Genomic DNA, 144,179 nt, shown 5'->3' with positions numbered 1-144,179 from the left:
CTACACTGACCCATCAAACACCCCAGGGCAGGTACAGCACGGGGTTAGATACAGAGTAAAGCTCCCTCTACAATGTCCCACCAAACACTCCCAGGGCAGGTACAGCCTGGGTTAGATACAGAGTAAAGCTCCCTCTACACTGTCCCATCAAACACTCCCAGGGCAGGTACAGCACAGGTTAGATACAGAGTAAACCTCCCTCTACACTGTCTCACCAAACCCTCCCATGGCAGGTACAGCACGGGGTTAGTTACAGAGTAAAACTCCCTCTACACTGTCCCACCAAACACACCCAGGGCAGGTACAGCATGGGTTAGATACAGAGTAAAGCTCCCTCTACACTGTCCCATCAAACACTACCAGGGCAGTTACAGCACGGGGTTAGATGTAGAGTAAAGCTCCCTCTACACTCTCCCATCAAACACTCCAAGGGCAGTTGCAGCACTAGTTAGATACAGAGTAAAGCTCCCTCTACACTGTCCCATCAAACACTCCCAGGGCAGGTACAGCACGGGTTAGATACAGAGTAAACCCCCTCTACACTGACCATCAAACACTCCCAGGGTAGGTACAGCACGGGGTAAGATACAGAGTAAAGCTCCCTCTACACTGTCCCACCAAACACTCCCTGGGCAGGTACAGCCTGGGTTAGATACAGAGTAAATCTCCCTCTACACTGACCCATCAACACTCCCAGGGCAGGAACAGCACGGGGTTAGATACAGAGTAAAGCTCCCTCTACGCTGTCCCACCAAACACTCCTAGTGCCGGGGCAGAACGGGTTAGATGCAGAGTAAAGCTCCCTCTACACTGACCCACCAAACACGCCAAGGGCAGGTATAACACGGGTTAGATACAGAGTAAAGCTCCCTCTACAATGACCCATCAAACACTCCCAGGGATGGTACAGCACGGGGTTAGATACAGAGTAAAGCTCCCTCTACACTGTCCCATCAAACACTCCCAGGGCAGGTACAGCACGGGTTCGATACAGAGTAAAGCTCCCTCTACACTCTCCCACAAAACACTCCCAGGGCAGATACAGCACGGGGTTATCTACAGAGTAAAGCTCCCTCTACACTGTCCCATCAAACACTCCCAGGGCAGGTACAGCACGGGTTATCTACAGAGTAAAGCTCCCTCTAAACTGTCCCATCAAACACTCCCTGGGAAGGTACAGCACGGGTTAGATACAGAGTAAAGCTTCCTCTACACTGTCCCATCAAACACTCACAGGACAGGTAAAGCACGGGGTTATATGCAGAGTAAAACTCCCTCTACAGTGTCCCACGAAACACTCCCAGGGCAGGTACAGCACAGGTTAGATACAGAGTAAATCTCCCTCTACACTGTCCCATCAAACACTCCCACGGCAGGTACAGCACGGGTTAGATACAGAGTAAAGCTCCCAATACACTGTCCCATCAAACACTCCCAGGGCAGGTACAGCACGGGTTAGATACAGAGTAAACTCCCTCTACACTGACCCATCAAACACTCCCAGGTTAGGTACAGCACGGGGTTAGATACAGAGTAAAGCTCCCTCTGCACTGACCGATCAAACACTCCCAGGGATGGTACAGCACGAGGTTAGATACAGAGTAAAGCTCCCTCTACACTGTCCCATCAAACACTCCCAGGGCAGATACAGCACGGGTTAGATACAGAGTAAATCTCCCCCTACACTGTCCCATCAAACACTCCCAGGGCAGGTCCAGCACAGGTTCGATACAGAGTAAAGATCCCTCTATACTATCCCATCAAACACTCCCAGGGCAGGTACAGCACGGGTTAGATACAGAGTAAAGCTCCCTCGACGCTGTCTTGTCAAATGCTCCGAGGGCAGGTGCAGCACAGGTTAGATACAGAGTAAAGCTCCCTCTACACTGTCCCACCAAACACTCCCAGGGCAGGTTTAACACGGGTTAGATACAGAGTAATGCTCCCTCTACACTGTCCCATCAAACACTCCCAGGGATGGTATAGCACGGGTTAGCTACAGAGTAGAGCACCGCCTACGCTGTCCCATCAAACACTCCCAGGCCAGGTACAGCACGGGGTTATATGCAGAGTAAAACTCCCTCTACTCTGTCCCACCAAACACTCCCAGGGCAGGTACAGCACGGGTTAGATACAGAGTAAATCTCCCTCTACACTGTCCCATCAAACACTCCCACGGCAGGTACAGCACGGGTTAGATACAGAGTAAAGCTCCCAATACACTGTCCCATCAAACACTCCCAGGGCAGGTACAGCACGGGTTAGATACAGAGTAAACTCCCTCTGCACTGACCCATCAAACACTCCCAGGTTAGGTACAGCACGGGGTTAGATAAAGAGTAAAGCTCCCTCGACACTGTCCAACCAAACACTCCCAGGGCAGGTACAGCCTGGGTTAGATACAGAGTAAAGCTCCCTCTACACTGACCCATCAAACACTCCCAGGGCAGGTACAGCACGGGGTTAGATACAGAGTAAAGCTCCCTCTACACTGTCTCACCAAACACTCCCAGGGCAGGGACAGCACGGGTTAGATACAGAGTAAATCTCCCTCTACACTGACGCATCAAACACTCCCAGGGCAGGTACAGCACGGGTTAGATACAGAGTAAAGCTCCCTCTGCACTGTCCCACCAAACACTCCAAGGGCAGGTACAGCACGCGGTTAGATACAGAGTAAAACTCCCGCTACACTGTCCCACCAAACACTCCCCGGCCAGGTATAACATGGGTTAGATACAGAGTAAAGCACCCTCTGCAATGTCCCATCAAATAATCCCAGGGCAGGTACAGCACGGGTTAGATACAGAGTAAAGCTCCCTCTGCACTGACCCATCAAACACTCCCAGTGCAGGTACAGCAATGGGTTAGGTACAGAGTAAAGCTCTACACTGTCCCATCAAACACTCCCAGGGCAGGTATAACACGGGTTAGATACAGAGTAAAGCTCCCTCTACACTGTCCCACCAAACACTCCCAGGGCAGGTACAGCACGGGTTAGACACAGAGTAAAGCTCCCTCTACACTGTCCCACCAAACACTCCCAGGGCAGGTACAGCACGGGTTAGACACAGAGTAAAACTCCCTCTACACTGTCCCATCAAACACTCCCAGGGCAGGTACAGCATGGGTTAGATACAGAGTAAAGCTCCCTCTACACTGTCCCATCAAACACTCCCAGGGCAGGTACAGCACGGGTTAGATACAGAGTAAAGCTCCCTCTACACTGTCCCACCAAACACTCCCAGGGCAGGTACAGCACGGGTTAGACACAGAGTAAAGCTCCCTCTACACTGTCCCACCAAACACTCCCAGGGCAGGTACAGCACGCGTTAGATGCAGAGTAAAACTCCCTCTACACTGTCCCATCAAACACTCCCAGGGCAGGTAAAGCATGGGTTAGATACAGAGTAAAGCTCCCTCTACAATGTCCCATCAAACACTCCCAGGGCAGGTACGGCACGGGTTAGATCCAGAGTAAAGCTCCCTCTATGCTGTCTTTGTTGTGTATGTAACCTGTTCCACCTTAAGAGAGCTTAAGCCTGTTCCACCTTAAGAGATGCACTACTTTCTCAGGCTGCTGTAGACGTAATACCGGGGCTGAACACACCGGTATATAAGCACTGTGCAGTAATCTTGTTTTCAGTGTAGTCCCTACCTCCAACCAGTAAAGACCTGTTTTATTGTTACTGATTAAGTCTGAGTATTAATTACTTGAACAACTCACAGACTTAACACTGGCGACGAGTCAGATTCTTACCCTGCGGCAGTTATTCCACGGCGGCTTCGTCCACAGACAGGACGTTGAAGAGAGGTTTCAAATCTCACCACCCCACTGGAAGCGACAGGCATTAGGACCCTGAAGCCTCCATCAGCGACTGAAAACTGGAGGACAGAAGACATCCTGCAGCTTCTTTTTCAACCTCGGTGGTGGGTAAGCCGAGCAGCGTTGGCTGCAAAGACAGGGCTGGGGGAAGTTGGAGGAACAAGGGCGATCACGATCGGAGATAAGGGCCATCGATCGCAATCCCTGATAAGGGCCGCACTCGGGCTGAAAGGCGCAGCGTCGGCAGACACTGAAGGCGCGAGAGCCGCGGTGAAAATCGCGGCCATCGATCGCGGCGGAGATAAGGGCCGCACTCGGGGCTGAAGGGAGACGGCGTCGGGGGACGGGTGAAGACCGCCAAGCGCGGGAAAACCGCCATTTTGCGGGCGGAGGACGATGGCAAGAGCGGGAAGCCGCCATCTTGGATAGCAGTAAAAAAAAAAAAATCTGAGAAATTGCAAATCTGATAAAGTACTACAATGCCTAAACACGGGAATATTAGCAACTTTGATAGTGACATCGAAGATTGGGCCATATATGTTGAACGAGTTAAAAATTATTGTAAGGCCAATAAAATTCGTGAGGCTGATAAAGCACTAACATTATTAAACTTAATGGGTGCGAAGACATACGGACAATTGAAACACCTGTTATCACCAGATGAACCGGCGGATAAGACGTTCGATGAGATTGTTACTGTCCTGAAAGATCATCTAAACCCCACGCCGCTGATGCTAGCGGAACGATTTAAATTTTACGACAGAAGGCAGCTACAGCATGAAAGCAATGCTGAATATTTGCTGGAATTGCGTAAATTAGCGAAATATTGCCAGTTTGGAACGGGACTGACAGATGCACTACGAGACAAATTTGTGTGTGGTTTATTTAAACAGGATACACAAAAGCGACTGCTCGAGGAGAATGAGCTGACGCTTGAGAAGGCAGTCACTATGGCAGCAGCACACGAAGCCGCAGCGAGAGGCACGGCAGTAATGCAGCTACGGTCACCGGAGCTCAGTGCACACAAATTGGGTGTGAGTTCTGGCAAATGTTATCGTTGTGGAAAGACAACGCATGATCAGAACCAGTGTTGGTTTAAAAACCAAGAATGCAGAACATGTGGTAAGCTTGGACATATAGCTAGAGTATGCAGGTCAGGGAAGATCACCAGCAACAAGAAGTCACCGCAAGGGAAATACGCAAAGGTACACAAGGTGGCCGAACAGGAGTCCGATCCAGACGCTAGCAGTAATGAACTGGCTGGCTTAAGCAGTATTGAACTGGCTAGCTTAAGGGTACTCAACGTTGGTAAGGGTGCAGACCTCCAGACAATTTGGGTTACTCTTCAGACAGAAGGAGCCCAAGTAAAAATGGAATTGGACACTGGATCGGCATTGTCGGTCATGAATAAGAAAGATTACAGAAGGTTATTCCAACATATTCCCCTACAGGATACGGAGATTATATTGACAACCTACACGGGGCAGAGAGTGTACCCCATCGAGACAATAAAGGTTGCAGTGACCAACAAGGGCGAAGGAAGTCAAACAATGGACTTATATGTGCTACCGGAGGGAGGTCCACCACTACTAGGCCGGGAGTGGTTTAGAAACATAAATATGGACTGGCATTCGCTAAAAGCCATAAAGAGTGAGAACTCGGTGCAGATAATCAGCCCAGACTCTAGAACTGATGATGGTAAGACCAACCCATGTGCAAAAGACAAAGTTTCAGCACAGAATTCCACTGAGCAACAACAACATAGTTTAACAGAGAATTCTGAGTCTGTCAAGTCTACTGATATGCACATTTTTGAGGGACACTGGGCTCGAACTCAACTCCATTTCAAACTACAACAGCAATTAGAACAAATGATTCGTCGTTTTGAGCAAGAGATGAATGAAATAAAAAAGTTCTTTGTTACAGAGTGGGAGAATCTGGAAAGGCAACAGAAGCAACTGATGGAGAAAATGGAGCAGGAGCACACCAACCATCTGCGCGAGGAGGCCGAACGAATCAAAGCTGATTCAGGTTCTGAAGGTGCGTGCCATAATCTGGTGTCAGAAGAGTTAACGGTCAGCCAACTCCTTCATATGCTGAGGGACAAGACTCTGAAATGGGAAAAACTTGAACACGAGCTGCGATCTTCAAAGGAAAAGGGTTCGGAGCTCTCAAAAGTCATTGAGATGGCTGATGTGACGACACAGACTGAAACGACTGCAACAGAGCAGCCATTGGATGCCAAAAGTACGCTGACTCACGTCAATGTAGAAAAACAGACCGCTGAAACAACTGCTCCGGTAGAGGGATTGCATAGTCCGATCAATCAATCTCCAAAGGAAGTTGAAGTATTAAAATCACAAATGAGGTCACTAGTAAACGACTTGCTGAAAGCCCAGAAAAAGCTGGATGCAGAGGTACACATGAAGAAGTCTCTTCAGGAAAGATGTCTGGATTTGGAACAAGAGCTGGCTAACGTCCAGCTGGGTATGGAGGAAATAGACGACCCTCTCACTGGTCTAGCTCAGGACGACACCGAATATTACCATGACCTGGTGGACGACACCGAATATTACGATGTCCTGTCCTGCCCAGCTTGTAACTTCGACTCCCAAAGTGCAGAAATCATGGAGGAGCACCAAAAGTCTACGGAACATTGGGAGAAGCTGGCTCTACGACGGAAACAGGAGGAAGAGAAGGAGGAACTGCGCATGCAGCTGACAGCTGACAATGGAGCCCAGAGAGTCTCCAAGAAGCAGAAAAGGAAAAGTAAAAACAGAAGATGACCCATCTGAACCATTATCACCTCTACCAGATCACACACGTGGTCCCTCCGAACGGAGCCAAATCAGTTCGGAAGTTCAAGCTGTTAAATCCATGAAAGGACTATTGAATGAGTCACTCCAGCAACGTGAACCGACTCCACCACAGAGATTGAATCTGTGAACTGTTTTCCGCAGAGACTGAATCTGTGATATGTTACGTTAAACATGAAGTTATATATGTATATATGTTATTACGTTATGTTAAATGGGGGGATGACTATAAAGCTAAGAAGGGAGGAATGTTGTGTATGTAACCTGTTCCACCTTAAGAGAGCTTAAGCCTGTTCCACCTTAAGAGATGTACTACTTTCTCAGGCTGCTGTAGACGTAATACCGGGGGTGAACACACCGGTATATAAGCACTGTGCAGTAATCTTGTATTCAGTGTAGTCCCTACCTCCAACCAGAAAAGACCTGTTTTATTGTTACTGATTAAGTCTGAGTATTAATTACTTGAACAACTCACAGATTTAACAGTCTTGTCAAACACTCCCAAGGCAGGTACAGCACGGGTTAGATACAGAGTAAATGTCCCTCGACACTGTCCCACCAAACACTCCCAGAGCAGGTATAACACGGGTTAGATACAGAGTAAATCTCCCTCTACACTGTCCCACCAAACACTCCCAGGGCAGGTACAGCACGGGTTAGATACAGAGTAAATCTCCCTCTACACTGTCCCATCAAACACTCCCACGGCAGGTACAGCACGGGTTAGATACAGAGTAAAGCTCCCAATACACTGTCCCATCAAACACTCCCAGGGCAGGTACAGCACGGGTTAGACACAGAGTAAACTCCCTCTACACTGACCCATCAAACACTCCCAGGTTAGGTACAGCACAGGGTTAGATAGAGAGTAAAGCTCCCTCTGCACTGACTGATCAAACACTCCCAGGGCAGGGGCAGCACGGGTTAGATACAAAGTAAATCTCCCCCTACACTGTCCCATCAAACACTTCCAGGGCATGTACAGCACGGGTTCGATACAGAGTAAAGCTCCCTCTACGCTGTCTTGTCAAACACTGCCAGGGCAGGTACAGCACGGGTTAGATACAGAGTAAAGCTCCCGCTACACTGTCCCACCAAACACTCCCAGGGCAGGTTTAACACAGGTTAGATACAGAGTAAAGCTGCCTCTACAAGGTCCCATCAAACACTCCCAGGGCAGGTACAGCACGGGTTAGATACAGAGTAAAGCTCCCAATACACTGTCCCATCAAACACTCCCAGGGCAGGTACAGCACGGGTTAGATACAGAGTAAACTCCCTCTACACTGACACATCAAACACTCCCAGGTTAGGTACAGCACGGGGTTAGATACAGAGTAAAGCTCCCTCTGCACTGACCGATCAAACACTCCCAGGGATGCTACAGCACGAGGTTAGATACAGAGTAAAGCTCCCTCTACACAGTCCCATCAAACACTCCCAGGGCAGGTACAGCACGCGTTAGACACAGAGTAAATCTCCCCCTACACTGTCCCATCAAACACTCCCAGGGCATGTACAGCACGGGTTCGATACAGCGTAAAGCTCCCTCTACACTATCCCATCAAACACTCCCAGGGCAGGTACAGCACGGGTTAGATGCAGAGTAAAGCTCCCTCTACGCTGCCTTGTCAAACACTCCCAGGGCAGGTACAGCACAGGTTAGATACAGAGTAAAGCTCCCTCTACACTGTCCCACCAAACACTCCCAGGACAGGTTTAACACAGGTTAGATACAGAGTAAAGCTGCCTCTACAAGGTCCCATCAAACACTCCCAGGGCAGGTAAAGCACGGGTTAGATACAGAGTAAAGCTCCCTCTACACTGTCCCACCAAACACTCCCAGGGCAGGTTTAACACGGGTTAGATACAGAGTAAAGCTGCCTCTACAAGGTCCCATCAAACACTCCCAGGGCAGGTACAGCACGGGTTAGATACAGAGTAATGCTCCCTCTACACTGTCCCATCAAACACTCCCAGGGAATGTACAGCACGGGTTAGCTTCAGAGTAAAGCACCGCCTACGCTGTCCCATCAAAGACTCCCAGGGCAGGTAAAGCACGGGTTAGATACAGAGTAAAGCTTCCTCTACACTGACCCATCAAACACTCCCAGGCCAGGTACAGCACGGGGTTATATGCAGAGTAAAACTCCCTCTACACTATCCCACCAAACACTCCCAGGGCAGGTACAGCACGGGTTAGATACAGAGTAAATCTCCCTCTACACTGTCCCATCAATCACTCCCACGGCAGGTACAGCACGGGTTAGATACAGAGTAAAGCTCCCAATACACTGTCCCATCCAGCACTCCCAGGGCAGGTACAGCACGGGTTAGATACAGAGTAAACTCCCTCTACACTGACCCATCAAACACTCCCAGGTTAGGTACAGCACGGGGTTAGATACAGAGTAAATCTCCCTCGACACTGTCCCACCAAACACTCCCAGGGCAGGTACAGCCTGGGTTAGATACAGAGTAAAGCTCCCTCTACACTGACCCATCAAACACTCCCAGGGCAGGTACAGCACGGGGTTAGATACAGAGTAAAGCTCACCCTACGCTGTCCCACCAAACACTCCCAGGGCAGGGACAGCACGGGTTAGATACAGAGTAAAGCTCCATCTACACTGACCCATCAAACACCCCAGGGCAGGTACAGCACGGGGTTAGATACAGAGTAAAGCTCCCTCTACGATGTCCCACCAAACACTCCCAGGGCAGGTACAGCCTGGGTTAGATACAGAGTAAAGCTCCCTCTACACTGTCCCATCAAACACTCCCAGGGCAGGTACAGCACAGGTTAGATACAGAGTAAACCTCCCTCTACACTGTCTCACCAAACCCTCCCATGGCAGGTACAGCACGGGGTTAGTTACAGAGTAAAACTCCCTCGACACTGTCCCACCAAACACACCCAGGGCAGGTACAGCATGGGTTAGATAAAGAGTAAAGCTCCCTCTACACTGTCCCGTCAAACACTACCAGGGCAGATACTGCACGGGTTAGATGCAGAGTAAAGCTCCCTCTACACTGTCCCAACAAAAACTCCCAGGGCAGGTACAGCACTGGTTAGATACAGAGTAAAGCTCCCTCTACACTGACCCATCAAACACTCCCAGGGCAGTTACAGCACGGGGTTAGATGTACAGTAAAGCTCCCTCTACACTCTCCCATCAAACACTCCAAGGGCAGTTGCAGCACTAGTTAGATACAGAGTAAAGCTCCCTCTACACTGTCCCATCAAACACTCCCAGGGCAGGTACAGCACGGGTTAGATACAGAGTAAACTCCCTCTAAACTGACCATCAAACACTCCCAGGGTAGGTACAGCACGGGGTAAGATACAGAGTAAATCTCCCTCTACACTGACCCATCAACACTCCCAGGGCAGGAACAGCACGGGGTTAGATACAGAGTAAAGCTCCCTCTACGCTGTCCCACCAAACACTCCTAGTGCCGGGGCAGAACGGGTTAGATGCAGAGTAAAGCTCCCTCTACACTGACCCACCAAACACGCCAAGGGCAGGTATAACACGGGTTAGATACAGAGTAAAGCTCCCTCTACAATGACCCATCAAACACTCCCAGGGCAGGTACAGCACGGGTTAGATACAGATTAAAGCTCCCTCTGCACTGACCGATCAAACACTCCCAGGGATGGTACAGCACGGGGTTAGATACAGAGTAAAGCTCCCTCTACACTGTCCCATCAAACACTCCCAGGGCAGGTACAGCACGGGTTCGATACAGAGTAAAGCTCCCTCTACACTATCCCATCAAACACTCCCAGGGCAGGTACAGCACGGGTTAGATACAGAGTAAAGCGCCCTCTACGCTGTCTTGTCAAACACTCCCAGGGCAGGTACAGCACAGGTTAGATACAGAGTAAAGCTCCCTCTACACTCTCCCACAAAACACTCCCAGGGCAGATACAGCACGGGGTTATCTACAGAGTAAATCTCCCTCGACACTGTCCCATCAAACACTCCCAGGGCAGGTACAGCACAGGTTAGATACAGAGTAAAGCTCCCTCTAAACTGTCCCATCAAACACTCCCAGGGAAGGTACAGCACGGGTTAGCTACAGAGTAGAGCCCCGCCTACGCTGTCCCATCAAAGGCTCCCAGGGCAGGTACAGCACGGGTTAGATGCAGAGTAAAGCTTCCTCTACACTGTCCCATCAAACACTCACAGGCCAGGTAAAGCACGGGGTTATATGCAGAGTAAAACTCCCTCTACAGTGTCCCACGAAACACTCCCAGGGCAGGTACAGCACGGGTTAGATACAGAGTAAATCTCCCTCTACACTGTCCCATCAAACACTCCCACGGCAGGTACAGCACGGGTTAGATACAGAGTAAAGCTCCCAATACACTGTCCCATCAAACACTTCCAGGGCAGGTACAGCACGGGTTAGATACAGAGTAAACTCCCTCTACACTGACCCATCAAACACTCCCAGGTTAGGTACAGCACGGGGTTAGATACAGAGTAAAGCTCCCTCTGCACTGACCGATCAAACACTCTCAGGGATGGTACAGCACGAGGTTAGATACAGAGTAAAGCTCGCTCTACACTGTCCCATCAAACACTCCCAGGGCAGATACAGCACGGGTTAGATACAGAGTAAATCTCCCCCTACATTGTCCCATCAAACACTCCCAGGGCAGGTACAGCACAGGTACGATACAGAGTAAAGATCCCTCTACACTATCGCATCAAACACTCCCAGGGCAGGTACAGCACGGGTTAGATACAGAGTAAAGCTCCCTCTACGCTGTCTTGTCAAATGCTCCCAGGGCAGGTACAGCACAGGTTAGATACAGAGTAAAGCTCCCTCTACACTGTCCCACCAAACACTCCCAGGGCAGGTTTAACACGGGTTAGATACAGAGTAATGCTGCCTCTACACTGTCCCATCAAACACTCCCAGTTTTGGTACAGCACGGGTTAGCTACAGAGTAGAGCATCGCCTACGCTGTCCCATCAAACACTCCCAGGCCAGGTACAGCACGGGGTTATATGCAGAGTAAAACTCCCTCTACACTGTCCCACCAAACACTCCCAGGGCAGGTACAGCACGGGTTAGATACAGAGTAAATCTCCCTCTACACTGTCCCATCAAACACTCCCACGGCAGGTACAGCACGGGTTAGATACAGAGTAAAACTCCCAATACACTGTCCCATCAAACACTCCCAGGGCAGGTACAGCACGGGTTAGATACAGAGTAAACTCCCTCTACACTGACCCATAAAACAATCCCAGGTTAGGTACAGCACGGGGTTAGATACAGAGTAAAGCTCCCTCTACACTGACCCATCAAACACTCCCAGGTTAGGCACAGCACGGGTTAGATACAGAGTAAACTCCCTCTACACTGACCCATCAAACGCTCCCAGGTTAGGCAGAGCACGGGGTTAGATACAGAGTAAAGCTCCCTCTGCACTGACTGATCAAACACTCCCAGGGCAGGGACAGCACGGGTTAGATACAGAGTAAATCTCCCCCTACACTGTCCCATCAAACACTTCCAGAGCATGTACAGCACGGGTTCGATACAGAGTAAAGCTCACTCTACGCTGTCTAGTCAAACACTGCCAGGGCAGGTACAGCACAGGTTAGATACAGAGTAAAGCTCCCTCTACACTGTCCTCCAAACACTCCCAGGGCAGGTTTAACACGGGTTAGATACAGAGTAAAGCTGCCTCTACAAGGTCCCATCAAACACTCCCAGGGCAGGTAAAGCACGGGTTAGATACAGAGTAAAGCTCCCTCTACACTGTCCCACCAAACACTCCCAGGGCAGGTTTAACACGGGTTAGATACAGAGTAAAGCTGCCTCTACAAGGTCCCATCAAACACTCCCAGGGCAGGAACAGCACGGGTTAGATACAGAGTAAAGCTCCCAATACACTGTCCCATCAAACACTCCCAGGGCAGGTACAGCACGGGTTAGATACAGAGTAAACTCCCTCTACACTGACCCATCAAACACTTCCAGGTTAGGTACAGCACGGGGTTAGATACAGAGTAAAGCTCCCTCTGCACTGACCGATCAAACACTCCCAGGGATGCTACAGCACGAGGTTAGATACAGAGTAAATCTCCCTCTACACAGTCCCATCAAACACTCCCAGGGCAGGTACAGCACGCGTTAGACACAGAGTAAATCTCCCCCTACACTGTCCCATCAAACACTCCCAGGGCATGTACAGCACGGGTTCGATACAGAGTAAAGCTCCCTCTACACTATCCCATCAAACACTCCCAGGGCAGGTACAGCACGGGTTAGATACAGAGTAAAGCTCCCTCTACGCTGCCTTGTCAAACACTCCCAGGGCAGGTACAGCACAGGTTAGATACAGAGTAAAGCTCCCTCTACACTGTCCCAACAAACACTCCCAGGGCAGGTTTAACACGGGTTAGATACAGAGTAAAGCTGCCTCTACAAGGTCCCATCAAACACTCCCAGGGCAGGTACAGCACGGGTTAGATACAGAGTAATGCTCCCTCTACACTGTCCCATCAAACACTCCCAGGGAATGTACAGCACGGGTTAGCTTCAGAGTAAAGCACCGCCTACGCTGTCCCATCAAAGACTCCCAGGGCAGGTACAGCACGGGTTAGATACAGAGTAAAGCTTCCTCTACACTGACCCATCAAACACTCCCAGGCCAGGTACAGCACGGGGTTATATGCAGAGTAAAACTCCCTCTACACTGTCCCACCAAACACTCCCAGGGCAGGTACAGCACGGGTTAGATACAGAGTAAATCTCCCTATACACTGTCCCATCAAACACTCCCACGGCAGGTACAGCACGGGTTAGATACAGAGTAAAGCTCCCAATACACTGTCCCATCCAGCACTCCCAGGGCAGGTACAGCACGGGTTAGATACAGAGTAAACTCCCTCTACACTGACCCATCAAACACTCCCAGGTTAGGTACAGCACGGGGTTAGATACAGAGTAAAGCTCCCTCTACACTGTCCCATCAAACACTCCCAGGGCAGGTACAGCACGGGTTCGATACAGAGTAAAGCTCCCTCTACACTATCCCATCAAACACTCCCAGGGCAGGTACAGCACGGGTTAGATACAGAGTAAAGCGCCCTCTACGCTGTCTTGTCAAACACTCCCAGGGCAGGTACAGCACAGGTTAGATACAGAGTAAAGCTCCCTCTACACTCTCCCACAAAACACTCCCAGGGCAGGTTTAACACGGGTTAGATACAGAGTAAAGCTGCCTCTACAAGGTCCCATCAAACACTCCCAGGGCAGGTAAAGCACAGGTTAGATACAGAGTAAAGCTCCCTCTACACAGTCCCACCAAACACTCCCAGGGCAGGGACAGCACGGGTTAGATACAGAGTAAATCTCCCTCTACACTGACGCATCAAACACTCCCAGGGCAGGTACAGCACGGGGTTAGATACAGAGTAAAGCTTCCTCTACACTGACCCATCAAACACTCCAAGGGCAGGTACAGCACGCGGTTAGATACAGAGTAAAACTCCCGCTACACTGTCCCACCAAACACTCCCAGGCCAGGTATAACATGGGTTAGATACAGAGTAAAGCTCCCTCTACAATGTACCATCAAATAATCCCAGGGCAGGTACAGCACGGGTTAGATACAGAGTAAAGCTCCCTCTGCACTGACCCATCAAACACTCCCAGTGCAGGTACAGCACGGGTTTGATACAGAGTAAATCTCCCTCTACACTGTCCCATCAAATACTCCCACGGCAGGTACAGCACGGGTTAGATACAGAGTAAAGCTCCATCTACACTGTCCCATCAACACTCCCAGGGCAGGTACAGCACGGGTTAGATCCAGAGTAAAGCTCCCTCTATGCTGTCTTTGTTGTGTATGTAACCTGTTCCACCTTAAGAGAGCTTAAGCCTGTTCCACCTTAAGAGATGTACTACTTTCTCAGGCTGCTGTAGACGTAATACCGGGGGTGAACACACCGGTATATAAGCACTGTGCAGTAATCTTGTATTCAGTGTAGTCCCTACCTCCAACCAGTAAAGACCTGTTTTATTGTTACTGATTAAGTCTGAGCATTAATTACTTGAACAACTCACAGATTTAACAGTCTTGTCAAACACTCCCAAGGCAGGTACAGCACGGGTTAGATACAGAGTAAATCTTCCTCTACACTGTCCCATCAAACACCCCGAGGGCAGGTACGGCACGGGTTAGATACAGAGTAAAGCTCCATCTACACTGTCCCATCAAACACTCCCAGGGCAGGTACAGCACGGGTTAGATGCAGAGTAAAACTCCCTCTACACTGTCCCATCAAACACCCCGAGGGCAGGTACGGCACGGGTTAGATCCAGAGTAAAGCTCCCTCTACGCTTTCTTGTCAGACACTCCCAGGGCAGGTACAGCACGGGTTAGATACAGAGTAAATCTCCCTCTACACTGTCCCACCAAACACTCCCAGGGCAGGTATAACACGGGTTAGATACAGAGTAAAGCTCCCTCTACAATGTCCCATCACACACTCCCAGGGCAGGTAAAGCACGGGTTAGATACAGAGTAAAGCTCCCTCTACACTGTCCCAACAAACACTCCCAGGGCAGGTACAGCACGGGGTTATATACAGAGTAAAACTCCCTCTACACTGTCCCATCAAACACTCTCACGGCAGGTACAGCACGGGTTAGATACAGAGTAAAACACCCTCTACACTATCCCATCAAACACTCCCAGGGCAGGTACAGCACGGGTTAGATACAGAGTAAAGCTCCCTCTAAACTGTCCCATCAAACACTCCCAGGGCAGGTGCAGCACTCGTTAGATACAGAGTAAAGCTCCCAATACACTGTCCCATCAAACACTCCCAGGGCAGGTACAGCACTGGTTAGATACAGAGTAAACTCCCTCTACACTGACCCATCAAACACTCCCAGGGAAGGTACAGCACGGGGTTAGATACAGAGTTAAGCTCCCTCTACTCTGTCCCACCAAACACTCCCAGGGCAGGGACAGCACAGGTTAATTACAGAGTAAAGCTCCCTCTGCACTGACCCATCAAACACTCCCAGGGCAGGTACAGCACGGGGTTAGATACAAAGTAAAGCTTCCTCTACACTGACCCATCAAACACTCCCAGGGCAGGTACAGCACGGGGTTAGATACAGAGTAAAGCTCCCGCTACACTGACCCACCAAACACTCCCAGGGCAGGTATAACACGGGTTAGATACAGAGTAAAGCTCCCTCTACAATGTCCCATCAAACACTCCCAGGGCAGGTGCAGCACGGATTAGGTACAGAGTAAAGCTCCCTCTGCACTGACCCATCAAACACTCCCAGTGCATGTACAGCACGGGGTTAGAGACAGAGTAAAGCTCCCTCTACACTGACGCATCAAACACTCCCAGGGCAGGTACAGCTCAAGGTTAGATACAGAGTAAAGCTCCCTCTACACTGTCCCACCAAACACTCTCAGGGCAGGTATAACACGGGTTAGATACAGAGTAAATCTCCCTCTACAATGTCCCATCAAACACTCCCAGGGCAGGTGCAGCACGGGTTAGATGCAGAGTAAAACTCCCTCGACACTGTCCCATCAAACATTCCCAGGGCAGGTACAGCATGGGTTAGATACAGAGTAAAGCTCCCTCTACAATGTCCCATCAAACACTCCCAGGGCAGGTACGGCACGGGTTAGATCCAGAGTAAAGCTCCCTCTACGCTGTCTTGTCAAACACTCCCAGGGCAGGTACAGCACGGGTTAGATACAGAGTAAATCTCCCTCTACACTGTCCCACCAAACACTCCCAGAGCAGGTATAACACGGGTTAGATACAGAGTAAAGCTCCCTCTACAATGTCCCATCAAACACTCCCAGGGCAGCTACAGCACGGTTTAGATACAGAGTAAAGGTCCCTCTACACTGTCCCACCAAACACTCCCAGGGCAGGTACAGCACGGGGTTATATACAGAGTAAAGCTCCCTCTACACTGTCGGATCAAAGACTCCCAGGGCAGGTACAGCACTCGTTAGATACAGAGTAAATCTCCCTCTACACTGACCCATCAAACACTCCCAGGGCAGGTACAGCACGGGGTTAGATACAGAGTAAAGCTTCCTCTACACTGACCCATCAAACACTCCAAGGGCAGGTACAGCACGCGGTTAGATACAGAGTAAATCTCCCGCTACACTGTCCCACCAAACACTCCCAGGCCAGGTATAACATGGGTTAGATACAGAGTAAAGCTCCCTCTACAATGTCCCATCAAATAATCCCAGGGCAGGTACAGCACGGGTTAGATACAGAGTAAAGCTCCCTCTGCACTGACCCATCAAACAATCCCAGTGCAGGTACAGCAATGGGTTAGATACAGAGTAAAGCTCTACACTGTCCCACCGAACACTCCCAGGGCAGGTATAACACGGGTTAGATACAGAGGAAAGCTCCCTCTACAATGTCCCATCAAACACTCCCAGGGCAGGTACAGCACGGGTTAGATACAGAGTAAAGCTCTCTCTACACTGTCCCACCAAACACTCCCAGGGCAGGTACAGCACGGGTTAGATACAGAGTAAAGCTCCCTCTACACTGTCCCATCAAATACTCCCACGGCAGGTACAGCACGGGTTAGATACAGAGTAAAGCTCCATCTACACTGTCCCATCAAACACTCCCAGGGCAGGTACGGCACGGGTTAGATGCAGAGTGAAACCCCCTCTAAACTGTCCCATCAAACACTCCCAGGGCAGGTACAGCATGGGTTAGATACAGAGTAAAACTCCCTCTACAATGTCCCATCAAGCACTCCCAGGGCAGGTACAGCACAGGTTAGATACAGAGTAAACCTCCCTCTGCACTGTTTCACCAAACCCTCCCATGGCAGGTACAGCACGGGGTTAGATACAGAGTAAAACTCCCTCTACACTGTCCCACCAAACACACCCAGGGCAGGTACAGCATGGGTTAGATACAGAGTAAAGCTCCCTCTACACTGTCCCGTCAAACACTACCAGGGCAGGTACTGCACGGGTTAGATACAGAGTAAAGCTCCCTCTACACTGTCCCAACAAAAACTCCCAGAGCAGGTACAGCACTGGTTAGATACAGAGTAAAGCTCCCTCTACACTGACCCATCAAACACTCCCAGGGCAGTTACAGCACGGGGTTAGATGTAGAGTAAAGCTCCCTCTACACTCTCCCATCAAACACTCCAAGGGCAGTTGCAGCACTAGTTAGATACAGAGTAAAGCTCCCTCAACACTGTCCCATCAAACACTCCCAGGGCAGGTACAGCACGGGTTAGATACAGAGTAAACTCCCTCTACACTGACCATCAAACACTCCCAGGGTAGGTACAGCACGGGGTTAGATACAGAGTAAAGCTCCCTCTACACTGTCCCACCAAACACTCCCTGGGCATGTACTGCCTGGGTTAGATACAGAGTAAATCTCCCTCTACACTGACCCATCAACACTCCCAGGGCAGGAACAGCACGGGGTTAGATACAGAGTAAAGCTCCCTCTACGCTGTCCCACCAAACACTCCTAGTGCAGGGACAGAACGGGTTAGATGCAGAGTAAAGCTCCCTCTACACTGACCCACCAAACACGCCAAGGGCAGGTATAACACGGGTTAGATACAGATTAAAGCTCCCTCTGCACTGACCGATCAAACACTCCCAGGGATGGTACAGCACGGGGTTAGATACAGAGTAAAGCTCCCTCTACACTGTCCCATCAAACACTCCCAGGGCAGGTACAGCACGGGTTCGATAGAGAGTAAAGCTCCCTCTACACTATCCCATCAAACACTCCCAGGGCAGGTACAGCACGGGTTAGATACAGAGTAAAGCTCCCTCTACGCTGTCTTGTCAAACACTCCCAGGGCAGGTACAGCACAGGTTAGATGCAGAGTAAAGCTCCCTCTACACTGTCCCACAAAACACTCCCAGGGCAGGTTTAACACGGGTTAGATACAGAGTAAAGCTCCCTCTACACAGTCCCACCAAACACTCCCAGGGCAGATACAGCACGGGGTTATCTACAGAGTAAATCTCCCTCGACAGTGTCCCATCAAACACTCCCAGGGCAGGTACAGCACGGGTTAGATACAGAGTAAAGCTTCCTCTAAACTGTCCCATCAAACACTCCCAGGGAAGGTACAGCACGGGTTAGCTACAGAGTAGAGCACCGCCTGCGCTGTCCCATCAAAGACTCCCAGGGCAGGTACAGCACGGGTTAGATACAGAGTAAAGCTTCCTCTACACTGTCCCATCAAACACTCCCAGGCCAGGTAAAGCACGGGGTTATATGCAGAGTAAAACTCCCTCTACAGTGTCCCACGAAACACTCCCAGGGCAGGTACAGCACGGGTTAGATACAGAGTAAATCTCCCTCTACACTGTCCCATCAAACACTCCCACGGCAGGTACAGCACGGGTTAGGTACAGAGTAAAGCTCCCAATACACTGTCCCATCAAACACTCCCAGGGCAGGTACAGCACGGGTTAGATACAGAGTAAACTCCCTCGACACTGACCCATCAAACACTCCCAGGTTAGGTACAGCACGGGGTTAGATACAGAGGAAAGATCCCTCTGCACTGACCGATCAAACACTCCCAGGGATGGTACAGCACGAGGTTAGATACAGAGTAAAGCTTCCTCCACACTGTCCCATCAAACACTCCCAGGGCAGATACAGCACGGGTTAGATACAGAGTAAATCTCCCCCGACACTGTCCCATCAAACACTCCCAGGGCAGGTACAGCACAGCTTCGATACAGAGTAAAGCTCCCTCTACACTGTCCCATCAAACACTCCCAGGGCAGGTACAGCACGGGTTAGATACAGAGTAAAGCTCCCTCTACGGTGTCTTGTCAAACGCTCCCAGGGCAGGTACAGCACAGGTTAGATACAGAGTAAAGCTCCCTCTGCACTGTCCCACCAAACACGCCCAGGGCAGGTTTAACACGGGTTAGATACAAAGTAATGCTCCCTCTACACTGTCCCATCAAACACTCCCAGGGAAGGTACAGCATGGGTTAGGTACAGAGTAGAGCACCGCCTACGCTGTCCCATCAAACACTCCCAGGCCAGGTACAGCACGGGGTTATATGCAGAGTAAAACTCCCTCTACACTGTCCCACCAAACACTCCCAGGGCAGGTACAGCACGGGTTAGATACAGAGTAAATCTCCCTCTACACTGTCCCATCAAACACTCCCACGGCAGGTACAGCACGAATTAGATACAGAGTAAAGCTCCCAATACACTGTCCCATCAAACACTCCCAGGGCAGGTACAGCACGGGATAGATACAGAGTAAACTCCCTCTACACTGACCCATCAAACACTCCCAGGTTAGGTACAGCACGGGGTTAGATACAGAGTAAAGCTCCCTCTACACTGTCCCACCAAACACTCCCAGGGCAGGTACAGCCTGGGTTAGATACAGAGTAAAGCTCCCTCTACACTGACCCATCAAACACTCCCAGGGCAGGTACAGCACGGGGTTAGATACAGAGTAAAGCTCACTCTACGCTGACCCACCAAACACTCCCAGGGCAGGGACAGCACGGGTTAGATACAGAGTAAATCTCCCTCTACACTGACGCATCAAACACTCCCAGGGCAGGTACAGCACGGGGTTAGATACAGAGTAAAGCTTCCTCTACACTGACCCATCAAACAATCCAAGGGCAGGTACAGCACGCGGTTAGATACAGAGTAAAACTCCCGCTACACTGTCCCACCAAACACTCCCAGGCCAGGTATAACATGGGTTAGATACAGAGTAACGCTCCCTCTACAATGTCCCATCAAATAATCCCAGGGCAGGTACAGCACGGGTTAGATACAGAGTAAAGCTCCCTCTGCACTGACCCATCAAACACTCCCAGTGCAGGTACAGCAATGGGTTAGATACAGAGTAAAGCTTCCTCTACACTGACGCATCAAACACTCCCAGGGCAGGTATAACACGGGTTAGATACAGAGTAAATCTCCCTCTACAATGTCCCATCAAACACTCCCAGGGCAGGTACAGCCTGGGCTAGATACAGAGTAAAGCTCCCTCTACAATGTCCCATCAAACACTCCCAGGGCAGGTACGGCACGGGTTAGATCCAGAGTAAAGCTCCCTCTACGCTTTCTTGTCAGACACTCCCAGGGCAGGTACAGCACGGGTTAGATACAGAGTAAATCTCCCTCTACACTGTCCCACCAAACACTCCCAGGGCAGGTATTACACGGGTTGATACAGAGTAAAGCTCCCTCTACAATGTCCCATCAAAAACTCCCAGGGCAGCTAGAGCACAGGTTAGATACAGAGTAAAGCTCCCTCTACACTGTCCCAACAAACACTCCCAGGGCAGGTACAGCACGGGGTTATTTACAGAGTAAAACTCCCTCTACACTGTCCCATCAAACACTCTCACGACAGGTACAGCACGGGTTAGATACAGAGTAAAGCTCCCTCTACATTGTCCCATCAGACACTCCCAGGGCAGGTACAGCACGGGTTAGATACAGAGTAAAACACCCTCTACACTATCCCATCAAACACTCCCAGGGCAGGTCCAGCACGGGTTAGATACAGAGTAAAGCTCCCTCTACACTGTCGCATCAAAAACTCCCAGGGCAGGTCCAGCACTGGTAAGATACAGAGAAAATCTCCCTCTACACTGTCCCATCAAACACTCCCAGGGCAGGTGCAGCACTAGTTAGATACAGAGTAAAGCTCCCAATACACTGTCCCATCAAACATTCCCAGGGCAGGTACAGCACTGGTTAGATACAGAGTAAACTCCCTCTACACTGACCCATCAAACACTCCCAGGGATGGTGCAGCACGGGGTTAGATACAGAGTTAAGCTCCCTCTACTCTGTCCCACCAAACACTCCCAGGGCAGGTACAGCACAGGTTAGATACATAGTAAAGCTCTCTCTGCACTGACCCATCAAACACTCCCACGGCAGGTACAGCACGGGTTAGATACAGAGTAAAGCTCCCAATACACTGTCCCATCAAACACTCCCAGGGCAGGTACAGCACGGGATAGATACAGAGTAAACTCCCTCTACACTGACCCACCAAACACTCCCAGGGCAGGGACAGCACGGGTTAGATACAGAGTAAATCTCCCTCTACACTGACGCATCAAACACTCCCAGGGCAGGTACAGCACGGGGTTAGATACAGAGTAAAGCTTCCTCTACACTGACCCATCAAACAATCCAAGGGCAGGTACAGCACGCGGTTAGATACAGAGTAAAACTCCCGCTACACTGTCCCACCAAACACTCCCAGGCCAGGTATAACATGGGTTAGATACAGAGTAACGCTCCCTCTACAATGTCCCATCAAATAATCCCAGGGCAGGTACAGCACGGGTTAGATACAGAGTAAAGCTCCCTCTGCACTGACCCATCAAACACTCCCAGTGCAGGTACAGCAATGGGTTAGATACAGAGTAAAGCTTCCTCTACACTGACGCATCAAACACTCCCAGGGCAGGTATAACACGGGTTAGATACAGAGTAAAGCTCCCTCTGCACTGACCCATCATACACTCCCAGGGCAGGTACAGCACGGGTTAGATACAGAGTAAAGCTCCCTCTACACTGTCCCACCAAACACTCCCAGGGCAGGTACAGCACGGGGTTATATACAGAGTAAAGCTCCCTCTAAACTGTCCCATCAAATACTCCCAGGGCAGGTACAGCACGGGTTAGATGCAGAGTAAAACTCCCTCGACACTGTCCCATCAAACACTCCCAGTGCAGGTACAGCATGGGTTCGATACAGAGTAAATCTCCCTCTACACTGTCCCACCAAACACTCCCAGAGCAGGTATAACACGGGTTAGATACAGAGTAAAGCTCCCTCTACACTGTCGCATCAAACACTCCCAGGGCAGGTACAGCACTGGTTAGATACAGAGTAAAGCTCCCTCTACACTGACCCATCAAACACTCCCAGGGCAGGTACAGCACGGGGTTAGATACAGAGTAAAGCTTCCTCTACACTGACCCATCAAACACTCCAAGGGCAGGTACAGCACGCGGTTAGATACAGAGTAAAGCTCCCGCTACACTGTCCCACCAAACACTCCCAGGCCAGGTATAACATGGGTTAGATACAGAGTAAAGCTCCCTCTACAATGTCCCATCAAATAATCCCAGGGCAAGTACAGCACGGGTTAGATACAGAGTAAAGCTCCCTCTGCACTGACCCATCAAACACTCCCAGTGCAGGTACAGCAATGGGTTAGATACAGAGTAAAGCTCTACACTGTCCCATCAAACACTCCCAGGGCAGGTATAACACGGGTTAGATACAGAGTAAAGCTCCCTCTACACTGTCCCACCAAACACTCCCAGGGCAGGTACAGCACGGGTTAGATACAGAGTAAAGCTCCCTCTACACTGTCCCATCAAATACTCCCACGGCAGGTACAGCACGGGTTAGATACAGAGTAAAGCACCATCTACACTGTCCCATCAAACACTCCCAGGGCAGGTCCAGCACGGGTTAGATGCAGAGTAAAACTCCCTCTACACTGTCCCATCAAACACTCCCAGGGCAGGTACAGCCTGGGTTAGATACAGAGTAAAGCTCCCTCTACAATGTCCCATCAAACACTCCCAGGGCAGGTACGGCACGGGTTAGATCCAGAGTAAAGCTCCCTCTACGCTTTCTTGTCAGACACTCCCAGGGCAGGTACAGCACGGGTTAGATACAGAGTAAATCTCCCTCTACACTGTCCCACCAAACACTCCCAGGGCAGGTATAACACGGGTTGATACAGAGTAAAGCTCCCTCTACAATGTCCCATCAAAAACTCCCAGGGCAGCGAGAGCACAGGTTAGATACAGAGTAAAGCTCCCTCTACACTGTCCCAACAAACACTCCCAGGGCAGGTACAGCACGGGGTTATATACAGAGTAAAACTCCCTCTACACTGTCCCATCAAACACTCTCACGACAGGTACAGCACGGGTTAGATACAGAGTAAAGCTCCCTCTACATTGTCCCATCAGACACTCCCAGGGCAGGTCCAGCACTGGTAAGATACAGAGTAAATCTCCCTCTACACTGTCCCATCAAACACTCCCAGGGCAGGTGCAGCACTAGTTAGATACAGAGTAAAGCTCCCAATACACTGTCCCATCAAACATTCCCAGGGCAGGTACAGCACTGGTTAGATACAGAGTAAACTCCCTCTACACTGACCCATCAAACACTCCCAGGGAAGGTACAGCACGGGGTTAGATACAGAGTTAAGCTCCCTCTACTCTGTCCCACCAAACACTCCCAGGGCAGGTACAGCACAGGTTAGATACATAGTAAAGCTCTCTCTGCACTGACCCATCAAACACTCCCACGGCAGGTACAGCACGGGTTAGATACAGAGTAAAGCTCCCAATACACTGTCCCATCAAACACTCCCAGGGCAGGTACAGCACGGGATAGATACAGAGTAAACTCCCTCTACACTGACCCATCAAACACTCCCAGGTTAGGTACAGCACGGGGTTAGATACAGAGTAAAGCTCCCTCTACACTGTCCCATCAAACACTCCCAGGGCAGGTACAGCCTGGGTTAGATACAGAGTAAAGCTCCCTCTACACTGACCCATCAAACACTCCCAGGGCAGGTACAGCACGGGGTTAGATACAGAGTAAAGCTCACTCTACGCTGACCCACCAAACACTCCCAGGGCAGGGACAGCACGGGTTAGATACAGAGTAAATCTCCCTCTACACTGACGCATCAAACACTTCCAGGGCAGGTACAGCACGGGGTTAGATACAGAGTAAAGCTTCCTCTACACTGACCCATCAAACAATCCAAGGGCAGGTACAGCACGCGGTTAGATACAGAGTAAAACTCCCGCTACACTGTCCCATCAAATACTCCCACGGCAGGTACAGCACGGGTTAGATACAGAGTAAAGCTCCATCTACACTGTCCCATCAAACACTCCCAGGGCAGGTCCAGCACGGGTTAGATGCAGAGTAAAACTCCCTCTACACTGTCCCATCAAACACTCCCAGGGCAGGTACAGCCTGGGTTAGATACAGAGTAAAGCTCCCTCTACAATGTCCCATCAAACACTCCCAGGGCAGGTACGGCACGGGTTAGATCCAGAGTAAAGCTCCCTCTACGCTTTCTTGTCAGACACTCCCAGGGCAGGTACAGCACGGGTTAGATACAGAGTAAATCTCCCTCTACACTGTCCCACCAAACACTCCCAGGGCAGGTATAACACGGGTTGATACAGAGTAAAGCTCCCTCTACAATGTCCCAACAAACACTCCCAGGGCAGGTACAGCACGGGGTTATATACAGAGTAAAACCCCCTCTACACTGTCCCATCAAACACTCTCACGACAGGTACAGCACGGGTTAGATACAGAGTAAAGCTCCCTCTACATTGTCCCATCAGACACTCCCAGGGCAGGTACAGCACGGGTTAGATACAGAGTAAAACACCCTCTACACTATCCCATCAAACACTCCCAGGGCAGGTACAGCACGGGTTAGATACAGAGTAAAGCTCCCTCTACACTGTCGCATCAAACACTCCCAGGGCAGGTCCAGCACTGGTAAGATACAGAGTAAATCTCCCTCTACACTGTCCCATCAAACACTCCCAGGGCAGGTGCAGCACTAGTTAGATACAGAGTAAAGCTCCCAATACACTGTCCCATCAAACATTCCCAGGGCAGGTACAGCACTGGTTAGATACAGAGTAAACTCCCTCTACACTGACCCATCAAACACTCCCAGGGAAGGTACAGCACGGGGTTAGATACAGAGTTAAGCTCCCTCTACTCTGTCCCACCAAACACTCCCAGGGCAGGTACAGCACAGGTTAGATACATAGTAAAGCTCTCTCTGCACTGACCCATCAAACACTCCCAGGGCAGGTACAGCACGGGGTTAGATACAAAGTAAAGCTTCCTCTACACTGACCCATCAAACACTCCCAGGGCAGGTACAGCACGGGGTTAGATACAGAGTAAAGCTCCCGCTGCACTGACCCACCAAACACTCCCAGGGCAGGTATAACACGGGTTAGATACAGAGTAAAGCTCCCTCTACAATGTCCCATCAAACACTCCCAGGGCAGGTACAGCACGGGTTAGGTACAGAGTAAAGCTCCCTCTGCACTGACCCATCAAACACTCCCAGTGCATGTACAGCACGGGGTTAGATACAGAGTAAAGCTCCCTCTACACTGACGCATCAAACACTCCCAGGGCAGGTACAGCTCGAGGTTAGATACAGAGCAAAGCTCCCTCTACACCGTCCCGCCAAACACTCCCAGGGCAGGTATAACACGGGTTAGATACAGAGTAAAGCTCCCTCTACAATGTCCCATCAAACACTCCCAGGGCAGGTACAGCACGGGTTAGATGCAGAGTAAAACTCCCTCTACACTGTCCCATCAAACACTTCCAGGGCAGGTACAGCATGGGTTAGATACAGAGTAAATCTCCCTCTACAATGTCCCATCAAACACTCCCAGGGCAGGTACGGCACGGGTTAGATCCAGAGTAAAGCTCCCTCTACGCTGTCTTGTCAAACACTCCCAGGGCAGGTACAGCACGGGTTAGATACAGAGTAAATCTCCCTCTACACTGTCCCACCAAACACTCCCAGAGCAGGTATAACACGGGTTAGATACAGAGTAAAGCTCCCTCTACAATGTCCCATCAAACACTCCCAGGGCAGCTACAGCACGGTTTAGATACAGAGTAAAGGTCCCTCTACACTGTCCCACCAAACACTCCCAGGGCAGGTACAGCACGGGGTTATATACAGAGTAAAGCTCCCTCTACACTGTCGCATCAAACACTCCCAGGGCAGGTACAGCACTCATTAGATACAGAGTAAAGCTCCCTCTACACTGACCCATCAAACACTCCCAGGGCAGGTACAGCACGGGGTTAGATACAGAGTAAAGCTTCCTCTACACTGACCCATCAAACACTCCAAGGGCAGGTACAGCACGCGGTTAGATACAGAGTAAAGCTCCCGCTACACTGTCCCACCAAACACTCCCAGGCCAGGTATAACATGGGTTAGATACAGAGTAAAGCTCCCTCTACAATGTCCCATCAAATAATCCCAGGGCAGGTACAGCACGGGTTAGATACAGAGTAAAGCTCCCTCTGCACTGACCCATCAAACACTCCCAGTGCAGGTACAGCAATGGGTTAGATACAGAGTAAAGCTCTACACTGTCCAACCGAACACTCCCAGGGCAGGTATAACACGGGTTAGATACAGAGTAAAGCTCCCTCTACAATGTCCCATCAAACACTCCCAGGGCAGGCACAGCACGGGTTAGATACAGAGTAAAGCTCCATCTACACTGTCCCATCAAACACTCCCAGGGCAGGTCCAGCACGGGTTAGATGCAGAGTAAAACTCCCTCTACACTGTCCCATCAAACACTCCCAGGGCAGGTACGGCACGGGTTAGATACAGAGTAAAGCTCCCTCTACGCTTTCTTGTCAGACACTCCCAGGGCAGGTACAGCACGGGTTAGATACAGAGTAAATCTCCCTCTACACTGTCCCACCAAACACTCCCAGGGCAGGTATAACACGGGTTGATACAGAGTAAAGCTCCCTCTACAATGTCCCATCAAAAACTCCCAGGGCAGCTAGAGCACAGGTTAGATACAGAGTAAAGCTCCCTCTACACTGTCCCAACAAACACTCCCAGGGCAGGTACAGCACGGGGTTATATACAGAGTAAAACTCCCTCTACACTGTCCCATCAAACACTCTCACGACAGGTACAGCACGGGTTAGATACAGAGTAAAGCTCCCTCTACATTGTCCCATCAGACACTCCCAGGGCAGGTACAGCACGGGTTAGATACAGAGTAAAACACCCTCTACACTATCCCATCAAACACTCCCAGGGCAGGTACAGCACGGGTTAGATACAGAGTAAAGGTCCCTCTACACTGTCGCATCAAACACTCCCAGGGCAGGTCCAGCACTGGTAAGATGCAGAGTAAATCTCCCTCTACACTGACCCATCAACGCTCCCAGGGCAGGTACAGCACGGGGTTAGATAGAGAGTAAAGCTCCCTCTACACTGTCCCATCAAACACTCCCAGGGCAGGTGCAGCACTAGTTAGATACAGAGTAAAGCTCCCAATACACTGTCCCATCAAACATTCCCAGGGCAGATACAGCACTGGTTAGATACAGAGTAAACTCCCTCTACACTGACCCATCAAACACTCCCAGGGAAGGTACAGCACGGGGTTAGATACAGAGTTAAGCTCCCTCTACTCTGTCCCACCAAACACTCCCAGGGCAGGTACAGCACAGGTTAGATACCTAGTAAAGCTCCCTCTGCACTGACCCATCAAACACTCCCAGGGCAGGTACAGCACGGGGTTAGATACAAAGTAAAGCTTCCTCTACACTGACCCATCAAACACTCCCAGGGCAGGTACAGCACGGGGTTAGATACAGAGTAAAGCTCCCGCTACACTGACCCACCAAACACTCCCAGGGCAGGTATAACACGGGTTAGATACAGAGTAAAGCTCCCTCTACAATGTCCCATCAAACACTCCCAGGGCAGGTACAGCACGGGTTAGGTACAGAGTAAAGCTCCCTCTGCACTGACCCATCAAACACTCCCAGTGCATGTACAGCACGGGGTTAGATACAGAGTAAAGCTCCCTCTACACTGACGCATCAAACACTCCCAGGGCAGGTACAGCTCGAGGTTAGATACAGAGCAAAGCTCCCTCTACACTGTCCCACCAAACACTCCCAGGGCAGGTATAACACAGGTTAGATACAGAGTAAAGCTCCCTCTACAATGTCCCATCAAACACTCCCAGGGCAGGTACAGCACGGGTTAGATGCAGAGTAAAACTCCCTCTACACTGTCCCATCAAACACTCCCAGGGCAGGTACAGCATGGGTTAGATACAGAGTAAAGCTCCCTCTACAATGTCCCATCAAACACTCCCAGGGCAGGTACGGCACGGGTTAGATCCAGAGTAAAGCTCCCTCTACGCTGTCTTGTCAAACACTCCCAGGGCAGGTACAGCACGGGTTAGATACAGAGTAAATCTCCCTCTACACTGTCCCACCAAACACTCCCAGAGCAGGTATAACACGGGTTAGATACAGAGTAAAGCTCCCTCTACAATGTCCCATCAAACACTCCCAGGGCAGCTACAGCACGGTTTAGATACAGAGTAAAGGTCCCTCTACACTGTCCCACCAAACACTCCCAGGGCAGGTACAGCACGGGGTTATATACAGAGTAAAGCTCCCTCTACACTGTCGCATCAAACACGCCCAGGGCAGGTACAGCACTCATTAGATACAGAGTAAAGCTCCCTCTAAATTGACCCATCAAACACTCCCAGGGCAGGTACAGCACGGGGTTAGATACAGAGTAAAGCTTCCTCTACACTGACCCATCAAACACTCCAAGGGCAGGTACAGCACGCGGTTAGATACAGAGTAAAGCTCCCGCTACACTGTCCCACCAAACACTCCCAGGCCAGGTATAACATGGGTTAGATACAGAGTAAAGCTCCCTCTACAATGTCCCATCAAATAATCCCAGGGCAGGTACAGCACGGGTTAGATACAGAGTAAAGCTCCCTCTGCACTGACCCATCAAACACTCCCAGTGCATGTACAGCACGGGGTTAGATACAGAGTAAAGCTCCCTCTACACTGACGCATCAAACACTCCCAGGGCAGGTACAGCTCGAGGTTAGATACAGAGCAAAGCTCCCTCTACACCGTCCCGCCAAACACTCCCAGGGCAGGTATAACACGGGTTAGATACAGAGTAAAGCTCCCTCTACAATGTCCCATCAAACACTCCCAGGGCAGGTACAGCACGGGTTAGATGCAGAGTAAAACTCCCTCTACACTGTCCCATCAAACACTTCCAGGGCAGGTACAGCATGGGTTAGATACAGAGTAAATCTCCCTCTACAATGTCCCATCAAACACTCCCAGGGCAGGTACGGCACGGGTTAGATCCAGAGTAAAGCTCCCTCTACGCTGTCTTGTCAAACACTCCCAGGGCAGGTACAGCACGGGTTAGATACAGAGTAAATCTCCCTCTACACTGTCCCACCAAACACTCCCAGAGCAGGTATAACACGGGTTAGATACAGAGTAAAGCTCCCTCTACAATGTCCCATCAAACACTCCCAGGGCAGCTACAGCACGGTTTAGATACAGAGTAAAGGTCCCTCTACACTGTCCCACCAAACACTCCCAGGGCAGGTACAGCACGGGGTTATATACAGAGTAAAGCTCCCTCTACACTGTCGCATCAAACACTCCCAGGGCAGGTACAGCACTCATTAGATACAGAGTAAAGCTCCCTCTACACTGACCCATCAAACACTCCCAGGGCAGGTACAGCACGGGGTTAGATACAGAGTAAAGCTTCCTCTACACTGACCCATCAAACACTCCAAGGGCAGGTACAGCACGCGGTTAGATACAGAGTAAAGCTCCCGCTACACTGTCCCACCAAACACTCCCAGGCCAGGTATAACATGGGTTAGATACAGAGTAAAGCTCCCTCTACAATGTCCCATCAAATAATCCCAGGGCAGGTACAGCACGGGTTAGATACAGAGTAAAGCTCCCTCTGCACTGACCCATCAAACACTCCCAGTGCAGGTACAGCAATGGGTTAGATACAGAGTAAAGCTCTACACTGTCCAACCGAACACTCCCAGGGCAGGTATAACACGGGTTAGATACAGAGTAAAGCTCCCTCTACAATGTCCCATCAAACACTCCCAGGGCAGGCACAGCACGGGTTAGATACAGAGTAAAGCTCCATCTACACTGTCCCATCAAACACTCCCAGGGCAGGTCCAGCACGGGTTAGATGCAGAGTAAAACTCCCTCTACACTGTCCCATCAAACACTCCCAGGGCAGGTACGGCACGGGTTAGATACAGAGTAAAGCTCCCTCTACGCTTTCTTGTCAGACACTCCCAGGGCAGGTACAGCACGGGTTAGATACAGAGTAAATCTCCCTCTACACTGTCCCACCAAACACTCCCAGGGCAGGTATAACACGGGTTGATACAGAGTAAAGCTCCCTCTACAATGTCCCATCAAAAACTCCCAGGGCAGCTAGAGCACAGGTTAGATACAGAGTAAAGCTCCCTCTACACTGTCCCAACAAACACTCCCAGGGCAGGTACAGCACGGGGTTATATACAGAGTAAAACTCCCTCTACACTGTCCCATCAAACACTCTCACGACAGGTACAGCACGGGTTAGATACAGAGTAAAGCTCCCTCTACATTGTCCCATCAGACACTCCCAGGGCAGGTACAGCACGGGTTAGATACAGAGTAAAACACCCTCTACACTATCCCATCAAACACTCCCAGGGCAGGTACAGCACGGGTTAGATACAGAGTAAAGGTCCCTCTACACTGTCGCATCAAACACTCCCAGGGCAGGTCCAGCACTGGTAAGATGCAGAGTAAATCTCCCTCTACACTGACCCATCAACGCTCCCAGGGCAGGTACAGCACGGGGTTAGATAGAGAGTAAAGCTCCCTCTACACTGTCCCATCAAACACTCCCAGGGCAGGTGCAGCACTAGTTAGATACAGAGTAAAGCTCCCAATACACTGTCCCATCAAACATTCCCAGGGCAGATACAGCACTGGTTAGATACAGAGTAAACTCCCTCTACACTGACCCATCAAACACTCCCAGGGAAGGTACAGCACGGGGTTAGATACAGAGTTAAGCTCCCTCTACTCTGTCCCACCAAACACTCCCAGGGCAGGTACAGCACAGGTTAGATACCTAGTAAAGCTCCCTCTGCACTGACCCATCAAACACTCCCAGGGCAGGTACAGCACGGGGTTAGATACAAAGTAAAGCTTCCTCTACACTGACCCATCAAACACTCCCAGGGCAGGTACAGCACGGGGTTAGATACAGAGTAAAGCTCCCGCTACACTGACCCACCAAACACTCCCAGGGCAGGTATAACACGGGTTAGATACAGAGTAAAGCTCCCTCTACAATGTCCCATCAAACACTCCCAGGGCAGGTACAGCACGGGTTAGGTACAGAGTAAAGCTCCCTCTGCACTGACCCATCAAACACTCCCAGTGCATGTACAGCACGGGGTTAGATACAGAGTAAAGCTCCCTCTACACTGACGCATCAAACACTCCCAGGGCAGGTACAGCTCGAGGTTAGATACAGAGCAAAGCTCCCTCTACACTGTCCCACCAAACACTCCCAGGGCAGGTATAACACAGGTTAGATACAGAGTAAAGCTCCCTCTACAATGTCCCATCAAACACTCCCAGGGCAGGTACAGCACGGGTTAGATGCAGAGTAAAACTCCCTCTACACTGTCCCATCAAACACTCCCAGGGCAGGTACAGCATGGGTTAGATACAGAGTAAAGCTCCCTCTACAATGTCCCATCAAACACTCCCAGGGCAGGTACGGCACGGGTTAGATCCAGAGTAAAGCTCCCTCTACGCTGTCTTGTCAAACACTCCCAGGGCAGGTACAGCACGGGTTAGATACAGAGTAAATCTCCCTCTACACTGTCCCACCAAACACTCCCAGAGCAGGTATAACACGGGTTAGATACAGAGTAAAGCTCCCTCTACAATGTCCCATCAAACACTCCCAGGGCAGCTACAGCACGGTTTAGATACAGAGTAAAGGTCCCTCTACACTGTCCCACCAAACACTCCCAGGGCAGGTACAGCACGGGGTTATATACAGAGTAAAGCTCCCTCTACACTGTCGCATCAAACACGCCCAGGGCAGGTACAGCACTCATTAGATACAGAGTAAAGCTCCCTCTAAATTGACCCATCAAACACTCCCAGGGCAGGTACAGCACGGGGTTAGATACAGAGTAAAGCTTCCTCTACACTGACCCATCAAACACTCCAAGGGCAGGTACAGCACGCGGTTAGATACAGAGTAAAGCTCCCGCTACACTGTCCCACCAAACACTCCCAGGCCAGGTATAACATGGGTTAGATACAGAGTAAAGCTCCCTCTACAATGTCCCATCAAATAATCCCAGGGCAGGTACAGCACGGGTTAGATACAGAGTAAAGCTCCCTCTGCACTGACCCATCAAACACTCCCAGTGCAGGTACAGCAATGGGTTAGATACAGAGTAAAGCTCTACACTGTCCCACCGAACACTCCCAGGGCAGGTATAACACGGGTTAGATACAGAGTAAAGCTCCCTCTACAATGTCCCATCAAACACTCCCAGGGCAGGTACAGCACGGGTTAGATACAGAGTAAAGCTCCCTCTACACTGTCCCACCAAACAATCCCAGGGCAGGTACAGCACGGGTTAGATACAGAGTAAAGCTCCCTCTACACTGTCCCATCAAACACTCCCAGGGCAGGTACAGCACGGGTTAGATGCAGAGTAAAACTCCCTCTAAACTGTCCCATCAAACACTCCCAGGGCAGGTACAGCATGGGTTAGATACAGAGTAAAGCTCCCTCCACAATGTCCCATCAAACACTCCCAGGGCAGGTACGGCACGGGTTAGATCCAGAGTAAAGCTCCCTCTACGCTGTTTGTCAGACTCTCCCAGGGCAGGTACAGCACGGGTTAGATACAGAGTAAATCTCCCTCTACACTGTCCCACCAAACACTCCCAGGGCAGGTATAACACGGGTTAGATACAGAGTAAAGCTCCCTCTACAATGTCCCATCAAACACACCCAGGGCAGCTACAGCACGGGTTAGATACAGAGTAAAGCTCCCTCTGCACTGTCCCAACAAACACTCCCAGGGCAGGTACAGCACGGGGTTATATACAGAGTAAAACTCCCTCTACACTGTCCCATCAAACACTCTCACGGCAGGTACAGCACGGATTAGATACAGAGTAAAGCTCCCTCTACATTGTCCCATCAGACACTCCCAGGGCAGGCACAGCACGGGTTAGATACAGAGTAAAACACCCTCTACACTATCCCATCAAACACTCCCAGGGCAGGTACAGCACGGGTTAGATACAGAGTAAAGCTCCCTCTATCCTGTCGCATCAAACACTCCCAGGGCAGGTCCAGCACTGGTTAGATACAGAGTAAAGCTCGCTCTACACTGACCCATCAACGCTCCCAGGGCAGGTACAGCACGGGGTTAGATAGAGAGTAAAGCTCCCTCAACACTGTCCCATCAAACACTCCCAGGGCAGGTGCAGCCCTAGTTAGATACAGAGTAAAGCTCCCAATACACTGTCCCATCAAACACTCCCAGGGCAGGTACAGCACTGGTTAGATACAGAGTAAACTCCCTCTACACTGACCCATCAAACACTCCCAGGGAAGGTACAGCACGGGGTTAGATACAGAGTTAAGCTCCCTCTACGCTGTCCCACCAAACACTCCCAGGGCAGGGACAGCACAGGTTAGATACAGAGTAAAGCTCCCTCTGCACTGACCCATCAAACTCTCCCAGGGCAGGTACAGCACGGGGTTAGATACAAAGTAAAGCTTCCTCTACACTGACGCATCAAACACTCCCAGGGCAGGTACAGCTCGAGGTTAGATACAGAGCAAAGCTCCCTCTACACTGTCCCACCAAACACTCCCAGGGCAGGTATAACACGGGGTAGATACAGAGTAAAGCTCCCTCTACAATGTCCCATCAAACACTCCCAGGGCAGGTACAGCACGGGTTAGATACAGAGTAAAGTTCCCTCTACACTGTCCCACCAAACACTCCCAGGGCAGGTACAGCACGGGGTTATATACAGAGTAAACCTCCCTCTACACTGTCTCACCAAACACCCCCAGGGCAGGTACGGCACGGGTTAGATACAGAGTAAAGCTCCCTCTACACTGTCGCATCAAACACTCCCAAGGCAGGTACAGCACGGGTTAGATACAGAGTAAAGCTCCCTCTACACTGTCCCATCAAACACTCCCAGAGCAGGTACAGCATGGGTTAGATACAGAGTAAAGCTCCCTCTACACTGACCCATCAAACTCTCCCAGGGCAGGTACAGCACGGGTTAGATCCAGAGTAAAGCTCCCTCTACGCTGTCTTGTCAAACACTCCCAGGGCAGGTACAGCACGGGTTAGATACAGAGTAAAGCTCCCTCTACACTGTCCCACCAAAAACTCCCAGGGCAGGTATAACACGGGTTAGATACAGAGTAAAGCTCCCTCTACAATGTCCCATCAAACACTCCCACGGCAGGTACAGCACGGGTTAAATACAGAGTAAAGCTCCCTCTACACTGTCCCATCAAACACTCCCAGGGCAGGTACAGCACGGGGTTAGATACAGAGTAAAGCTCCCTCTACACTGTCCCATCAAACACTCCCAGGGCAGGTACAGCACGGGTTAGATACAGAGTAAAGCTCCCTCTACACTGTCCCATCAAACACTCTCACGGCAGGTACAGCACGGGTTAGATACAGAGTAAAGCTCCCTCTACATTGTCCCATCAGACACTCCCAGGGCAGGTACAGCACGGTTTAGATACAGAGTAAAGCTCCCTCTACACTGTCCCATCAAACACTCCCAGGGCAGGTACAGCACGGGTTAGATGCAGAGTAAAGCTCCCTCTACGCTGTCCCATCAAACACTCCCAGGACAGGTACAGCACGGGTTAGATACAGAGTAAAGCTTCCTCTACACTGTCCCATCAATACTCCCAGGGCAAGTACAGCACGGGGTTATATACAGAGTAAAACTACCTCTACACTGTCCCACCAAACACTCCCACGGCAGGTACAGCACGGGTTAGATACAGAGTAAAGCTCCCTCTACACTGGCCCATCAAACACTCCCAGGGCAGATACAGCACGGGTTAGATACAGAGTAAAACTCCCTCTACTCTGTCCCATCAAGCACTCCCAGGGCAGGTACAGCACGGGTTAGATGCAGAGTAAAGCTCCCTCTACACTGTCCCATCATACACTCTCAGGGCAGGTACAGCACGGGTTAGATACAGAGTAAAGCTCCCTCTACAATGTCCCATCAAACACTCCCAGGGCAGGTACAGCACGGGTTAGATACAGAATAAAGCTCCCTCTGCACTGATGCATCAAACACTCCCAGTGCAGGTACAGCACGGGTTGGATACAGAGTAGTTCTCCCTCTCCGCTGTCCCATGAAACACTCCCAGGGCAGGTACAGCACGGGTTAGATAGAGAGTAAAGCTCCCTCTACACTGTCCCTTCAAACACTCCCAGGGCAGGTACTGCACGGGTTAGATACAGGGTAAAGCTCCCTCTACGCTGTCCCATCAAACACTCCCAGGGCAGGTACAGCACGGGTTAGATGCAGAGTAAAACTCCCTCTACACTGTCCCACCAAACACTCCCACGGCAGGTACAGCATGGGTTAGATGCAGAATAAAGCTCCCTCTACACTGTCCCATCAAACACTCCCAGGGCAGGTACAGCATGGGTTAGATACAGAGCAAAACTCCCTCTACTCTGTCCCATCAAACACTCCCAGGGCTGGTGCAGCACGGGTTAGATACCGAGTAAAGCTCCCTCTACACTGACCCATCAAACACTCCCAGGGGAGGTACAGCACGGGTTGGATACAGAGTAGATCTCCCTCTACGCTGTCCCATGAAACACTCCCAGGGCAGGTACAGCACGGGTTAGATACAGAGTAAAGCTCCCTCTACACTGTCCCATCAAACACTCCCAGGGCAGGTACAGCACGGGTTAGATACAGAGTAAAGCTCCCTCTACGCTGTCCCATCAAACACTCCCAGGGCAGGTACAGCACGGGTTAGATACAGAGTAAAGCTCCCTCTACACTGTCCCATCAACACTCCCAGGGCAGGTACAGCATGGGGTTATATACAGAGTAAAACTCCCTCTACACTGTCCCACCAAACACTCCCACGGCAGGTACAGCACGGGCTAGATACAGAGTAAAGCTCCCTCTACACTGTCCCATCAAACACTCCCAGGGCAGGTACAGCACGGGTTGGATACAAAGTAAAACTCCCTCTACTCTGTCCCATCAAACACTCCCAGGGCTGGTACAGCACGGGTTAGATACAGAGTAAAGCTCCCTCTACACTGTCCCATCAAACACTCCCAGGGCAGGTACAGCACGGGTTAGATACAGAGTAAAGCTCCCTCTACACTGTCCCATCAAACACTCCCAGGGCAGGTCCAGCACGGGTTAGATACAGAGTATAACTCCCTCTGCACTGTCCCATCAAACACACCCAGGGCAGGTACAGCATGGGTTAGATACAGAGTAAAGCTCCCTCTACACTGTCCCATCAAACACTCCCAGGGCAGGTACAGCACAGGTTAGATACAGAGTAAAGCTCCCTCTACTCTGTCCCATCAAACACTCCCAGGGTTGGTGCAGCACGGGTTAGATACCGAGTAAAGCTCCCTCTACACTGACCCATCAAACACTCCCAGGGCAGGTACAGCACGGGTTAGATACAGGGTAGAACTCCCTCTACACTGTCCCAGGGCAGGTTCTCCCCTCGGTAAACTTGATCTCATGCAAAACTGCTCTGCCCGTTTCCTAACTCGCACCAATCCCGTTCACCCATCACCCCCTGAGCTTGCTGACCTTCTCTCAGTTAAGCAATGTCTCGATTTTAAAATTCTCATCCTTGTTTGCAAATCCCTCCATGGCCCTCGCCCCTCCCTCTCTCTGTAACCTCCTCCTGCCCTACAACCCTCCGTTATCTCTGAGCTCCTCCAATTCTGGCCTCGTGAGTATCCCCGATTTCCTTCGCTCCACCATTGGCGGCCGTGCCTTCAGCTGCCTGGGCCCTGAGCTCTGGAATTCCCTCCCTAAAGCTCTCCACCTCTCTCTCCTCCTTTAAGATGCTCCTTAAAACCTACCTCTTTCACCAAGCTTTTGGTCACCTGCCCTAATATCCCCTTATGTGGCTCGGTGTCAAATTTTGTTTGATACAAATTGTTGTGTGTATGCCACTGTACCTGTGCCAGCTGTCCTAGTATCACAGTACTCTGTGTGTCTGTGTATACGGACAAATGTGAGGTTGTAGGAGTCTACGTACTCCTAACAAAATATACTGAACTCGGAGAGGTTCAACAGAGAAGGTTTAATTGTTGAGACCACATGTTGAACACAAAAATGGCGTCAGAGGCTACACCAAGTCCGACTGTCTTTAATCAGTCCACAGCTTCGACTGCCCCTCCCCCGCTCTGGGCTTAACTAAGTTGCAGATCGAGTTTCTTAAAGGTGTGATCCTTCTTAAAGGCATGACGCCTGATTTATAGTCTACGGACCGAAAAGCGGATTGTGTCCTTTCTGTGATCGGTACGCCACACAGCTCCCCCCAGAATCCGCTAGTAGGGAGTGTACGAACCGGCGTGGTGGCTTGATGGCACGGCCGGAACGGCTCTTGGTGGTTGGTGTCGGGAGCGGGGCGGTCGGACGCGTCGGGCTCTTAGGCGGTCTGCCCCGCGGTGGGGGTTGGCCCACTTAAACGGGTTCATCGGGCTCTAGGTGCACCAGCTTGAGCCGGTCGACCGACACCTTGTCAGTTTAGCCGCCCACTTGGAGGAGGAAGAACTTGTTCCCCGTCTGGAGTACCTTGTAGGGTCCGTCGTATGGGGGCTGTAGAGGTCCTCGGTGGGTGCCATGGCGCACGAAAACAAATTTGGCCATGTGCAGGCTAGGTGGTACGCGGGTTGCTGGTTCACCGTGCCGGCCGGTGGGTACCGGAGCGAACTGTTGTGCTCGATTGGCGAAAGCGCGGTGTTGCTGGTCAGCCGACCAGGGGGTCGTGGCGGTGGGCAGGAACTCTCCGGGTACACGCAGCGGCTGGCCGTACACGACTTCCGCCGCTGAGGCTTGCAGGTCTTCCTTGACCGCGGAGCGTAGGCCAAGTAGCACCCACGGGAGGCAGTCGATCCAAGCCTCATCCTCGAGGCTGGCGCGGAAGGACGCCTTCATGGACCTGTGGAATCGCTCGCACAGTTCGTTGGCTTGGGGGTGGTAAGCCGTGGTGCGGTGAACGGCCACCCCGAGGTTTCGGGCGATGGCGGCCCACAGATCAGGGGTGAACTGCGGGACTCTATCCGACGTCATGTCGGAGGGGACGCCGAACCGAGCGACCCAGGTCCCGATGAACGCCCTCGCAATGTCGGTGGTGGTGGTGGACGTCAGTGGAATGGCCTCGGGCCAGCGGGTGGTACGGTCCACGATTGTCAGCAGGTGCGTGTGACCTTGTGATGGCGGCAGGGGGCCGACGAGGTCGATGTGGACGTGGTCAAACCTTCTTTCTGGCACGGTGAACTCCTCGAGTGGGGCTTTGACGTGCCGGTGGATTTTGGCATGCTGGCAAGCTATGCAGGATCTGGACCAGACGCGCACATCTTTGCGCAGGCCAAGCCAGACAAATCGATTGGCCACCAGTCTAATGGACGCGCGGGTGCCGGGGTGTGAGAGGCCGTGGACGATGTCGAACACCCGTTTTCGCCAGGACGCCAGGACTACGGGGCGGGGTTGCGCCAAGGAGGTGTCGCATTTGACTGTGACGGCGGACGGGCCGCAGGCGACGTCGGTCAGTCGCAGCCCTGGGAGGGTTGTGGGCGCGGAGAGCAGATCGGGGTCGGTGCGTTGCTCCGCTGCCAGTTGAGCATAGTCCACTGCCAGGTGGGCGCCGTGGACGGCGGGGCGGGATAGGCAGTCGGCCACCACATTGTCTCGACCGGAGACGTGCCGGATGTTCGTGGTGAATTCGGACACCGCGGCGAGCTGGCGTTGTTGCCTGGCTGACCACGGGTCCGCAGATTTCGCCATCGCGAATGTCAGGGGTTTGTGGTCGACAAACGCGGTGAAGGGGCGGCCCTCCAGAAGAAATCTAAAATGGCGGACTGCCAGGTACAGTGCGAGGAGCTCGCGGTCAAAGGCGCTGTATTTGGCCTCCGGGGGGGCGCAGTTGGCGGCTGAAAAAGGCCAGCGGTTGCCAGGCCCCATCGACCCACTGTTCGTACACGGCGCCGACCGCGTGGTCGGAGGCGTCCGTGGTGAGGGCCACCCTGGCATTGGGCTGTGGGTGAGCGAGCATGGTGGCGTCGGCGAGCGCCTTTTTGGTCGAGTCGAAAGCGGTCAACATGTCCGCTGACCACTCGATCGCCATTCTGTCTTTCTTACCCCGGAGGGCTTCGTATAGGGGCCACATGAGGGAGGCCGCTCCGGGAATGAAGCGGTTGTAAAAGTTGATCATCCCCAAGAACTCCTGGAGGCCTTTGATGGCGGTAGGCCGGGGGAACTGCTGGACGGCTTGCACCTTGGCGGGCAGGGGAATGGCTCCGTCCTGCGTGATGTGGTAGCCGAGGAATTCGATCCTGCTGGGCTGATGATGAGCCCGTGCTCACTGAGCCGCTGGAACAGGGTGCGGAGGTGCTCAATGTGTTCCTGCTTGGAGGAACTAGCTACCAGGATGTCATCCAGGTAGACAAAGAGGAACTTCAGGTCCCGGAGGACCGAGTCCATGAGCCGCTGGAAGGCCTGGGCCGCGTTTTTGAGGCCGAAGGGCATTCGGAGGAACTCGAATAGCCCTAAAGGGGTGATTATGGCCGTCTTGGGGACGTCGGTGGGGTGGACTGGCACCTGATGGTAACCGCGCACCAGGTCTACTTTGGAGAAGACTGAGCGGCTGGCCAGTCTAGCCGAGAAGTCTTGAATGTGTGGTATGGGGTACCGATCCGGCGTGGTGGCGTTGTTTAGGCGCCAGTAGTCCCCGCAGGGGCGCCATCCCCCGTCGGGTTTGGTGACGATGTGGAGTGGGGAGGCCCAGGGGCTGTTGGAGCGGCGGATGATGCCGAGCTGTTCCATTGTGGCGAGCTCGGCCCGCGCGATCTCCAGCTTGGCCGGGTCCAGCCTGCGGGTGTTGGCATACACCGGTGGGCCTGTGGTGGGGATGAAGTGTTCTACCCCGTGCTAAGCAACTTTCGCGGAGAAGGTCGGGTTGGTGAGGGCTGGGAACTCAGCCAGGAGTGCTGAGTAGTCGTCTGTTGAGCGGGCGCGGCACTGCCACGCCATTTCGGCGGGTTGGGGGGGGGGCCATGGTGCCCGGGATAGGTGACATGGTGTTCATGTCCACGAGGCGGTGCCGAGGCATGTCGACCAACAGGCCGTGGGCGCACAGGAAATCCACACCGAGGAGCGGGGAGAGCACCTTCACAGAATCACAGAATCACCACAGTGCAGATAGAGGCAGATAGTGGCGGTGATAAACTCCCAGTGGTAGCGGCGGCCTGCGAGGTCGATGGTGACGGTGCGGGTGCCGTACGTCCGGATGTCGGTGCCGTTGGCGGCAGCCAGCGCAGGGCCGCGGCCGCCTCGCTGGATCTCGAGGGTGGACGCGGGGATGATGCTGCGCTGCGCGCCCATGTCGCATAGGAAACGGCGTCCGGAGGCGCTGTCCGTAACGTACAGCAGCGCGCCTGCTTGCCCCACGGCCATCGTGTAGGCCGGTGTGGGGGCGGTTGGAAACGTGCAGGGATGGCTGCAGCGGCGTGCCCGTGCACCGAACTGGGTATGGAAGTAGCAGTAGCCCTGGGTCGGAGAGCTTGGGTGATGTGGGGGCCTCGGGGGCCTCGTGGCCGAGCTGTGTGGCCGCGCGATAGAGGGTGGAGCGCGTGCCGATGCTGCGGAGGCCAGGTCGGGGGTGACGGCGTGGCTGGAGCTGGCAGACAGGAGCTTATCGGCTTTGTCGGCCAGGTCCTCGAGGTCCGTGAGGCTGGACGCCACGATCGCCGGGCGGATGCTGGGGGGTAGTTGGCAGATAAAGAGTGTGCGGAAGAGGGAGCCGGGCGGTTTCTCGTCGGTCAGAGCAAGCATGTGTGAGAGCAAGTCTGACGGCGTGGAGCCACCGAGGCCCGGGAGGTCGAGGAGGTGGCAGTTGCGCACGAATTGGGAGGCTGTGAATTTTTTAATGAGCGCGGCCTTGAGATGTGCGTACTTGCCTTCCTCCGAAGGGTTTTGTAGTGTTGTCCAGACTTTCGTGATCGTGGAGCTGCCCAGGGAGGCGAGGAGGTAGTCGTACATCGTTGCGTCGGCGGTGATGCCGCGGAGTCGGAATTGCGGTTCGGCTTGAAGGAACCAGGCGGTGGCCAGGTTCTCCCAGAACTCTGGCAGCTTCACAGAAACTGCGTTTGTGTCAGCCATGGTTACGCTTAGGAGTCGTCCTGAGCGTCGGGGTCACCAATGTAGGAGCCTACGTACTCCTAACAAAATATACTGAACTCGGAGAGGTTCAACAGAAAAGGTTTAATTGTTGAGACCACATGTTGAACACAAAAATGGCGCCAGAGACTACACCAAGTCCGACTGTCTTTAATCAGTCCACAGCTTCGACTGCCCCTCCCCCGCTCTGGGCTTAACTATGTTGCAGATCGAGTTTCTTAAAGGTGTGATCCTTCTTAAAGGCATGACGCCTGATTTATAGTCTACGGACCGAAAAGCGGATTGTGTCCTTTCTGTGATCGGTACGCCACAAGGTAATGCATTTGGGGAGGGCTAACAAGGAAAGGGAATACACTATAAATGGTCGGACACTGAGTAGTGTAGAGGAACAGAGGGGCCTTTGAGTACATGTTCACAGATCCCTGAAGGTAGCAGGCCAGGTAGATAAGGTGGTTAAGAAGGCATACGGGATATTTGCCTTTATTAGCTGAGGCATAGAATACAAGAGCAGGGGGGTTATGCTTGAACTGTATAAAACACTAGTTCGGCCTCAGCTAGAGAGCTGCGTGCAGTTCTGGTCATCACATTACAGGAAAGATGTGATTGCACTAGAGAGGGTACAGAGAAGATTTACGAGGATGTTGCTGGGAGTAGAGAATCTTAGCTATGAGGAAAGACTGGATAGGCTGGGTCTGTTTTCCTTGGAACAGAGGAGGCTGAGGGAGACCTTATTGAGGTGTATAAAATTATGAGGGACCTAGATAGAGTGGATAGGAAGGACCTATTTCCCTCAGCAGAGAGGTCAATAACCAGAGGACACAGATTTAAAGTAATTGGTGGAAGGTTTAGAGGTGATTTGAGGGGAAATGTCTTCACCCAGAGGGTTGTGGGGGTCTGGAACTCACTGTCTGAAAGGGTGGTAGAGGCAGGAACCCTAACCACATTTACAAAGTACTTGGATGTGCACTTGGGATGCTGTAACCTGCAGGGCTACGGACCAAGAGCTGGGAAGTGGGGTTAGGCTGGATAGCTCTTTGTTGGCCGGCGCGGACACGATGGGCCAAAATGGCCTCCTTCTGTGCTGTAACTTTCTATGATTCTATGATTCTATGTGTGTGTATACCTGTGTGCGTGTGGGTGTGTAAACCTGTGTGCGTGTGGGTGTGTGTATATCTGTGTGCGTGTGGGTGTGTAAACCTGTGTGTGTGTGTATGTGTGTATATCTGTGTGTGTACACGTGTTTTGTCTGCGTGTGTGTCTGTCTGTGTACATGTGTCTCTGTCTGTGTGTGTGTCTGTGTATGTATCGGTGTGTTGTATACGTGTGTGTGTGTGTAAGTGTGTATCTGTGTACACGTGTTTTGTCTGTGTATGTGTGTGTCTACGTGTCTCTCATCTCTCTCTCTCTCTTTGCCAGCTGTACCACTACCTCAGTACTCTGTGTACAGCGCTATCTTTCCGGGCCAGTTGTTATCCCTTCCTGCCCTGGCACCTGTGGAAACAGAGTGTCCACTCGGTGCCAACTATAAGCTCTCTGACACAAAAACAGGAAAACTGACGGGGGGTGGTGGGTGGGTGTGGGGGGCAGGGGGATGGAGGAGGGCGAGGACCACATCTTGAGTATTGTGCGCAGTTTTGGTCGCTTTATCTGAGGAAGGATGTTCTTGCCATGGAAGGAGTTCAGCGAAGATTCACCAGGCTGATACCTGGGATGGCAGGAATGACGTATGAAGAGAGATTGGGTCGATTGGGCTTATACTCGCTGGAGTTTAGAAGATTGAGAGGGGATCTCATTGAAACTTATAAAATTCTAACAGGACTAGACAGACTAGATGCAGGAAGGATGTTCCCGATGGCGGGGGAGTCCAGAACCAGGGGTCACAGTCTAAGGATAAGGGGAAAGCCTGAAGAAGGAGCAGCGCTCCGAAAGCTTGTGATTTCAAATAAAGCTGTTGGACTATAACCTGGTGTTGTGTGACTTCTTACATTTGTCCACCCCAGTCCAACTCCGGCATCTCCACACCATTTAGGACAGAGATGAGGAGGAATTTCTTCACCCAGAGAGTGGTGAACCTGTGGAATTCTCTACCACAGAAGGCAGTGGAGGCCAATTCATTAAATATATTCAAGGAGTTAGATATATTTCTTAAGGCTGAAGGGATCAAGGGATATGGGGAGAAGGCAGGGACAGGGTACTGAGATTGGATGATCAGCCATGATCTCATTGAATGGCAGAGCAGGCTCGAGGGGCCGAATGGCCTACTCCTGCTCCTGCTCTATGTTTCTATGTTTCTATGAGGGAAGAGGAGGGCCAGAGGCAAGGGGGGAGAGCGAGGGTGAGGGGGGAGGATGGGAGGGCGAGGGGCGAGGGGGGAGAGCAAGGGCGAGGGGCAAGGGGGAGAAGGAGGGCGAGGGGGGAGAAAGAGAGCGAGGGCGAGGGGTAGGAGGGAGTAGGAGGGCAAGGGTCGAGGGGGAGAGCGAGGGCAAGGGGCGAGGGGGGAGGAGGGAGGAGGAGGGTGAGGGGGAGGAGGGAGGAGGAGGGCGAAGGTGGGGGGGAGATGGGAGGAGGAGGGCGAGGGGCAAGGGGCGAGTGGGTAGAGCGAGGGTGAGGGGGAGGGGGAGAGCGAGGGCGAGGGGGGAGGATGGGAGGGCGAGGGGGGAGAGCAAGGGCGAGGGGCGAGGGGGAGAGCGAGGGCGAGGGGGGAGGATGGGAGGAGGAGGGCGAGGGGGAGGGGGAGGAGGGAGGAGGAGGGCGAGGGGGGAGAGCGAAGGTGAGGGGGGAGAGCGAGGGTGAGGGGGGAGGAGGGAGGAGGAGGGTGAGGGGGAGGGGGAGGAGGGAGGAGGAGGGCGAGGGGGAAGAGCGAAGGTGAGTGGGGAGAGCGAGGGTGACGGGGGAGGATGGGAGGGCGAAGGTGCAACACACAGCCAGCCTGGATGGAGCCACACAGACGGCGGAAGGGAGATGTGGCATGGCTGCCACCTGCTGTCCAGGCACAGACCCTGCAGAACATGGGGATACTCTGCTTGTTAGAATATAGGGGGATCGAGCGAGCCATTGCCCACTTTATCAACACAGGAACAGGAGGAGACCATTCAGCCCCTTGAGCTAGTTGCACAGGAACAGCAGGAGCCCATTCAGCCCCTCGAACCTGTTACACAGGAACAGCAGGAGGCCATACAGCCACTCAAGCCAGTTACACAGGAACAGGAGGAGGCCATTCAGCCCCTCGAGCTAGTTGCACAGGAACAGCAGGAGCCCATTCAGCCCCTCGAACCTGTTACACAGGAACAGGAGGAGGCCGTTCAGCCTCTTGACCCTGTTACAAAGAAACAGGAGGAGGCCATTCAGCCCCTCGAATGTGTTGCACAGGAACAGGAGGAGGCCATTAAGCCCCTCGAGCCTGTAACATCGGAACAGGAGGAGGCCCATTCAGCCCCTTGAGCCTGTTACAGAGAAACAGGAGGAGGCCTTTCAGCCCCTCGAGCCGGTTACACCGGAACAGGAGGAGGCCATTCAGCCCCTTGAGTCTGTTACAGAGAAACAGGAGGAGGCCAATCAGCCCCTCGAGCCGGTTACACCGGAACAGGAGGAGGCCAATCAGCCCCTCGAGCCTGTTACGCAGGAACAGGAGGAGACCATTCAGCACCGCGAGCCGGTTACACCGGAACAGGAGGAGGCCAATCAGCCCCTCGAGCCTGTTACACAGGAACAGGAGCAGGACATTCAGTGCTGCCCCTCCGACAGTGCAGCGCTTGATGGGCTGAATGGCCTCCCCCTGTTCCTAATGTAATAGGCTCGAGGTGCTGAATGGCCTCCTCCTGTTCCTGTGTAACAGGCTCGATGGGCTGAATGGCCTCCTCCTGTTCCTCTGTAACAGCCTTGATGGGCTAAATAGCCTCCTCATGCTCGTGTGTAACATGCTCAAGGGGTTGAATGGGCCTCCTCCTTTTCCTAGTGTAACTGGATCGAGGGGCTGAATGGCCTCCTCCTGTTCCTCAGTAACAGGCTCGAAGGGCTGAATGGCCTCCTCCTGTTCCTATGTAACAGGCTCGAGGGGCTGAATGGCCTCCTGTTCCTGTGTAACAGGCCCCAGGGGCTGAATGGCCTCCTCCACTTCCGGTTTAAGGGGCTCGATGGGCTGATTGGCATCCTCCTGTTCCTGCGTAACAGGCTCGAGGGGCTGAATGGCCTCCTCCTGTTCCTGTGTAACAGGCTTGATGGGCTGAATGGCCTCCTCATGTTACTAATGTAAGAGGCTCGAAGTGCTGATTGTCCTCCTCCTGTTCCTGTGTAACAGTCTCGAGGGGCTGAATGGGCCTCCTCCAGTTCGTGTGTAACAGGCTCGAGGGGCTGAATGGCCTCCTGTTCCTGTGTAACAGGCTCCAGGGGCTGAATGGCCTGCTCCACTTCCGGTTTAAGGGGCTCGATGGGCTCAAAGGCATCCTCCTGTTCCTGCATAACAGGCTCGAGGGGCTGAATGGCCTCCTCCTGTTCCTGTGTAACAGGCTTGATGGGCTGAATGGCCTCCTCCTGTTACGAATGTAAGAGGCTCGAGGTGCTGAATGGCCTCCTCATGTTCCTGTGTAACACGCTCGAGGGGCTGAATGGCCTCCACCTGTTCCTGTGTAACAGGCTCGAGGTGCTGATTGTCCTCCTCCTGTTCCTGTGTAACAGTCTCGAGGGGCTGAATGGGCCTCCTCCAGTTCCTGTGTAATAGGCTCGAGGGGCTGAATGGCCTCCTCATGCTCCTGTGCAACAGGCTCCAGGGGCTGAATGGCCTCCTCCTGTTCCTGAGAAGCAGGTTCGAGGGGCTGAATGGCCTCCTTCTGTTCCTGTGTAACAGGCTCGAGGGGCTGAATGGCTTCCTCCTGTTCCTGTGTAACAGGCTCGACGGGCTGAATGGCCTCCTCCTGTTCCTGTGTAACAGGCTTGAGCGGCTGAATGGCATCCTCCTGTTCCTGTGTAACAGGCTCGAGAATCTGAATGGCCTCCTCCTGTTCCTGTGTAACAGGCTCGAGAATCTGAATGGCCTCCTCCTGTTCCTGTGTAACAGGCTCGAGAATCTGAATGGCATCCTCCTGTTCCTGTGTAACAGGCTTGAGGGGCTGAATGGCCCCTTCATGTTCCAGTGTAAAAGGCTCGAGGGGCTGAATGGCCTCCTCCTGTTCCTGTGTAACAGGCTCGATGGACTGAATGGCCTCCTCCTGTTCCCGTGTAACAGACTCGATGGGCTGAATGGCCTCCCTCTATTCCTGTGTAACAGGCTCGAGCGGCTGAATGGCCTCCTCCTGTCCCCGTGTAACAGGCTCGAGGGGCTGAATGGGACTCCTCCTTTCCTAAGTAACAGGCTCGATGGGCTGAATGGCCTCTTCCTGTTGCTGTGTAACAGGCTCAAGGTGCTGAATGACCTCCTGTTTCTGTGTAAAGGCTCAAGGGGGTGAATGGCCTCCTCCTGTTCCCGTGTAACCGGCTCAAGCGGCTGAATGGCCTCCTGCTGTTCCTGTGTAACAGACTCTAGGGGCAGAATGGCCTCCAACTGTTACTATGTAATGGGCTCGAGGGGCTGAATGGCCTCATGTTCCTGTGTAACAGGCTCGAGGGGCTGAATGGCCTCCTCCTATTCCTGTGTAACAGGCTCGAGGGGCTGAATGGCCTCCTCATGTTCCTGTCTAACAGACTCGAGGGGCTGAATGGCCTCCTCCTGTTCCTGTGTAAAAGGCTCTAGGGGCAGAATGGCCTCCATCTGTTGCTATGTAACAGGCTCGAGGGGCTGAATGGCCTCCTGTTCCTGTGTAACAGGGTCGAGGGGCTGAATGGCCACCTGTTCCTGTGTGACAGGCTTGAGGGGCTGAATGGCCTCCTCCTATTCCTGTGTAACAGGCTCGAGAGGCTCAATGGCCTCCTCATGTTCCTGTCTAACAGACTCGAGGGCTGAATTGCCTCCTCCTGTTCCTGTCTAACAGACTCGAGGGGCTGAATGGCCTCCTCCTTTTCCTGTGTAACTGGCTCGAGGGGCTGAATGGCCTCCTCCTATTCCTGTGTAACAGGCTCGAGGGGGAATGGCCTCTTAATGTTCCTGTGTAACACGCTCGAGGGACTGAATGGCCTCCTCAATTTCCTGTGTAATAGTCTCGATAAGCTGAATGGCCTCCTCCTGTTCCTGTGTAATAGGCTCGAGGGGCTGAATGGCCTCCTCTTATTCCTGTGTAAAATGCTTGAGGGGCTGAATGGCCTCCTCATGTTCCTGTGTAACAGGCTCAAGGGGCTAAATGGCCTCCTCCTATTCCTGTGTAAAAGGCTCGAGGGGCTGAATAGCCATCTCCTGTTCCAGTGTAACAGACTCGAGGGGGCTGAATGGGCCTCCTCCAGTTGCTGTGTAACAGGCTTGAGGGGCTGAATTCCCACCTCCTGTTCCTGTGTAACAGGCTCCAGGGACAGAATGGCCTCCATCTGTTACTATGTAATGGGCTCAAGGGGCTGAATGGCCTCCTGTTCCTGTGTAACAGGGTCGAGGGGCTGAATGGCCTCCTGTTCCTGTGTAACAGGCTCGAGGGGCTGAATGGCCTCCTCCTATTCCTGTGTAACAGGCTCGAGGGACTGAATGGCCTCCTCATGTTCCTGTCTCCTCATGTTCCTGTCTAACAGACTCCAGTGGCTGAATGGCCTCCTCCTGTTCCTGTCTAACAGACTCGAGGGGCTGAATGGCCTCCTCCTGTTCCTGTGTAACAGACTCTAGGGGCAGAATGGCCTCCATCTATTGTTATGTAACGGGCTCGAGGGGCTGAATGGCCTCCTGTTCCTGTGTAACAGGGCCGAGGGGCTGAATGGCCACCTGTTCCTGTGTAACAGGCTCGAGGGGCTGAATGGCCTCCTCCTATTCCTGTGTAACAGACTTGAGGGGCTGAATTGCCTCCTCCTGTGTAATGATCAGTAACATGTGATTCTAGAGTGGTACACTAGGTGGAGCTATATGTATATAAGAGTGGAGCTACCCACGAGGCACTAGGCTACCCACAAGGCAGTAGTCAAGATGGATGCCTGCACACGAAGTCCACATGGCTGAATAAAGTGACTAGCTCAAGCTAGCTGTTCATAATAAGAATGTCTATTTATTTATGAACATAACATTGGTAAAATCTGCTGAATATTGTGAAACACGACATGGAGACTTTGAAGCCACCGGAGGGTTTGAAACTCACGGGGAATGTCGACTTCAATTGTCGGACTTTCAAACAACAATTCGAACTCTACATTGCTGCCATCGGGTTCGGCACGAAGCCAGATGCAAGGAAAATAGCATTGTTGCTCACGGTTGCAGGCCCACAGGTGATAGAGGTATTTAATATGTTTGTATTTGATCAAGAGGAGGACAGAGAAAAGATGGAAGATGTGCTGAAGAAATTTGAAACACATTGCTCTCCCAAAAAGAACGAAACCTATGAGAGGTATGTGTTCCATTCACGGACACAGCAGCAAAATGGGACTTTTGATAGCTTTATGACCGATCTGAAACTGAAAGCACAGACATGTAATTTCTCTGAACTGAAATCATCCATGATTCATGACCAGATTGTGTTTGGTATTCATGATAAAAAAAGTCAGGGAACGCTTGTTGAGAGAAACTGAACTAACTTTGGAGAATGCTGTGAAAATATGCCAAGCCAGTGAGCTAGCTCAAAAGCACGCGAAGACTTTCAGTGAAATTAATAATAATGCGATTGTAGTAAGTATCTGTGCTGCTGTCGGTGCTGTGGCCTACAAGGGGAAGAAACATGGGCAGAACAGAAATGAAAAGCAATCGGAGGAAGGAATTTTTAATTGTAAATGCTGTGGTTACAAACACCAGTCTAGACAATGCCCAGCGTTTGGCAAAATGTGCACAAAATGTAATGGAAAGAATCACTTTGCCAAACAATGCTTTTCAAAAGTAAAAACAAAGAAAGGGCAACAAGTCAATATGATTGAGGACACTGATTTAAGTGAGACATTTTCTGTAGGAATGGTGTCATGTGACGATATAGAAAAGGATACAGAAAATGTGCAGCCCTCAGGAATGGACAATGCTGAACATTTGTTCCGAGAGAGCAAATAATAAAAATGACAACAGAGAAGGTCATAGACTTAGGTAGCAGTGGGGAAATTAAAAACCAGAGCGTGTCAGGAAGGGGCAGAAGGTATGGAGTAAAAGGTAAAGTAATAAAAAGGGCAAAAGCAGGAACTAAGTGTCACAAAACATCTTTGAAAGTTCTCTATCTGAATGCACGTAGCATTCGTAACAAAATAGATGAGTTAATGGCACAAATAACTACATATGGGTATGATCTTGTGGCCATTACAGAAACATGGCTGCAGGGTGACAATGCCTGGGAATTAAATATACCAGGTTATTTAACGATCAGGAAGGACAGGCAGGAAGGAAGGGGAGGTGAGGTGGCTATGTTAATAAAGGAAGGAATCACTGTAATACAGAGAAATGATATTGGGTCAAAAGATCAGGACAATGAAACAGTTTGGGTGGAGGTAAAGAATAATAAGGGGAAAAAAACACTAGTGGGCGTAGTCTATAGGCCTCCGAACTGTGGCAACTCTGTTGGACGGAGTATCAATCAGGAAATAGTTGAGGCTTGTAATAAGGGAACATCTATAATTATGGGGGATTTTAACTATCATATTAATTGGACAAATCAAATTGGGCAGGGCTGCCTTGAGGATGAGTTCATTGAGTGTATTAGGGATGGGTTTCTTGAGCAGTATGTAACTGAACTGACCAGGGGGCAGGCAACCTTAGAACTGGTCCTGTGTAACGAGACAGGATTAATTAAAAATGTCCTAGTAAAGGATCCCCTTGGAATGAGTGACCATAACATGGTTGAATTCCATATTCAATTAGAGGGTGAGAAGGTTGGATCTCAAACAAGTGTGCTAAGCTTGAATAAAGGAGACTATGAAGGTATGAGAGCGGAATTGAGTAGAGTGGATTGGGAAAATAGATTAAAGGGTAAGACGATACATGATCAGTGGTGTACATTTAAGGAGTTATTTTACAACTTCCAAAAAATATATATTCCACTGAGAAGAAAAGGGTGTAAAAGAAAAGACAGCCATCCGTGGCTAAGTAAAGAAATTAAGGATAGTATTCGACTAAAAACAAGGGCATATAAGGTAGCCAAATCTAGTGGGAGGATAGAGGATTGGGAAAACTTTAAAAGACAGCAAAAAATAACAAAAAGATTGATTAAGAAAGGGAAGATAGATTATGAAAGTAAATTAGCAAAAAATATAAAAACAGATCGTAAGAGTTTTTATAGTTATATAAAAAGAAAAAGGGTGGCTAAAGTAAATGTTGGTCACTTAGAGGATGAGACCGGGAAATTAATGGTGGGAAATATGGAGATGGCAAAAACACTGAATGAATATTTTATATCAGTCTTTACAGTAGAAGACACTAAGAATATCCCAACACTGGACAAACAGGGGGCTAAAGGGGGGGAGGAGCTAAACACGATCAAAATCACTAAGGGAGTGGTACTCGGTAAAATAATGGGACTCAAGGCGGATAAATCACCTGGACCTGATGGCTTACATCCTAGGGTCTTGAGGGAAGTGGCAGTAGGGATTGTGGATGCATTGGTAATAATTTTCCAAAACTCCCTGGACTCGGCAAAGGTCCTGGCAGACTGGAAAACTGCTAATGTAACACCCTTATTTAAAAAGGGCAGTAGACAGAAGGCTGGAAACGATAGACCGGTTAGCCTAACATCTGCGGTAGGTAAAATTTTGGAGTCCATTATTAAGGAGACAGTAACAGGACATTTGGATAATCATAATTTAATAGGACAAAGTCAGCATGGTTTTATGAAGGGGAAGTCATGTTTGACAAATTTGCTGGAGTTCTTTGAGGAAGTAACATATAGGGTGGATAAAGGGGAACCAGTGGACGTAGTGTATTTAGACTTCCAAAAGGCATTTGACAAGGTGCCACACAAAAGATTATTGCTTAAGATAAAAAGTCACGGGATTGGGGGTAATATTCTGGCATGGATAGAGGATTGGCTATCTAACAGAAGGCAGAGAGTTGGGATAAATGGTTCATTCTCAGACTGGCAATCAGTAACTAGTGGTGTTCCGCAGGGGTCAGTGCTGGGTCCCCAACTCTTTACAATCTATATTAACGATTTGGAGGAGGGGACCGAGTGTAACATATCAAAGTTTGCAGATGATACTAAGATGGGAGGGAAAGTAGTGAGTGAGGAGGACATAAAAAACCTGCAAGGGGACATAGACAGGCGAAGTAAGTGGGCAGAGATTTGGCAGATGGAATACAATACTGGAAAGTGTGAGGTTATGCACTTTGGCAGGAAAAATCATAGAGCAAGTTATTATCTTAATGGCAAGAAACTGGAAAGTACTGAAGTACAAAGGGATCTGGGGGTCCTGGTGCACGAAACTCAAAAGGTTAGTATGCAGGTGCAGCAAGTGATTAAGAAGGCCAATGGAATGTTGGCTTTCATTGCTAGGGGGATAGAATATAAAAATAGGGAGGTATTGCTTCCGTTGTACAAGGTATTGGTGAGACCGCACCTGGAATACTGCGTACAGTTTTGGTGTCCATACTTAAGAAAGGACATACTTGCTCTCGAGTCAGTACAAAGAAGGTTCAATCGGTTAATCCCGGGGATGAGGGGATGGACATATGAGGAGAGGTTGAGTAGATTGGGACTCCACTCATTGGAGTTCAGAAGAATGAGAGGCGATCTTATTGAAACATATAAGATTGTGAAGGGGTTGGATCGGGTGGATGCGGGGAGGATGTTCCCGATGATGGGTGAAACTAGAACTAGGGGGCATAGTCTTAGAATAAGGGGCTGCTCCTTCAAAACTGAGATGATGAGGAACTACTTCACTCAGAGGGTGGTAGGTCCATGGAATATGCTGCCCCAAAAAGCTGTAGAAGCTACATCGTTACATAAATTTAAAACAGAAATAGACAGTTTCCTAGAAGTAAAAGGAATTAAGGGTTACGGGGAGCGGGCAGGAATTTGGACATGAGTCTAGGTTTGGATCGGTCATGGCCCTGTGGGTAGCGGAGCGGGCCCAGGGGCCGTGTAACCTGATCCTGCTCCTATTTCGTGCGTCTAATTCTGTTAGATTCAGGAGATGGTTCTGTGATAGTGGATTGGCGGTTAGGATCAGATCAGCCATCATCTTATTGAATGGCGGAGCAGGCTCGAGGGGCCGATTGGCCTACCCTGCTCCTATTTCTTATGTTCTTATGTTCTTATGTTCTTATAAAGTTAATGCAGTAAAAGAGGACAAATGGATGATGCCACTGCAGGAGCATTAGTTACATTGAAACTAGACACTGGGGCAAAAGCAAACTTAATCAGTATGAGTGACATTAAAAATATGAAAGAAAAGCCCAAAATACAGAAAAAGTCAGTACTACTGAAAAACTATAATGGACAGAAAATAGATAGCTTAGGTGTATGCAGACTTAAAGTGACAGTCAAAGACAAAGTGCATCATCTCATGTTTTCTGTTGTGCTGAAGGACTTGATTCACTACTAGGTGACAAAGCTTGTGAGGACTTAGAACTGGTCAAGAGAGTCTACCGTATCAACTGTGCCATAAGTAGACCAGATGACTCGGTGGATTCTGTAGTGAGTAATTTCCAGGATGTGTTCAAAGGATTTGGAGTTCTACCATTCACTTACAAGATCCAGCTAAAGGAGGATGCTCAGCCAGTGGTACATGCTCCGTGGAGAGTTCCAGCACCCCTGCGTGACCGGCTCAAGAAAGAATTGGACAGAATAACCACTCTAGGAGTCATCAGGAAAGTCGAAGAGCCAACAGACTGGGTTAACTCCATGGTATGTGTAAAGAAAAAGAACAATGATCTAAGAATATGCATGGATCCAAAGGACTTAAATGGAAACATAAAACGTGAACACTACCAGATTCCCAAGCGAGAAGAAATCACCAGTGAAATGTCAGGTGCCAGATACTTCACAAAGCTCGATGCCTCACAAGGATTTTGGCAACTAAAACTGGATGAAGAGAGCACCAAATACTGTACCTTCAACACACCATTTGGCAGGTATTGTTTCCTCAGAATGCCTTTCGGGATAATATCTGCATCTGAAATCTTTCATAGAGCGATGGAACACATAATTGAAGGTCTGGAAGGAGTTCGGGCCTATGTTGATGACATCATCATCTGGGGCTCCACACTGAAAGAACACAATGAGAGACTGACTAAAGTGCTACAGAGCATACGCCGGAATGGACTGAAGCTCAACAAAGCCAAGTGTCAGTTTGGCATCCAGGAAGTCACTTTCCTAGGAGATAATCTATCTGGTAAAGGAATAGAGCCAGATATGGAAAAAGTAAACGCCATACTCAACATGCCCCGACCCACTGACAAAAAAGGAGTGCTACGCATCATGGGGATGATAAACTTCATTGGAAAGTTCATTCCTAACTTGTCAACCAAGACAGCCTGTCTGCTAGAACTGCTACGTAAAACAAATGAGTTCACATGGACAGAAAGACATGAACAAGAGTGGATGAACCTCAAAACAGTGCTGACAACCACACCTGTACTCACCTTCTTTGACCCAACAAAGAGAATCAAAGTGTAAACGGATGCATCAAAAGATGGCCTAGGCGCGGTCTTGCTACAAGCAGATGGTGAAGGTTGGAAGCCTGTTGCCTATGTCTATGACTGATTCTGAGTGTCGATACGCCCAGATTGAAAAGGAATGTCTAGGCTTGATAGTTGGACTAGAAAAGTTCCATGGCTACATATATGGACTTCCCACCTTCACAGTTGAGACAGAGCACTGCCCACTGGTTGCCATCATAAAAAAAAACCTGAATGAGATGTCTCCAAGGATTCAACGACTCATGATGAAGCTGCAAAGATATGACTTTGAACTGATCTACACACCAGGCAAACACATAGTGTTAGCAGATGCACTAACGCGAGCACCCACAATGAGTCATGTGAGCTCTACTGAAGAAGACGTGGATGTTCATGTGAGTATGGTCACTGCTGCGCTGCCTGTGTCAGACACAAAATCAAAGCAAATAACAGAAGAAACAGTAAAAGATACAGTGTTACAAACAGTAATAGAGAACATTCACCATGTTTGGCCAAAAGGTTCCTGTCCAAAGTACTTTCACATCAGGTCAGAATTGAGTGTCGCAAGTGGACTATTACTAAAACAGAACAGAATAGTCATTCCACAGGCTCTACGTCAAGACATGCTCAAAAGGATTCATGAGGGACACCTCAGAATTGAAAAATGCAAAAGGAGAGCAAGAGACACTGTTTATTGGCCTGGCATAAATAAGGACATTGAGAACATGATAGGCAAATGTGAGACATGTCAGAAACACCAAAACAAACAAGCAAAGGAACCAATGATAGTAGCTGACATATCAACAGTCCTTGAGGAAGTAGGACCAAGGCCATACACTGTTAGAACTGAGGAAGGACAGATTCTCAGGAGGAACCGCCGTTCCCTCCTGAAAACACAAGAAACTGTCCAAGAGCAAATCGATGACAATGCCGCAACTGAATCTTGTCACTCACCACCAGAACAATCTAACACAAACACACATACAGGCTCTCATGAAAACACATCAGACTTACCTGTGCTGAGAAGATAAACACGTGAAGTAAAAAAGCCTGATAGACTTAATCTTTGAGTATAAAGTAAAGCTTTGAAAATGTGTTGACTGTTGTGAAAATGTTTATGTTTACAGAGCACTAACAAAAGTGTTACTGATATCATCTTTATCATGTTTCTTGAAAGTTGATTGATATTGATTGATATTGATTTTGTTTAACCTCAAAGAAAGGGGGATGTAATGATCAGTAACATGTATTCTTGAATGGTACACTAGGTGGAGCTATATGTATATAAGAGTGGGGCTACCCACAAGGCACTAGGCTACCCACAAGGCAGTAGTCAAGATGGATGCCTGCACATGAAGTCCACATGGCTGAATAAAGTGACTAGCTCAAGCGAGCTGTTCATAATAAGAATGTCTATTTATTTATGAACATAACACTCCTGTACCTGTCTAACAGACTTGAGGGGCTGAATGGCCTCCTCCTGTTCCTGTGTAACAGGCTCGAGGGGCTGAATGGCGTCCTCCCATTCCTGTGTAACAGGCTCGAGGGGGAATGGCCTCTTCCTGTTCCTGTGTAACACACTCGAGGGACTGAATGGCCTCCTCAAGTTCCTGTGTAATAGTCTCGATAAGCTGAATGGCATCCTCCTGTTCCTGTGTAATAGGCTCGAGGGGCTGAATGGGCTCCTCCTATTCCCGTGTAAAAGGCTCGAGGGGCTAAATGGCCTCCTCCTATTCCTGTGTAAAAGGCTCGAGGGGCTGAATAGCCTCCTCCTGTTCCAGTGTAACAGGCTCGAGGGGGCTCAATGGGCCTCCTCCAGTTGCTGTGCAACAGGCTCGAGGGGCTGAATTACAACCTACTGTTCCTGTGTAACAGTCTCGAGTGGCTGAATGGACTCCTCCTGTTGTTGTGTAACAGGCTCGAAGGGCTGAATGGCCTCCTGTTCCTGTGTAACAGGATCGAAGGGCTGAATGGCCTCTTCCTATTCCTGGGTAACAGGCTCCATGGGCAGAATGGCATCCTCATGTTCCTGTGTAACAGGCTCGAGGCGCTGAATGGTCTCCTCCTGTTCACGTGTAACAGGTTCGAGGGGCTGAATGGCCTCCTTCTGTTCCTGTGTAACAGGCTCATGGGGCTGAATGGCCTCCTCCTGTTCCCGTGTAAAGAGCTCGAAGGGCTGAATGGCCTCCTCAAGTTCCTGTGTAATAGGCTCGATAGGCTGAATGGCCTCCTCCTGTTCCAGTGTAACAGGCTGAAGGGGCTGAATGGCCTCCTGTTCCTGTGTAACAGGCTCAATAGGCTGAATGGCGTCCCCCTGTTGCCGTGTAACAGGCTCGATGGGCTGAATGGCCTCCTCCTGTTCCTGTGTAACAGGCTCGAGAGGCTGAATGGCCTCCACTTATTGCTACGTAATGGGCTCGAGGGGCTGAATGGCCTCCTCCTGTATCTATGTAAAAGGCTGGAGGGGCTGAATGGACTCATGTTCCTGTGTAACAGGCTCAAGGGGGTGAATGGCCTCCTGTTCCTGTGTAACTGGGTCGAGAGGCTGAATGGCCTCCTGTTCCTGTGTAACAGGCTTGAGGGTCTGAATGGGCTCCTCCTGTTCGTAATGTAATAGACTCGAAGGGCTGAAAGGCCTCCTCCTGTTCCAGTGTAACAGACTCGAGGGGCTGCATGGCCTCCTCCTGTTCCTGTGTAACACGCTCGAGGGACTGAATGGCCTCCTCCTATTCCTGTGTAAAAGGCTCGAGGGGCTGAATAACCTCCTCCTGTTCCAGTGTAACAGGCTTGAGGGGGCTGAATGGGCCTCCTCCAGTTGCTGTGTAACAGGCTCAAAGGGCTGAATGGCCTCCTGTTCCTGTGTAACAGGATCGAAGGGCTGAATGACCTCCTCCTATTCCTGTGTAACAAGCTCAAGGGGCGGAATGGCCTCCTCCTGTTCCTGTGTAACAGGCTCGCGAGGCTGAATGGTCTCCTCCTCTTGCTATGTAACCGGCTTGAGGGGCTGAATGGCTTCCTGTTCCTGTGTAAAAGGCTCAAGGGACTGAATGGCCTCCTCCTGTTCCTGTGTAACAGGCTCGCGAGGCTGAATGGGCCTCCTCCTGTTCCTGTGTATCAGGCTTGAGGGGCTGAATGGCCTCCTCCTGTTCCTGTGTAACAGGCTCGCGAGGCTGAATGGGCCTCCTCCTGTTCCTGTGTATCAGGCTTGAGGGGCTGAATGGCCTCCTCCTGTTCCTGAGTAACAGTCTCGAGGGGCTGAATGGCTTCCTGTTCCTGTGTAAAAGGCTCAAGGGGCTGAATGGCCTCCTCAAGTAACTGTGTAATAGGCTCGATAGGCTGAATGGCCTCCTCCTGGTCCTGTGTAACAGACTCGAGGGGCTGAATGGCCTCCTCCTGTTCCAGTGCAACAGGCTGAAGGGGCTGAATGGCCTCCTGTTCCTGTGTAACAGGCTCAATAGGCTGAATGGCGTCCCCCTGTTGCTGTGTAACAGGCTCGATGGGCTGAATGGCCTCCTCAAGTTGCTGTGTACAGGCTCAATGGGCTGAATGGCCTCCTCCTGTTCCTGTGTAACAGGCTCGAGGGGCTGAATGGCCTCCACCTGTATCTATGTGAATGGCTGGATGGGCTGAATGGCCTCCTCAAGTTGCTGTGTAACAGGCTCAAGGGGGTGAATGGCCTCCTCCTGTTCCTGTGTAACCGGCCCAAGGGGCTGAATGGCCTCATGCTGTTCCTGTGTAACAGGCTCTAGGGGCAGAATGGCCTCCATCTGTTGCTATGTAATGGGCTCGAGGGGCTGAATGGCATCCTGTTCCTGTGTAACTGGATCGAGGGGCTGAATGGCCTCCTGTTCCTGTGAAACAGGCTCGAGGGGCTGAATGGCCTCCTCCTATTCCTGTGTAACTCGCTCGAGGGTCTGAATGGGCTCCTCCTGTTCCTAATGTAATAGACTCGAAGGGCTGAAAGGCCTCCTCCTGTTCCAGTGTAACAGGCTCAAGGGGCTGAATGGGCCTCCTCCATTTCCAAATGTAACAGGCTCTAGGGGTTGAATGGCCTCCTCCTGTTCCTGTGTAACAGGCTCGAGGGTCTGAGTGACCTCCTCCTGTTCCTGTGTAACAGGCTCGAGGGTCTGAATGGCCTCCTCCTGTTCTTGTGTAATACGCTTGAGGGCCTGAGTGACCTCCTCCTGTTCCTGTGTAACAGGCTCGAGGGGCTGAATGGCCTCCTCCTGTTCTGGTGTAACAGTCTCGAACAGCTGAATGGCCTCCTCCTGTTCCTATGTAACAGGCTCGAGGGGCTGAATGGCCTCCTCCTGTTCCTATGTAACAGGCTCAATAGGCTGAATGGCCTTCTCCTGTTCCTGTGTAACAGGCTCGAGGGGCTGAATGGGACACCTCGTGTTCCTGAGTAACTCGCTCGAGGGTCTGAATGGGCTCCTCCTGTTCCTAATGTAATAGAATCGAAGGGCTGAAAGGCCTCCTGCTGTTCCTGTGTAACAGGCTCTAGTGGCAGAATGGCCTCCATCTGTTGCTATGTAATGGGCTCGAGGGGCTGAATGGCATCCTGTTCCTGTGTAATTGGGTCGAGGGGTTGAACGGCCTCCTGTTCCTGTGAAACAGGCTCGAGGGGCTGAATGGTCTCCTCCTATTCCTGCGTAACAGGCTTGAGGGGCTGAATGGGACACCTCGTGTTCCTGAGTAACTCGCTCGAGGGTCTGAATGGGCTACTCCTGTTCCTAATGTAATAGACTCGAAGGGCTGAAAGGCCTCCTCCTGTTCCAGTGTAACAGGCTCGAGGGTCTGAGTGACATCCTCCTGTTCCTGTGTAACAGGCTCGAGGTGCTGAATGGCCTCCTCCTGTTCCTGTGTAACACGCTCGAGGGGCTGAATGGCCTCCTCCTGTTCCTGTGTAACAGCCTCGAGGGACTGAATGGCCTCCTCCTATTCCTGTGTAAAATGCTCAAGGGGCTGAATAGCCTCCTCCTGTTCCAGTGTAACAGGCTCGAGGGGGCTGAATGGGCCTCCTCCAGTTGCTGTGTAACACGCTCGATGGGCTGAATTCCAACCGCCTGTTCCTGTGTAACAGTCTCGAGGGGCTGAATGGACTCCTCCTGTTGCTGTGTAACAGGCTCGAAGGGCTGAATGGCTTCCTGCTCCAGTGTAAAAGGCTCAAGGGGCTGAATGGCCTCCTCCTGTTCCTGTGTATCAGGCTCGAGGTGCTGAATGGCCTCCTCCTGTTCCTGAGTAACACTCTCGAAGGGCTGAATGGGACTCCTCCTGTTCGTGTGTAACAGGCTCGCGAGGCTGAATGGGCCTCCTCCTGTTCCTGTGTAACAGGCTCAAGGGGCTGAATGGCCTCCTCCTGTTCCTGTGTAACAGGATTGATGGGCTGAATGGCCTCCTCCTATTCCTGTGTAACAGGCTCGAGGGGCTGAATGGCCTCCTTCTGTTCCTGTGTAACAGGCTCGAGGAGCTGAATGGTATCCTCCTGTTCCCGTGTAACAGGTTCTTGGGGCTGAATGGCCTCCTTCTGTTCCTGTGTAACAGGCTCGTGGGGCTGAATGGCCTCCTCCTGTTCCCGTGTAAAGAGCTCGAAGGGCTGAATGGCCTCCTCAACTTCCTGTGGAATAGGTTCGATAGGCTGAATGGCCTCCTCCTGTTCCTGTGTAACAGGCTCGAGGGGCTGAATGGCCTCCTCCTGTTCCAGTGTAACAGGCTGAAGGGCTGAATGGCCTCCTGTTCCTGTGTAACAGGCTCAATAGGCTGAATGGCGTCCCCCTGTTGCTGTGTAACAGGCTCGATGGGCTGAATGGCCTCCTCAAGTTGCTGTGTAACAGGCTCAAGGGGCTGAATGGCCTCCTCCTGTTCCTGTGTAACAGGCTCGAGGGGCTGAATGGCCTCCACTTATTCTTACGTAACGGGCTCGAGGGGCTGAATGGCCTCCTCCTGTATCTATGTGAAAGGCTGGATGGGTTGAATGGACACATGTTCCTGTGTAACAGGTTCAAGGGGGTGAATGGCCTCCTCCTGTTCCTGTGTAACCGGCTCAAGGGGCTGATTGGACTCCTGCTGTTCCTGTGTAACAGGTTCAAGGGGGTGAATGGCCTCCTCCTGTTCCTGTGTAACCGGCTCCAGGGGCTGAATGGCCTCCTGCTGTTCCTGTGTAACAGGCTCTAGGGGCAGAATGGCCTCCATCTGTTGCTATGTAATGGGCTCGAGGGGCTGAATGGCATCCTGTTCCTGTGTAACTGGGTCGAGGGGCTGAATGGCCTCCTCCTATTCCTGTGTAACAGGCTCGAGGGGCTGAATGGCCTGCTCATATTCCTGTGTAACAGGCTCGAGGGGCTGAATGGGTCTCCTCGTGTTCCTGTGTAACTCGCTCGAGGTTCTGAATGGGCTCCTCCTGTTCCTAAAGTAATAGACTCGAAGGGCTGAAAGGCCTCCTCCTCTTCCTGTGTAACAGGCTCGAGGGGCTGAATGGGCCTCCTCCATTTCCTAATGTAACAGGCTCTAGGGGTTGAATGGCCTCCTCCTGTTCCTGTGTAACAGGCTCGAGGGTCTGAGTGACCTCCTCCTGTTCCTGTGTAACAGGCTCGAGGTGCTGAATGGCCTCCTCCTGTTCTTGTGTAACAGTCTCGAGCAGCTGAATGGCCTCCTCCTGTTCCTGTGCAACAGCCCCGAGGGTCTGAATGGCCGCCTCCTGTTCCTGTGTAACAGGCTCGAGGGGCTGCATGGCCTCCTCCTGTTCCTGTGTAACACGCTCGAGGGGCTGAATACCCTCCTCCTGATCCTATGTAACAGGCTCGAGGGGCTGAATGGCCTCCTCCTGTTGCTGTGTAACAGGCTCAAAGGGCTGAATGGCCTCCTGTTCCTGTGTAACAGGATCGAAGGGCTGAATGACATCCTCCTATTCCTGTGTAACAAGCTCGAGGGGCTGAATGGCCGCCTCCTCTTCCTGTGTAACAGGCTCAATGTGCTGAATGGCCTCCTCCTGTTCCTGTGTAACAGGCTCGCGAGGCTGAATGGTCTCCTCCTCTTGCAATGTAACCGGCTCGAGGGGCTGAATGGCTTCCTGTTCCTGTGTAAAAGGCTCAAGGGGCTGAATGGCCTTCTCCAGTTGCTGTGTAACAGGATCGAGGGGCTGAATTGCAACCTCTTGTTCCTGTGTAACAGTCTCGAGTGGCTGAATGGACTCCTCCTGTTGCTGTGTAACAGGCTCGAAGGGCTGAATGGCTTCCTGCTCCAGTGTAAAAGGCTCAAGGGGCTGAATGGCCTCCTCCTATTCCTGTGTAACAGGCTCGAGGGGCTGAATGGTCTCCTCCTATTCCTGTGTAACAGGCTCGAGGGGCTGAATGGGTCTCCTCGTGTTCCTGTGTAACTCGCTCGAGGGTCTGAATGGGCTCCTCCTGTTCCTAAAGTAATAGACTCGAAGGGCTGAAAGGCCTCCTCCTGTTCCAGTGTAACAGGCTCGAGGGGCTGAATGGGCCTCCCCCATTTCCTAATGTAACAGGCTCTAGGGGTTGAATGGCCTCCTCCTGTTCCTGTGTAACAGGCTCGAGGGTCTGAGTGACCTCCTCCTGTTCCTGTGTAACAGGCTCGAGGGTCTGAGTGACCTCCTCCTGTTCCTGTGTAACAGGCTCGAGGTGCTGAATGGCCTCCTCCTGTTCTTGTGTAACAGTCTCGAGCAGCTGAATGGCCTCCTCCTGTTCCTGTGTAACAGCCCCGAGGGTCTGAATGGCCGCCTCCTGTTCCTGTGTAACAGACTCGAGGGGCTGCATGGCCTCCTCCTGTTCCTGTGTAACACGCTCGATGGGTTGAATACCCTCCTCCTGACCCTATGTACCAGGCTCGAGGGGCTGAATGGCCTCCTCCTGTTCCTGTGTAACAGCCTCGAGGGACTGAATGGCCTCCTACTGTTCCTGTGTAATAGGCTCGAGGGGCAGAATGGCCTTCTCCTTTTCCAGTGTAACAGGCTCGAGGGGCTGAATGGCCTCCTCCAGTTCCTGTGTTATAGGCTCGAGGGGCAGAATGGCCTTCTCCTTTTCCAGTGTAACAGGCTCGAGGGGGCTGAATGGGCCTCCTCCTGTTCCTGTGTAACAGGCCCGATGGGCTGAATGGGCCTCCTCCTGTTGCTGTGTAACAGGGTCGATGGGCTGAATGGCCATATCCTATTCCTGGGTAACAGGCTTGAGGGGCTGAATGGCCTCCTCCTGTTCTTTTGTAACAGGCTCGAGGTGCTGAATGGCCTCCACCTGTTCCTGTGCAACCGCCTCAAGGGGCTGAATGGCCTCCTCCTGTTCCTATGTAACAGGCTCAATGGGCTGAATGGCCTTCTCCTGCTCCTGTGGAACCGGCTCTAGTGGCTGAATGGGCCTCCTCCATTTCCTAATGTAACCCGCTCTCGGGGTTCAATGGCCTCCTCCTGTTCCTGTGTAACAGGATTGATGGGCTGAATGGCCTCCTCCTGTTCCTGTGTAACAAGCTCGAATGGCTGATTGGCCTCCGCCTGTTCCTGTGTAACAGGCTCGAGGGGCTGAATAGCCTCCTCCTGTTCCTGTATAACAGGCTCGAGGGGCTGAATTCCCTCATCCAGTTGCTGTGTAACCGGTTGAGGGGCAGAATGGCCTCCTCCTGTTCCTGTGTATCAGGCTCGAGAATCTAAATGGCCTCCTCCTGTTCTTGTGTAACCGGCTCGAGGGCCTGAATGACTTCCTCCTGTTCCTGTGTAACCGGCTCGAGGAGTTGAATGGTCTCCTCCTGTTCCTGTGTATCAGGCTCAAGGGCCTGAATGGCCTCCTCCTGTTCCTCTGTAACAGGCTCGAAGGGCTGAATGGGCCTCCTCCTGTTCCTGTGTAACATGCTCGCGAGTCTGAAAGGGCTCCTCCTGTTCCTAATGTAACAAGCTCGAGGGGCTGAATGGCCTTCTCTTTTACCTATGTAACAGGCTCAAAAGGCTGAATGGCATCCTGCAGTTCCTGTGTAACAGGCTCTCAGGACTGAATGGCGTCCACTTGTTGCTATGTAACAGGCTCTCAGGACTGAATGGCCTCCTCCTGTTCCTGAGTAACAGTCTCGAAGGGCTGAATGGGCCTCCTCCTGTTCGTATGTAACATGCTCGCGAGGCTGAATGGGCCTCCTCCTGTTCCTATGCAACAGGCTCGAGGGGCTGAATGGCCTCCTCCTGTTCCTGTGTAACAGCCTCGAAGGGCTGAAAGGCTTCCTGCTCCAGTGTAAAAGGCTCAAGGGGCTGAATGGCCTCCTCCTGTTCCTGTGTAACAGGCTCGCGAGGCTGATTGGGCCTCCTCCTGTTCCTGTGTAACAGGCTCGAGGGGCTGAATGGCCTCTTCCCGATCCTGTGTAACAGCCTCGAGGGACTGAATGGCCTCCTCCTATTCCTGTGTAAAAGGCTCGAGGGGCTGAAGAGCCTCCTCCTGTTCCAGTGTAACAGGCTCGAGGGGGCTGAATGGGCCTCCTCCAGTTGCTGTGTAACACGCTCGAGGGACTGAATTCCAACCTCCTGTTCCTGTGTAACAGTCTCAAGTGGCTGAATGGACTCCTCCTGTTGCTGTGTAACCGGCGCAAAGGGCTGAATGGCCTCCTGTTCCTATGTAACAGGATCGAAGAGCTGAATGACCTCCTCCTATTCCTGTGTAATAAGCTCGAGGGGCTGAATGGCCTCCTCCTGTTCCTGTGTAACAGGCTCGCGAGGCTAAATGATCTCCTCCTCTTGCTATGTAACCGGCTCGAGGGGCTGAATGGCCTCCTCCTGTTCCTGAGTAACAGTCTCGAAGGGCTGAATGGGCCTCCTCCTGTTCGTGTGTAACAGGCTCGCGAGGCTGAATGGGCCTCCTCCTGTTCCTGTGTAACAGGCTCAAGGGGCTGAATGGCCTCCTCCTATACATGTGTAACAAGATCGATGGACTGAATGGCCTCCTCCTATTCCTGTGTAACAGGCTCGAGGGGCTGAATGGCCTCCTTCTGTTCCTGTGTAACAGGCTCGAGGCGCTGAATGGTCTCCTCCTGTTCCCGTGTTACAGGTTCGAGGGGCTGAATGGCCTCCTTCTGTTCTGTGTAACAGGCTCGTGGGGCTGAATAACCTCCTCCTGTTCCCGTGTAAAGAGCTCGATGGGCTGAATGGCCTCCTCAAGTTCCTGTGTAATAGGCTCGATAGACTGAATGGCCTCCTCCTGTTCCTGTGTAACAGGCTCGAGGGGCAGAATGGCCTCCTCCTGTTCCAGTGTAACAGGCTGAAGGGGCTGAATGGCCTCCTGTTCCTGTGTAACAGGCTCAATAGGCTGAATGGCCTCCTCAAGTTGCTGTGTAACAGGCTCAAGGGGGTGAATGGCCTCCTCCTGTTCCTGTGTAACAGGCTCGATGGGCTGAATGGCATCCTGCAGTTCCTGTGCAACAGGCTCTCAGGACTGAATGGCCTCCTCCTGTTCCTGAGTAACGGTCTCGAAGGGCTGAAAGGGCCTCCTCCTGTTCGTATGTAACAGGCTCTTGAGGCTGAATGGCCTCCTCCTGTTCCTGTGTAACAGGCTCGAGGGGCTGAATGGCCTCCTCCTGTTCCTGAGTAACAGTCTCGAAGGGCTGAATGGGCCTCCACCTGCTCGTATGTAACAGACTCGCGATGCTGAATGGGCCTCCTCCTGTTCCTGTGTAACAGGCTCGAGGGGCTGAATGGCCTCCTCCTGTTCCTGAGTAACAGGCTCGAGGGGCTGAAGGGCCTCCTCCTGTTCCTGTGTAAAAGGATCGATGTGCTGAATGGCCTCCTCCTGTTCCTGTGTAACAGCCCCGAGGGTCTGAATGGCCTCCTCCTGTTCCTGTGTAACACGCTCGATGTGCTGAATGGCCTCCTCCTATTCCTGTGTAACAGGCTCGAGGGGCTGAATGGCCTCCTCCTGTTCCTGTGTAACAGTCTCGAGCAGCTGAATGGCCTCCTCCTGTTCCTGTGCAACAGCCCCGAGGGACTGAATGGCCCGCCTCCTGTTCCTGTGTAACAGGCCCGATGCGCTGAATGGGCCTCCTCCTGTTCCTGTGTAACAGGGTCGATGGGCTGAATGGCCTCCTCCTATTCCTGTGTAACAGTCTCGAAGGGCTGAATGGGCCTCCTCCTCTTCGTGTGTAACAGGCTCGCGAGTCTGAATGGGCCTCCTCCTGTTCCTGTGTACCAGGCTCGAGGGGCTGAATGGCCTCCTCCTGATCCTATGTAACAGGCTCGAGGGGCTGAATACCCTCCTCCTGATCCTATGTAACAGGCTCGAGGGACTGAATGGCCTCCTACTGTTCCTGTGTAATAGGCTCGATGGGTTGAATGGCCTTCTCCTGTTCCAGTGTAACAGGCTCGAGGGGCTGAATGGCCTCCTCCTGTTCCTGCGTAAAAGGCTCGAGGGGCTGAATGGCCTCCTCCATTTCCTGTGATATAGGCTCGAGGTGCTGAATGGCCGCCTCCTGTTCTTGTGTAACAGTCTCGAGCAGCTGAATACCCTCCTCCTGATCCGATGTAACAGGCTCGAGGGGCTGAATGGCCTCCTCCTGTTGCTGTGTAACAGGCTCGAATGGCTGAATGGCCTCCTCCTGTTCCTGTGTAACAGGATCGAAGGGCTGAATGACATCCTCCTATTCCTGTGTAACAAGCTCGAGGGGCTGAAGGCCGCCTCCTCTTCCTGTGTAACAGGCTCAATGTGCTGAATGGCCTCCTCCTGTTCCTGTGTAACAGGCTCGCGAGGCTGAATGTTCTCCTCCTCTTGCAATGTAACCGGCTCGAGGGGCTGAATGGCTTCCTGTTCCTGTGTAAAAGGCTCAAGGGGCTGAATGGCCTTCTCCTGTTCCTGTGTAACAGGCTCGCGAGGCTGAATAGGCCTCCTCCTGTTCCTGTGTATCAGGCTCGAGGGGCTGAATGGCCTCCACCTGTTCCTGAGTAAGTCTCGAAGGGCTGAATGGGTCTCCTCCTGTTTGTGTGTAACAGTCTCGCGAGGCTGAATGGGCCTCCTCCTGTTCCTGTGTAACAGGCTCAAGGGGCTGAATGGCCTCCTCCTGTTCCTGTGTAACAGGATCGATGGGCTGAATGGCCTCCTCCTCTTCCCGTGTAACAGGTTCGAGGGGCTGAATGGCCTCCTTCAGTTCCTGTGTAACAGGCTCGTGGGGCTGAATGGCCTCCTCCTGTTCCGTGTAAAGAGGTCGATGGGCTGAATGGCCTCCTCAAGCTCCTGTGTAATAGGCTCGATATGCTGAATACCCTCCTCCTGTTCCTGTGTAACAGGCTCGAGGGGCTGAATGGCCTCCTTCTGTTCCAGTGTAACAGGCTGAAGGGGCTGAATGGCCTCCTGTTCCTGTGTAACAGGCTCAATAGGCTGAATGGCCTCCCCCTGTTGCTGTGTAACAGGCTCGATGGGCTGAATGGCCTCCTCAAGTTGCTGTGTAACAGGCTCAATACTCTGAATGGCCTCCCCCTGTTGCTGTGTAACAGGCTCGTTGGGCTGAATGGCCTCCTCAAATTGCTGTGTAACAGGCTCAAGGGGCTGAATGGCCTCCTCCATGTTCCTGTGTAACAGGCTCGAGGGGCTGAATGGCCTCCACTTATTCCTACGTAACGGGCTTGAGGGGCTGAATGGCCTCCTCCTGTATCTATGTAAAAGGCTGGATGGGCTGAATGGACTCATATTCCTGTGTAACAGGCTCAAGGGGGTGAATGGCCTCCTCCTGTTCCTGTGCAACCGGCTCAAGGGGCTGAATGGCCTCCTGCTGTTCCTGTGTAACAGGCTCTAGGGGCAGAATGGCCTCCATCTGTTGCTATGTAATGGGCTCGAGCGGCTGAATGGCATCCTGTTCCTGTGTAACAGGGTCGAGGGGCTGAATGGCCTCCTGTTGCTGTGTAACAGGCTCGAGGGGCTGAATGGCCTCCTCCTATTCCTGTGTAACAGGCTCGAGGGGCTGAATGGGACTCCTCGTGTTCCTGCGTAACTCGCTCGAGGGTCTGAATGGGCTCCTCCTGTTCCTAATGTAATAGACTCGAAGGGCTGAAAGGCCTCCTCCTGTTCCAGTGTAACAGGCTCGAGGGGCTGAATGGGTCTCCTCCATTTCCTAATGTAAAAGGCTTGAGGGCCTGAGTGACCTCCTCCTGTTCCTGTGAAACAGGCTCGAGGTGCTGAATGGCCGCCTCCTGTTCCTAAGTAACAGGCTCGAGGTGCTGAATGGCCTCCTCCTGGTCCTGTGTAACAGCCTCGAGGGACTGAATGGCCTCCTACTGTTCCTGTGTAATATGCTCGATGGGTTGAATGGCCTTCTCCTGTTCCAGTGTAACAGGCTCGAGGGGCTGAATGGCCTCCTCCAGTTCCTGTGTTATTGGCTCGAGGGGCTGAATGGCCTTCTCCTGTTCCTGTGCAAAAGGCTCGAGGGGCTGAATGGCCTCCTCCAGTTCCTGTGTAACTGGATCGAGGGTCTGAATGGCCTGCCTCCTGTTCCTGTACAACAGGCCCGATGCGCTGAATGGGCCTCCTCCTGTTCCTGTGTAACAGGGTCGATGGGCTGAATGGCCACCTCCTATTCCTGTGTATCAGGCTCGAGGGGCTGAATGGCCTCCTCCTATTCCTGTGTAACAGTCTCGAAGGGCTGAATGGGCCTCCTCCTCTTCGTGTGTAACAGGCTCGCGAGTCTGAATGGGCCTCCTCCTGTTCCTGTGTATCAGGCTCGAGGGGCTGAATGGCCTCCTCCTGTTCCTGAGTAACAGTCTCGAAGGGCTGAATGGGCCACCTCCTGTTCAAGTGTAACAGGCTCGCGAGGCTGAATGGGCCTCCTCCTGTTCCTGTGTAACAGGCTCAAGGGGCTGAATGGCCTCCTCCTGTTCCTGTGTAACAGCCCCGAGGGTCTGAATGGCCGCCTCCTGTTCCTGTGTAACAGGCTCGAGGGGCTGAATACCCTCCTCCTGATCCTATGTAACAGGCTCGAGGGGCTGAATGGCCTCCTCCTGTTCCTGTGTAACAGCCTCGAGGGACTGAATGGCCTCCTACTGTTCCTGTGTAACAGGCTCGATGGGTTGAATGGCCTTCTCCTGTTCCAGTGTAACAGGCTCGAGGGGCTGAATGGCCTCCTCCAGCTCCTGTGATATAGGCTCGAGGGGCTGAATGGCCTTCTCCTGTTCCTGCGTAAAAGGCTCGAGGGGCTGAATGGACTCCTCTAGTTCCTGTGTAACTGGCTCGAGGGTCTGAATGGCCCGCCTCCTGTTCCTGTGTAACAGGCCTGATGGGCTGAATGGGCCTCCTCCTGTTCCTGTGTAGCAGGGTCGATGGGCTGAATGGCCACCTCCTATTCCTGTGTAACAGACTCAAGGGGCTGAATGGTCTCCTCCTATTCCTGTGTAACCGGCTCAAGGGGCTGAAAGGCCTCCTCCTGTTCCTATGTAACAGGCTCAATGGGCTGAATGGCCTTCTCCTGTTCCTGTGTAACCGGCTCTAGTGGCTGAATGGGCCTCCTCCTGTTCGTGTGTAACAGGCTCGCGAGGCTGGATGGGCCTCCTCCTGTTCCTGTGTATCAGGCTCGAGGGGCTGAATGGCCTCCTCCTGTTCCTGAGTAACACTCTCGAAGGGCTGAATGGGCCACCTCCTGTTCGTGTGTAACAGGCTCGCGAGGCTGAATGGGCCTCCTCCTGTTCCTGTGTAACAGGCTCAAGGGGCTGAATGGCCTCCTCCTGTTCCTGTGTAACAGGATCGAAGGGCTGAATGGCCTCCTCCTATTCCTGTGTAACAGGCTCGAGGGGCTGAATGGCCTCCTTCTGTTCCTGTGTAACAGGCTCGAGGCGCTGAATGGTCTCCTCCTGTTCCCGTGTAACAGGTTCGAGGCGCTGAATGGCCTCCTTCTGTTCCTGTGTAACAGGCTCGTGGGGCTGAATGGCCACCTCCTGTTCCCATGTAAAGAGCTCGATGGCTGAATGGCCTCCTCAAGTTCCTGTGTAATAGGTTCAATAGGCTGAATGGCCTCCTCCTGTTCCTGTGTAACAGGCCCGAGGGGCTGAATGGCCTACTCCTGTTCCAGTGTAACAGGCTGAAGGGGCTGAATGGCCTCCTCCTGTTCCTGTGTAGCAGGCTCGAGGGGCTGAATGGCCTCCACTTATTCCTACGTAACGGGCTCGAGTGACTGAATGGCCTCCTCCTGTATCTATGTAAAAGTCTGAATGGGATGAATGGACTCATGTTCCTGTGTAAAAGTCTCAAGGGGGTGAATGGCCTCCTCCTCTTCCTGTGTAACCGGCTCAAGGGGCTGAATGGCCTCCTGCTGTTCCTGTGTAACAGGCTCTCGGGGCAAAATGGCCTCCATCTGTTGCTATGTAATCGGCTCGAGGGGCAGAATGGCAACCTGTTCCTGTGTAACTGGTTCGAGGGGCTGAATGGTTTTCTGTTCCTGTGAAACAGGCTCGAGGGGCTGAATGGCCTCCTCCTATTCCTGTGTAACAGGCTCGAGGGGCTGAATGGGACTCCTCGTGTTCCTGTGTAACTCGTTCGAGGGTCTGAATGGGCTCCTCCTGTTCCTAATGTAATAGACTCGAAGGGCTGAAAGGCCTCCTCCTGTTCCAGTGTAACAGGTTCGAGGGGCTGAATGGGCCTCCTACATTTCCTAATGTAACAGGCTCTAGGGGTTGAATGGCCTCCTCCTGTTCCTGTGTAACAGGCTCGAGGGCCTGAGTGACATCCTCCTGTTCCTGTGTAACAGGCTCGAGCAGCTGAATGGCCTCCTCCTGTTCCTGTGTAACTGGCTCGAGGGTCTGAATGGCCACCTCCTGTATCTGTGTAACAGGCTCGAGGGGCTGCATGGCCTCCTCCTGTTCCTGTGTAACAGCCTTGAGGGGCTGAATGGCCTCCTACTCTTCCTGTGTAATAGGATCGATAGGTTGAATGGCCTTCTCCTGTTCCAGTGTAAGAGGCTCGAGGGGCTGAAAGGCCTCCTTCAGTACCTGTGTTATAGGTTTGAGGGGCTGAATGGCCTTCTCCTGTTCCTGTGTAACAGTCTCGAGGGGCTGAATGGACTCCTCCAGTTCCTGTGTAACTGGCTCGAGGGTCTGAATGGCCCGGCTCCTGTCCCTGTGTAACAGGCCCGATGGGCAGAATGGGCCTCCTCCTGTTCCTGTGTAACAGTGTCGATGGGCTGAATGGCCACCTCCTAATCCTGTGTAACAGGCTCGAGGGGCTGAATGGCCTCCTCCTATTCCTGTGTAACCGGCTCAAGGGGCTGAAAGGCCTCCTCCTGTTCCTATGTAACAGGCTCAATGGGCTGAATGGCCTTCTCCTGTTCCTGTGTAACCGGCTCTAGTGGCTGAATGGGCCTCCTCCATTTCCTAATGTAACCCGCTCTCGGGGTTCAATGGCCTCCTCCTTTTCCTGTGTAACAGGATTGATGGGCTGAATGGCCTCCTCCTGTTCCTGTGTAACAGGCTCGAGGGGCTGATTGGCCTCCGCCTGTTCCTGTGTAACAGGCTCGAAGGGCTGAATGGCCTCCGCCCAATCTTGCGTAACATGCTCGAGGGGCTGAATAGCCTCCTCCTGTTCCTGTGTAACAGGCTCGAGGGGCTGAATTCCCTCATCCAGTTGCTGTGTAACAGGTTGAGGGGCAGAATGGCCTCCTCCTGTTCCTGTGTATCAGGCTCGAGAATCTGAATGGCCTCCTCCTGTTCTTGTGTAACCGGCTCGAGGGGCTGAATGGACACCTCCAGTTCCTGTGTAACTGGCTCGAGGGTCTGAATAACCCGCCTCCTGTTCCTGTGTAACAGGCTCAATAGGCTGAATGGCCTCCCCCTGTTGCTGTGTAACAGGTTCGATGGGCTGAATGGCCTACTCAAGTTGCTGTGAAACAGGCTCAATACTCTGAATGGCCTCCCCCTGTTGCTGTGTAACAGGCTCGATGGGCTGAATGGCCTCCTCAAGTTGCTGTGTAACAGGCACAAGGGGCTGAATGGCCTCCTCCTGTTCCTGTGTAACCGGCTCGAGGGGCAGAATGGCCTCCTCCTATTCCTGTGTAACAGGCTCGAGGGGCTGAATGGGACTCCTCGTGTTCCTGTGTAACTCGCTCGAGGGTCTGAATGGGCTCCTCCTGTTCCTAATGTAATAGACTCGAAGGGCTGAAAGGCCTCCTCCTGTTCCAGTGTAACAGGCTCGAGGGGCTGAATGGGCCTCCTCCATTTCCTAATGTAACAGGCTCGAGGGCCTGAGTGACCTCCTCCTGTTCCTGTGTAACAGCCTCGAGGGACTGAATGGCCTCCTACTGTTCCTGTGTAATAGGCTCGATGGGTTGAATGGCCTTCTCCTGTTCCAGTGTAACAGGCTCGAGGGGCTGAATGGCCTCCTCCAGTTCCTGTGTTATTGGCTCGAGGGGCTGAATGGCCTTCTCCTGTTCCTGTGCAAAAGGCTCGAGGGGCTGAATGGACTACTCCAGTTCCTGTGTAACTGGATCGAGGGTCTGAATGGCCCGCCTCCTGGTCCTGTGTAACAGGCCCGATGGGCTGAATGGGCCTCCTCCTGTTCCTGTGTAACAGGGTCGATGGGCTGAATGGCCACATTCTATTCCTGTGTATCAGGCTCGAGGGGCTGAATGGCCTCCTCCTATTCCTGTGTAACAGTCTCGAAGGGCTGAATGGGCCTCCTCCTCTTCATGTGTAACAGGCTCGCGAGTCTGAATGGGCCTCCTCCTGTTCCTGTGTATCAGGCTCGAGGGGCTGAATGGCCTCCTCCTGTTCCTGAGTAACAGTCTCGAAGGGCTGAATGGGCCACCTCCTGTTCATGTGTAACAGGCTCGCGAGGCTGAATGGGCCTCCTCCTGTTCTTGTGTAACAGCCTCAAGGGGCTGAATGGCCTCCTCCTGTTCCTGTGTAACAGCCCCGAGGGTCTGAATGGCCTCCTCCTGTTCCTGTGTAACAGCCCCGAGGGTCTGAATGGCCTCCTCCTGTTCCTGTGTAACACGCTCGATGGGCTGAATGGGCCTCCTCCTCTTCGTGTGTAACAGGCTCGCGAGTCTGAATGGGCCTCCTCCTGTTCCTGTGTATCAGGCTCGAGGGGCTGAATGGCCTCCTCCTGTTCCTGTGTAACACGCTCGATGGGCTGAATGGGCCTCCTCCTGTTCGTGTGTAACAGGCTCGCGAGGCTGAATGGGCCTCCTCCTGTTCCTGTGTAACAGGCTCAAGGGGCTGAATGGCCTCCTCCTGTTCCTGTGTAACAGGATCGATGGGCTGAATGGCCTCCTCCTATTCCTGTGTAACAGGCTCGAGGGGCTGAATGGCCTCCTTCTGTTTCTGTGTAAAAGGCGCGAAGCGCTAAATGGTCTCCTCCTGTTCCCGTGTAACAGGTTCGAGGGGCTGAATGGCCTCCTTCTGTTCCTGTGTAACAGGCTCGTGGGGCTGAATGGCCTCCTCCTGTTCCCGTGTAAAGAGCTCGATGGGCTGAATGGCCTCCACAAGTTCCTGTGTAATAGGCTCGATAGGCTGAATGGCCTACTCCTGTTCCAGTGTAACAGGCTGAAGGGGCTGAATGGCCTCCTGTTCCTGTGCCACAGGCTCAATAGGCTGAATGGCCTCCTCAAGTTGCTGTGTAACAGGCTCAAGGGGCTGAATGGCCTCCACTTATTCCTGTGTAACAGGCTCGAGGGGCTGAATGGCCTCCTCCTGTTCCTGTGCCACAGGCTCAATAGGCTGAATGGCCTCCTCCTGTTCCTGTGTAACGGGCTTGAGGGGCTGAATGGCCTCCTCCTGTATCTATGTGAAAGGCTGAATGGGCTGAATGGACTCATGTTCCTGTGTAAAAGGCTCAAGGGGCTGAATGGCCTCCTGCTGTTCCTGTGTAACAGGCTCTAGGGGCAGAATGGCCTCCATCTGTTGCTATGTAATGGGCTCGAGGGGCTGAATGGCATCCTGTTCCTGTGTAACTGGGTCGAGGGGCTGAATGGCCTCCTGTTCCTGTGTAACAGGCTCGAGGGGCTGAATGGGCCTCCTCCATTTCCTAATGTAACACTCTCGAAGGGCTGAATGGGCCACCTCCTGTTCGTGTGTAACAGGCTCGCGAGGCTGAATGGGCCTCCTCCTGTTCCTGTGTAACAGGCTCAAGGGGCTGAATGGCCTCCTCCTGTTCCTGTGTAACAGGATCAATGGGCTGAATGGCCTCCTTCTATTCCTGTGTAACAGGCTCGAGGCGCTGAATGGTCTCCTCCTGTTCCCGTGTAACAGGTTCGAGGCGCTGAATGGCCTCCTTCTGTTCCTGTGTAACAGGCTCGTGGGGCTGAATGGCCACCTCCTGTTCCCGTGTAAAGAGCTCGATGGGCTGAATGGCCTCCTCAGGTTCCTGTGTAATAGGCTCAATAGGCTGAATGGCCTCCTCCTGTTTCTGTGTAACAGGCCCGAGGGGCTGAATGGCCTACTCCTGTTCCAGTGTAACAGGCTGAAGGGGCTGAATGGCCTCCTCCTGTTCCTGTGTAACAGTGTCGATGGGCTGAATGGCCACCTCCTATTCCTGTGTAACAGGCTCGAGGGGCTAAATGGCCTCCTCCTATTCCTGTGTAACAGGCTCGAATGGCTGAAGGCCTCCACCTTTTCCTGTGTAACCGGCTCAAGGGGCTGAATGGCCTCCTCCTGTTCCTATGTAACAGGATCAATGGGCTGAATGGCTTCCTCCTGTTCCTGTGTAACAGGATTGATGGGCTGAATGGCCTCCTCCTGTTCCTGTGTAACAGGCTCGAGGGGCTGATTGGCCTCCGCCTGTTCCTGTGTAACAGGCTCGAAGGGCTGAATGGCCTCCTCCCATTCTTGCGTAACATGCTCGAGGGGCTGAATAGCCTCCTCCTGTTCCTGTGTAACAGGCTCGAGGGGCTGAATTCCCTCATCCAGTTTCTGTGTAACAGGTTGAGCGGCAGAATGGCCTCCTCCTGTTCCTGTGTATCAGGCTCAAGAATCTGAATGGCCTCCTCCTGTTCTTGTGTAACCGGTTCGAGGGGCTGAATGGACACCTCCAGTTCCTGTGTAACTGGCTCGAGGGTCTGAATAACCCGCCTCCTGTTCCTGTGTAACAGGCCCGATGGGCTGAATGGCCTCCGCCTGTTCCTGTGTAACAGGCTCGAAGGGCTGAATGGCCTCCTCCCGTTCTTGCGTAACATGCTCGAGGGGCTGAATAGCCTCCTCCTGTTCCTGTGTAACAGGCTCGAGGGGCTGAATTCCCTCATCCAGTTTCTGTGTAACAGGTTGAGCGGCAGAATGGCCTCCTCCTGTTCCTGTGTATCAGGCTCAAGAATCTGAATGGCCTCCTCCTGTTCTTGTGTAACCGGTTCGAGGGGCTGAATGGACACCTCCAGTTCCTGTGTAACTGGCTCGAGGGTCTGAATAACCCGCCTCCTGTTCCTGTGTAACAGGCCCGATGGGCTGAATGGCCTCCTCCTGTTCCTGTGTAACCGGCTCGAGGGGTTGAATGGCCTCCTCCTGTTCCTGTGTATCAGGCTCAAGGGCCTGAATGGCCTCCTCCTGTTCCTGTGTAACAGGCTCGCGGGGCTGAATGGCCTCCTCCTGTTCCTATGTAACAGGCTCAATCGGCTGAATGGCCTTCTCCTGTTCCTGTGTAACCGGCTCTAGTGGCTGAATGGGCCTCCTCCATTTCCTAATGCAACCCGCTCTAGGGGTTCAATGGCCTCCTCCTGTTCCTGTGTAACAGGATTGATGGGCTGAATGGCCTCCACCTGTTCCTGTGTAACAGGCTCGAAGGGCTGAATGGCCTCCTCCCGTTCTTGCGTAACATGCTCGAGGGGCTGAATAGCCTCCTCCTGTTCCTGTGTAACAGGCTCGAGGGGCTGAATTCCCTCATCCAGTTGCTGTGTAACAGGTTGAGCGGCAGAATGGCCTCCTCCTGTTCCTGTGTATCAGGCTCGAGAATCTGAATGGCCTCCTCCTATTCCTGAGTAACAGACTCGAAGGGCTGAATGGGCCTCCTCCTGTTCGTATGTAACGGGCTCGCGAGGCTGAATGGGCCTCCTCCTGTTCCTGTGTAACAGGCTCGAGGGGCTGAATGGCCTCCTCCTGTTCCTGAGTAACAGGCTCAAGGGGCTGAATGGCCTCCTCCTGTTCCTGTGTAACAGGATCGATGGGCTGAATGGCCTCCTCCTATTCCTGTGTAACAGGTTCGAGGGGCTGAATGGCCTCCTTCTGTTCCTGTGTAACAGGCTCATGGGGCTGAATGTCCTCCTCCTGTTCATGTGTAAATAGCTCGATGGGCTGAATGGCCTCCTCAAGTTCCTGTGTAATAGGCTCGATAGGCTGAATGGCCTCCTCCTGTTCCTGTGTAACAGGCTCGAGGGGCTGAATGGCCTCCTCCTGTTCCAGTGTAACAGGCTGAAGGGGCTGAATGGCCTCCTGTTCCAGTGTAACAGGCTCAATAGGCTGAATGGCATCCCCCTGTTGCTGTGTAACAGGCTCGATAGGCTGAATGGCCTCCTCAAGTTGCTGTGTAACAGGCTCAAGGGGCTGAATGGCCTCCTCCTATTCCTGTGTAACGGGCTCGAGGGCTGAATGGGCCTTCTCCTTTTCCTATGTAAAAGGCTGGAGGGGCTGAATGGACTCATGTTCCTGTGTAACAGGCTCAAGGGGGTGAATGGCCTCCTCCTGTTCCTGTGTAACAGGCTCAAGGGGCTGAATGGCCTCCTGCTGTTCCTGTGTAACAGGCTCTACGGGCAGAATGGCCTCCATCTGTTGCTATGTAATGGGCTCGAGGGGCTGAATGGCATCCTCTTCCTGTGTAACAGGCTCGAGGGGCTGAATGGCCTCCTGTTACGGTGTTACAGGCTCGAGCAACTGAATGGCCTCCTCCTGTTCGTGTGTAACAGCCTCGAGGGCCTGAGTGGGCTCCTCCTGTTCCTGTGTAACAGGCTCGAGAGGCTGAATTCCCTCATCCAGTTGCTGTGTAACAGGTTGAGGGGCAGAATGGCCTCCTCCTGTTCCTGTGTATCAGGCTCGAGAATCTGAATGGCCTCCTCCTGTTCCTGTGTAACCGGCTCGAGGGGCTGAATGACCTACTCCTGTGCCTGTGTAACAGGTTCAAGTGGCTAAATGGCCTCCTCCTGTTCCTGTGTAACTGGCTCGATGGGCTGAATGGCCTTCTCCTGTTCCTGTGTATCCGGCTCGAGTGGCTGAATGAGCCTCCTCCTGTTCCTGTGTAACAGGCTCGATGGGCTGAATGGCCTTCTCCTGTTCCTGTGTAACCAGCACGAGTGGCTGAATGGCCTCCTCCTGTTCTTGTGTAACAGGCACGAGGGGCTGAATGGCCACCTCCTGATCCTATGTAACAGGCTCGAGGGGCTGAATGGCCTCCTCCTGAACCTGTCTAACAGGCTCGAGGGGCTGAATGGACCTTCTCCATTGCCCAAGTAACAGGCTCGAAGGGCTGAATGGCATCCTCCCATTCCTGTGTGCCAAGCTTGAGGGGCTGAATGGGCCTCCTCCATTTCCTAATGTAAAAGGCTCTAGGGGGTGAATGGTCTCCTCCTGTTCCTGTGTATCAGGCCCAAGGGTCTGAATGGTCTCCTCCTGTTCATGTGTAACAGGCTCGAGGGGCTGAAGGGCCTCATCCTGTTCCTGTGTAACAGGCTCAATAGGCTGAATGGCCTCCTCCTGTTCCTGTCTAACAGGCTCGATGGGCTGAATGGCCTTCTCCTGTTCCTGTGTAACAGACTCGAGGGGGCTGAAAGGCCTCCTCCTATTCCTGTGTAACCAGATCGAGGAGATGAATGGATTCCTCCTGTACATGTGTAACAGGCTCGAGGGTCTGAATGGCTTCCTCCCGATCCTATGTAACAGGCTTGAGGGGCTGAATGGCCTCCTCCTGTTCCTGTGTAACAGGCTCGAGTGGCTGAAGGGCCTCCTCCTGTTCCCATGTAACAGGCTCACAGGACTGAATGGCCTCCACTTATTCCTGTGTAACAGGCTCGAAGGTCGGAATGGCTCCTCTTGTTCCTGTGTAACAGGCTCGAGGTGCTGAATGGCCTCCTCCTGTTCCTATGTAACAGGCTCTAGGAGCTGAATGGCCTCCTCCAGATCCTGTGAAATAGGCTCGATGGGCTGAATGGCCTTCTCCTGATCCTATGTAACAGGCTTAGAGGCTGAATGGCCTCCTCCTGTTCCTGTGTAACAGGCTCGAGGGGCTGAATGGCCTCCTCCAGTTCCTGTGTAATAGGCTCGATGGGTTGAATGGCATCCTCCTGATCCTATGTAACAGGCTTAGAGGCTGAATGGCCTCCTCCTGTTGCTGTGTAACAGGCTCGAATGGCTGAATGGGCCTCCTCCTGTTCCCGTGTAACAGGCTCTCAGGACTGAATGGCCTCCAATTGTTCCTACGTAACGGGCTCGAGGGATTGAATCGCCTCCTCCTCTTCCTGTGTAACAGGCACGAGGAGCTGAATGGCCACCTCCTGATCCTATGTAACAGGCTCTCAGGACTGAATGGCCTCCAATTGTTCCTACGTAACGGGCTCGAGGGGTTGAATGGCCTCCTCCTCTTCCTGTGTAACAGGCATGAGGAGCTGAATGGCCACCTCCTGATCCTATGTAACAGGCTCGAGGGGCTGAATGGCCACCTCCTTAACTTATGTAACAGGCTCTCAGGACTGAATGGTGTACAATTGTTCCTAGGTAACGGGCTCGATGGGCTGAATGGCCACCTCCTGATCCTGTGTAACATGCGCGAGGGGCTGAATGGGCCTCCTCCATTTCCCAAGTAACAGTCTCGATGGGCAAATTGCCTCCTCCTGTTCATGTGTGACAGGCTTGAGGGGCTGAATGGGCGTCCTCCTGTTCCTGTGTAACAGGCTCGAGGGGTTGAATGGCCTTCTCCTGTTCCTGTGTAACAGGCTCGAGGGGCTGATTGTCCTTCTGCTGTTGCTGTGTAACAGGCTCGAGTGCCTGAATGGGCCTCCTCCATTTCCTAATGTAACAGGCTCAAGGGGTTGAATGGCCTCCTCCTGTTCCTGTGTAACAGGCTCGATGGGCTGAATGGCCTCCTCCTTTTCCTGTGTAACAGGCTCGAGGGGCTGATTGGCCTCCTGCTGTTGCTGTGTAACAGGCTCGATGGGCTGAATGGCCTCCTCCTGTTCCTGTGTAACAGGCTCGATGGGCTGAATGGCCTCCTCCTGTTCCTGTGTAACAGGATTGAGGGGCTGAATGGCCTCCTCCTATTAATGTGCAACAGGCTCGAATGGCTGAACGGGCCTCCTCCTGTTCCCGTGTAACAGGCTCTCAAGACTGAATGGCCTCCAATTGTTCCTACGTAACGGGCTCGAGGGGTTGAATGGCCTCCTCCTCTTCCTGTGTAACAGGCACGAGGAGCTGAATGGCCACCTCCTGATCCTATGTAACAGGCTCGAGGGGCTGAATGGCCACCTCCTTAACTTATGTAACAGGCTCTCAGGACTGAATGGTCTACAATTGTTCCTACGTAACGGGCTCGATGGGCTGAATGGCCTCCTCCGATTCTTGCGTAACAGGCTTGAGTGTCTAAATGAGTTCCTCCTGTTCCTGTGTAACAGGCTCGAGGGGTTGAATAGTCTCCTCCTGTTCCTATGTAACATCCTCGAGGGGCTGAATTCCCTCCTCCAGTTGTTGTGTAACAGGCTTGAGGGGCTGAATGGCCACCTGCTGTTCATGTGCAACAGGCTCGAGGGGCTGATTGGCCTCCGCCTGTTCCTGTGTAACAGGTTTGAGGTGCTGAATGGCCTCCTCCTGTACCTGTGTATCAGGCTGAAGGGGCTGAATGGCCTCCTCTTGTTCCTGTGTAACAGGCCCGATAGGCTGAATGGCCTCCTCCTGTTCCTATGTAACAGGCTCTAGGAGCTGAATGGCCTCCTCCAGATCCTGTGAAATAGGCTCGATGGGCTGAATGGCCTTCTCCTGATCCTATGTAACAGGCTTAGAGGCTGAATGGCCTCCTCCTGTTCCTGTGTAACAGGCTCGAGGGGCTGAATGGCCTCCTCCAGTTCCTGTGTAATAGGCTCGATGGGTTGCATGGCATCCTCCTGATCCTATGTAACAGGCTTAGAGGCTGAATGGCCTCCTCCTGTTGCTGTGTAACAGGCTCGAATGGCTGAATGGGCCTCCTCCTGTTCCCGTGTAACAGGCTCTCAGGACTGAATGGCCTCCAATTGTTCCTACGTAACGGGCTCGAGGGATTGAATCGCCTCCTCCTCTTCCTGTGTAACAGGCACGAGGAGCTGAATGGCCACCTCCTGATCCTATGTAACAGGCTCTCAGGACTGAATGGCCTCCAATTGTTCCTACGTAACGGGCTCGAGGGGTTGAATGGCCTCCTCCTCTTCCTGTGTAACAGGCATGAGGAGCTGAATGGCCACCTCCTGATCCTATGTAACAGGCTCGAGGGGCTGAATGGCCACCTCCTTAACTTATGTAACAGGCTCTCAGGACTGAATGGTGTACAATTGTTCCTACGTAACGGGCTCGATGGGCTGAATGGCCACCTCCTGATCCTGTGTAACATGCGCGAGGGGCTGAATGGGCCTCCTCCATTTCCCAAGTAACAGTCTCGATGGGCAAATTGCCTCCTCCTGTTCATGTGTGACAGGCTTGAGGGGCTGAATGGGCGTCCTCCTGTTCCTGTGTAACAGGCTCGAGGGGTTGAATGGCCTTCTCCTGTTCCTGTGTAACAGGCTCGAGGGGCTGATTGTCCTTCTGCTGTTGCTGTGTAACAGGCTCGAGTGCCTGAATGGGCCTCCTCCATTTCCTAATGTAACAGGCTCAAGGGGTTGAATGGCCTCCTCCTGTTCCTGTGTAACAGGCTCGATGGGCTGAATGGCCTCCTCCTTTTCCTGTGTAACAGGCTCGAGGGGCTGATTGGCCTCCTGCTGTTGCTGTGTAACAGGCTCGATGGGCTGAATGGCCTCCTCCTGTTCCTGTGTAACAGGCTCGATGGGCTGAATGGCCTCCTCCTGTTCCTGTGTAACAGGATTGAGGGGCTGAATGGCCTCCTCCTATTAATGTGTAACAGGCTCGAATGGCTGAACGGGCCTCCTCCTGTTCCCGTGTAACAGGCTCTCAAGACTGAATGGCCTCCAATTGTTCCTACGTAACGGGCTCGAGGGGTTGAATGGCCTCCTCCTCTTCCTGTGTAACAGGCACGAGGAGCTGAATGGCCACCTCCTGATCCTATGTAACAGGCTCGGGGGGCTGAATGGCCACCTCCTTAACTTATGTAACAGGCTCTCAGGACTGAATGGTCTACAATTGTTCCTACGTAACGGGCTCGATGGGCTGAATGGCCTCCTCCGATTCTTGCGTAACAGGCTTGAGTGTCTAAATGAGTTCCCCCTGTTCCTGTGTAACAGGCTCGAGGGGTTGAATAGTCTCCTCCTGTTCCTATGTAACATCCTCGAGGGGCTGAATTCCCTCCTCCAGTTGTTGTGTAACAGGCTTGAGGGGCTGAATGGCCACCTGCTGTTCATGTGCAACAGGCTCGAGGGGCTGATTGGCCTCCGCCTGTTCCTGTGTAACAGGCTTGAGGTGCTGAATGGCCTCCTCCTGTACCTGTGTATCAGGCTGAAGGGGCTGAATGGCCTCCTCTTGTTCCTGTGTAACAGGCCCGATAGGCTGAATGGCCTCCTCCTGATCCTATGTAACAGGCTCGAGGGGCTGAATGGCCACCTCCTGTTCGTGCGTAACAGGCTCAAGTAGCATAATGGCCTCCTCCTGTTCCTGTGTAACAGGCTCGAGCGGCTGAATGGGCCTCCTCCTGATCCCGTGTAACAGGCTTTCAGGACTGAATGACCTCCACTTATTCCTACGTAATGGGCTCAAGGGTCTGAATGGCCTCCTCCTGTTCCTGTGAAACAGGCTCTAGGAGCTGAATGGCCTCCTCCGGTTCCTGTGTAACAGGCTCGAGAGGCTGACTGGCCTCCTCCTGTTCCTGTGTAACAGGCTCGAGGGGCTGAATGGCCTCCACTTATTCCTACGTAACGGGCTCGAGGGCTGAATGGGCCTCCTCCTGTTCCTATGTAAAAGGCTGGAGGGGCTGAATGGACTCATGTTCCTGTGTAAAAGGCTCAAGGGGGTGAATGGCCTCCTCCTGTTCCTGTGTAACCGGCTCAAGGCGCTGAATGGCCTCCTGCTGTTCCTGTGTAACAGGCTCTACGGGCAGAATGGCCTCCATCTGTTGCTATGTAATGGGCTCGAGGGGCTGAATGGCATCCTCTTCCTGTGTAACAGGGTCGAGGGGCTGAATGGCCTCCAACAGGCTCGAGGGGCTGAATGGCCCCCTGTTACTGTGTAAAAGGCTCGAGCAGCTGTATGGCCTACTCCTGTTCGTGTGTAACAGCCTTGAGGGCCTGAGTGGCCTCCTCCTGTTCCTGTGTAACAGGCTCGATGTGCTGAATGGCCTCCTACTGTTCCTGTGTAATAGGCTCAATGGGTTGAATGGCCTTCTCCTGTTCCAGTGTAACAGGCTCGAGGGGCTGAATGGCCTCCTCCAGTTCCTGTGCAACTGGCTCGAGGGTCTGAATGGCCCGCCTCCTGTTCCTGTGTAACAGGCCCGATGGGCTGAATGGGCCTCCTCCTGTTCCTGTGTAACAGGGTCGATGGGCTGAATGGCCACCTCCTATTCCTGTGTAACAGGCTCGAGGGGCTGAATGGCCTTCTCCTATTCCTGTGTAACAGGCTCGAGGTGCTGAATGACCACCTCCTATTCCTGTGTAACAGGCTCGAGGGGCTGAATGGCCTCCAACTGTTCCTGTGTAACCGGCTCAAGGGGCTGAATGGCCTCCTCCTGTTCCTATGTAACAGGCTCAATGGGCTGAATGACCTTCTCCTGTTCCTGTGTAACCGGCTCTAGTGGCTGAATGGGCCTCCTCCATTTCCTAATGTAACAGGCTCTAGGGGTTCAATGGCCTCCTCCTGTTCCTGTGTAACAGGGTTGATGGGCTGAATGGCCTCCTCCTGTTCCTGTGTAACAGGCTCGAGGGGCTGATTGGCCTCCGCCTGTTCCTGTGTAACAGGCTTGAGGGGCTGAATTCCCTCATCCAGTTGCTGTGTAACAGGTTGAGGGGCAGAATGGCCTCCTCCTGTTCCTGTGTATCAGGCTCGAGAATCTGAATGGCCTCCTCCTGTTCCTGTGTAACTGTCTCGAGGGGCTGAATGACCTCCTCCTGTGCCTGTGTAACAGGTTCAAGGGGCTAAATGGACTCCTCCTGTTCCTGTGTAACTGGCTCGATGGGCTGAATGGCCTTCTCCTGTTCATGTGTAACTGGCTCAAGTGGCTGAATGGCCTCCTCCTGAACCTGTGTAACCGGCTCGAGTGGCTGAATGGTCCTCCTCCTGTTCCTGTGTAACAGGCTCGATGGGCTGAATGGCATCCTCCTGTTCCTGTGTGCCAGGCTTGAGTGGCTGAATGGCTTCCTCCTGTTCCCATGTAACAGGCTCGAAGTGCTGAATGGCCTCCTCTAGTTCCTGAGTAACAGACTCAATGGGCTAAATGGCCTCCTCCTTTTCCTGTGTAACAGGCTCGATGGGCTGAATGGCCTCCTCCTGTTCCTGTGTAACAGCTCGATGGGCTGAATGGCATTCTCCAGTTCCTGTGTAGCAGGCTCGATGTGCTGAATGGCCTCCTCCTGTTCCTCTGTAACAGGCTCGAAGTGCTGAATGGCCTCCTCTAGGTCCTGTGTAACAGACTCAATCGGCTGAATGGCCTCCACCTGTTCCTGTGTAACCGGCTCGAGGGGCTGAATGGCCTCCTCCTGTTCCTATGTAACAGGCTCGATGGGCTGAATGGCATCCTCCTGTTCCTGTGTAACTGGCTCGAGTCGCTGAATGGGCCTCCTCCATTTCCTAATGTAACAGGCTCGAGAGGTTCAATGGCCTCCTCCTGTTCCTGTGTAACAGGATTGATGGGCTGAATGGCCTCCTCCTGTTTCTGTGTAACAGGCTCGCGAGGCTGAAGGGCCTCCTCCTGTTCCTGCGTAACAGGCTCGAGGGGTTGATTGGCCTCCGCCTGTTCCTGTGTAACAGGCTCGAAAGGCTGAATAGCCTCCTCCTGTTTCTGTGTAACAGGCTCGAGGGGCTGAATGTCCTCCTCCTGTTCCTGTGTAACAGGCTCGCGAGGCTGAAGGGCCTCCTCCTGTTCCTGTGTAACAGGCTCGAGGGGCTGAATGGTCTCCTCTTTTACCTATGCAACAGGCTCGAGGGACTCTATTCCCTGCTCCTGCTCCTGTGTAACAGGCTCGATGGGATGAATGGCCTTCTTCTGCTCCTATCTAAAAGACTCGAGGGCCTGAATGGCCTGCTCCTGTTCCTGTGTAACAGGTTCGAGGGACTGAATGGCCTCCTCCTGTTCCTGTGTAATAGCCTCGAGGGACTCACAGAAATCACAGAAATCACAGAAACCCACACAGTGCAGATAGAGGCCATTTCGGCCCATCGAGCCTGCACTGACACATATCCCACCCTATCCCCGTAACCCCACGTATTTAATCCCCCTAACACTAAGGGTCAATTTATCATAGCCAATCAACCTAACCCGCACATCTTTGGACTGAATGGGTTCCTCCTATTCCTAATGTAATAGGCTCGAGAGGCTGAATGGCCTCCTCCTGTTCCGGTGTAACCGGCTCGATGGGCTGAATTGCCACCTCCTGATCCAATGTAACTAGATCGAGGGGCAGAATGACCTCCTCCTGCTCTTCTGTAACAGGCTCAAGGCACTGAATGGCCTCCTCCTGTTCCTGTGTAACAGGCTCAAGGGGCAGAATGACCTCCTCCTTCTCCTGCGTAATAGGCTCGATGGTCTGAATGGCCTTCTTCTGTTCCTGTGTAACAGGCTCGAGGGGCTGAATGACCTCCTCCTGTTCTTCTGTAACAGGCTCAAGGTGCTGAATGGCCTTCTCCTGTTCCTGTGCAACATGCTCGAGGGACTGAATGGCCTCCTCTAGTTCCTGTGCAACAGACTCAATGGGTTGAATGGCATCCTCCTGTCCCTGTGTAACAGGCTCGATGGGCTGAATGGCCTCCTCATGTTCTTGTGTAACAGGCTCGAGGGGCTGATTGGCCTCCTCCAGTTCCTGTGTAACAGGTTTGAGGGGCTGAATGGCCTCCTCCTGTTCCTGTCTAACAGGCTCGATGGGCTGAATGGCCTTCTCCTGTTCCTGTGTAACAGACTCAAGGGGGCTGAATGGCCTCCTCCTGTTCCTGTGTAACCGGATCGAGGAGCTGAATGGATTCCTCCTGTACATATGTAACAGGCTCACAGGACTGAATGGCCTCCACATATGAAACGGGCTCGAAGGGCTGAATGGCCTCCACTTGTTTCTGTGTAACAGGCTCGAGGTGCTGAATGGCCTCCTCCTGCTCCTATGTAACAGGCGCAAGGGGCTGAATTGGCCTCCTCTATTTCCCAAGTAACAGTCTCGATGGGCTGAATGGCCTCCTCCTGCTCATGTGTGCCAGGCTTCAGGGGCTGAATGGGCCTCCTCCTGTTCCTGTGTAACAGGCTTGAGGGGTTGAATGGCCTCCTGTTCCTACGTAATGGGCTCGAGGGGCTGAATGGCCTCCTCCTTTTCTGGTGTAAATGGCTCGAGGCGCTGAATGGCCTATTCCTGTTCCTGTGTAACAGTCTCAATGGGCTGAATGGCCTCCTCCTGTTCCTGTGTAACAGGCTCGAGGGGCTGAATGGGCCTCCTCCTGTTCCTGTGTAACAGGCTCGCGAGTCTGAATAGCCTCCTCCTGTTCCTGTGTAACAGGCTTGACAGGCTGAATGGGCTCCTCCTGTTCCTAATGTAACAAGCTCGAGGGGCTGAATGGCCTTCTCTTTTACCTATGTAACAGGCTCAAAAGGCTGAATGGCATCCTCCTCTTACTGTGTAACAGGCTCGATGGGCTGAATTGCATCCTGCAGTTCCTGTGTAACAGGCTCTCAGGACTGAATGGCGTCCACTTGTTGCTACGTAACAGGCTCTCAGGACTGAATGGCCTCCTCCTGTTCCTGAGTAACAGTCTCGAAGGGCTGAATGGGCCTCCTCCTGTTCCTGAGTAACAGGATCGATGGGCTGAATGGCCTCCTCCTATTCCTGTGAAACAGGCTCGAAGGGCTGAAAGACCTCCTTCTGTTCCTGTGTAATTGGCTCAAGGCGCTGAATGGTCTCCTCCTGTTCCCATGTAACAGGTTCGAGGGGCTGAATGGCCTCCTTCTGTTCCTGTGTAAAGAGCTCGATGGACTGAATGGCCTCCTCAAGTTCCTGTGTAATAGGCTTGATAGGCTGAATGGCCTCCTCCTGTTCCTGCGTAACAGGCTCGAGGGGCTGAATGGCCTCCTCCTGTTCCAGTGTAACAGGCTGAAGGGGCTGAATGGCCTCCTGTTCCTGTGTAACAGGCTCAATAGGCTGAATGGCGTCCCCCGTTGCTGTGTACAGGCTCGATGGGCTGAATGGCCTCCACTTATTCCTACGTAACGGACTCGAGGGCTGAATGGCCTGCTCCTGTACCTATGTAAAATGCTGGAGGGGCTGAATGGACTCATGTTCCTGTGTAACAGGCTCAAGGGGGTGAATGGCCTCCTCCTGTTCCTGTGTAACCGGCTCAAGGGGCTGAATGGCCTCCTGCTGTTCCTGTGTAACAGGCTCTACGGGCAGAATGGCCTCCATCTGTTACTATGTAATGGGCTCGAGGGGCTGAATGGCATCCTGTTCCTGTGTAACAGGATCGAGGGGCTGAATGGCCATCTGTTACTGTGTAACAGTCTCGAGGGGCTGAATGGCCTCCTGCTATTCCTGTGTAACAGGCTCGAGGTGCTGAATGGGACTCCTCGTGTTCCTTTGTAACTCGCTCAAGGGACTGAATGGGCTCCTCCTGTTCCTAATGTAATAGGCTCGAGGGGCTGAGTGGCCTCCTCCTGTTCCTGTGTAACAGGCTCGAGGTGCTGAATGGCCTCCTCCTGTTCCTGTGTAACAGCCTCAAGGGTCTGAATGGCCGCCTCCAGTTCCTGTGTAACAGGCTCTAGGGGTTGAATACCCTCCTCCTGATCCTATGTAACAGGCTCGAGGGGCTGAATGGCCTCCTCCTGTTCCTGTGTAACAGCCTCGAGGGACTGAATGGCCTCCTCCTGTTCCTGTGTAACAGGCTCGAGGTGCTGAATGACCTCCTCCTGTTCCTGTGTAACAGGCTCGAGGGGTTGAATGGCCTCCTCCAGTTCCTGTGTAATAGGCTCGATGGGCTGAATGGTCTCCTCCTGATCCTATGTAACAGGCTTAGAGGCTGAATGGCCTCCTCCTGTTCCTGTGTAACAGGATCGAGGGGCTGAATGGCCTCCTCCTGTTAATGTGTAACAGGCTCGAATGGCTGAATAGGCCTCCTCCTGTTCCTATGTAACAGGCTCTCAAGATTGAATGGCCTCCAATTGTTCCTACGTAACGGGCTCGAGGGGTTGAATGGCCTCCTCCTCTTCCTGTGTAACAGGCATGAGGAGCTGAATGGCCACCTCCTGATCCTATGTAACAGGCTCGAGGGGCTGAATGGCGTCCTACTGTTCCTGTGCAATAGGCTCGATGGGTTGAATGGCCTTCTCCTGTTCCAGTGTAACAGGCTCGAGGAGCTGAATGGCCACCTACTGTTCCTGTGTAACAGCCTCGAGGGACTGAATGGCGTCCTACTGTTCCTGTGCAATAGGCTCGATGGGTTGAATGGCCTTCTCCTGTTCCAGTGTAACAGGCTCGAGAGGCTGAATGGCCTCCTCCAGTTCCTGCGTTACAGGCTCGAATGGCTGAATGGCCTTCTCTTGTTCCTGTGTAACAGGCTTGAGGGGCTGAATGGCCTCCTCCTGTTCCTGTGTAACAGGCTCGAGGTGCTGAATGACCTCCTCCTGTTCCTATGTAACAGGCTCGAGGGGTTGAATGGCCTCCTCCAGTTCCTGTGTAATAGGCTCGATGGGCTGAATGGTCTCCTCCTGATCCTATGTAACAGGCTTAGAGGCTGAATGGCCTCCTCCTGTTCCTGTGTAACAGGATCGAGGGGCTGAATGGCCTCCTCCTGTTAATGTGTAACAGGCTCGAATGGCTGAATAGGCCTCCTCCTGTTCCCGTGTAACAGGCTCTCAAGATTGAATGGCCTCCAATTGTTCCTACGTAACGGGCTCGAGGGGTTGAATGGCCTCCTCCTCTTCCTGTGTAACAGGCACGAGGAGCTGAATGGCCACCTTCTGTTCCTGTGTAACAGGCTCGAGCGGCTGAATGGGCCTCCTCCTGATCCCCTGTAACAGGCTCTCAGGACTGAATGACGTCCACTTATTCCTACGTAATGGGCTCAAGGGGCTGCATGGCCTCCTCCTGTTCCTATGAAACAGGCTCTAGGGCCTGAATGGCCTACTCCGGTTCCTGTGTAACAGGCTCGAGCGGCTGAATGGCCTCCTCCTGTTCCTGTGTAACAGGCTTGAGGGGCTGATTGGCCTTCTCCTGTTGCTGTGTAACAGGCTCAAGAGGCTGAATGTCCTCCTCCTGTTGCTGTGTAACAGGGTCGAGAGGCTGACTGGCCTCCTGCTGTTGCTCTGTAACAGGCTCGATGGGCTGAATGGCCTCCTCCTGTTCCTAATGTAACAGGCTCGAGGGGCTGAATGGCCTCCTGTTCCTGTGTAACAGGCTCAAGGGTCTAAAAGGCCTTCTCCTGTTAAGAACATAAGAACATAAGAAATAGGAGCAGGAGTAGGCCAATCCGCCCCTCGAGCCTGCTCCGCCATTCAATAAGATCATGGCTGATCTGATCCTAACCGCCAATCCACTATCACCGAACCATCTCCTGAATCTAACAGAATTAGACACACGCAATAGGAGCAGGATCAGGCTACACGGCCCCTGGGCCCGCTCCGCTACCCACAGGGCCATGACCGATCCGAACCTAGACTCATGTCCAAATTCCTGCCCGCTCCCCGTAACCCTTAATTGCCTTTACTTCTAGGAAACTGTCTATTTCTGTTTTAAATTTATGTAATGATGTAGCTTCTACAGCTTTTTGGGGCAGCATATTCCATGGACCTACCACCCTCTGAGTGAAGTAGTTCCTCCTCATCTCAGTTTTGAAAGAGCAGCCCCTTATTCTAAGACTATGCCCCCTATTTCTAGTTTCACCCATCATCGGGAACATCTTCCCCGCATCCATCCGATCCAACCCCTTCACAATCTTATATGTTTCAATAAGATCATCTCTCATTCTTCTGAACTCCAATGAGTAGAGTCCCCATCTACTCAACCTCTCCTCATATGTCCATCCCCTCATCCCTGGGATTAACCGAGTGAACCTTCTTTGTACTGACTCGAGAGCAAGTATGTCCTTTCTTAAGTATGGACACCAAAACTGTACGCAGTATTCCAGGTGCGGTCTCACCAATACCTTGTACAACTGAAGCAATTCCTCCCTTATTTTATATTCTATCCCCCTAGCAATGAAAGCCAACATTCCATTGGCCTTCTTAATCACTTGCTGCACCTGCATACTAACCTTTTGAGTTTCGTGCACCAGGACCCCCAGATCCCTTTGAACTTCAGTACTTTCCAGTTTCTTGCCATTAAGATAATAACTTGCTCTATGATTTTTCCTGCCAAAGTGCATAACCTCACACTTTCCAGTATTGTATTCCATCTGCCAAATCTCTGCCCACTTACCTAGCCTGTCTATGTCCCCTTGCAGGTTTTTTATGTTCTCCTCACTCACTACTTTCCCTCCCATCTTAGTATCTCTTAAGTCCGTGAATGATTGAAACACGGACTAGCAGGAGAGAAACAAACAAGTCTTTACTGGTAGAAGGCATGAACGAAACTAAACAACAGAGGCTCTCTAACGCCTTTTATACAGGGGTGGTTACTGCTGGTACTGCAGTCTGAGACCAGTTATTCTCTTAAAGGTACATACACAACAATTCCTCCCCTTTTAGATAAACAGTACATAACATTCATTTAACAACTAATGATAACGAATTACAATCACAATTACTGTTGCTAGATACATTGGTTAAGTTTAAGCAATTATAAGTTCAGTCTTTGAGGAGGCTTCCTGATTCTGTCTGGATAACGCCTCTTTGGGGTATCAGGTTCTTCTGGCAATGTTGAGTCGGAATCAATGTCGTCGTTTGGTTCATCTGCTTCCAATATTACCGGTTCTGCGGTAGCTGCAATTGGAACGTCGATTTCATTACCAGGTGTATCAGATCGTGGTGTGGAGTTGACGTTTTCCAGTGACTCTAGAATCTGGTCAGCATGTCGTCTTACAATGCTCTCCCCAACGTCCACGGTATACATGAGAGGTCCTTGTCGTGTACAAATCGTTCCTGGCTGCCATTTCTCAGTGCGGTAGTCCCGGGCCAAAACTGGTTGACCTATCTTAAAACTCCTGGTCGGCCTTTCATTCATATTCTGAAACTGCCTGTTCTCCACATCTCTTCGGACGTTTGGCTTAACCAAATCCAAGCGGCATCATAGTCTTCGATTGAAGAACATCATGGCTGGAGTTTGGTTGGTAACCGCATGTGTCGCATTCCGGTAGGCAAACAAGAAGTTGTCCACCTTGTGTTGTAGGGGTATATCTTCATTACACATTGCCTTGATAGCCTTCTTGAATGTTTGGACAAACCTCTCGGCCAATCCATTAGTGGCTGGATGAAATGGGGTGGATGTGTAATGCTTAACACCATTGTTCTTTAAGAACCTCCGGAACTCTTCAGACACAAACTGTGGTCCATTGTCAGAGCAAATCTGTTCAGGCAGCCCATTCCTGGCGAATATGGTTCGTAAAACTGTGATAGTTTTTTCCGTGGTGGTTGAGGACATTTTTATTACCTGTGGCCACTTTGAATGTGCATCCACCGCAATTAAAAACATCGAGTCCATGAAGGGACCAGCAAAATCAATGTGCACCCTTTGCCATGGAGATGAGGGCCACTCCCATGGATGCAGAGGAGCTTGTGGTGGGGCGTTTTGGACCTTCTGGCATCCTGCACAGCTCTTGGTCATCTCTTCGATTTCTCTATCGATTCCCGGCCACCACACAAACACTCTGGCTAAGCTCTTCATTTTTACCCCACCCAGATGACCCTCATGAAGCTCATTGAGCACTCTATCCGTCAACTTAGGTGGAATTGCTACTCTGGATCCACACATCAAGGTTCCTCTGCACACTGACAGCTGTTCTCTTCTCGGCGAGAATGCTGGCAGCAGTGGTTCGCCATGTGCTGGCCATCCCTTCACCATTAAATCATAGACCCGTGATAGTGTCTGGTCATTCCGTGTTTCCTTTTCTATGTTTGCATTCTTCACAGGGAGACATTCGACTATGGTCGAGTGGAATAACTCCATTGGATCCACTGCAAGGTCTTCTTCTTCCACCTTCGGCAACGGTAGACGTGACAATCCATCAGCATTTCCATGCTGTTTAGTTCCTTTGTACTCGATGTCATATTGGTGTGCCCCTAGGAAAAGGGACCATCTCTGCAGCCGTTGTGCTGTCATTATCGGTACGCCCTTCTGAGGGTTGAAAATGGAGACAAGAGTTTGATGATCGGTTAGTAGAGTAAATTTTTGACCGTGCAGATAGTGATTGAACTTCTTCACCCCCCACACTAGGCTGAGGGCCTCTCTGTCAATCTGGGCGTAGTTACGCTCGGCAGAAGTTAACGAGCGTGACGCAAAAGCTATCGGCCTCTCCGAACCATCAAGGAATTTATGTGACAGTACCGTCCCAATGCTGTAGGGAGACGCATCACACGCCAGCCTGATTGGCAGTGCTGGGTTGTAGTGAGCCAATACTTCCTTTGAAGTGATTAAGTCCTTACTCTTCTGAAAAGCACGCTTACAATCATCGCTCCATTTCCATGCTACCCCCGTTCGTAGCAGGGCGTTCAGTGGGTGCAGAATTGTCGACAAATTCGGCAAAAACTTATGATAGTAATTCACCAACCCGAGGAATGACCTCAGCTGTGACACATTTTCAGGCGCTGGGGCCTTAACAACCGCTTCAATTTTGTCAGGGGATTTATGTAACCCCTCTTCATCAATCACGTGGCCACAATACGATATCTGTTTCTTAAAAAATTCGCACTTGTGGCGGTTGGCTCGCAGCCCATGTTCCCGTAGTCTAGTGAGCACCTGTTCTAGGTTGTTAAGGTGTTCACTGTCATCTTCACCTGTTACAAGGATGTCGTCCAAGTAACACTGAGTCCCCGGAATCCCTTGCAGGACTTGTTCCATCGCTCTTTGCCATATCGCCGGAGCCGATGCTACTCTGAATATCAATCGATGATACTGGTAAAGACCTTTGTGAGTGTTTATCGTGAGATACTTCCTAGAGGACTCTTCAACCTCCATCTGCAAATATGCTTGTGCTAGGTCAATTTTTGTAAAACGCTTCCCTCCAGACAGCGAGGCGAAGATGTCTTCTATCCTTGGAAGAGGATATTGTACTGTGCGAAGGACAGGGTTCACCGTCACCTTGAAATCCCCACAGATGCAAATCTTTCTTGGCTCTCCGGACTTATTGGTTAACGTTTTCTTCATGACAGGAACGATGGGTGTCGCCCACTCGCTCCAGTCGACCTTAGACAACACGCCCGCCTTCTCCAGATTCTCCAGCTCTGCCTCGACGGCTGGGCGAATTGCATATGGTACCGGTCTCGCTTTGAAAAACTTGGGAACTGCATTCTCTTCTATTTTTATCGAGGCGGTTACGCCTTTAAGCGTGCCCAGTTCTTGTTGAAATACCTCTTTGGCGTTAGCTAAGATTGTTGACAATCGTCCAGGAGTGACATCTTCATCTTTTTTACCGTCCACCGTCATTGCATGAATGGAATGCCAATCTAAGTTTATCTTCCTGATCCATTCCCGTCCCAATAACGGCGGTCCACCATTTGGCAGTATGTAGAGATACAATTTCCGTATTTTCTTGCCATTGTATTCGATAGGCACCCTTATTTTTCCTCTGGGGTATACTTTTTGCCCCGTATACGTCGTCAAGACGATGGATGTCTCTCTCAAGGGTATGTGTGAAAATAGCCGCTCGTAGTCTCGTCGATTCATGACGGTTAGCGCTGATCCTGTATCCAATTCCATTTTAACTTGGGACCCTGCTATCGTGAGAGTGACCCAAATGGTTCGGTGATCCTCTTTTGCGATTACATTGTGAAGTTTGAGACAGCTTAGTCTTCTGTTTCCGGATTCACTATCGCTCATCTGGTCTTCGGAACTACTGTCCGTCATCTTTTGTACTTTCTTGTACGGTTCCTTAGTAGCCTTTTTGTTGTCGCTGGTCTTCTTCCCAGACCTACAAACTCGTGCAATGTGTCCAATCTTCCCGCATTGTCTGCATATTTTGTCTTTGGGCCAGCAGTCCTTCTGGTCATGGTTAGTTCTGCCGCAGCGATAACATTTTGCAAATCCCCGTGTCATTTTGTGGGTGCCGTATTCCTGTGGTTTTTGTTGAATTTCTGCAGCTCCCCTGGCTGCTGCTTCATACGATACTGCCACGCTGAAAGCCTTATCTAGCGTCAGCTCTTTTTCTGCGAGTAACTTCTTCTGTGTTCCTTCACTCAGGAGTCCACAGACAAATTTGTCCCGTAGGGTATCTGCCAGTCCTGCTCCGAACTGGCAGTGCTTTGATAGCTTGCGTAGTTCCGTAAGATACTCAGCATTGCTCTCATCTTTGTGCTGAGTTCTCCTGTGGAATTTAAATCTTTCTGCTATCAACAGCGGTGCAGGGTTTAAGTGCTCCTGTAGAACAGCAACAATTTTGTTAAAACTCTTCGCCTTCGGTTTGGCTGGAGTAATCAGGTCCCGCAATAGGCCGTACGTTCTAGCGCCCATTAAGTTTAACAATATCGATGCCGTTTTCCCCTCCGCTATATCGTTTGCCTCGAACTATACCTCGACTCTTTCCACATACGTGGTCCAGTCCTCTAATGTATTATCAAAAGCAGTGATACAGCCAGTCTTCGGCATCTTGCAAACCTAAAATGGCGCCTCCCGCGCTTTGCCTTCTTCTCCGATTTAACAAAATGGCGCCTCCCGCGCTTTTCCTTCTTCCCCGCTGTTGTTTGCGCTGCTTTCCACGGTTTCCTGCGCGTATTCTTTTTCTTTTATTATTTTCCCGTCGTGGAGCGGACCCTCTGGGACACTTCCCTCCCTCTTCTGAGGTCCGAACGCTGCCCAGCTTCGAAACACCGGCTGCGACCTGTATGCTCCACCCTCTCTCTCTCTCTCTCTCCTTGCTTCCCGACTCGCTGCCCGGCCCCGTTGCAGCCCAGGAAGGATCAGAGCAGTACCTGCCACCAGCCCGATTAGCTGGGAAACCACGGACCGAGGAACCCAGCCTGGCTCTGGACAGTCTCTCCTGCAAGTTTTGAAATCGATGATTGACGGTCGACGCCCGTTTCTCGAGTTTCAATGGCCTATTTTTTTTTCTTTCTTCTGGCTCCGACCTTCAACACGTCGTCGGAGCTGCTGCTGAGTTGCAGGTAAGTTCGTTTCTAACTCGTCGCCAGTGTTAAGTCCGTGAATGATTGAGACACGGACTAGCAGGAGAGAAACAAACAAGTCTTTACTGGTGGAAGGCATGAACGAAACTAAACAACAGAGGCTCTCTAGCGCCTTTTATACAGGGGTGGTCACTGCCGGTACTGCAGTCTGAGACCAGTTATTCTCTTAAAGGTACATACACAACAGTATCATCTGCAAACTTTGATATGTTACACTCGGTCCCCTCCTCCAAATCGTTAATATAGATTGTAAAGAGTTGGGGACCCAGCACTGACCCCTGCGGAACACCACTAGTTACTGATTGCCAGTCTGAGAATGAACCATTTATCCCAACTCTCTGCCTTCTGTTAGATAGCCAATCCTCTATCCATGCCAGAATATTACCCCCAATCCCGTGATTTTTTATCTTAAGCAATAATCTTTTGTGTGGCACCTTGTCAAATGCCTTTTGGAAGTCTAAATACACTACGTCCACTGGTTCCCCTTTATCCACCCTATATGTTACTTCCTCAAAGAACTCCAGCAAATTTGTCAAACATGACTTCCCCTTCATAAAACCATGCTGACTTTGTCCTATTAAATTATGATTATCCAAATGTCCTGTTACTGTCTCCTTAATAATGGACTCCAAAATTTTGCCTACCACAGATGTTAGGCTAACCGGTCTATAGTTTCCAGCCTTCTGTCTACTGCCCTTTTTAAATAAGGGTGTTACATTAGCAGTTTTCCAGTCAGCCGGGACCTTTGCCGAGTCCAGGGAGTTTTGGAAAATTATTACCAATGCATCCACAATCCCGACCGCCACTTCCCTCAAGACCCTAGGATGTAAGCCATCAGGTCCAGATGATTTATCCACCTTGAGTCCCATTATTTTACCGAGTACCACTTCCTTAGTGATTTTGATCGTGTTTAGCTCCTCCCCCCCTTTAGCCCCCTGTTTGTCCAGCGTTGGGATATTCTTAGTGTCTTCTACTGTAAAGACTGATATAAAATATTCTTTCAGTGTTTTTGCCATCTCCATATTTCCCAACATTAATTTCCCAGTCTGATCCTCTAATGGACCAACATTTACTTTAGCCACCCTTTTTCTTTTTATGTAACTATAAAAACTCTTACTATCTGTTTTTATATTTTTTGCTAATTTACTTTCATAATCTATCTTCCCTTTCTTAATCAATCTTTTTGTTATTTTTTGTTGTCTTTTAAAGTTTCCCCAGTCACCTATCCTCCCACTAGATTTGGCTACCTTATATGCCCTTGTTTTTAGTCGAATACTATCCTTAATTTCTTTACTTAGCCACGGATGGCTGACTTTTCTTTTACACCCTTTTCTTCTCAGTGGAATATATATTTTTTGGAAGTTGTAAAATAACTCCTTAAATGTACACCACTGATCATGTATTGTCTTACCCTTTAATCTATTTTCCCAATCCACTCTACTCAATTCCGCTCTCATACCTTCATAGTCTCCTTTATTCAAGCTTAGCACGCTTGTTTGAGATCCAAACTTCTCACCCTCTAATTGAATATGGAATTCAACCATGTTATGGTCACTCATTCCAAGGGGATCCATTACTAGGACATTTTTAATTAATCCTGTCTCGTTACACAGGACCAGATCCAAGGTTGCCTGCCCCCTGGTCGGTTCAGTTACATACTGCTCAAGAAACCCATCCCTAATACACTCAATGAACTCATCCTCAAGGCAGCCCTGCCCAATTTGATTTGTCTGTTGCTGTGTAACAGGGTCGAGGGGCTGATTGGCCTCCTGCTGTTCCCATGTAACAGGCTCGAGGTGTTTGAATGGCCTCCTGTTCCCCTGTAACAGGCTCGAGGCGCTGAATGGGCTTCTTCTGTTCCTGTGTAACAGGCTCGACGGGCTGAATGGCATCCTCCAGGTCCTGTGTAGCAGGCTCGATCTGCTGAATGGCCTCCTCCTGTTCCTGTGTAACTGGCTCGAGAGGCTGATTGGCCTCCTCCTGTTCCTGTGTAACAGACTCGAGGGGCTGAATGGCCTCCACCTGTTCCTGTGTAACTGGCTCAAGGGGTTGAATGGCCTCCTCCTGTTCCTATGTAACAGGCTCGATGGGCTGAATGGCCTTCTCCTGTTCCTGTGTAACCGGCTCGAGTGGCTGAATGGGCCTCCTCCATTTCCTAATGTAACAGGCTCTAGGAGTTCAATGGCCTCCTCCTGTTCCTGTGTAACAGGCTCGAGGGGCAGAATGGCCTCCTCCTGTTCCTGTGTATCAGGCTCGAGAATCTGAATGGCCTCCTCCTGTTCCTGTGTAACCGGCTCAAGGGGCTGAATGGCCTCCTCCTGAACCTGTGTAACAGGCTTGAGGGGCTGAATGGGCCTCCACCATTGCCCAAGTAACAGGCTCGAGGGGCTGATTGGCTTCCTCCTGTTCCTGTGTAACAGGCTCGATGGGCTGAATGGCATCCTCCTGTTCCTGTGTAACAGGCTCGATGGGCTGAATGGCCTCATCCTGTTCCTGTGTAACAGGCTCGATGGGCTGAATGGCCACCTCCTGATCCTGTGTAACAGGCTCGAAGGGCTGAATGGGCACCTCCTATTCCAAATGTAAGAGGCTCGAGGGGCTGAATGGCCTCCTCTTTTACCTATGCAACAGGCTCGAGGGGATCTATTCCCTGCTCCTGCTCCTGTGTAACAGGCTCGATGAGCTGAATGGCCTTCTCCTGTTCCTATCTAAAAGACTCGAGGGGCTGACTGGCCTCCTCCAGTTCCTGTGTAACAGGTTCGAGGGACTGAATAGCCTCCTCCTGATCCTGTGTAAGAGGCTCGAGGTGCTGTATGGCTTCCTCCTGGTCCTGTGCAACAGGCTCGAGGGGCTGAATGGCCTCCTCCTGGTCCTGTGCAACAGGCTCGAGGGGCTGAATGGCCTCCTCCTGGTCCTGTGTAACAGGCTCGAGGGGCTGAATGGCCTCCTCTAGTTCCTGTGTAATCGGCTCAATGGACTGAATGGCCTCCTCCTGTTCCTGTGCAACAGGCTTGAGGGACTGAATGGGCCTCCTCAATTGCTCAAGTAACAGGCTCGATGGACTGAATGGCATCCTCCTGTTCCTGTGTAACAGGCTCGAGGGGCAGAATGGCCTCCTCCTGTTCCTGTGTAACAGGCTCGAGGGGCTGAATGGGACTCCTCCTGTTCCTGTGCAACAGGCTCGACAGGCTGAATGGGCTCCACCTGTTCCTAATGTAACAGGCACGAGGGGCTGAATGGCCTCCTCCTGTTCCTGTGTAACAGGCCCGATGGGCTAATTGGCCCCTTCCTGTTTCAGTGTAACAGACTCGAGTGGCTGAATGGCGTCCTCCTGTTCCTCTGTAACTGGCTCGAGAGGCTGAATGGCCTCCTGTTCCTGTGTAACAGGCTCGAGGGGCTGAATGGGCCTCCTCCATTTCTTAATGTATCAGGATCTAGGGGTTGAATGGCCTCCTCCTGTTCCTGTGTAACAGGCTCGAAGTGCTGAATGGCCTCCTCCTTTTCTTGCGTAACAGGCTTGACTGTCTAAATGATTTCCTCCTGTTCCTGTGTAACAGGCTCGAGGTGCTGAATTCCCTCATCCAGTTGCTGTGTAACAGGTTGAGGGGCAGAATGGCCTCCTCTTGTTCCTCTGTATCAGGCTCGAGAATCTGAATGGCCTCATCCTGTTCCTTTGTAACCGGCTCGAGGGGCTGAATGGCCTCCTCCTGTGCCTGTGTAACAGGTTCAAGGGGCTGAATGGCCTCCTCCTGTTCCTGTGTAACAGGCTCGATGGGCTAAATGGCCTTCTCCAGCTCCTGTGTAGCAGGCTCGATGTGCTGAATGGCCTCCTCCTGTTACAGTGTAACAGGCTCGAAGTGCTGAATGGCCTCCTCTAGTTCCTGTGTAACAGACTCAATGGGCTGAATGGCCTCCTCCTGTTTCTGTGTAACAGGCTCGAGGGGCTGAATGTCCTCCTCCTGTTCCTGTGTAACAGGCTTGCGAGGCTGAATGGCCTCCTCCTGTTCCTGTGTAACAGACTCGATGGGCTGAATGGCCACCTCCTGATCCTGTGTAACAGGCTCGAAGGGCTGAATGGGCTCCTCCTATTCGAAATGGAAGAGGCTCGAGGGGCTGAATGGCCTCCTCTTTTACCTATGCAACAGGCTCGAGCTGCTCTATTCCCTGCTCCTGCTCCTGTGTAACAGGCTCGATGGGCTGAATGGCCTGCTCCTGTTCCTGTGTAACAGGTTCGAGGGACTGAATGGCCTCCTCCTGATCCTATGTAACAGGCTCGAGGTGCTGAATGGCTTCCTCCTGTTCCTGTGTAACAGCCTCGAGGGACTGAATGGGCTCCTCCTGTTCCTAATGTAATAGGCTCGAGAGGCTGAATGGCCTCCTCCTTTTCCTGTGTAACAGGCTCGAAGAGCTGACTGGCCTTCTCCTGTTCCTGTGCAACAGGCTCGAGGGGCTGAATGGCCTTCTCCTGTTCCTGTGTAACAGGCTCAAGGGGCAGAATGACCTCCTCCTGTTCTTCTGTAACAGGCTCAAGGTGCTAAATGGCCTTCTCCTGGTCCTGTGCAACATGCTCAAGGGACTGAATGGCCTCCTCTAGTTCCTGTGCAACAGAATCAATGGGCTGAATGGCCTCCTCCTGTTCCAGTGTAATAGGCTCGATGGGCTGAATGGCCTCCTCCTGTTCCTGTGTAACCGGCTCGATGGGCTGAATTGCCATCTCCTGATCCAATGTAACAGGATCGAGGGGCTGAATGGCCCCCTCCTGATCCTGTGTAACAGGTTCGATGAGCTGAATGGCCTTCTGTTCCTGTGTAACCGGCTCAAGGGGCTGATAGCCTCCTGTTCCTGTGTACCAGGCTCGTTAGGCTGAATGGGCTCCTGCAGTTCCTGTGTAACTGGCTCGATGGACTGAATGGCCTCCTCCTGTTCCTAATGTAACAGGCTCGAGGGGCTGAATGGCCTTCTCCTGTTCCTGTGCAACAGGCTCGAGGGGCTGAATGGGCCTCCTCCTGTTCCTGTGCAACAGGCTCGAGGGGCTGAATGGCCTCCTCCTGGTCCTGGGTAACTGGCTCGAGGGGCTGAATGGCGTCCTCCTGTTCCTCTGCAACAGGCTTGAGGGGCTGAATGGGCCTCCTCCATTGCTCAAGTAACAGGCTCGATGGACTGAATGGCATCCTCCTGTTCCTGTGTGCCAGGTTTGAGGGGCTGAATGGGCCTCCTCCTGTTCCTGTGTAACCGGCTCGAGGAGTTGAATGGTCCCCTCCTGTTCCTGTGTATCAGGCTTGAGGAGCTGAATGGCCTCCTCCTGTTCCTGTGTAACAGGATCAAGGGGCTGAATGGCCTCCTCCTGTTCCTGTGTAACTGGCTCGAGAGGCTGAATGGCCTCCTGTTCCTGTGTAACAGGCTCGAGGGGCTGAATGGGCCTCCTCCATTTCTTAATGTAACAGGATCTAGGGATGAATGGCCTCCTCCTGTTCCTGTGTAACAGGCTCCATGGGCTGAATGGCCTCCTCCTGTCCCTGTGTAACAGGCTCGATGGGCTGAAGGGCCTTCTCCTGTTCCTGTCTAACAGGCTCAATGGGCTGAATGGCCTCCTCCTATTCCTGTATAACAGTTTCGATGGGCTGAATGGCCTGCTCCTGTTCCTGTCTAACAGGCTCAATGGGCTGAATGGCCTCCTGCAGTTCCTGTTTAACAGGCTCTCAGGAAAGAATGGCCTCCACTTGTTGCTATGTAAAAGGCATGAGGGGCTGAATGGCCTCCTCCTGTACCTGTGTAACAGGCTCAATGGGCTGAATGGCCTCCTCCTGATCTTATGTAACAGGCTCGAGGGGCTGAATGCCCTCCTCCTGTTCCTAATGTAACAGGCTCGAGGGGCTGAATGGGCTCCTCCTGTTCCTGTGTAGCAGGCTCGATGGGCTGAATGGCCTTCTCCTGTTCCTGTGTTAAAGATTGGAGTGGCTTAATGGCTTCCTGCAGTTCCTGTGTAACAGGCTCTCAGGACTGAATGGCCACCAATCGTTGCTATGTAAAAGGCACGAGTGGCTGAATGGCCTCCTCCTGTACCTGTGTAACAGGCTCTCAGGACTGAATGGCTTCCATTTTTGCTATATAACAGGCTCGAGGGTCTGAATGGCCTCCTGCTCTACCTCTGTGACAGAATCGAGTGGCTGAATGGGCCTCCTCCTGTTCCCGTGTAACAGGCTCTCAGGACTGAATGTCCTCCACTTGTTCCTACATAATGGGCTAGAGGGGCTGAATGGCCTCCTCCTGTTCCTGTGTAACAGGCTCGAGGGGCTGAATGTCCTCCTCCTGTTCCTATGTAACAGGCTCTACGGGTTGAATGGCCTCCTCCTGTTCCTGTGTAACAGGTTCGATGGGCTGAATGGCCGCATCCTGTTCCTGTGTAACAGGCTCGAGTGGCTGATTGGCCTCCTCCTGTTCCTGTGTAACATTATCGATGGGTTGAATGGTCTCCTCCTTTTCTTGCGTAACAGGCTTGAGTGTCTAAATGGGCCTCCTCCTGTTCCTGTGTAACAGGCTCGATTGGCTGAATGGGCCTCCTCCTGTTCCTGTGTAACAGGCTCGATAATCTGAATGGCCTCATCCTGTTCCTGTGTAACAGGTTCGAGGGGCTGAATGGCCTCCTACTGTACCTGTGTAAGAGGCTCAAGGGGCTGAATGGGCCTCCTCCTGTCCCTGTGTAAGAGGCCCGATAGGCTGAATGGCCTCCTCCTGTTCCCGTGTAACAGGCTCTCAGGACTGAATGGCCTCCACTTTTTCCTGTGTAGCAGGCTTGAGGTGCTGAATGGCCTCCTCCTGTTCCTATGTAACAGGCTCTAGGGACTGAATGGCATCCTCCTGTTCCTGTGTAACAGGCTCAAGGGGCTGAATGGCCTCCTGTTCCTAATATAACAGGCTCGAGGGGCTGAATGGCCTCCTGTTCCTCTGTAACAGACTCAAGGGGCTGAATTGCCTCCTGCTGTTCCTATGTAACAGTCTTGAGGCGCTGAATGGCCTCCTCCTGTTCCTATGTAACAGGCTCGAGGGGCTGAACGGCCTCCTCCATTTCCTAATCTAACAGGGTTTTGGGGTTGAATGGCCTCCTCCTGTTCCTGTGTAACAGGCTCCATGGGCTGAATGGCCTCCTCCTGTTCCTGTGTAACTGGCTCGAGGGGCTGAATGGCCTCCTGTTCCTGTGTAAAAGGCTCGAGGGGCTGAATGGGCCTCCTCTTATTCCTGTGTAGCAGGCGCGAGGGGCTAAATGGCCCCTTCGAGTTCCAGTGTAACAGGCTCGAGTGGCTGAATTCCCTCTTCCAGTTGCTGTGTAACCGGCTCGAGGGGCTGAATGGCCTCCTCCTGTGCCTGTGTAACCAGCTCGAGGGGCTGAATGGCCTCTGTAGTGTATATGCCTTTAAGAGCCCCTGTGTACTGTAATGCTGGTAATGGCCACTCAGGCTATATAAGCCTGTATATTGTGTTGTATCAGTTAGTTCCCCTCCAGACTTTGTTCAGTAAACACCTGTGAAACCAACTCCTGTCTTCATTGTCTCTATTAACACACGGACACAACAGTGGCGACGAATTGGAAACGGACTTACCTGCGATTCGGCAGCACCTCAAGGACATCGATTCCTTTGACGTCCAAAGTCGAAGAAAAGCAAGAAAAAGAAAAAGCTGTGGTTTCACCAGCTAGCCGAGCTGGTGGCAGGTACTGCAATAATCCTTCCTGGGCGTCGGGCTGGGGCTCCAGCGGCTGGCTCTGCAGCGAGGCAAAGCAGCGAAGGCGGAGGCAAGCAGTGACAGACGGGGAGGGAGCACTCGGGAGACGGCCGGCGCTGCAAGCAGGTCGGCGTTCAGACATAGCAGAGAGAGTCCGGCGGGAACGAGTCTCCACCTGTAAATAAAAAAAATTTTAAATTAAAAACCGCGGAAAACAGCGTTGTCATCAGCAGCAGCGGCGGGGAAGCACGGGAAGCGCCATATCTTTTCTGCAGAAAAGAAAGAAAAGCGCGGGAAGCGCCATTTTTTTTCCAGGATGCCTAAGGCTGGCAATATTGATGCTTTTGATAACGATATAGAGGATTGGACCACATATGTGGAAAGAGTGGAGGTATATTGCACCGCAAATGGAATAGAAAATGATAAAAAAGCGTCAGTACTTCTAAATCTAATGGGCGCAAAGACATACGGGCTGTTACGAAACTTAATCACTCCAGCCAAACCAAAGGGCAAGAATTTTAAAGAAATTGTTGATACCCTACAGGAGCACTTAAACCCAACACCGCTGCTGATAGCGGAACGATTCAAATTCTTCAAGAGGAATCAACACAAGAATGAAAGTAACGCTGATTACCTCACCGAATTAAGAAAGCTATCAAAGCACTGCCAATTCGGGGCAGGACTAGCAGATTATCTTTGAGACAAATTCGTCTGCGGTCTCCTAAGTGAAGGAACACAGAAAAAGCTGCTTTCTGAGAAAGATTTAACACTGGACAAGGCTTTCAGTATGGCTGTATTATATGAAGCAGCCGCAAGAGGAGCTGCAGAGATACAACAAAAGACACAGGACTTCGGCACCCATGAAATGACACAGGGTTTTGAGAGATGTTATCGCTGCGGCAGATCCACCCATGACCAGAGGGACTGCTGGTTCAAGGACAAAGCATGCAGGCAATGCGGAAAGGTTGGACACATTGCACGGGTATGCCGATCTGGACAAAAAAATCCACGGTCAGGAAAAAAAAAAATCAATAAAGAAAAGTACAGAAAGGTACAAATGATGACGGACAGTAGCTCCGAAGACCAGAAGAGCGATAGCGACTCCGAAAACAAGAGACTAAGCTGTCTCAAATTACATAATGTAATTGCCAAAGAAGATTACCAGACCATTTGGGTTACCCTCACGATAGCAGGGTCCCCAGTTAAAATGGAGCTAGATACAGGATCAGCTCTGACCGTCATAAATTGACGGGATTACGAGCGGCTATTTCCGCATATACATTTAAAAGACACATCCATTATCTTGAAAAAAAATACGGGGCAGAAAGTATACCCCAAAGGAAAAATAAGGGTGCCTGTTGTATACAACGGCAAGGAAATACAAAAGTTGTATTTATACGTTCTACAAGATGGTGGTCCACCGCTGTTGGGACGTGAATGGATCAGGAAGATGCGTTTAGACTGGCACTCCATTCAGGCACTGACGGTGACCAGTAAGGAAAAAAATGATGATGACGTCATACCTGAACGATTAAAAGACATCTTGGCCAATGCCAAAGCAGTGTTTCAAGAGAAACTAGGAACCTTGAAAGGCATCACCGCCTCAATAAAAGTGGAAGATGCGGCAATTCCCAAGTTTTTTAAGGCAAGACCGATACCATACGCAATTCGTCCAGCAGTCGAGGCAGAGCTGGAGAATTTGGAAAAGGCAGGCGTATTATCCAAAATAGATTGGAGCGAGTGGGCAACACCCATTGTCCCGGTCATGAAGAAAACGTTGAATAATGATAAATCTGAAGAACAGAGAAAAATTTGCATCTGTGGAGACTTCAAGGTGACTGTAAACCCGGTCCTTCACACGGTACAATATCCAGAAGATATTTTCGCCTCACTATCCGGAGGGAAACGTTTCACCAAAATTGACTTGGCACAGGCATATCTACAGATGGAGGTTGAAGAGGCCTCTAAAAAGTATCTCACGATAAATACACACAAAGGCCTGTACCAGTACAATCGACTGGTTTTCGGAGTAGCATCCGCTCCAGCTATCTGGCAAAGAGCTATGGAGCAAGTCGTCCAAGGGATTCCGGGGACTCAATGCTACCTAGACGACATCCTTGTAACAGGAGAAAATGACAACGAGCACCTTGCCAATTTGGAGCAGGTGCTCACTAGGCTGAGAGAACGGGGCCTACGAGCAAATCGCCCCAAGTGCGAATTTTTCCACAATCAAATATCATATTGTGGCCACATAATTAATAAGGAAGGGTTGCATAAGTCACCTGAAAAAATTGAAGCGGTCATAAAAGCCCCAGCACCTGAAAATGTTTCACAATTAAGGTCATAAATTTTTACCGAACTTATCAACTCTTCTGCACCCTCTTAAAGAACTGCTACAAACAGGAGTAATTTGGAAATGGAGCGAAGACTGTAAACGTGCCTTCCATAAATGCAAAGACTTAATCACGTCCAAAGAAGTTTTGGCTCATTACAACCCATCACTGCCAATCAGACTGGCGTGCGATGCATCCCCTTACGGCGTAGGAGCGGTATTATCGCATAAATTCCCTGATGGCTCGGAACGGCCAATAGCTTTTGCGTCACGCTCATTGAACTCAGCTGAGCGTAACTATGCCCAAATCGACAGGGAAGCACTCAGCCTGGTATGGGGAGTGAAGAAATTCAACCATTACCTACACGGACAAAAATTTACCTTGTTGACTGACCATCAACCCCTCTGTTAAGTCTGTGAATTATTTAGTTAATTAAGACACAGACCAATGAGTAACAATAAAACAGGTCTTTACTGGTTGGAGGTAGGGACTATACTGAATACAAGATTACTGCACAGTGCTTATATACCGGTGTGTTCACCCCCGGTATTACGTCTACAGCAGCCTGAGAAAGTAGTACATCTCTTAAGGTGGAACAGGTTACATACACAACACTCCTCCCTTCTTAGCTTTATAGTCACCCCCCCATTTAACATAACGTAATAACATATATACATAGAAAACTTCATGTTTAACGTAACATATCACAGATTCAGTCTCTGCGGAAAACAGTTCACAGATTCAATCTCTGTGGTGTAGTCGGTTCACGTTACTCATTCAATAGTCCTTTCATGGATTTAACAGCTTGAACTTCCGAACTGATTTGGCTCCGTTCGGAGGGACCACGTGTGTGATCTGGTAGAGGTGATAATGGTTCAGATGGGTCATCTTCTGTTTTTACTTTTCCTTTTCTGCTTCTTGGAGACTCTCTGGGCTCCATTGTCAGCTGCCACAGCTGCCAGCTGCATGCGCAGTTCCTCCTTCTCTTCCTCCTGTTTCCGTCGTAGAGCCAGCTTCTCCCAATGTTCCGTAGACTTTTGGTGCTCCTCCATGATTTCTGCACTTTGGGAGTCGAAGTTACAAGCTGGGCAGGACAGGACATCGTAATATTCGGTGTCGTCCACCAGGTCATGGTAATATTCGGTGTCGTCCTGAGCTAGACCAGTGAGAGGGTCGTCTATTTCCTCCATACCCAGCTGGCCGTTAGCCAGCTCTTGTTCCAAATCCAGACATCTTTCCTGAAGAGACTTCTTCATGTGTACCTCTGCATCCAGCTTTTTCTGGGCTTTCAGCAAGTCGTTTACTAGTGACCTCATTTGTGATTTTAATACTTCAACTTCCTTTGGAGATTGATTGATCGGACTATGCAATCCCTCTACCGGAGCAGCTGTTTCAGCGGTCTGTTGTTCTACATTGACGTGAGTCAGCGTACTTTTGGCATCCAATGGCTGCTCTGTTGCAGTCGTTTCAGTCTGTGTCGTCACATCAGCCATCTCAATGACTTTTGAGAGCTCCGAACCCTTTTCCTTTGAAGATCGCAGCTCGTGTTCAAGTTTTTCCCATTTCAGAGTCTTGTCCCTCAGCATATGAAGGAGTTGGCTGACCGTTAACTCTTCTGACACCAGATTATGGCACGCACCTTCAGAACCTGAATCAGCTTTGATTCGTTCGGCCTCCTCGCGCAGATGGTTGGTGTGCTCCTGCTCCATTTTCTCCATCAGTTGCTTCTGTTGACTTTCCAGATTCTCCCACTCTGTAACAAAGAACTTTTTTATTTCATTCATCTCTTGCTCAAAACGGCGAATCATTTGTTCTAATTGCTGTTGTAGTTTGAAATGGAGTTGAGTTCGAGCCCAGTGTCCCTCAAAAATGTGCATATCAGTAGACTTGACAGACTCAGAATTCTCTGTTAAACTATGTTGTTGTTGCTCAGTGGAATTCTGTGCTGAAACTTTGTCTTTTGCACATGGGTTGGTCTTACCATCATCAGTTCTAGAGTCTGGGCTGATTATCTGCACCGAGTTCTCACTCTTTATGGCTTTTAGCGAATGCCAGTCCATATTTATGTTTCTAAACCACTCCCGGCCTAGTAGTGGTGGACCTCCCTCCGGTAGCACATATAAGTCCATTATTTGACTTCCTTCGCCCTTGTTGGCCACTGCAACCTTTATTGTCCCGATGGGGTACACTCTCTGCCCCGTGTAGGTTGTCAATATAATCTCCGTATCCTGTAGGGGAATATGTTGGAATAACCTTCTGTAATCTTTCTTATTCATGACCGACAATGCCGATCCAGTGTCCAATTCCATTTTTACTTGGACTCCTTCTATCTGAAGAGTAACCCAAATTGTCTGGAGGTCTGCACCCTTACCAACGTTGAGTACCCTTAAGCTAGCCAGTTCAATACTGCTTAAGCCAGCCAGTTCATTACTGCTAGCGTCTGAATCGGACTCCTGTTCGGCCACCTTGTGTACCTTTGCGTATTTCCCTTGCGGTGACTTCTTGTTGCTGGTCTTCTTCCCTGACCTGCATACTCTAGCTATATGTCCAAGCCTACCACATGTTCTGCATTCTTGGTTTTTAAACCAACACTGGTTCTGATCATGCGTTGTCTTTCCACAACGATAACATTTGCCAGAACTCACACCCAATTTGTGTGCACTGAGCTCCGGTGACCGTAGCTGCATTACTGCCGTGCCTCTCGCTGCGGCTTCGTGTGCTGCTGCCATAGTGACCGCCTTCTCAAGCGTCAGCTCATTCTCCTCGAGCAGTCGCTTTTGTGTATCCTGTTTAAATAAACCACACACAAATTTGTCTCGTAGTGCATCTGTCAGTCCCGTTCCAAACTGGCAATATTTCGCTAATTTACGCAATTCCAGCAAATATTCAGCATTGCTTTCATGCTGTAGCTGCCTTCTGTCATAAAATTTAAATCGTTCCGCTAGCATCAGCGGCGTGGGGTTTAGATGATCTTTCAGGACAGTAACAATCTCATCGAACGTCTTATCCGCCGGTTCATCTGGTGATAACAGGTGTTTCAATTGCCCGTATGTCTTCGCACCCATTAAATTTAATAATGTTAGAGCTTTATCTTGGTCACAAATTTTATTGGCCTTACAATAATTTTTTACTCTTTCAACATATATGGCCCAATCTTCGAGGTCACTATCAAAGGTGCTAATATTCCCGTGTTTAGGCATTGTAGATTTGCAATTTCTCAGATTTTCTTTTCTTTACTTGTTATCAAAGATGGCGGCTTCCCGCTCTTGCCGTCGTCCTCCGCCCACAAAATGGCGGTTTTCCCGTGCTTGGCGGTCTTCACCCGTCCCCCGACGCCGTCTCCCTTCAGCCCCCGAGTGCGGCCCTTATCTTCGCCGCGATCGCCCGAGTGCGGCCCTTATCAGCGGATGCGATCGATGGCCCGGCTGCGCCTCGCACTTGAAAGCGGCCCGGCCCTTATCAGTGCTTGCGATCGATGGCCCGGCTGCGCCTCGCACTCCAAAGCCCTTATCTCCCGATCGCGATCGATGGCCCGCGCTTTTCACCGCGGCTCTCGCGCCTTCAATTTCTGCAGCCGCTGCCCTTTCAGCCCGAGTGCGGCCCTTATCGGTGGTTGCGATCGATGGCCCGGCTGCGCCCCTCACTTCAAAGCGGCCCAGCCCTTATCTGCCGATCGCTATCGCCCTGTACCTCTGTCTTCCCCCAGCCCTGTCTTCTACTCCGGTTCACAAGCTGATGGAGGCTTGAGGGTCCTAATGCCTGTCGATTCCAGTGGGGTGGGGTGGTTTGAAACCTCTCTTCAACCGCCGTGGAATAACTGCCGCAGGGTAAGAACCTGACTCGTCGCCAGTGTTAAGTCTGTGAATTATTTAGTTAATTAAGACACAGACTAATGAGTAACAATAAAACAGGTCTTTACTGGTTGGAGGTAGGGACTATACTGAATACAAGATTACTGCACAGTGCTTATATACCGGTGTGTTCACCCCCGGTATTACGTCTACAGCAGCCTGAGAAAGTAGTACATCTCTTAAGGTGGAACAGGCTTAAGCTCTCTTAAGGTGGAACAGGTTACATACACAACACCCTCATCTCCATATTCAACCCTAAAAAGGGTGTTCCCATTATGACAGCGCAAAGGCTACAGAGGTGGTCCCTTTTTCTAGGGGCACACCAATATAACATAGAATACAAAGGATCAAAACAGCATGGGAATGCTGACAGTTTATCGCCCCTACCATTGCCAACGGTAGAAGAGGCACCTACCGTAGACCCAGTGGAGATTTTCGACTCTACCTTAGTCGAATGTCTACCAGTAACAAATTCTGCCATTGAAAGGGAAACTAGAAATGACCCGACTCTCTCACGAGTCTACGATTTAACAGTGAAGGGATGGCCAGCACATGGCGAACCTCTGTTGCCAGCATTCTCGCAAAGAAGAGAACAGCTGTCAGTGTGCCGAGGAACCTTGATGTGTGGATCCAGAGTGGTGATTCCACCCAAACTCCAGGATAAAGTTCTAAAGGAGCTTCACGAGGGGCACCTGGGTGGAGTGAAAATGAAGAACCTAGCCAGGGCGTTTGTATGGTGGCCAGGTATCGATGGAGACATCGAAGAAATGACCAAGAGCTGCCTAGGATGCCAGAAGGTCCAAAACGCTCCACCACAAGCCCCTCTACATCCATGGGAGTGGCCCTCATCTCCATGGCAAAGGGTACACATCGACTTTGCTGGTCCATTTATGGACTCAATGTTCTTAATCGCGGTTGTTGCACACTCCAAGTGGCCGGAGGTAATAAAGATGTCCTCCAACACCACGGAAAAAACCATCACAGTATTAAGGACCATATTTGCCAGGAATGGGCTGCCTGAACAGATCTGTTCTGATAATGGACCGCAATTTGTGTCCGAAGAATTCAGGAAGTTCTTAAAAAACAATGGGGTTAAGCACTGCACGTCCGCCCCATACCATCCCGCCACCAATGGATTGGCTGAAAGGTTTGTCCAGACCTTCAAGAAGGGTAATGAAGACATAAAACTTCAGCATAAGGTGGATAACTTCTTGTTTGCATACAGGAATGCAACACATATGGTTACAAACCAAACTCCCGCCATGATGTTCTTCAATAGAAGCCTAAGATGCCGGCTGGATTTGATCAAGCCAAACATCAGAAGGGACGTGGAGAACCGGCAATTTCAAGGCATGAATGAAAGGCCAACTAGAACCTTCCAGATAGGTCAACAAGTTTTGGCCCGGGACTACCGTACCGAGAACTGGCAGCCTGGAACTATCTGCACACGACTAGGACCGCTGATGTATACCGTGGTCATTGGAGAAAGCATAATAAGGCGCCATGCTGACCAAATCATAGAGTCATCTGAAAAGGGACAACCTACACCACAACTCTATACGCCTAATGATGAAGTAGAGTTACCCATAGTATCTACCTCCGATCCGGTGATACTGGAACCCGATGAACCCGACACTGGCATTCAAGCCGAATCAGCCTTGCCAAAAGAACCTACTACACCACCAGAAACTATTACACCACCGAGGCGTTATCCGGACCGAGTCAGGAAGCCTCCAGAGAGAATGACTTATAATTGATTAACTGCAGCAATGTGTAGATTATTTTTCTTGTAACATGTAATTAATGATTACTTAAAATATTATGTACTGGTTGGCTAAAAGGGGAGGAATTGTAGTGTATGTGCCTTTAAGAGCCCCTGTGTACTGTAATGCCGGTAATGGCCACTCGGGCTATATAAGCCTGTATGTTGTGTTGTATCAGTTAGTTCCCCTCCAGACTTTGTTCAGTAAACACCTGTGAAACCAACTCCTGTCTTCAGTGTCTCTATTAACACACGGACACAACAGCCTCCTCCTGTGCCTGTATAACAGGTTCGAGGGGCTGAATGGGCCTTCCCCTGTCCCTGTGTAACAGGCTCGAGTGGCTGAATGGGCCTCATAGAAACATAGAAACATAGAAGATAGGAGCAGGAGTAGGCCATTCGGCCCTTCGAGCCTGCTCCGCCATTCAATGAGATCATGACTGATCATCCAAATTCAGTACCCTGTCCCTGCCTTCTCCCCATATCCCTTGATCCCTTTAGCCTTAAGAAATATATCCAACTCTTTCTTGAATATATTTAATGAACTGGCCTCCACCGCCCTCTGTGGCAGAGAATTCCACAGGTTCACCACTCTCTGGGTGAAGAAATTCCTCCTCATTTCAGTCCTAAATGGCCTACCCCTTATCCTTAGACTATGACCCCTGGTTCTGGACTCCCCGACCATCGGGAACATCCTTCCAGCATCTAGTCTGTCCAGGCCTGACAGAATTTTATAGGTTTCGATGAGATCCCCTCTCAATCTTCTAAACTCCAGTGAGTATAAGCCCAATCGACACAATCTCTCCTCATACGTCATTCCTGCCATCCCAGGTATCAGCCTGGTGAATCTTCGTTGCACTCCTTCCATGGCAAGAACGCCCTTCCTCAGATAAGGCGACCAAAACTGCACACAATACTCAAGGTGCGGTCTCACCAAGGCCCTGTACAACTGCAGCAAGACATCTTTTTTCCTGTACTCGAACCCTCTTGCTACGAAGGCCAACATACCATTTGCCTTCTTAATCGCCTGCTGCACCTGAACACTACCAGATTCCCAAGCGAGAAGAAATCACCAGTGAAATGTCAGGTGCCAGATACTTTACAAAGCTCGATGCCTCACAAGGATTTTGGCAACTAAAACTGGATGAAGAGAGCACCAAATACTGTACCTTTAACACACCATTTGGCAGGTATTGTTTCCTCAGAATGCCTTTCGGGATAATATCTGCACCTGAAATCTTTCATAGAGCGATGGAACACATAATTGAAGGTCTGGAAGGAGTTCGGGTCTATGTTGATGACATCATCATCTGGGGCTCCACACTGAAAGAACACAATGAGAGACTGACTAAAGTGCTACAGAGCATACACCAGAATGGACTGAAGCTCAACAAAGCCAAGTGTCAGTTTGGCATCCAGGAAGTCACTTTCCTAGGAGTTAATCTATCTGGTAAAGGAAGAGAGCCAGATATGGAAAAAGTAAACGCCATACTCAAAATGCCCCGACCCACTGACAAAAAAGGAGTGCTATGCATCATGGGGATGATAAACTTCATTGGAAAGTTCATTCCTAACTTGTCAGCCAAGACAGCCTGTCTGCGAGACCTGCTACGTAAAACAAATGAGTTCGCATGGACAGAAAGACATGAACAAGAGTGGATAAACCTCAAAACAGTGCTGACAACCACACCTGTACTCACTTTCTTTGACCCAACAAAAAGAATCAAAGTGTCAACGGATGCATCAAAAGATGGCCTCGGTGTGGTCTTGCTACAAGCAGAGGGTGAAGATTGGAAGCCTGTTGCCTATGCCTCCAGGTCTATGACTGATACTGAGTGTTGATATGCCCAGATTGAAAAGGAATGTCTAGGCTTAGTAGTTGGACTAGAAAAGTTTCATGGCTACATATATGGACTTCCCACCTTCACAGTTGAGACAGACCACAGCCCACTGGTTGCCATCATAAAAAAGAACCTGAATGAGATGTCTCCAAGGATTCAATGACTCATGATGAAGCTGCAAAGATATGACTTTGAACTGATCTACACGCCAGGCAAATACATAGTGTTAGCAGATGCACTATCCCGAGCACCCACAATGAGTCATGTGAGCTCTACTGAAGAAGACGTGGATGTTCATGTGAGTATGGTCACTGCTGCGCTGCCCGTGTCAGACACAAAATCAAAGCAAATAGCAGAAGAAACAGTAAAAGATACAGTATTACAAACAGTAATAGAGAACATTCATCATGGTTGGCCAAAAGGTTCCTGTCCAAAATATTTTCACATAAGGTCAGAATTGAGTGTCGCAAGTGGACTATTACTAAAACAGAACAGAATAATCATTCCACAGGCTCTACGTCAAGACATGCTCAAAAGGATTCATGAGGGACACCTCGGAATTGAAAAATGCAAAGGAGAGCAAGAGACACTGTTTATTGGCCTGGCATAAATAAGGACATTGAGAACATGATAGGCAAATGTGAGACATGTCAGAAACACCAAAACAAACAAGCAAAGGAACCAATGATAGTAGCTGACATACCAACAGCACCATGGCAAAAGGTTGGTATGGACCTTTTTCATTTAAATGGTAAAGACTATCTAATAGTGATTGACTACTATTCTAACTATCCTGAGATGGCGCTGCTCTCAAGCACCACAGCAAGCAGTGTCATAATGCATGTGAAATCCATCTTCGCCAGACATGGAATTCCCAGGATTGCCGTTAGCGACAATGGTCCGTGCTTCAACTGTAAGGAGTGGCAACAGTTTGCAGCACATTATGACTTTCAGCACATCACATCCAGTCCTTTGTATGCTCAGTCGAATGGTAAGGCAGAGAAAGGTGTTCAAGTTCTCAAGCAGCTACTGAAGAAAGCGACAGAAAGCAAGTCTGATCCTTATCTCGCCCTGCTGAGCTACCGAGCCTCACCTTTAGACTCTGGTTCTTCACCTGCTGAACTCCTAATGGGTCGCAAGTTGCGTACCACGCTACCCTGCTGTGCAAAAGAAAAGCAGAGTAAGGAACTGAGACAGAGACTTCAACTGTTAAAGCTGAAACAGAAATCATACTATGACAAGTCATCCAAAACTCTGAAACCATTGACAAGGGATGATGTTGTCAGGATTGAGGATCCAGATGCATGGAACAGGAAAGCTACAGTTCTTGAGGAAGTAGGACCAAGGTCATACACTGTTAGAACTGAGGAAGGGCAGAGTCTCAGGAGGAACCGCCGTTCCCTCCTAAAAACACAAGAGACTATCGAAGAGCAAATCGATGACAATGCCGCAACTGAATATTGTCACTCACCACCAGAACAATCTAACACAAATACACATACAGGCTCTCATGAAAACACATCAGACTTACCTGTGCTGAGAAGATCCACACATGAAGTAAAAAAGCCTGATAGACTTAATCTTTGAGTACAAAGAAAACTACATTGAAAATGTATTGACTGTTGAAGGTGTTTATGTTGTTATTGATTGATATTGATTGAAACTGATTTTTTTTAACCTCAAAGAAAGGGGGATGTAATGATCAGTAACCTGTCATTCTGGAATAGTACACTAGGTGGTGCTGTATGTATATAAGAGTGGGCTACCCAGGATGCACTAGGCTACCCACAAGGCAGCAGTCAAGATGGAGGCCTCTACAGATACTGTACCTAGTCCACATATGCTCAACAAAGTGTCTAGCAAAAGCTAGCTGTTCTTAATAAAAATGACGAGTTATTAATGAACATAACACCCATGTGCTTTAATTTTGCACGCTAATCTCTTATGCGGGACCTTATCGAAAGCCTTCTGAAGGTCCAAATACACCACATCCACTGGTTCTCCCTTATCTATTATACCAGTTACATCCTCAAAAAATTCCAGTAGATTAGTCAAGCATGATTTACCTTTTGTAAATCCATGTTGACTTTGTCCGATCCTGTCACTGCTTTCCAAGTGCTCTGCTATTACATCTTTTATAATGGACTCTAGCATTTTCCCCACTACCGATGTCAGGCTTACCGGTCTATAAATCCCCGCTTTTTCTCTGCCACCTTTTTTGAATAGTGGGGTAACATTAGCTACCCTCCAATCCATGGGTACTGTTCCAGAGTCTATCGAGTTCTGGAAGATGACCAGCAATGCATCTACTATTTCTAGGGCCACTTCCTTAATTACCCTGGGATGTAGATTATCAGGCCCTGGGGATTTATCGGCCTTCAGTCCCATCAATTTTCCGAACACCATTTCCCTACAAATACTGATTTCTTTCAGTGCCACCCTTTCATTAGACCCTATGTTCCCCGGCATTTCTGGGAGGTTATTTGTGTCCTCCTTTGTGAAGACAGAACCAAAATATGTATTTAGTTGGTCTGCCATTTCTTTGTTCCCCATTATAAATTCCCCCGATTCTGACTGCAAGGGACCTACGCTTGACTTCACCAATCTTTTTCTCTTCACATATCTATAAAAGCTTTTACAGTCAGTTTTTATGTTCCCTGAAAGCTTACTCTCATATTCTATTTTCCCTTTCTTAATTAATCCCTTTGTCCTCCTTTGTTGAATCCTAAACTGCTCCCAATCCTCAGGTTTACTGCTTTGTCTGGCCAATTTATATGTCCTCTCCTTGGATCTTATGCTATCCCTAATTTCCCTTGTTAGCCACGGTTGAGTCACCTTTTTTGTTTTATTATTATGCCAAACTGGGATGAACAACTTCTGTAGTTCATCCATTTGGTCTTTGAATGTTTGCCATTGCCTATCCACTGTCAACCCTTTGAGTGACATTCCCCAATCAATCCTACCCAACTCGCACCTCATACCATCGTAGTCTCCTTTATTTAAACTGAGGACCTTAGTTTCTGAGTCAACTACTTCATTCTCCACCTTAATGAAGAATTCGATCATATTATGATCGCTCCGACCCAAGGGGCCTCGTACAACAAGATTGCCAATTAATCCTTTCTCGTTACATAATACCCAGTCTAAGATGGCCTGATCTCTGGTTGCCGTGTAACAGGCTCTCAGGACTGAATGGCCTCCACTTATTCCTACGTAATGGGCTCGAGGGGCTGAATGGCCTCCTCCTGTTCCTGTGTAACAGGCTCGATTGGCTGAATGGGTTCCTCCTATTCCTGTGTAACAGGCTCGATGGGCTGAAGGGCCTGCTCCTGTTCCTGTGTAACAGGCTCGAGGGGCTGAATGGCCTCCTGTTCCTGTGTAACAGGCTCAAGGGGCTGAATGGCCTTCTCCTGTTGCTGTGTAGCAGGGTCGAGGGGTTGAATGGCCTCGTCCTGTTCCTGTGCAACAGGCTCAAGGGGCTGAATGCCCTCCCCATGTACCTGTGTATCTGGCTCGAGGGGCTGAATGGCCTCCTCCTGTTCCTGTGTAACAGGCTCGAGGGGCTGAATGGCCTCCTCCTGTACCTGTGTAACAGGCTCGATGGGCTGAATGGCCTCCTCCATTTCCTAATGTAACAGGCTCTAGGGGTTGAATGCCCTCCTCCTGTTCCTGTGTAACAGGCTCCATGTGCTGAATGGACTCCTCCTGTTCCTGTGTAACAGGCTCGATGGGCTGAATGGCCTCCTCCTTTTCCTGTGTAACAGGCTTGAGGGGCTGAATGGCCACTAACTCTTCCAGTGTAACAGGCTTGAGGGGCTCAATGGGTGACCGCCTGTTCTCGTGTAACAGGCTCAGGGGCTGAAAGGCCTTCTCCTATTCCTGTGTAACTGACCCGAGGGGCTGAATAGCCTCCTCCTGTACCTATATAACAGGCTCGATGGGCTGAATGGCCTCCTCCTGATCCTATGTAACAGGCTTAGGAGCAGAATGGCCTTCTCCTGTTCCTGTGTAACAGACTCGAGTGGCTGAATGGGCATCCTCCTGTTCCCGTGTAACAGGCTCTCAGGACTGAATGGCCTCCAATTGTTCCTATATAATGGGCTCGAGGGGTTGAAAGGCCTCCTCCTCTTCCTGTGTAACAGGCTTGAGGCGCTGAATGGCCTCCTCCTGATCCTGTGTAGCAGGCTCGAGGGGCTGAATGGCTTCCTCCTGATCCTGTGTAACAGGCTCGCGAGGCAGAATGGCCTCCTTCTTTTCTCATGTAATCGGCTCAATGGGCTGAATGGCCTTCTCCTGTTCCTGTGTAACAGGTTCGAGGGGCTGAATGGCCTCCTCCTGTTCCTGTGTAACAGGCTCGTGGGGCTGAATGGCCTTCTCCTGTTCCTGTGTAACAAACTCAAGGGGCTGAATGGCCTCCGCTTGTTGCGATGTAACAGGCTCCAGTTGCTGAATGCGCCTCCACCTGTTCCTGTGTAACTGGCTCGAAGGGATAAATGGCCTCCTCCTGTTCCTGTGTAACAGGCTCCATGGGCTGAATGGCCTCCTCCTCTTCCTGTGTAACAGGCTTGAGGCGCTGAATGGCCTCCTCCTGATCCTGTGTAACAGGCTCGAGGGGCTGAATGGCTTCCTCCTGATCCTGTGTAACAGGCTCGCGAGGCAGAATGGCCTCCTTCTTTTCTCATGTAACAGGCTCCATGGGCTGAATGGCCCCCTCCTGTTCCTGTGTAACAGGCTCGAGGGGCTGACTGGCCTCCTCCTGTTCCTGTGTAACAGGCTCGAGGGGCTGAATAGCCTCCTCCTGTTCCTGTGTAACTGGCTCGAAGGGCAAAATGGCCTCCTGCTGTTCCTGTGTAACAGGCTCCATGGGGTGAATGGCCTCCTCCTGTTCCTGTGTAACTGGCTCGAGGGGCTTAATGGGACTCCTCTTTTGCCTGTGTAACAGGCTCGATGGGCTGAATGGCCTCCTCCTGTGCCTGTGTAACAGACTCAAAGGTCTGAATGGCCTCCACCTGTTCCTGTCTAACAGGCTCGAGGGGCTGATTGGCCTCCTCCTGTTCCTTTGAAACAGGCTCGAGGGCTGAAAGGGCCTCCTACTGTTCCTAATGTAACAGGCTAGAGGGGCTGAATGGCCTCCTCCTGGTGCTAATGTAACAGGCTCGAGGCGCTGAAAGTCCTCTTGTACCTATGTAACAGGCTCGAGGGGCCGAATGGGCCTCCTCCATTTCCTAATGTAACAGGCTCTAGGGGCTGATTGGACTCCTCCTGTTCCTGTGTAACTGGCTCGAGGGGCTGAATGGCCTCCTCCTGTTCCTGTGTAACTGTCTCAAGGGGCTCAATTGCCCCTTCCTCTTCCAGTGCAACAGGCTCTCAGGACTGAATGGCCTCCTCCTTTTCCTATGTAAAAAGCTCAAGTGGCTAAATGGCCTCCTCCTGTTCCTGTGTAACACACTCGATGTGCTGAATGCCCTCCTCCTGTTCCTGCGCAACTGGCTCGAGGTGCGGAATGGCCTGCTCCTTTTCCTGAGTAACAGGATCGAGGGGCTGAATGGCCTCCTCTTTTACCTATGTAAGAGGCTCGATGGGCTGTATTCCCTCCTCCTGTTCCTGTGTAACAGGCTCGATTGGCTGAATGGCCACCTCCTGATACTGTGTAACAGACTCGAGGCACTGAATGGACTCCTCCTGTTCGTGTGTAACCGCCTCGAGGGGCTGAATCGGCTCCTCCTGATCCTTTGGAACAGGCTAGATGGACTGAATGGACCCCTCCTGTTCCTAATGTAACAGGCACGGGGGGCTGAATGGTCACCTCATGTTCCTGTGTAACAGGCTCGAGGGGCTGAACGGCCACCTCCTGATCCTATGTAACAGGCTCGAGGGGCTGAATGGCCTCCTCCTGTTGCTGTGTAACAGGCTCGAGGGGTTGAAAGGCCTTCTCCTGTTCTCGTGTAACAGACTCAATGGGCTGAATGGCCTTCTCCTGATACTATGTAACAGGCTCGAGGGGCTGAATGGCCTTCTCCTGTTCCTGTGTAACAGGCTCCATGGGCTTAATGGCCTCCTCCTGTTCCTGTGTAACAGGTTCGATGGGCTGAATGGCCCCTTCCTGTTCCTGTTTAACAGGCTAAACGGGCTTAATGGCCTCCTCCTATTCCTGTGTAACAGGCTCGAGGGGCCGAATGGCCTCCTCCTATTACTTTGCAACTGGCTCAAGTGGCTGAATGGCCTCCTCCTTTTCCTGAGTAACAGGCTCGAAATGCTGAATGGCCTCCTCCAGTACCTGTATAACCGACTCAATGGGCTGAATGGCCACCTCCTGTTCCTGTGTAATAGGCTCGATGGGCTGAATGGCTCCTCCTGTTCCTGTGTAAAAGGCTCGAGGGGCTGAAAGGGCTCCTCCTGTTCCTGTATAACAGGCTCGAGAGGCTGAATGGGCTCCTCCTGTTCCTATGTAACATGCACGAGGGGCTTAATTGCCTCCTTCTGTTTCTGTGTAACAGGCTCAATGGGCTGAATGGCCTCCTCCTGTACCTGTGTAATGGGCTTGAGTAACTGAATGGGCTCCTCCTGTTCCTATGTAACAGGCATGAGGGGCAGAATGGCCTCCTCCTGATTCTGTGGAACAGGCTCAATGGGCTGAATGGCCTCCTCATGTTCCTGTGTAACAGGCTCGAGGGGCTTAATGGCCTCCTCCTGTTCCTGTGTAACAGGCTCGAGGGGCTGAATGAACACTTCCTGTTCCAGTGTAACTGGCTCGAGTAGCTGAATGGGCCTCCGCCTGTTCCTGTGTAACAGGCTCGAGGGGCAGAGTGGCCTCCTCCTGTTCCTGTGTAACAGGCTCGAGGGGCTGAATGGGACTCCTCTTTTGCCTGTGTAACAGGCTCGATGGGCTGAATGGCCTCCTCCTGTGCCTGTGTAACAGACTCGATGGGCTGAATGGCCTCCTCCTGTTCCTGTGTAACAAGCTCGATGGTCAGCTTGGCCTCCTCCTGTTCCTGTCTAACAGGCTCGAAGGGCTGATTGGCCTCTTCCTGTTCCTGTGTAACAGGCTCGAGGGGCTGAATGGCCTCCTCCTGTTCCTGTGTAACAGGCTCGAGGGGCTGAATGGCCTCCTCCTGTTCCTGTGTAACAGCCTCGAGGGGCTGAATGGCCTCCTCCTGTTCCTGTGTAACAAGCTCGATGGTCAGCTTGGCCTCCTCCTGTTCCTGTCTAACAGGCTCGAGGGGCTGATTGGCCTCTTCCTGTTCCTGTGTAACAGGCTCGAGGTGCTTAATGGCCTCCTCCTGTTCCTGTGTAACAGGCTCGAGGGGCTGAATGGCCTCCTCCTGTTCCTGTGTAACTGGCTTGAGGGGCTGAATGGCCTCCTCCTGTTCCTGTGTAACTGGCTCGAAGGGCAGAATGGACCCTTCCTGTTCCTGTGTAACAGGCTCGAGGGGCTGAATGGCCTCTTCATGTCCCTGTGAAACAGGCTCGATGGCTGATTGGGCCTCCTACTGTTCCTAATGTAACAGGCTCGAGGGGGCTGAATGGCCTCCTCCTGGTCCTAATGTAACAGGCTCGAGGCGCTGAAAGTCCTCCTCTTGTACCTATGTAACAGGCTCGAGGGGCCGAATGGGCCTCCTCCATTTCCTAATGTAACAGGCTCTAGGGGTTGAATGGCCTCCTCCTGTTCCTGTGTAACAGGCTCGAGGGGCGGAATGGGACTCCTCATTATCCTAATGTAACAGGTTCTAGGGGCTGAATGGCCTCCTGCTGTTATTGTGTAACTGGCTCGATGGGCTGAATGGCCTCCTCTTGTTCCTGTGTAACAGGCTCGAGGGGCTGAATGGCCTCCTCCAGTTCCTGTGTAACAGGCTCGATGTGCTGAATGGCTTCCTCCTGTGCCTGTGTAACAGGCTCGAGGGGCTGAATGGTCTCCTCCTGTTCCTGTGTAACAGGTTCGAGGGGCTGAATGGCCTCCTCCTGTTCCTGTGTAACAGGCCTGAAGTGCTGAATGGCCTCCTCCAGTTCCTGTGTAACAGACTCAAAGGGATGAATGGCCACCTCCTGTTCCTGTGTAATAGACTCGATGGGCTTAATGTCCTCCTGCTGTTCCAGTGTAACAGGCTCGAGGGGCTGAATGGCCCCTTCCTGTTCCAGTGCAACAGGCTCTCAGGACTGAATGGCCGCAACTTGTTGCTATGTAACAGGCTCGAGGGGCTGAATGGCCTCCTCCTGTTCCTGTGTAACAGCCTCGAGTGGCTGAATGGGCCTCCTCCTGTTCCTAAGGTAACAGGCTCGAGGGGCTGAATGGGCCTCCTCCATTTCCTAATGTAACAGGCTCTAGGGGATGAATGGCCTCCTCCTTATCCTGTGTAACAGGCTCGAGGGGCTGAATGGCCCCTTCCTGTTCCTGTGTAACAGGCTCGAGGGGCTGAATGGCCTCCTCCAGTTCGTGTGTAACAGGCTCAATGTGCTGAATGGCCTCCTCCTGTTCCTGTGTAACTGTCTCAAGGGGCTCAATTGCCCCTTCCTCTTCCAGTGCAACAGGCTCTCAGGACTGAATGGCCTCCTCCTTTTCCTATGTAAAAGCTCAAGTGGCTAAATGGCCTCCTCCTGTTCCTGTGTAACACACTCGATGTGCTGAATGGCCTCCTCCTGTTCCTGCGCAACTGGCTCGAGGTGCGGAATGGCCTGCTCCTTTTCCTGAGTAACAGGCTCCAAATGTTGAATGGCCTCCTCCAGTTCCTGTGTAACAGACTCAATGGGCTGAATGGCTCCTTCGTGATCCTGTGTAAAAGGCTCGAGGGGCTGAATAGGCCTCCTGCTGATCAAGTTTAACAGGCTCGAGGGGCTGAATGGCCTCCTCCTGTTCCTGTGTAACAGTCTCGAGGCGGTCAATGGCCTCCTCCTGTTCCTATGTAACAGGCTCGAGGGGCTGAATGGGCCTCCTCCATTTCCTAATGTAACAGGCTCTAGGGTTTGAATGGCCTCCTCCTATTCCTGTGTAACAGGCTCGAGGGTCTGAATGGGCCTCCTCCTGTTCCCGTGTAACAGGCTCTCGGGACTGAATGGCATCCAATTGTCCCTACGTAACGGGCACGAGGGGTTGAATGGCTTCCTTCTGTTCCTGTTTAACAGGCTCGAGGGGCTGAATGGCCTCCTCCTGTTCCTGTGTAACAGTCTCGAGGGGCTCAATGGCCTCCTCCTGTTCCTGTGTAACAGGCTCGACGTGCTGAATGGTCTCCTCCTGTTCCTCTGTAACAGGCTCGACGGGCTGAATGGCCTCCTCCAGTTCCTGTGTAACAGGCTCGAGGGGCTGAAAGGCCTCCTGTTTGTGTGCAACAGGGTCCAGGGGCTGACAGGCTTCCTCCAGTTCCTGTGTAACAGGCTCGAAGTGCTGAATGGCCTCCTCCAGTTACTGTGTAACAGACTCAATGGGCTGAATGTCCTCCTCCTGTTCCTGTGTCACAGGCTCGAGGGGCTGAATGGCCTCCTCCTGACCCTGTGTAACAGGCGTGAGGGGCTAAATGGCCCTTTCCTGTTCCTGTGTAACAGGCTCGAGGGGCTGAATGGCCTCCTCCAGTTCGTGTGCAACAGGCTCGATGTGCTGAATGGCCTCCTCCTGTTCCTGTGTAACTGTCTCGAGGGGCTCAATCGCCCCTCCCTCTTCCAGTGCAACAGGCTCTCAGGACTGAATGGTATTACGTCCGTGTAATAATAAGAAAAGGACTGCAGAGAACGATCAACAGGTGTTTACTCAACATGGTTCAAACTGCAACTGACTGTACAGATCACGACTCAGGTTTTATATACAGGTGTGGTCACTGCCGGTACCACAGGATACAGGAGCTGTAAATGTAGTTCTCCCCCTTAAAGGTACATACATTACAATTCCTCCCCTTTTAGATTAACAGTACAATAACACTCATTTAACAATTAAATATCAAACTAATTACAATTAACACTTTTAACATGCAACATTAACTGAAAATTGTCTATTTATAAATTCAGTCTTTGGGGAGGCTTCCTGATTCTTTCTGGATAACGCCTTTCCCGAGTGTCTCGCTCTTGGTGCGGAGGCGATTCTAACACCCTGTCGTCAGTTGATTCATCAGCTTCCAATGCTATTGTTTCTGAGGTAGATGCGACCTGTACGTCGGGTTCCTCACCAGGTACGTATGGCCGAGACATGGGGTTGACTCGTTCCTGTGACTCTAGGATCTGGTCAGCATGGCGTCTCACGATGTTCTCCCCAACATCCACTGTGTACATTAGTGGCCCCTGCCATGTGCATATCGTTCCTGGTTGCCATTTCTCTGTTCGGTAGTCGCGGGCCAAGACTGGTTGCCCTACATTGAAGCTCCTTGTCAGCTTCTCATTGATGTGCTGGAATTGCTTACTCTCAACATCCCTTCGTACATTTAGTCTGAGCAAATCCAGGCGAGATCTCAACCTTCGGTTAAAGAACATCATGGCCGGGGCCTGGTTGGTGACTGCATGTGTCACATTTCTGTAGGCTAACAGGAAATTGTCCACCTTATGCTGCAGTGGAATGTCGTCATCGCACATGGCCTTTACTGCTTTTTTAAAGGTTTGTACGAACCTCTCAGCCAATCCATTTGTGGCTGGATGATACGGGGCGGATGTGTAATGCCTTACCCCATTCCTTTTCATAAATCTTCGAAAATCTTCGGACACAAACTGTGGTCCGTTATCAGAGCAAATCTGCTCTGGCAAGCTGTTCCTGGCAAAAATGGTCCGTAGGACTGCAATAGTTTTCTCCGTGGTCGTGGAGGACATTTTGATCACCTCAGGCCATTTCGAGTGCACATCCACGGCTATTAAAAACATTGAGTCCGTGAATGGACCAGCAAAATCAATATGCACCCGTTGCCATGGAGATGAGGGCCACTCCCATGGGTGTAGAGGGGCATGTGGTGGTGCATTTTGGACCTTCTGGCATCCTGAGCAGCTCTTTGTCAGGTCCTCGATTTGCTGATCGATCCCCGGTCACCACATATAAGCCCTAGCAAGGCTTTTCATTTTCACCCCTCCCAGATGACCTTCGTGAAGCTCATTGAGCACTCTCTCCCTTAACTTGGGTGGAATTACCACTCGGGATCCACACATCAAGGTCCCCTGGCATACTGACAGCTGTTCTCTTCTGGATGAGAATGCTGGCAACAGTGAGTCGCCATGTGCTGGCCATCCCTTCACCGTCAAATCATATACCCGAGACAGTGTCGGGTCATTTCAGGTCTCCTTCTCTGGACCAGCGTTAGTTACTGGCAAGCATTCAATTATAGTCGAATGAAATATTTCGACAGGATCCACTGCTGGTGCTTACTCTGCAGTAGGCAGTGGCAGGCGTGATAGCCCATCAGTGTTTCCATGCTGTTTCCTGCCCTTATACTCGATTTCATATTGGTGCGCCCCTAGATAAAGGGACCATCTTTGTAGCCGCTGCGCAGTCATCACCGGAACGCCCTTCTTTGGATTAAAGATGGAGACAAGTGGTTGGTGGTCAGTCAGCAAGGTGAACTTCTGCCCGTGCAGATAGTGATTGAACTTTTTCACTCCCCACACTAGGCTGAGGGCCTCCCTGTCAATCTGGGCGTAGTTACGCTCGGCTGAGGTTAGTGACCGAGACGCAAAGGCTACTGGCCTCTCCGAGCTGTCCGGGAATTTGTGCGACAGCACCGCTCCAAAGCCATAGGGTGATGCATCACACGCCAACCGAATTGGTAGTGCTGGGTTGAAATGAGCCAACACCTCTTTTGATGTGATCAATGCTTTGCTCTTCTGGAAAGCTCGTTTACATTCGTCACTCCACTTCCATGGTACCCCCGTTTGTGTTAAGTATGTGTATTGTATTGAACAATTAACACAAAGACTTAAACGTATAACTCAAACAGGTCTTTACTGGTTGGAGGTAGGGACTATACATAGGTCTTTACTTCATGCCCACAGGCGGGAACTGAGGGGGATCAGTACCCACAGTACTATTTATACCCCTATGGCCAGGAGTGGTACTGCGTATCACTACGCCCAACAAGTAGTGCAGTCCTGTCCATAGGTTCAAAGTAGCACACATATTACATACACAACATTCCTCCCTTCCTAGCTTTACAGTCATCTCCCCATTTAACATAACGTAATAACATATATACATATATAACTTCAGGTTTACATAACAGAATAACATAGATAACTTCATGTCAAAACAGATCACAGATTCAGTCTCTGCGGAAAACAGTTCACAGATTCAATCTCTGTGGTGGAGTCGGTTCACGTTGCTGGAGTGACTCATTCAATAGTCCTTCCATGGATTTAACAGTTTGAACTTCCGAACTGAATTGGCTCCGTTCGGAGGGACCACGTGTGTGATCTGGTAGAGGTAATAATGGTTCAGATGGGTCATCTTCTGTTTCGACTTTTCCTTTTCTGCTTCTTGGAGACTCTCTGGGCTCCACTGTCAGCTGCCAGCTGCATGCGCAGTTCCTCCTTCTCTCCCTCCTTTTTCCGTAGTAGAGCCACCTTCTCCCGATGTTCTGTAGACTTTCGGTGCTCCTCCATGATTTCTGTATGGTGGGAGTCGAAGTTACAAGTTGGGCAGGACAGGACATATTAATATTCGGTGTCGTCCTGATCTAGGCCAGCGAGAGGGTCTTCTATTTCCTCCATACCCAGCTGGGCGTTAGCCAGCTTTTGTTCCAAGTCCAGACATCTTTCCTGAAGAGACTTCTTCATGCGTACCTCTTCATCCAGCTTTTTCTGGGCTTTCAGCAAGTCGTTTACTAATGACCTCATTTGAGATTTTACTACTTCAACCTCTTTTGGAGATTGATGGATCGGACTATTCAATCCCTCTACCGGAGCAGCTGTTTCAGTGGTCTGTTGTTCTACGTTGACGTGAGTCAGCGTACTTTTGGCATCCAAGGGCTGCTCTGTTGCAGTCATCTCAGTCTGTGTTGCCACCTCAGCTCTTCCAATAACCTTTGATAGCTCCGAACCCCTTTCCTTTGAATATTGAAGTTCGTGTTCAAGTTTTTCCCATTTCAGAGTCCTGTCCTTCAGCATATGCAGGAGTTGGCTGACCGTTAACTCCTCTGACATCAGACGTTTTGTGTGCTCCTGCTCCATTTTCTCCATCAGCTGCTTCTGTTGTCTTTCCAGATTCTCCAACTCTATATCAAAGAACTCTTTCGTTGCATTCAACTCTTGCTCACAACGGCGAAGCATTTGTTCTAATTGCTGTTGTAGTTTGAAATGGAGTTGAGTTCGAGCCCGGTGTCCCTCAGAAATGGGCACATCAGTAGACTTGCCAGACTCAGAATCCACAGTTAAACTATGTTGTTGTTGCTCAGTGGAATTCTGTGCTGAAACTTTGTCTTTTGCACCTGAGTTGGGCTTACCATCATCCGTTCCAGAGTCTGGGCCGACTATCTTCACCGAGTTCTCACTCGTTATTGTTTGTAGGAAATGCCAGTCCATATTCATTTTCCTAATCCACTCCCGTCCTAGTAGTGGAGAACCTCCTTCAGATATCACATATAAGTCCATTATTTGACTGTCTTCGCCCTTGTGGACCACTGCAACCTCTATTTTCCCGATGGGGTACACTCTTTGCCCCGTGTATGTTTTCAATATAATCCCCGTATCCTGTAGGGGAACATGTTGGAATAACTTTCCGTAATCTTTCTTATTTATGACCGTCAATGCCGATCCAGTGTCCAATTCCAGTTTTACTTGGACTCCTTCTATCTGAAGAGTGACCCAAATTGTCTGGAGGTCTGCACCCTTACCAGCGTTGAGTACTCTTAAGCTAGCCAGTTCATTACTGCTAGCGTCTGAATCGGACTCCTGTTCGGTCACCTTGTGTACCTTTGCGTATTTTCCTTGCGGTGACTTCTTGTTGCTGGTCTTCTTCCCTGACCTGCATACTCTAGCTATATGTCCAAGCCTACCACAAGTTCTACATTCTTGGTTTTTAAACCAACACTGGTTCTGATCATGCGTTGTCTTTCCACAACGATAACATTTGCCAGAACTCACACCCAATTTGTGTGCACTGAGCTCCGGTGACCGTAGCTGCATTACTGCCGTGCCTCTCGCTGCGGCTTCGTGTGCTGCTGCCATAGTGACCGCCTTCTCAAGTGTCAGCTCATTCTCCTCGAGCAGTCGCTTTTGTGTATCCTGTTTAAATAAACCACACACAAATTTGTCTCGAAGTGCCTCTGTCAGTCCCGTTCCAAACTGGCAATATTTCACTAATTTACGCAATTCCAGCAAATAATCAGCATTGCTTTCATGCTGTAGCTGCCTTCTGTCATAAAATTTAAATCGTTCCGCTAGCATCAGCGGCGTGGGGTTTAGATGATCTTTCAGGACAGTAACAATCTCATCGAACGTCTTATCCGTCGGTTCATCTGGTGATAACAGGTGTTTCAATTGCCCGTATGTCTTCGCACCCATTAAATTTAATAATGTTAGAGCTTTATCTTGGTCATGAATTTTATTGGCCTTACAATAATTTTTTACTCTTTCAACATATATGGCCCAATCTTCGAGGTCACTATCAAAGGTGCTAATATTCCCGTGTTTAGGCATTGTAGATTTGCAATTTCTCAGATTTTATTTTGTTTACTTGTTATCAAAGATGGCGGCTTCCCGCTCTTGCCGTCGTCCTCCGCCCACAAAATGGCGGTTTTCCCGCTTCTGCCTTCTTCCCCAGCGGTTTTCCCGTGAAAAATGGCGGCTTTCCCGCGCTTCTCGCTCTCCCCGCCCACTTCAATGGCGGTTTTCCCGCGCTTCTCGTCGCTGACTTTCAGCCCGACTGTGGCTCTTATCTCCTGTGTGATCGCTGGTGCGCCGCCCGCCCGAAACGGTTCTCAGCCCTTATCACCGGTGCGATCGCTGGCCCGCTAAGCGCCTCCCGCTTGAAGCGGCTCCCGGCCTCTGGCTCACCCGCTCGGCGGCTCTTGCTCGCTCCCTCCCGGGCTCTGGCTTACCCGCTCGCGCCCTCCCGGGCTCTGGCTTACCCACGAGGTTATGGAGGCTTCAGGGTCCTAATGCCTGTCGCTTCCAGTCGCTGGAAGCTGTCAGGATTTCTGCTGCCCTTCAGTTTTCAGTGGGGTGTTGAGGATTGGAACCTCTCTTCAACGTCCTGTCTTTGGACGAAGCCGCTGTGGAATAACTGCCGCAGGGTTCGAACCGCCTCGTCGCCAGTGTTAAGTATGTGTATTGTATTGAACAATTAACACAAAGCCTTAAACGTATAACTCAAACAGGTCTTTACTGGTTGGAGGTAGGGACTATACATAGGTCTTTACTTCATGCCCACAGGCGGGAACTGAGGGGGATCAGTACCCACAGTACTATTTATACCCCTATGGCCAGGAGTGGTACTGCGTATCACTACGCCCAACAAGTAGTGCAGTCCTGTCCATAGGTTCAAAGTAGCACACATATTACATACACAACAGTTTGCAGTAGAGTGTTCAGTGGGTGTAGTACGGTAGACAAATTCGGCAAGAACTTATGGTAGTAGTTCACCAGCCCGAGGAACGACCTCAGTTGTGACACATTTTCCGGTGCTGGAGCCTTGACTGTGGTGTATGTAACCGTTCCACCTTTAAGAGAACTATTTTAAGAGTTGCACTACTTTATCTTGGCTGCTGTATACTGTAATACCGGTGGTGACCACACCGGTATATAAGTGCTGTGTAATGATTTATTGGGCAGTTCCGCCCTGACCTTCGACTAGTAAAGTCCTGTTAAAATTTACTCTTGTGGTCTGTGTAGTAATTCTCACTATAACACACAGACTTAACAGTGGCGACGAGTACGATCTTACCCTGCGGCAGAGATACATCCAAGGCAGTTTAACGGGCGTCGAGAAGAGGCATCCGCCCTCATCATTCTGCTCAGAAAAGACTCGGGTCTGCAGAGCAAAGGAAGAATTCTGACACGAAGCCTTCCATCAGCAACAGGCAGTGATCATCCCTTCTATCACGGTGGTGGGTAAGCCGATCAGCGACGAGCAGCCAGTCGGCCACGTTGGCTGTGAAGTAGGGGAGGGAAAAACAGAGGATATAAGGGCGGAGAACTCAACCACGGCCGGGGAAAAGAGCCGGACAGAAGTCGGGGCCAGAGGCGCTGAGACTGGGGCAGCGTAAGGCACGGGAGCCGCGGTGAATGCAAACGCAGCCGGTGTAAAAGACCGGGCTGCAAGCGGGCTGGGAGACGCAACAGCATCGAGAGAGAGCTCGACCGCGACCGGTGAAAAAGGCCGGGCAGCTATCGAGGCTGCGAGGCGCAGCGACCGGGTCAGCGTAAGGCACGGGAGAAAATAAAAGAAACCGCGGAGAACTCAGCCGCAGCCGGGGGAAAGGACCGGACTGCAAGAGGGGCTGGGAGGCACGATTTGAAAACCGCTGGGGAGGGCGAACGCAGCAATACGGCAATCGCCATTACAGCCAGCGGGGGAGAAAGGCAAACGCGGGAAGCCACCATTTTCGTAGGCGGGGGAAGAAGACAAGCGCGGGAAACCGCCATTTTGCAAAACAAAAAAATAAAAGAAAAATTTCTTTTTGTTCTCAAGAAGATTGCGAGAAAATATCAGATGAAGATAAAGCACTAACCTTACTAAACTCACTGGGTGCAAAGACATACGGGCTATTGAAGCATCTTCTATCACCAGCTAAACCGACGGATCAGACTTTCGCTAAAATTGTTGCCGTCCTGAAAAATCATTTGAACCCCACACCGCTGATGTTAGCGGAACGATTTAAATTTTATGCGAGAACGCAACTGAAAGAGGAAAGCAACGCGGAGTATTTAATTGAACTGCGCAAGCTAGCGAAATACTGTCAGTTTGGGGAAAGTCTGACAGAGGCACTGAGAGACAAATTCGTGTGTGGATTGTCGAAAGAAGGAACACAAAAGCGGCTGCTTGAAGAGAATGATCTTACACTTGATAAGGCTGTCACTATTGCAGCATCGCATGAAGCCGCAATGAGAGGCACTGTGGAAATGCAGCTGAAGGCAGCGGTACTCAGCGTAGATCAAATGGCTTTGGGTACAACTAAATGTTATCGTTGTGGAAAGACAACACACGATCAGAACCAATGCTGGTTTAAAAACCAGGAATGTAGAAAATGTGGCAAGCTTGGTCACATAGCTAAAGTATGCCGGTCAGGAAAGAAGACCAGCAACAAAAAGTCACCGCAGGAAAAGTGCAGAAAGGTACATAAGGTGGCTGCGAAGAGTTCGGATGAACAGAATTCGGATTCAGACTCCAACAGCAAGGAACTGGGTAGTCTGAGAATTCACAATGTGAGTAAGGAAGCTGACCGACAAACTATCTGGGTCACACTTCAGATAGCAGGAGTCCAAGTGAAGATGGAATTGGCATTGACGGTCATGAATAAGCAAGATTACAAAAGGTTATTCACACATATTCCCCTACGGGATACGGAGATAGTATTGCAGACATACACGGGGCAAAAAGTATACCCCATCGGAAAGATAAAAGTCAAGGTGGTACACAAGGGCAAAGAACACCAAGGAATGGACATATATGTACTACCTGAGGGAGGTCCACCACTTCTGGACGGGAGTGGATCAGGAAAATAAATATGGACTGGCACTCCCTAAAAGCAATAACGGTAGATTCCGGAAAAAAAGATGTCAAACCTGAACGATTGTCCAGAATATTGGCTGAGGCTAAAGAGGTGTTCCAACAGGGACTGGGAACACTGAGAGGAATTAAGGCAAAAATCAAGATTGTAGAACATGCAAACCCAAAATTTTTCAAAGCCAGACCGGTACCTTATGCGATACGACCTGCTGTGGAAGCTGAGCTGGAAGGGCTTGAACGTTCAGGAGTACTGTCTAAGGTGGACTGGAGTGAGTGGGCCACGCCCATTGTTCCCGTCATGAAGCGTTCATCGAGTAACAAGCCAGGGGAACCGGGGAAGGTCCGCATCTGTGGAGACTTCAAGATCACAGTTAATCCGGTGCTTCACACGGTGCAATATCCGCTTCCGCGGATTGAGGATATCTTTGCTTCATTGTCTGGCGGGAAACACTTCACCAAGATAGACCTGGCGCAAGCGTACTTACAGATGGAAGTTGAGGAAGAGTCGCGCCAGTATCTCACAATCAACACGCACAGAGGCTTGTATCGATATAATAGACTGGTTTTTGGAGTGTCTTCGGCTCCAGCAATTTGGCAGAGGGCCATGGAGCAGGTATTACAGGGAATTCCAAGCACTCAATGTTACTTGGGCGATATCCTGATTACAGGAGATGACGATGAGGAACACCTTGCAAATTTGAAACTGGTGCTCACCAGGTTGAAGGAATATGGCCTTCGAGTTAATCGCCAGAAATGTGAGTTCTTTCAGAAACGGATCTCGTACTGTGGTCATGTCATTGACCAGGAGGGGCTGCACAAGTCACCTGACAAGATCGAAGCTGTTGTGAAGGCTCCCGCTCCGGAGAATGTATCCCAGTTGAGGTCGTTCCTAGGGTTGATTAACTATTACCATAAGTTTCTGCCAAATCTATCCACGGTGCTGCACCCGCTGAATGCTCTTTTGCAGAAAGAAGTACCATGGAAGTGGAGCGAGGACTGTAAGAAGGCCTTTCGCAAAAGCAAGGCATTGATCACCTCAGAGGAAGTGTTGGCTCACTTCAACCCAACGCTACCTATTCATTTAGCTTGTGATGCTTCTCCTTATGGTATTGGAGCAGTACTCTCACACAAGTTGCCAAATGGCTCGGAAAGGCCAGTCGCATTTGCATCCAGATCATTGACCTCCGCTGAGCGCAACTATGCTCAGATAGATAGGGAGGCTCTCAGCCTGGTGTGGGGAGTAAAGAAGTTTAATCATTACCTGCAGGGCCAGAAGTTTACACTGCTGACAGACCACCAGCCGTTGGTATCCATATTCAACCCTAAGAAGGGCGTTTCCATTATGACAGCGCAAAGGCTACAGAGGTGGTCCCTTTTCCTAGGGGCACACCAATGTGACATAGAATACAAAGGATCAAAACAGCATGGGAATGCTGATGGTTTATCGCGCCTACCGTTGCCAACGATAGAAGAGGCGCCTACAGTGGACCCAGTGGAGATGTTCCACTCAACCATAGTGGAATGTCTACCAGTAACAAATTCTACCATCGAAAAGGAAACAAGAAATGACCCGACTCTCTCACGAGTCTACGATTTAACGGTGAAGGGATGGCCAGCACATGGCGAACCACTGTTGCCAGCATTCTCGCAAAGAAGAGAGCAGCTGTCAGTGTGCCGAGGAACTTTGATGTGTGGATCCAGAGTGGTGATTCCACCCAAACTCCAGCATAAAGTGCTAAAGGAGCTTCACGAGGGGCATCTGGGTGGAGTAAAAATGAAGAACCTAGCCAGAGCATTTGTGTAGTGGCCAGGTATCGATGGAAACATCGAAGAAATGACCAAGAGCTGTCTAGGATGACAGAAGGTCCAAAACGCCCCACCACAAGCTCCTCTACATCCATGGGAGTGGCCCTCATCTCCATGGCAAAGGGTACATATCGATTTTGCTGGTCCATTTATGGACTCAATGTTCTTAATCGCGGTGGATGCACACTCCAAGTGGCCGGAGGTAATAAAGATGTCCTCCACCACCACGGAAAAAACCATCACAGTATTAAGGACCATATTTGCCAGGAATGGGCTGCCGGAACAGATCTGTTCTGATAATGGACCGCAATTTGTGTCCGAAGAATTCAGGAAGTTCTTAAAAAACAATGGGGTTAAGCACTACACGTCCGCCCCATACCATCCCGCCACCAATGGATTAGCTGAAAGGTTTGTCCAGACCTTCAAGAAGGCCATAAAGGCCATGGGTAATGAAGACATAAATCTACAACATAAGGTAGATAACTTCTTGTTGGCGTACAGGAATGCAACACATGCGGTTACAAACCAAACTCCCGCCATGATGTTTTTCAATAGAAGACTAAGATGCCGGCTGGATTTGATCAAGCCAAACATCAGAAGGGATGTAGAGAACCGGCAATTTCAAGGCATGAATGAAAGGCCAACTAGAACCTTCCAGATAGGTCAACAAGTTTTGGCCCGGGACTACCGTACCGAGAAATGGCAGCCTGGAACTATTTGCACACGACTAGGACCGCTGATGTATACCGTGGACATTGGTGAAAGCATAATAAGGCGCCATGTTGACCAGATCATAGAGTCATCCGAAAAGGGACAACCTACTCCACAACTCTATACACCTAATGATGAAGCAGAGATACCCATAGTATCTACCTCCGATCCGGTGATACTGGAATCAGATGAACCCGACACTGGCATTCAAGCCGAATCGATCTTGCCAAAAGAACCTACTACACCACCGAAACTACTACACCACCGAGGCGTTATCCGGACCGAGTCAGGAAGCCTCCAGAGAGACTGAATCTGTGAACTGTTTTTACATGAAGTTGTGTATATATGTTATTATGTTATGTTAATGGGGAATATATACTGTTAAGCTAAAAAGGGAGGATTGTGGTGTATGTAACCGTTCCACCTTTAAGAGAACTATTTTAAGAGTTGCACTACTTTATCTTGGCTGCTGTATACTGTAATACCGGTGGTGACCACACCGGTATATAAGTGCTGTGTAATGATTTATTGGGCAGTTCCGCCCTGACCTTCGACTAGTAAAGTCCTGTTAAAATTTACTCTTGTGGTCTGTGTAGTAATTCTCAGTATAACACACAGACTTAACATTGACTACTGCCTCAATCTTTTCAGGGGACTTATGTAACCCCTCTTTATCAATAACGTGGCCACAATACGAGATCTGCTTCTGGAAAAACTCGCATTTGTGCCGATTAGCTCGGAGCCCATATTCCTTCAATCTAGTGAGCACCTGCTCCAAGTTGGCGAGGTGATCACTGTCATTTTCGCCCGTGACCAGGATGTCATCCAAATAACACTGGGTCCCTGGAATCCCTTGCAGGACTTGTTCCATTGCCCTTTGCCAAATAGCCGGAGCTGATGCTACCCTGAACACCAGCCGGTTGTATTGGTAGAGACCTTTATGAGTGTTGATCATGAGGTACTGTTTCGAGGCTTCTCCTACCTCCATTTGCAGGTACGCCTGGGCCAGATCAATCTTAGTGAAGCGTTTCCCTCCAGATAGCGAGGCGAAAATATCTTCAATCCGCGGAAGCGGATATTGTACAGTGTGAAGGATTGGGTTCACTGTCACCTTAAAGTCCCCACAGATGCGAACCTTCTTTGGTTCCCCAGGCGTATTACTCAACGACCTCTTCATTACAGGAATGATGGGTGTAGCCCACTCGCTCCAGTCCACTTTGGACAGTACTCCTGAACATTCCAAACCTTCCAGCTCCGCTTCGACGGCTGGGCGGATCGCATAAGGTATCGGTCTGGCCTTAAAAAACTTTGGGCTTGCATTTTCCTCTATTTTGATCATCGCTGTTATGCCTTTTAGTGTTCCGAGTCCCTGCTGGAACACTTCTTGTGCGTCAGTTAGCATTTTTGACAATCGTCCAGGTGTGACGTCGTCATCCTTTTTGGCATCTACAGTCAGTGCTTGTATGGAATGCCAATCTAGCTGTATCTTCCGGATCCATTCACGTCCTAGTAGTGGTGGTCCTCCATCTGGCAATACATATAGGTCCATTTTTGGTGTTTCCTTGCCGTTATATATAACGTCCACCCTTATTTTTCCTTTGGGGTGGACTTTTTGCCCCGTGTACGTCTTCAAGACAATCTTTGTATCTCTCAAGGGTATATGTGAGAATAGCTGCTTGTAGTCCCTTCGGTTTATCACTGTTAGGGCTGATCCTGTGTCCAATTCCATTTTCACTTGGACTCCTGCTATCTTGAGCGTGACCCAGATAGTTTGGTGATCCTCCATTTTGATCACATTATGTAGTTTCAGACAACCCAGCTCCTTGCTTCCGGAGTCTGTATCACTCTTCTGTTCGTCTGAACTACTCTCCGTCACCTTATGTACCTTCTTGTACTTCTCCTGTGGAGGTTTCTTGCTGCTGGTTTTCTTTCCCGACCTGCAGACTCTTGCTATGTGTCCTACTTTTCCACACTGTCTGCACACTTTGTCCTTGAACCAGCAATCATTATGGTCATGTGTTGTTCTGCCGCAGCAATAGCACTTCACTGTTCCGTATGACATTTCATTTGTGCCATATTCTTGCGGTCTCCATTGTATCTCTGCAGCGCCCCGTGCTGCTGCTTCGTGTGATACTGCAATGCTGAAAGCCTTGTCCAGCGTAAGATCCTTTTCTGATAGAAGCCGTTTCTGGGTTCCTTCACTTTGAAGCCCACACACAAACTTGTCCCTTAAAGTATCTGCTAGTCCCGTTCCAAACTGGCAGTGTTTCGATAGCTTGCGCAGTTCCGTTAAATACTCAGCATTACTTTCATCTTTATGCTGGTTCCTTTTGTGAAACTTAAATCTTTCTGCTATCAGCAGTGGTGTGGGGTTTAAGTGGTCCTGTAGGATTGACACTATGTTTTCAAAATCCTTTTCTACTGGCTTCTCTAGGGTTACTAGGTTTCGTAGTAAGCCATATGTTTTTGCACCCATTGAATTCAACAATACCAGCGCTTTCTTGTCATCTAGCACTTCATTCGCCTTGCAGTACACTTCTATGCGTTCGACATATGTCGTCCAATCTTCGACTTCATTGTCGAACGCTGTGATACTGCCACTCTTCGGCATTTTTGGGTGTGGTTAGACTGGCTTAAAATGGCGTCTCCCGCGCTTTCCTTTCTTCCCCCCTGCGGCTTAAAATGGCGTCTCCCACGCTGCTGCCAACGCCGCTCTCGGCGGTCCTCGTGGCAAATGGTGACGGCCTGTGGGTTTCGTGCGCTGCTCCTGCGCTGCTGCCAACACCGCTCTCATAGAGTCATAGAGTCATAGAGTTATACAGCACGGATAGAGGCCCTTCGGCCCATCGTGTCCGCGCCGGCCATCACGCCCTGTCTAATCTAATCCCATATTCCAGCATTTGGTCCGTAGCCTTGTATGCTATGGCATTTCAAGTGCTCATCCAAATGCGTCTTGAATGTTGTGAGGGTTCCAGCCTCCACAACCCTTCCGGGCAGTGAGTTCCAGACTCCAACCACCCTCTGGGTGAAAAAGTTCTTTCTCAAATCCCCTCTAAACCTCCCGCCCTTTACCTTGAATCTGTGCCCCCTAGTTATTGACTCTTCTACTAAGGGAAAAAGCTCCTCAGCATCCATCCTATCTATGCCCCTCATAATTTTGTACACCTCAATCATGTCCCCCCTCATCCTCCTCTGCTCCAAGGAAAACAAACCCAATCTGCCCAGTCTCTCTTCATAGCTGAAGCGTTCCAGCCCTGGTAGCATCCTGGTGAATCTCCTCTGCACCCTCTCCAAAGCTATCACATCCTTCCTGTAGTGTGGCGACCAGAACTGCACACAGTATTCCAGCTGTGGCCTAACCAGTGATTTATACAGCTCCATCATAACCTCCTTGCTCTTATATTCTATGCCTCGGCTAATGAAGGCAAGTATCCCATATGCCTTTTTTACCACCTTATCCACCTGTTCCGCCGCCTTCAGGGATCTGTGTACTTGCACACCCAGGTCCCTCTGACCCTCCGTCTTGCCTAGGGTCTTACCATTCATTGTGTATTCCCTTGCCTTGTTAGTCCCCCCAAAGTGCATCACCTCGCACTTTTCTGGGTTAAGTTCCATTTGCCACTGTTCCACCCATCTGACCAACCCATCGATATCGTCCTGCAGACTGAGACTACCCTCCTCGCCATTTACCACCCTACCAATTTTTGTATCATCCGCGAACTTACTGATCATACCTTTTACATTCATATCCAAGTCATTAATATAGACCACAAACAGCAAGAGACCCAGCACCGATCCCTGTGGTACCCCACTGGCCACAGGCTTCCAGTCACAAAAACAACCTTCGACCATCACCCTCTGCCTTCTGCCACTAAGCCAGTTTTGTATCCAATGTGCCAAGGCACCCTGGATCCCATGGGCTCTTACCTTCTTGATCAGTCTCCTGTGCGGGACTTTATCGAAGGCCTTACTGAAATCCATGTATACCACATCCACTGCGTTATCCTCATCCACACACCTAGTCACCCCCTCAAAAAATTCAATCAAATTAGTCAGACATGATCTTCCCTTGACAAAGCCATGTTGACTATCCCTGATTAATCCTTGCCTCTCCAAGTGGAGACTGATTTTGTCCCTCAGAATTTTTTCCAATAATTTTCCTACCACTGATGTTAGGCTCACTGGCCTGTAGTTCCCCGGTTTTTCCCTACTCCCCTTCTTGAATAATGGAACTACATTAGCGGTTCTCCAGTCCTCTGGCACATCCCCTGTGGCCAGAGAGGTCCTGAATATATGTGTTAGAGCCTCCGCAATCTCTTCCTTTGCCTCACACAGCAGCCTGGGATACATTTCGTCCGGGCCTGGGGATTTATCCATTTTTAGGCCTGCTAAAACCGCCAATACCTCCTCCCTCTCGATGTTAATGTGTTCGAGCATATCACAGTCCCCCCGCCCTATTTCTATGTCTACATCGTCCCTCTCCATAGTGAAAACAGATGCAAAAAATTCATTTAGAACCCCTCCTACATCTTCCGGCTCCACACACAGATTGCCACTTTTGTCCCTAATGGGCCCTATTTTTTCCCTAGTTATCCTCTTACCCTTAATATACTTATAAAACATCTTAGGATTTTCCTTTATTTTGCTCGCCAGTGTTATTTCATGGCCCCTCCTTGATCTCCTAATTTCTTTTTTAAGTATCCCCCTGCACTTTTTGTACTCCTCCAGGGCTTCCTCCGTCTTTAGCCTTTTGTATCTGCCAAAAGCCCTCCTTTTTTTTCTAATCCATTCTCGTATATCCCCTGACATCCACGGTTCCCTGTGGTTTTTGGAACCACCCTTGACCTTTACGGGAACATGTTGCCATTGTATGATCTCAATCTCCCTTCTGAAAGCCTCCCATTGCTCCGATGCGGATTTTCCTACAAGTCACAGAATCACAGAAATCACAGAAATCACACAGTGCAGATAGAGGCCATTTCGGCCCATCGAGCCTGCACCGACACATATCCCACCTGATCCCCGTAACCCCTACACCAACACATATCCCACCCTATCCCGGTAACCCCACGTATTTAATCCCCCTAACACTAAGGGTCAATTTATCATAGCCAATCAACCTAACCCGCACATCTTTGGACTGTGGGAGGAAACCGGAGCACCCGGAGTAAACCCACGCAAACATGGGGAGAATGTGCAAACTCCACACAGACAGTCGCCCGAGGCCGGATTCGAACCCGGGTCCCTGGCGCTGTGAGGCAACAGTGCTAACCACTATGCCACCGTGCTGATCCCAGTCCATTTTGGCCAGATCCTGCCTTATCCTATTAAAATCGGCCTTCCCCCAATTTAGAACCTTTATTTCCGGCCCATCCCTGTCCTTTTCCATGACCACCTTAAATCTCACCATATTATGGTCACTGTCACCAAAGTGCTCACCTACTAGCACTTCTTCCACTTGGCCGGCCACATTCCCTAGAATTAGGTCCAGTACCGCCCCCTCTCTTGTAGGACCTTCTACATGCTGGCTCAAAAAGCTCTCCTGGATGCACTTTAAGAATTCTACACCCTCTGTGCCTTTCACACTCTGACTATCCCAGTTAATATTGGGGAAGTTGAAATCCCCCATTATTATTACCCTATTATTTGCACATTTATCTGAGATTAGCCTACATATCTGTTCCTCTATCTCCCCCTGACTGTTTGGAGGCCTATAGTACACTCCCAGCAAAGTGCTTGCCCCCTTCTTGTTTTTAAGCTCCACCCATATGGCCTCATTAGAGGAACCTGCTAATATGTCATCCCTCCTTACAGCAGTAATTGACTCCTTAATTAATATTGCTACACCCCCTCCTCTTATACCCCCCCCTCTGTCTCGCCTGAAGATTCTGTACCCCGGAATATTGAGCTGCCAGTCTTGCCCCTCCCTCAACCATGTCTCCGTGATAGCAACAATATCATACTCCCATGTGTTTATCAACACCTTCAGTTCATCCACCTTATTTGCAAGACTCCTTGCATTAAAATAGATGCCATCCAGCCTTGCCCTTGTATATTTGCCCTGTCTACCAAGCTGACTTGTTTTTTTCTCTATAATTGGCAGCACATCACCCCCTCTTTCAGCTCCCCTCTGTATCCCATCCCCCTGCCAAGTTAGTTTAAACCCCCCCCAACAGTGCTAGCAAACCTCCCCGCAAGGATATTTGTCCCGCTCTGGTTCAGGTGCAACCCATCCGACTTGTACAAGTCCCACCTTTCCCAGAAGCAGGCCCAGTGATCCAGGAAAGTAAAACCCTCCCCCCTACACCAACTCATTAGCCACACATTCATCTGCTCTATCCTCCTATTCCTATACTCACTAGCACGTGACACTGGGAGTAATCCAGAGATTACAACCTTTGAGGTCCTGCTCTTTAATCTGTTACCTAGCTCCCTAAATTCTTGATGCAGGACCTCATCCCCCTTCCTACCTATGTCGTTGGTCCCAATGTGGACCACGACCTCTGCCTGCTCACCCTCCCCCTTAAGAATGCCCTGTAGCCGCTCAGTGACATCCATGACCCTGGCCCCAGGGAGGCAACAAACCATCCTGGAGTCACGTTTGCGGCCACAGAAACGCCTATCTGTTCCCCTTACGATAGAATCCCCTGCCACTATTGCTCTCCCACTCTTTTTCCTCCCTTTCTGAGCAGCAGAAGCGTCCCTGGTGCCAGGAAGCTGGCTGCTGCTGCCTTCCCCTGGTGAGTCATCCCCCTCAACAGTATCCAACTTGGTATACTTGTTTGAAAGGGGGATGTCCGCAGGGGGCCCCTGCACTTCCTGCCTGCCTCTGTTGCTCCGCCTGATGGTCACCCCCTGTGCAGCCCTACCCTGAGGCGTGAACAACTCGCTAAACATGCTATCCACGACCCTCTCAGCATCGCGCATGCTCCAAAACTCATCCACCCGCAGCTCGAGCACCACAATGTGGTCTACAAGTAGCTGCAGCTGGATGCATTTCCCGCACACATGGTCGCCAGGGACACTGGCAGCGTCCCTGACTTCCCACATAGAGCAGGAGGAGCAGAACACGGGTCTGAGCTCTCCTGCCATGACTTACTCCTTTAATTAATCTAAAAATGTATTCAATACCCCAGTTACAGGTATACTCTAGGGCGCTTTATTTACCAACTGTCCTCACTACAACGCAGAGCCCCTAGAAATTTAACACCACAGAATTCAAGCTTGTAATGAAAAGAGAGAAATACTCATCAACCAATCACTTACCTGCTCCCTGGTGACGTCACACCCCGATTACTTTTTACCTCTCTGCAACTTCTGAGCTCGCAGACTGGAGTTTGGTATGCCTCTCCTGGCCTCGCTGCCGCTTTTATTGCCGCCGCCGCCGCCGCTGCCGAGTCTCCCACAGGTCCGCTGCTCCCGCTACCTGCCGCCGCTGCTCTGAGGCCTCTCCTGGCCCCGCTGCCGCCTTTTGTAGCTCGCCGCCGCCGCCGAGTCTCCCACAGGTCCGCTGCTCCCGCTACCTGCCGCCGCTGCTCTGAGGCCTCTCCTGGCCCCGCTGCCGCTTTTATTGCCGCCACCGCCGCCGAGCCTCCCACAGGTCCGCTGCTCCCGCTACCTGCCGCCGCTGCTCTCTGCGGTCCTCGTGGCAATGGCAGCGCCTCGCGTTTTCCTGCTGCTCGGCCCTTGACCACTGGCTGCGCTCTGCTCTCTCTCGCCTCTCTCCCCCATTGACGCCGCTCGGTCCTGAACACCGGCTGCGCCCTGTGCGCTCTGCCCTCTCTCTCTCCCCCGTCGACGCTGCTCGGCCTTTTTCTGTGCCGCTCGGTCGGGCTCTAGCCCGTCGCTGTCCGGGAAGGGTCTGCGCAGTACCTGTTGCCAGCCCGTTTCGCTGGACCACCGTGACTGGAAAGCCAAGCCTGGCTCTCGACAGCCTCCCCTGCGATGCTCAAATCTCCGCTGGATGACTGGGCGGTTGCCCGTGGTCGACGCCCGCGCTTCTGGACTTGACCTTCTTCCACTGTTCTCCAGGAGCGAATCCCTGGGAGGTGATGCAGAGTTGCAGGTAGGTTCGAACTTGCTCGTCGCCACTGTTACGTCCGTGTAATAATAAGAAAAGGACTGCAGAGAACGGTACAACAGGTGTTTACTCAACGTGGTTCAAACTGCAACTGAAACAACAGATTACTACTCAGCATTATATACAGGTGTGGTCACTGCCGGTACTACAGTATACATGAGCTGTAGAAAGTAGTTCCCCCCTTAAAGGTACATACATTACAGCCTCCTCCAGTTCGTGTGTAACAGGCTGGAGGGGCTGAATGGGCCTCCTCCTGTTCCTAAGGTAACAGGCTTGAGGGGCTGAATGGGCCTCCTCCATTTCCTAATGTGTAGTAACCTGGGAGGTTATGAGTAACCTGATCCACCAGGTGGTGCTGTGGCAATTGGTCTCCTGAGTTAAGTCTGAGCTGTACTGGTTGTACTCTTTGTTTTTGCTGCCTCATGGCAGAAGCTTTTATGTGCAAGTGTTGATTAAACCATGTTACGGAGTTAACCTGTGTCCATCTCCATCTATGGCCACCTCAAGATACTACATATGGCGACGAGAATAAAGGACGGAAAAGTTTTGGTGGCTCAGTCATAGTTTTGGAGTATTCGGAAGAGGTGCTCGGGTTGGTTAGCAAACTAGTCGGAAAAGCACGAGGCTAGGCCGCGGGAGTCGAAACGGAGTTTGATTTTTTGGCTGAAGTGACCGGACTCCAAGGATGGCAGGAACGGTAGGCTCCGTGGCACCTTTTGACAGCAAGTCGCAGTCTTGGGAGGAGTATTGTGAAATACTGAGCCATTTCTTTATGGCAAACGAGGTGGACAGTGCTGAAAAGAAAAGGGCCATTTTACTGAGTTGTGTGGGAGCGCAAACCTATACACGGATGAGGAATCTGCTGAGCCTGGAGTGGCCAGGAGAAAAATCTTTTGACGAGTTGGTGAGTCTACTAAAGAATCATTTCAATCCGAAACCTAGTGAAATAGTACAGAGATGGAAATTCAATTTGAGGATTAGGAGGCCGGAAGAAAGCGTTACTGAGTATGTGGAGGAGCTTCGGAAGCTCGCACAGGACTGTAATTTTGGAAATACGCTCACAGTCATGTTAAGGGGCAGACTAGTATGCGGAGTTAACGACGACAGTATACAGCAAAGGTTGCTGTCAGAAGAAGGATTAACGTTTGAGACGGCACTTAAAAAAGCACAAGCCATGGAGACGGCGAACAAGGACATTAAGGACTTAAACAGTATGAGCAAGGAGAAATGGAGTAAACCAGTGGGAGGATCTGTTTTCAAGATGGAAGCTGGCGCGAAAAGTCCACCAGTCGGGGTTGGGGATTGCTACCGATGTGGCGGGACGAGCCATTATGCAAAGGACTGCAGGTTTGCAAAGGCAAAGTGCCACAATTGTGGAAAAATAGGGCACTTAAAGAAAGTCTGTAAAAGGGCAGTGAGTGAGGGAAGCAGTGCTAAAGGGGCAAAGCATGCTAAAGGGGGGAGGGAGAAGTACACAAAGCGGGCAAATTACATACAAGAGGAGGAAGAGTCTAGTGAGTCTAGTGAGGAGGTTTTCACTATATACAGTATAGACACTTCAAGGCCCAACGTACCCCCTCTCACTCAGTATTTGATAGTGAACGGAGGTCAAGTAAAGTTTGAGATTGACACCGGATGTAGTGTAACCATAATGTCGCAGACTGAGTACGCCAAGCTATGGGGGGAAGCAAAAGTACCAGAGCTAGGTACATGCCCCATTAGTCTCAAAACCTACACAGGACAGAAGGAGGACATTTTGGGGGCGGCCAAAGTACAAGTGGAACACAAAGGAGTCACAAAGAGTAGTGGTGGCAGGGTCAGGGCCATACCTGTTAGGGCGAGGTAGTGGTGGCAGGGTCAGGGCCATACCTGTTAGGGCGAGGTAGTGGTGGCAGGGTCAGGGCCAAACCTGTTAGGGCGAGGTAGTGGTGGCAGGGTCAGGGCCATACCTGTTAGGGCGAGGTAGTGGTAGCAGGGTCAGGGCCAAACCTGTTAGGGCGAGGTAGTGGTGGCAGGGTCAGGGCCATACCTGTTAGGGTGAGGTAGTGGTGGCAGGGTCAGGGCCAAACCTGTTAGGGCGAGGTAGTGGTGGCAGGGTCAGGGCCAAACCTGTTAGGGCGAGGTAGTGGTGGCAGGGTCAGGGCCATACCTGTTAGGGCGAGGTAGTGGTGGCAGGGTCAGGGCCATACCTGTTAGGGCGAGGTAGTGGTGGCAGGGTCAGGGCCATACCTGTTAGGGCGAGGTAGTGGTGGCAGGGTCAGGGCCATACCTGTTAGGGCGAGGTAGTGGTGGCAGGGTCAGGGCCAAACCTGTTAGGGCGAGGTAGTGGTGGCAGGGTCAGGGCCATACCTGTTAGGGCGAGGTAGTGGTGGCAGGGTCAGGGCCATACCTGTTAGGGCGAGGTAGTGGTGGCAGGGTCAGGGCCATACCTGTTAGGGCGAGGTAGTGGTGGCAGGGTCAGGGCCATACCTGTTAGGGCGAGGTAGTGGTGGCAGGGTCAGGGCCATACCTGTTAGGGCGAGGTAGTGGTGGCAGGGTCAGGGCCATACCTGTTAGGGCGAGGTAGTGGTGGCAGGGTCAGGGCCATACCTGTTAGGGCGAGGTAGTGGTGGCAGGGTCAGGGCCATACCTGTTAGGGCGAGGTAGTGGTGGCAGGGTCAGGGCCATACCTGTTAGGGCGAGGGTGGATCAGTGAGTTGAGTGTGGACTGGCAGGCAATGAATAAAAAGGAGGACAGTACAGAGGCACTGCAAGAAGTGCTGATGAAGCATGAGTTAGTGTTCAAGGACGAACTGGGCACCTTAAGGGGAGCCACAGCCAAGATTCATGCAGCCAGTGATGCCACGCCTCGTTTCTTTAAACCAAGGTCGGTACCTTTTGCAATGAAAACCAAGGTTGAGGCGGAACTAGATCGCCTGCTAAAGGGCAAAGTAATAGAACCAGTGAAATTTTCAGACTGGGCGGCACCAATAGTCCCGGTATTGAAGCCCGACGGTAACGTAAGGGTATGTGGTGACTGTAAGTTAACAGTGAACAGAGTATCATCACTGGAACAGTACCCCATTCCAAGAATGGAGGACATGCTCGCTGGGGGAGAAAGATTCAGCAAACTGGACATGAGTCATGCGTATCAGCAGATGTTGCTAGATGAAGAATCAAAAAAGTTTGTCACGGTGAACACGCTCAAGGGGCTGTTCACGTATGCCAGGTTACCATTTGGTGTCAGTTCTAGCCCAGCAATATTCCAACGGACAATGGAGGGCATTCTGCAGGGCATTCCAAAGGTGGCCGTGTACTTAGAGGATATTCTGCTAACAGGAAGTGACGATCAGGATCACGTAAAAACACTGGACAAAGTGCTACAGCGGCTGGAAGAGGCGGGGCTACGCCTGAAACGGAGTAAGTGTAGTTTCATGGAGAAGGAAGTTACATTCCTGGGACATCGGGTGGATGCCACAGGCCTCCACCCATTACCAGGGAAAGTGCGGGCAGTGCAGGATGCACCGGCACCCACCTCAGTGACTGAACTGAAAGCCTATCTAGGGCTCCTGAATTATTATAACCGGTTTCTTCCAAACTTATCGATGCTGCTGGCACCCCTGCACAAACTGCTGAGAAAGGAGGAACCATGGCGTTGGGGGCCAGAGCAAGCGAAAGCGTTTCAGCAGTCAAAGGAGCTACTTCAGTCCAGCAGGGTGTTGGTGCATTACGACGAGAAGAAGGAGCTGATAATGTCCTGCGACGCATCACCCTATGGAGTGGGGGCAGTGTTGGCCCACCGCATGCCAGATGGAGCGGAAAGGCCCATCGGGTTTGTTTCACACACGCTCACAGCTGCGGAAAAGAACTATTCACAGCTTGATAAAGAGGGGTTAGCCATTATATTTGGAGTAAAGAAATTCCACAAGTACATATATGGGAGGAAGTTTGTAATCAGTACTGACCACAAGCCTCTTATTAGCTTACTGAATGAGATGAAAGCAGTGCCTCAAATGGCATCACAGAGAATAATGAGATGGGCAGTAATACTAAGAGCCTATGAATATGTGATCACGTACAGAGCCGGCAAGGAAAACGGGAACGCGGATGTTCTCAGCCGCCTGCCCCTCTCAAAATCTCCTCGCAGTACTTCCCCTGAGGAGCACGCCCTGATGCTGGATCAGGAGATCAGTCCCCTGATGACTTCAGTGCAAATCCAGGGCTGGACAGCCAAGGACCCCGTTCTGTCAAGGGTCCGTGAGTATGTGTTGAAAGGCTGGCCAGATCACCGTGAGGGACCGGAGTTCGCGCCGTACAGACAGAGACAGCACGAGCTCAGTGTCCAAGATGGATGTGTGCTATGGGGAGCACGCATCATAGTCCCAGAGCGGGGACGCTCTACTTTAATGGAACAGTTGCATCAATCGCACCCAGGAATGACTAGAATGAAAGGACTGGCT

At 51.1% G+C, this 144,179-nt stretch overlaps 1 pseudogene; it reads right to left on the bottom strand.

The window, feature by feature from the left end:
- Positions 1–57,503: 57,503 nt before the first annotated feature.
- On the bottom strand, positions 57,504–141,607 carry LOC147109749 (uncharacterized; annotated as a pseudogene).
- Positions 141,608–144,179: the final 2,572 nt, after the last annotated feature.

The sequence above is a fragment of the Somniosus microcephalus genome, chromosome 12, assembly GCF_052327205.1.
Source record: "Somniosus microcephalus isolate GS21.2 chromosome 12, FLI_Smic_1.0, whole genome shotgun sequence".
Classification (NCBI taxonomy): domain Eukaryota; kingdom Metazoa; phylum Chordata; class Chondrichthyes; order Squaliformes; family Somniosidae; genus Somniosus; species Somniosus microcephalus.
The sequence above is the reverse complement of the archived record's forward strand: the minus strand, read 5'-3'. Positions and strand labels throughout refer to the sequence as shown.